Source organism: Danio rerio, chromosome 12 (genome assembly GCF_049306965.1).
Source record: "Danio rerio strain Tuebingen ecotype United States chromosome 12, GRCz12tu, whole genome shotgun sequence".
Taxonomy (NCBI): domain Eukaryota; kingdom Metazoa; phylum Chordata; class Actinopteri; order Cypriniformes; family Danionidae; genus Danio; species Danio rerio.
In genome coordinates this window covers 13,967,735-14,078,630 of record NC_133187.1, presented here as the reverse complement: position 1 = coordinate 14,078,630, position 110,896 = coordinate 13,967,735, and the positions used below count along the sequence as shown (strand labels likewise).

The following is a 110,896-nucleotide window of genomic DNA, read 5'->3' as shown; positions in this document are numbered from 1 at the left end:
CTGTGTTTGACTGACAATAGCTTGGCTTTTAGATTGCTATAACCCTCTTCAAAAGTGAAATTGTACCTGTTGCACATCTAATAAGCCCAGTAGTGTAGAAAAATTAAATAATTCACTCAATGCAAAACCCTGGTCTTCAGTTATCACTCTCTGTAAAAATATTCTGATAGATTAAAATATTGTCTTATAGATTTAGCCTGCTCTTTCTCAGTTTACATGACTAGGCTAAATAGACGTAGGCCTAATGATTTTTATAGGCTATTGAACTAATTCTATTCCCATCACAGTAAAATAAATTAATACATATCTAAAAACACTTTAATTTAATTTAAGTTTAATATGTCTTATCATTTTGGGTTATGGAGATAACTGGCAAGGTTTTAGTACCCAGCTTCACATGTGTGATGGGACGACGTATGTGCTTGTGTAATAAATATCTGCACTCCGGCATATGAATAACGTTAAATCTGGTTAACAATAAAGAATAATTCAAGCTTCTTAAAAAAATACGTATGTATGTATATATATATATATATATATATATATATATATATATATATATATATATATATATGTATATATATATATATATATGTATATATATGTATGTAAATATACAAAGATTCTCCCCAGCTCATGGCTTTGTTAATACGGAATAGGTTGGAACAGGAAATCCTGGATATCTATGATAGGGGAGGTTCTGATTTGTTTAAACACATAGCAGAAATTATTAAAAAGGGGTATACCGCAAGTTGCAAGATTATATCTATAACTGGCTCACATAACCAGATAATGTGAGCTAAGAATCGGAACTGATTAAAGTCCACGACAAGATTTCATCTCTGATTTCCAGGAGGTGAAATTAAATTGGGCTAAAACTTCTCTAGTCTGAGTCTGGCTTTAGATAGTTAGATGTCTGCGACAGGTGTTTTTTTTTTTTTTAGGTAATGGACACACAGATTTTTCGAAGAACACTGAACTACAGCTTGTGCATTTCTGGAACTTAGCAAGGATGTAGAGCTCTGTTAGTTGTATCTTTGTTTTTACAGACTGGAGTGCAACATGTGGAGACAAATAGGAATCACACACTTGGCAATGACTAGAAAGTGATGGTCAGGAATATTCTTTAAAAACAGATAGATGTGTGCATGGATGGATGTCCTTCCAAGAGGAAGGGGGTGGTGGTGGGCATAGATTATTAGTTAGATGTCTTCTCTGTGGCTGTTATTTACATTGTTGGTAATTGTGATAAAGTTTGTCTTGTTGCAGGAAGAAGTCAGGGTTGGCGATATAAGGTAATAGTTTTTATTTTCTTTAAAGCATGTTAACACTTTGTTTATGCACCTAACCGGTCAAGCAACTCATCAATACGCGGCTTTGGATATGCTTCAAATTTCAACACAATGTTTAACTTGTGGTAATCCGCACAGAACCGGACAAGCTGTCTATTTTAGGTACCAAAACGATTGGGCTGGCCAAGTCTCTGTGGGATTCTTCTACTACTATCTTAATTATTTTTTTCAATTCTTCCAGCTCTTCTTTTGACTGAGTGTCTTGGATCACTCGATACACCCTATCCTTAATAATGGCAAAATATAGGTAGGAAAGAGGTCGATCTAGTCAGAGGCGTTGCCCATCGATGACTTTTACTTGTTCGGTGGCTTTCAGGGGAAAGTCTTCACACCAGGAAATTCTCAACCCTTCCCCTGAGAATTCTCCAACTGAGCGACCCACTCACTAGCCGACAAATTCTAAATTCCAAAAAACACCCGCACATAAAACTTCCAATAATTTACTAAAACCAGGCCAATCAGTTCCCAGGATTAGCGGGTGTTTGAGGTGCGGGTTAACTGCTACCACCACACTATGTTTTTTCACCTAAATTTAATTCAACTTACCTTTATTTGTATAGCAATTTTACAATGTAAATTGTGTCAAAGCAGCTTCACATAGAAGATCATAGTAAGTTGAAAAAGTGTAGTTCAGTTTTCAGAGTTTTCAGTTCAGATTAGTTCAGTTCAGTGTTAATACCCACTACTGAGAGTTTAAACACTGAAGAGCGTATCCATCGATTCGCAGCTCTACAGATCCCGAACAATGCAAGACAGCGGTAAGAAAAAAAGCTTCACCAATTGGTGAATGTGAAGAATTAAAAAAATTAGAGAGAAGCCACAAAGCTCAGTTGGACACGACCATTTCTCCTATGGTCAAACGTTTTGTGCAGAGCTGCAGTCTAGGTGCCGGAGGCTGGAGAATGCTGGACCTCAGCGAAGACTCGTCTGTCCCTGGATCGTCACAGGAATCAGTCACATGTTCTCTCCACTCCTTCATTAGAACCACAGCAGCTGCTCATGATATGGCCTGGTCCAGGATTATGGACACCTTGGGATCATCCTGCGCTGGTCTTGGATCGAATCAGTGGCGCTGCATAGTCTGAGGGCCTCGGGATGAGTATCCCCCGCTGGAAATAGAGAATAAAGGGAATAATTACGAGATGCAAAGATCTGCATTGAACACATTCATGTATCATAACGCTAAGTAATGCACTGAGTGTATGCTTTACTAAAAAGATAGGTCTTTAATCTAGTTTTGAACTTCAAGAGTGTGTCTGAGCCTCTGACATTATCAGGAAGGCTATTCCAGAGTTTAGGAACCATAAATAAGAAGGCTCGACCTCCTTTACTTGACTTTGCTATTATAGGTACAACCAGAAGCCCTAAGTTTTGAAATCTTAAAGAGCGGGTTGGATTGTAGAGACTGAAGGTTGGTTAGATAAACAGGAGCTAGATTATTAAAAGCTTTATAGGTAAGAAGCAATACTTTAAAATCAATACGAAACTTAACAGGCAGCCAGTTTAAGGAGGATAAAATAGGGGTGATATGATCTTATTTTCCAGACCTGGAATTAGATTTTTACAGCTGTTAGCAAATAGTGCATTACATCCATTTATATACACCTCACCCGGACCATGCGGCTCTTATCCAATGCCGTGTTTTGCACAGGCATTGGTGGATAGAGAATTGGTTACACCCCTAATTCACCAAGGCCTGATATGTACCCGCCTTAAAACTCACGGGTAACTAAATTAGTCCATTGTGACAGGGAGTGATGGCAGGGAGGCAGATCAATGCAGCCACCTCCATAGAGGAGCAGCTTTTTGGTGCATGGACCTTGCCCCTACATCACTACACATTGGCCCAGACCTCCCTGCTACACCCTTGGGGCTAGTTGGATCAACCGATTGACCCTGAGAAAGACCTGGCGGTGCCTGGGAACCTACCAGGGCCGGGATTCTAGAGCCATTACGCTCTTAAGTTTGATTACTTTACTCTGGATTATGAAAGCAAAATTCTCCTATGAGAGTGATTAATGCTGCTTCCTGATGGTGAATGCGGTTATATTCATGGCAGGTATTATTTGATATTTTGGTTATTTGTTTCCCTAATCTGGCAACCGTCAAACATGTCAGTGAGGAGACCATTACAGTAATCCACCCTGCTGCTGATAAAAGCATGAACAAGTTTCTCTAAGTCTTCACTGGAAACAAAGCATCTAATTATTGCAATATTTTTGAGATGATAGTATGCTGATTTACTAACTGCTTTGACATGACTGTTGAAACTCAGATCTGACTCCAGAGTCACACCAAGATTCTTGACCTTATTTTTTGTTGTTTGACCCTTAAAGCCAAGGTACGCATTCACCTTGAGAACCTCATCTCTGTTCCCAAACGCAATGACTTCAGTTTTCTCTTTGTTTAACTGAAGAAAATTTTGGCACATCCAAATGTTAATTTCATCAATGCATTGGCAGAGGGTGTCAATGGGGCTGTAGTCATTAGGCAGTAGGGCTAGGTAGATCTGAGTGTCATCAGCATAGCTGTGGTAGGAGATTTGGTTCTTTCTCATTATTTGGCTCAGGGGGAACATGTAAAGGCTGAACAGGAGAGGTGCCAGAATCAAGCCTTGTGGGACTCCACATGTCATGGGTGTCCACCTTGACCTATGGTCACCTATACTGACATAGTAACCTCTCCCTTCAAGGTAAGATCTGAACCATTTGAGGACTGTCCCAGACAGCCCAACCCAGTTTTCCAGCCTATCCAGAAGTATGCTGTGATCGACAGTGTCAAATGCGGCACTGAGATCAAGCAGTACCAGCACTGTTATTTTACCTGAATCTGTATTTAGGCGGATATCATTGATTATCTTTATAAGGGTGCTCTCTGTACTGTGATGTGCTCTGAACCCAGATTGAAAATTGTCTAAACACCCCTTTAAGTTTAAAAACTTGTTAACCTGGTTAAAAACAACTTTTTCAATGACTTTGCCAATGAAAGGGAGATTTGAGATTGACCTGTAATTGCTCAATAGGGTGTTATCCAGGTTGCTCTTCTTCGCGAGGGGTTTAACAACTGCAGTTTTAAGTGAGTTTGGAAAAATCCCTGATAGGAGTGAAGCATTTACCACTTTTAGAAGATCCATTTCTAAACAGGTAAACACCGTTTTGAAGAATGATGTGGGGAGCGTGTCAAGACTGCAGGTTGATGTTTTCATAATTTGCATGATCTCTTCTAAGATTTTATCGTTAATTGCCATGAAATCAGACATACATTCAAATAGTTGCTAATAGAGTCCAGTCTGTTGATATTATCGGGGGACAATGTGGACTTTTTGTTTTGAATGATGTGAGCTGAGATTGAGAACAGGCAGGATCACAAGCAGGTTTACTAAATCAGCATATGCATTTCGTAAGACGCATCGAGCGGTACATCAATGGCACATACAGGTATGCGTTGTGTCACATCAAAGCGTGCACACACACACACACACAAGCAGGACAGCGCAGCCGGAGCGACTACCTTTAGATTCAACACGCATGATAGTGTTCATTAAATTTGCTTAAACTAAGCGTTCTAAAGTATGGCTGTATTTAGCTGCTTTTCCACTATCGCGCCGAATCGTTCTAAGAACGCTTTGGTACGGTTACAGTTGTTTCTCCAATGAGCCTGGAATGGCGCAGCACGATTACAAACAGTTCTAGGCCCGGAATTCTTGGCACGGTTAGACAACCGTGCTGAACTGTGCTGACAGATTCTGTGTTGACGTCGCGCTCTGTTGCCAGGCTACCACAGCTGATCAGCAGAAGCGCGCTAGTCATCAGACATCCACAAGTAATCTACACTACATTTTAATATATATAAAAAAAGTATCCAGGTCTAAACTTTACAGTTTAAAAAGGGTTTTAAAACCATAGAGCAGTCTCTGGCAGAGAAGTGAATAACTCATCACATTTTTACAAAGATATTTTATTTATTTAAGTTATTATTTTATTGACGTGAATACAATTAACCATTTATAATATAATTACTTGCCCGTCTTCTAAAATCTTAGAAATAATAAAATAGCTTATTGTTTTATTCGTGGCTAGAGTTTGATTAATTTGATTGACAGGGCAATGCAATGTGACCTTTAATTTGCCTGACTGTGAGTTTATCGCACGCAGAGCTGTATTTGATAGCACAAAACTCGCTCTGATCCGGGAGAGAACTTTACCAGCGACTACATGCACCGCTGAAAGACTTTTTCCTGCTGCTTAACATCATCAATGTCTAAATTCCACATATCCATGGAACACAAACTCTGACTCTTTTAACAATGAGGAAATAGTTGCACTTTTTAATTCAAAGCGGCTTGTTAATTTAATAACAGCGAGACCACCTTGAAGGACGGCGTGTTGTAATGTCGCCTGTCCAAAAGTCTTCGGTAGAAAGTCAGCTCTTTATAATATTTTTTACTTTGCTTAACTTTACATAGGGGCACTGTAGCTGTCCAAGGTACTGTTGTATGATTTATATTATAGCATATATATTCACTAATAAACAAGTCAATTGAATGAATGAATTAAATACATATGAATTCTTAATGTCGCTATTGCTTTTACTAAAAAATATCACTAGGTTTTGACAAAAGTTTTATAAAAATAAAATGAGCAATTTTCATCATTTCAGCTATTAGTCATTGTATAATTCAGTTATACATAAATTTGATATTTATAGGGGCATGTAACATGTTTCTGTGTTTTTGTTTTTTGTTCTTGTGATCTTTAATATAGCTACGCAAATATTTTCTAAAACGTCAAGCAGGAATTTGTCTACAGCTTGTTAGTTAATTGTAAAGACAAAAATAATTAAAATAACAAAAATAAAAACATAAAAAAGCAGCATTTTTCTAAACAAGTCTTTTATATGTTTTATATCCTGATATATGTGTTGTTTCATATTCATTTATTATTTCCCTTGCTGCATTCGTTATTTAGCCTAATGTTAGAATACTGAAACAAATAACAGCCATCGCTTAAAGGGTTGTATTTTAACATCAAAATGTAGCATATTTCATATCATGATCAACTTTTGATTTAAAAACGCTGTGTAATTTAATTGATTGTTAAAAATGAAATAATTTAAGTGCTCTATTTTTCATTAGTGAAAGTGCCCGCTCACTTTTGACAAGGCCTGACCAAAAGGATATTTTTGCCACTATAATAAAAATGCAGTATTATTGTTGCATTATTATTGTTTAATGTTCTGTTGTGTTCAGAGATTTTAAATATATTATTTCTCCTCCAATCATTTTCAATCATCATGTTACATTTTGGTCATTTTTCCTCCAAATAAAATTCGCCCAGAGCCGTACAACATATGACCTCTAAATAAATAAGGGTGCTGTGACATGTACCTATATTTAGCACCCCTATTTGATAGAGCGGCATAACAGTGCTGAGTCATTTGGTTGCTTTCGCTTTTATAAACAAAAAAAAAAAAATAGTTTCGGCTATTATATAAACTTTATTAAACAAAGGGAGCCTTTTACATTGTGTTACCAAGGCAACTATGGATGCGTTTTGTGTAATGTTTCAAAGAGCTTTGTCACTGCACGACAGTGGAAAATAAAACCGTATCCCTGCCGTCTGGCCCAGTTTGGCACGGAATGGAACAGTTCTACTTAAAGAACGATACAGCACGATAGTGGAAAAGAGGCTTTTGACAAGGATTCTGACACAACAATGCGAAGCAGACACTTTACAAAACTTGCAATAAAGGGGAAAACACGTCAAACTTAATGAAACTTTGGAGGGCGTGTGCTGAAAGGCAGAGGAATGCGCTGACTTTGACAATTTGCGACTTCTTCTGACATTTACATGGACACCAATACTCCAATTTTAATATGATTAAGATAATACTCTTATTAAGAGTCTACCGTTTAAAAACAGCATTTTTTGATAACCTTTAAAGACCATCGAGTCACAAAATGCAGAGGTTTTTCTTTCCGTTCGCCATGCAGTATCAAATTTCATTAAAACTAAAGTCGAAAGTTAAAAATGAAACATACGAAATAAGATTAAACTCTGGAGAAAACACTGGAGAGCCTGGTTATGCGACATTAATTATTTTATACTAAAACTTGCCTTAAAAAACGGCTTGCTTGGTCTTATCCATATTTCTTTGCATGTTGAACACACCATGGCCACAACATTAAATAAAATAAACAGCATCTGCGTTAATTGCGATAATTTTTTTAACGTGTTAATTATTTCAAATAAATCGCATGTGTTAATGCACTTATTTTGACAGCACTATATATATATATATATATATATATATATATATATATATATATATATATATATATATATATATATATATATATATAATGGGGTAATCTAGGGCCTGGGGGGTGATTTTGCAGACTCCTGTGGGAGTTAAAGCTCGTAGGCACTACTGCGGGAGCTATCTCTATCTGTATGTGCCATCTCCAGCTGAAGTCGGGAAAGAGGAAGGGCAGGTGGAGACCCCAGCTGAAGGGTGAGTGGCAGTTGGGCCAGGTCAGGGGTAAGGTGTTCGAGACCAACTCCTGCGGGAGCTAGAGCTTGGGAGTGATGACACTATATATAAATATGCATTTATATGCATGGGTGCATATAGATACATGGGCGGGAAGAACTCCTGCGAGAGTTAGGTGGAGTTAGTGAAACGGCTGGGTCGTGCTCGTGCCCGTGCCCTTGGGAAGTTAAAGTTGTGGGTAGTGGCCCCGCCCTTGGGAATCCAACGTGTCTGGGTTGTGCCCTCACACTTCAGAGGTTGATAATGTGGTTGGGTTGAGCCCACGCCCTTGGCCGACGGAACTAGGGTGTCTGCTGGTAAGGGTCTTCTGGCTTCTTTGAGATGGCTGTGGCTTAGGTGAATGTTGGATTTGCAGGCATCGGAAGACCACCTTGTTTGTATGTGTACGTGATAGCCCTTGTGTGCAGCTGTGGTGGTGCTCTGATTCTGAATTAGTGGCTGGAGGACTGCTTGAGTTGTTTGGGAACCAAAAACATGTTACTGGGTGGTTTGTGTCATCCATAAAAAGGGGGAGATGGGACTTAAGCTTAGTGTTTTTCAATAATGTAGGTATGCTAGGAGTGTATGGATATGTTTCCTTGTCAATCAAAGTTAGATCTGAGATGGTGAGGTGGATATTAAAATCAAATTTAGATGTTACTGTAATTTCGGAACATCTGAGGAACCCAAAAAGGTGAGAGTAAAAAATTGCATCTAAAGTGTGAGAGTTTCTCTGAGAGTGGAAGTGCATTTGGAAAGTATGTTGTGTGTAATGGGCAGCCTGTTGTCTGGGGGGGGGGGGGGGGGGGGGGGGATTTTTCAGATGCCTTAGTAAGAGGGCTGATTTGTGAATTAGCTATAGAAATCAGATGTGGAGCCATACGTTAACTTGTGGAAAATTTTGGTTTCTGCTTAGATAGCTTTTGATAGAGCTGGCTTGGATGTGTTTGTGTGAATAGAAATATGTGATGAATAGTTAATTGTAAGCGGGGGAAATTAGGGAATGAAGTTTTGTACGGGGAATAAAAATGTTTGGATGTTTTTTGTGCAGTGTGGAATTATTGTGATGTTCTGGGGTTACTTCTTAAAATATATGTATGGATGTTGATGCAAATTGTGTATGCAGAGATTATGGGAATATCATCTCCGAAGGAGGGATGGGGTCGGATGCAGCTCTGCTTCTGGTACCAGTTTCTGGAAATAAAAGCAGGACAGAGATTCAACAATTTACTTATGTACAACAGTTATAATAAATAGTTTTGGCTGAAGTATAAATGAAGCAATTGAGAAGCAGCATTAGAGCAGGATAATGATAACGCCCTTTATTAATGCAGTGAACAGCGGCTCCGTTGTAATAGTGAACGAGAATCTTGGATAAATCGTTTATAAATGAATAGGCAGCCATTCTAGCACTTAATGAAGGAAAGCATAAAGCAGGTCGCACACCATAAGCGCCGCTTGGTGATGTGATGCGTCGCTACATGCATTTAGAATTCTAAACATTGGTTTCTATCAGGGTACACGGACTGGCGCTGCAAGTCGGCGGCTGTCCGTGGCGACCAGCCACAACTCATGACAATGTTCGCATTCTGCCATGCCATGGAGCGCTATTTGAATAGTTTCATTTAAATAACATATGAATGTGCGCATCTGTTGTGCAATACTATCCCGTTGTGTGTGCCCCGTGTTGCTGCGCAGAGTGGTGCCTCGGGTGCGTAACGCCCCTCAGGCCGAGTTTGTTACGGCTGAGATCTGTTAAAGATAAATTCTTATCTAATCGGGGGACTGATGCTGCAAATTGAAGGAGGTGAGTGACGAAAGGGCATTCCTGAGGGATAATGCGCATGCAAATTTTTGGTGTCCTAAGATGGACAGCAGTTTGTGCTTAGCGCAATCTTGTTTCTTCAAGAATATGGAAGAGAACTAAATTTCAGTCGATTTTCTTTAGGTATGGATGCTTGGAGTTATGAGAATCTAAATTGATGCCTAAGAATTCTATAGAAGTGCTTGGGCCGGAGGTTCTTTCTTCTGCAATGGGAATGCCAATATTAGCAAAACTGTCAAGTTTTTTGGCTGGTGGAGTATTAGGGGGAGAGATGATAAGGAAATCATCTAGAAGATGAACTACATGCGAACGCCAAAGTTATTGGCGAGAATCCAGGCAATAGCTTCTGAAGCATAAATATGTGGGCTACTTCTGCGTCCGAATGTTAAATGGACTGCGAAGTATAATTGTAATCTCTGATTAATGCCAGAAATAAGGAAATGCCAGAAATCAAGGTTTAATGGAATGATTTTAAAGGCGGGGGTAATGTCTACTATAGCGAGCCCAGCCTTACTGCCGACTAGCATTGTCTATCGCCGATGGATAAATAGACAACACAATGCTGAGCTGGCATCGCCGATCTTCCGCCCTGCCCTGCACGTCACATAACCACACACGCACACAGCCACACATGTACAATGTACATCGGACAGTTCATTAAGGATGTATCGCTGGATCGCGTCTCACTATAGTTGTTAAACGTGATATTCAGACATCCCAAGTCTCCCAGAAGTTCCTTAAATAGCGCGTCTCCCTTCCGGTCCTTAAATAAGTCGCGCACCCTTCTCACCCCCTGATCCCTCCTTGCTCTTCAGACACGTCGCACACATTCTGTCAACGCCCCACCCAAATTGCTTGACATCGCCCAACCCTAATTAAAGAGATAGCTTGGTTTATGGCATGGTACTTTAAAGCATCTTCGTTAGGCTCAATGTTGCTGTCAGAATGATGCTGTTAATGCTGAAAATTGCAGAATTATGTGGAGATGGAAGATCCATTATTAGCCTAGTCGTTTTTACCAGAAATGATATAATGCCCACTTCAGTAGGGCTAATGTGAATATGCTAAATGGGGGAGCGAGAAAGGGACAAATCATGAATTATTTTCGATCTCTTTCTCGATTAATTGCTCTATGATTTCTGGTACAGCGTTGGTGGAGGGCAGGTGAGGTTGTAGAAAAGGAGTGTCAAGATACTGGATTGGGATCCGTTAGACAGACCTGGAAGAGAAATTCACAGGCTGTCATTGTTCAGAAATGAACCGATGTGATTATAAAAGCATTTTCAGCTCAGTAAAGCAGGCTAGGTGGAATAGCGCTATTTACTGATGTTTTGTTGTTAAACTAAATATAAATCTACATTATCTATGCTGTAAAAGCCCTTATGAAACAGTCATGTCAATCTTTCGCCGGGAGATTTCAGTGGCTGAACAACACTTTAGTGCATAACCCATTTGTAACATCTGCATCAGCTCTTCGTGAAGCTAAAATAGTTTTAAAACATAACATTACCTGTCTATCAGAAATACTTTAGCCATGGTGTCATCCTTTCTCTATCGTGAAGCGTCCTTCCTCCAATATTGATTCAGGAATTTAAAAAATTTTCAATTCAACATTTGATTTTGCCGTGACTGTGACCGCCTCATGTGCACGTGTCGTGAATGTGTGGCGCTCATCTAGGTGTGCACATGTGGTGCTCATGCAGGCGTGCACACGCTAATCTGCGTGAACAGACATGAGCAGAAGCCCAAATCTGCATTTGTTGACAGACAGTTTGAGCTACTTATCGGAATTATGGGAGATGTTGGACAGACAATATTTAATTGGTTGAACATTTTTTAGTTTTATGCCTTACCCAGAATATAAAAATACATATAAACACATTTCGATCATTTACTGTAATCATTACTATTGGACTGTGAAGAGACTTTCAACTAGCACAACAAAAAATGTTTCTGAAGACAATCACCTACTGCACCTTACAGAAAAGAGAATTAAAGAGGGTTTAAAGTGGTAAGAATAGCTGGAAGAGGTGGACTGAAGGAGGTGAGGTGGAAGTCCAAGAGTTGCATTATTGTCTGGGAGATTAGGCCTATTCATGTTTAAAATTAACGATGGCTGCAGTATGTCTGATTTGTGAATTTTCGTAGTTTAGTTCCCTAATCTTATCGCCTGCATTGTTCCTCCTGGGACTTGATCAAATTCTTATTAGAGAGTTTTGTTGTAGGTCCAGGATATATTGAATTTCATTTTTGCTTTGCGAAGTTTGTCCTCCCAAGTCTCCCTAACGACATCCAGCACCCGCCAGGGCCTTCTGCCGTAGAGAAGCTCGAAAGGAGAAAACCCCATGGAGGCTTGCGAACCTCCCACACAGCAAATAATAAGAGCTCCAACCATTTATCCAAATTTTTTTGCGTCCTCGTGAATGAATTTAAGGATTATAGATTTAAGCGTGCGATTAAATTGTTCTACCAAGCTATCTGTTTGTGGGTGATAGACGCTGATGTGATTCGATTTAATACCCAATAATCCGTAAAGTTCACGCAATGTACGTGACCTGAACGTGATGCCTTGATTGGTGAGGATATTCTTGGGGATCCACACCCGGAAGATCATGCTAAACAGAGTTCCGCAACACTCTTTGCCGAGATGTTACGGAGCGCTACTGCTTCCGGGCACCGTGTTGCATAATCTACTAGGACTAATGCAAACTGGTGTCCGCGTGCGAATCACTCTAATGGCCCGATGAGATCCATCCAGTTCGTTTAAAGGGGATCTCCATAAGTGGTAAAGAGCGCAATGGCGCTTTTGGGGTGGCCGGTGGGTTCACCAGCTGACATTCACAGCATGTAGTGCACCATCTGCTGACATCACTGTGAATGCTTGGCCAAAAGAATCGCAAAATATAGATAGGAGAGGGGTCGATCTGGCTGGAGGTTTCTTCCAACAATGACCTGCACTCTTTCAAGTGCATGTCTCAGTGTGTCATCACGCGACTGCTCTAGGGGAAAGTTTTTGCTCTGGGAAATTCCTAGGCTTCCCCCTTGAGTCAGCGCATGATGTCACCAAATGGGATTTCCCCAGCTGAGCGACCCGGCCCCTATCCAGCAAACTTTTTTACCAAGACACACTCACGTTTATGATTCCCAATAATTTATTAAAATCAGGTTAATTCGTTACCAGGTTTAGTGGTGTTTGAGGTGGGTTAACCACTACCTCCACATTATGCTTTTTTCCCCCCAAATTAGATTAGCAGATAGTGTCTTTCCTTCCTGTGCACACACCTCACCATTGTGCAGCTCTTATCCAATGCCAAGTGTTGCACCAGGCATTGGTGGATAGAGGTTTGGTTTTTTGGTTTCAAAAAAAATGCCAACACGCTGGTCCAGATCTTCCTGTTACACCCCTGGGGCCAGTAGGACCAACTGATTTTGCCAGAGAGAGACCTGTTAGAGATTGGAAATCGCCCATGGCTCGGGACTCCCTCTCTCTGTCATAATAGGCACTTTAACGAGGCGTGATGCACTGTGGATCCGGGCCTTGGATTCGCCTCCTAGGAGCTGGAACTTGCAGTCCCCTCGATCTGGGCCTGGGAGCGGGAGGAGAGGGAGAAAGAGGAGGGACAGGGAGAGAGAAGTTACATCGTCGACCCTGGACCTCACTACCAGATGATCCTCCGGCAACTGGATGGCCGTTTCCAGATCTTCTGGCCGGTGGCACTGGACCCACTCCGATGTTCGGGAAGGAAGACGGGCGATGAATTGCTCCAGTACCACGTCATCTACAACCTGGGCAATGGTTCGGCAATCCTGCACCAGCCATCTGCGGCAGGCGTCACGGAGCTGCTGGGCAAATACGGCCTGCTGAAGGATTGCTCGCTTCAGGTGAGCATAGTCCAGGAGATCCTTGGCCAGTAGCTACTGTGTGGCAGTCTGGGCTATGCTCAACAGTAGCAAGATGACTCTCATCGGCCAATTGGCTCGCTCTCACCCACATGCCTCCGCCATATTCTCAAACAAGTCGAAGAACACTTCTGGGTCATTGAGTGGCTCCATTTTGTGTAGTGTGATGGGAGGGTGGGTGACCGATGTTGTTGCAGGTCGAATCTCCCAGTCCAGCAGACTCTGAACAAGCTTGTGGTTCTTGAGCTGGGCCTCAACCAGGACACAGAAGCTTTCTTCTTGCCCAGGCCTTATATCCAGAATCTCATAGTGCTGTTAAGAGTGGAGGACCGTGAGCGCCAGGATCACCTCTGCAAACGGACTGGTCGACGAAGTGGTCATCTTAGCAGCAAAGTCTCTTCATCTTCCCTGGTTTTTACCACTGTAGAAAGGTTGTTTGTTGTGGGAAGAAGACAGGTTCGGTGATAAGGTAAGTGAAAATGTTCTTTATTTTTTAGTGTTCATTAGCACAGGACTCAAAAGTGCGTTCAGTCGCTCAGCTCTCTCTTACTCTTGACTGGTCTCTCCCGCTCCCTTAAGATGGTGTCTCTTCGGCCTAATCATTAGAGAAAACAGGTGTTATTAATTATTTCTGATTGGGCCACCGACCAGCCGCCGATGTCTCCACTTGCTCTCCCCCCTTCTTGAGTGTTCAGCCACGCTTTCTCCACCACACACCAGTTTTGCCTTTTTTTTTTTTTTTCAAAATGAACAACCAACTTTCTGTGGTAAAGTTATTGCCCCGTGTGCTGTTCTATTATGCTGCTGTAAAAATTACATATTTCATGCTTTGTTTATTCTCCACAAATAAACAGGTAGCACATCATAATAATAATATAGATCAACTTGCACGCATATCCACCTTAATATTCTGTGACAAATTATACTGTAGATTAAAGTGCTCGCATATCTACACAATTATTACTGTAGTAAATTAGCTCAAGGTTATTCTTCCCACGCCTTTCCCACCGTTATAATGTTGCGAGTTATAATTTAGATTTCAATGCTCGCATACCTTCTGGAACATTATATAGCAGGCTAGCTTAGTGGGAGGAAGATTCATTTGAATGGGGCTTCAAATGAATCGACTCTTTTGATCTGAACAAACGAATCGTTCAGCGAGGCTATCAACATAAAATTTGAGCAGGGTAGCAAGATCAAAGTTCAAGACATTAGATTCATTAATATACACAGGCACCTTTCTTTATACAAAATTAAACTTTATTGACTAATCTAACAGACACTAACACCTAACACAAACACACATCCATACAAGCATAGAGAAGAGTAACGTGAGATAAGAGGTGAGAGAAGGTGTAATGATGGGAAAGCCTCTGAGTTTGTAAGAACAAACCAAGCAAACCAAACTTAATCAAATTCAATATAACCCTTCTATTGTCTCTTTAGGGTAGAACTTAGCTCACACCAGTTTAGATGTTGGGAGAAAGGTGATACTTGCGGTCTGTTTGTGATGTCTGAGCTCCCGTTGTTGAGCACGTGGTTGGCTGGCTGATCTTTGTTTCTCACGAGGTTGTAGTTTCAAGTTGAAGCGGCAAAAAGCATTCTGGGTCGTGAAATGTCCGAGCGCGGTGCGATAAACCCTTTCCGTCTGGGTTTCTGCCTGCTTTCTTGAAGGTTGCAATACTTAGGTTTGTGAGGAAGTTGCTGAGTTTGAAGAAGGTTTCAAAACAATGCGTTTCCAGAGCAGAGGGGGGTTGCCTGGAGTTGGGAGAGAGAGGGGGAGCTTCCAGGCACCGTGTTTCAGAGCAGAGAGGGGTCCCAAGAGAGTTTGAACAGAGAGAGGGTTTGTTTTGAAGAGAGAGATTTTGAAGAGAGATCCCAAGAGCATTTGAACAGAGAGAGCGTAGTTTAGCTAGGTCCTAAACTTTTATTGGGCGGGTTCGGATCCACCCTCCATGGAAAGTTGACTAATTAGAAGCTAACTTTCTTGAATAGTAATTTACAGCTCTTTGTTTGAGGCAGAAGAACTTGCATAGGCAAATTTTATGCAAATCGGGACAGAAATGTTAAAGTCTTTTAAAACGTTAATATGTTGCACTCATATTAAAATAAAATGTCAACGATCGATTTGTACAGCGAGTAAGCTTTTCAAAAAGTCCAAACTTGAACAGTATAAGAGGATGTTTAGCTTAGGTACAGTTAAACATTTTATGCAGGAGTATTAAAACCAAAAATGTTAATACAAGAGAAAGGGAAACTTTGCAAAACATATGATTAAACATAAAGAGTGTAAAGTTTATATGAAAACAGTGTTAAACAAGCAGTTTAAAGAGTCCCTTGTAAGTCGTTCCTGTGTTTAATGCCACATGGCACATTCCTTTGGGTCGTAAATACCTTGGAATCAGGTTTCGAGTCTTCTCTGGGCAAAGTTGGCTGGTTGTGGAATAAAATGCAAAATATTTATGTGTCTGGTCGGCCATATTCGTTACACTGCTGAGGAGTAGATGATGTCAGCAGCACAGAATGATGATGCATGTCACTCAAAGATTTTGTAAAAGTCTATGAAACTCGACATAACCGTTCACACTGCGTTCGAATCACAATACACGCCAATTTCATGCCTGGCGTACTTGCATTTCTTGTGTGTGTCTGTTTCATTTCTTTTGGCGACTCCTAGAGGCAGTTTTGTTAAATTGCACACTACAAAGTGTCTTTGAGCTGTGCAATGGCAGCTGTATGAGACGGGTTCATCTGCTTGTCTATATATATCTATATATGTCAATTTTTTGAACACAAAAAGATTGTCCCCAGCTCATTGCTTTGTTAATACAGATAATACATCTGTGATCTGCCCGATTTGAAATCCTGGATATCAAACATGTTTGCTATGATCAGGGAGGTTCCAATTTGCGGTCAAGATCGCGAGGTGTAAGATTCTCTAATAAATTGAAAATAAATTGGGCTAAATCTCCTGTAGTCCGAGCCCGGCTTTTGACAGTTACATAGATGTCTGCGGCAGGTGTTTCTTTTTCAGGTAATGGACACACAGATTTATCTGAAGAAAACATCTTGTGCATTTCTGGAACTCTGCAAGCATGTAGAGCTCTGTTAGTCATGTCTTTGTTTTTACTGACTGGAGTGCAGCATATGGAGACAAATAGGAATCACACACCTCAGCAATGACTGAAAACTGATGCTAAGGAATATCTTTCAAAGTCAGATGGATGTATGCATGGATGGATGTCCTTCCAAGTGGAAGGGGTTGGTGGTGGGCAAAGATTGTTAGATAGATGTCTTCTCTGTGGCTGTTATTTACATTGTAGGTAATTTTGATAAAGTTTGTCTTGTTGTGGGAAGAAGAAGACAGAGTCGGCGATATAAGGTAATTGTTTTTATTTTTCTTTAAAGCATGTCAAAACATTGTGTCGCTCTCTTCTCTTATCTGATCCTTTCAATTCTCCTAATAAAGTGTCTCTCTGGCCCTATCACTTGAGAAAATCAGGTGTTATTTATTATTTCTGATTGTTCTGATTAGCTGCCAATGTCTTAACATGCTCTCCCCCCTTCCTGGGTGTTTGACCATGCTCTCCCTCCCACATACCCCCACCGTACGTCCCAGGCCGAGCAGCTGTCCTGAGACACCCAGACCTCATTCTGATGCATCAGTCTGTAACAGAAAGGGAACAGCAAAGTTAATAGTGTGCAATAGCATCCCCCCGCAAAGTGCAGCCTTAACTGCTCCGCCCATTGGACGGTTACGGTATATGGTACCCTCTTTTTAGTAAGATCAGTAAGGAAGCAGACGAGGTTTGAATATCACCTCCTTTTTGGTCTTGGATCTCAGGCAGGTTGCAATGGCTGCAGTTTATCAATTTGGGGCTGCACCTGCCTATGACCCAAGTGGCAGCCCAGATACCTCACCTTCACTCGCCCAATTGCACACTTTCTCGGGTTGGCCGTAAGCCCAGCTCGCCTTAGCACCATCAGTACCACCAGCACGTTGCATATACTGCTGCCAATCCTTACTATAAATGGTTATATCATTCAAATAGCCAGCGCATATGCCAAGTGTCGGGCCAGTATTTTATCTATCAGATGCTAAACCGTAGCCGGTGCACCGAACGGTAGCATCACAAATTGTTGTAACCCAAACAGTGTCGCGAAAACCATTTTTTTCTTGAGATAGAGGAGTTAAGGTTATCTGCCAATATCTCTTCGTCAGATCCTATGTCGAGTAATAGCAAGCAGCACCTAACCGGTCAAGCAACTTGTCAATACGCAGCATTGCATATGCGTTGAATTTTGTTACAGCGTTTAAATTTGTGGTAATCCACACTGAACCGGACTAAGCCATCCATTTTAGGTACCAAAATGATCGGACTGGTCCAGTCACTGTGAGATTCTACCACACTACCACATCTTCAGAATTTTCCTCAATTATTTCGGCTCTTTGGTACTAATAATTGGGTTGTATCTTCTTTTGACTGAGTGTCTTAGATCACTTTATACACCCTATCTTTAATAATCACAAAATATGGGTAGGAGAGAGGCTGATCTAGTTGAAGGAGTTGCCCATCAATGACTTTTACTTTTTCTTAAGCGTGTTGTCACACAACTGCTCTGGGAATGTTTTTACATCTAGAAATTCCCAGCCCTGTCCTGAGACTCCTCCAACTACACCCCCGGGGCCAGTTGGACCAACCGATTGAGCGAAGAGAGACCTGGAGGTGCCTGGGAACCCGCTAGGGTTTGAATTTGCCCCCTTTGTCCCGATTGCCACCCCAGCGAAGCGGAGCACACTGTGGATCTGCCCCTGTGCAACGCTCCCTAGGCCAGATGGCCATCTCCAGATCATCCGGCCGGTGGCATTGGACCCACTCCAATGTTTGGGAGAGGAGGCGGGCATTGATTTGCTCCACCACCTGGGACACGATCCAGCCATCCTGCACCAGCCATCAGCGACAGGCGTCATGGAGCTGCTGGTCGAACACAAAGGGTCGCTTTTAGACTGCTCCCGCAACTGGAAGCGCTGGCGATGCTCCTCTGGGTTGCGGCTGGCCCACTGGAGAATGGCTCACTTCAGCTAATTGTAGTCCAGGAGATTATTGGCCGGTAACTGCTTTGCCTGACAACAGTGGTATGATGCCAGTGTCTCAACCTGCTCTTCCTTCTTCCTGGGTGTTCGACCATGCTCCTCCCACCACAGTAATGAACACACAACAGGGTAAAGAGGGAGAGTCACAAGAGCATTTCTAGAGATTTATCTAACAATTGCTGGAAAACAGATTGTGCATTGGAGAAACTTAACCAGCAGGTAGGGCTCTGTTAGTGCTGCCTTTGTCTTTTGCAGATTAGAGATGAGCAGAAGACTTATCTTAGGAGATTTATCTGAGGAACATTGGAGAACACTTTGTTTATTGCTGGAGATCAGCCATCAAGTAGAGCATTGTGAGACTTGTTTTCATCTTTTGAAGATTAGACAGGGCCATGTGGAAAAATGGGAATCACACTTCAGCAATGACGGCAATTTTTCCTTAATGGATGGGTGCATAAATAAGTGAAAAATAGATGTTCTTCTAAGAGGAAGGGGGTGGTGGTGGAATTAGATAGTTAGCCAAATGTCTTGTCTGTGGCAGGTGTTTCTTTTTAAAGGAATGGAAACACAACAAGCAGAAGAAGGAAACTCATATGGGCATTGGTGGAGATGTATTTGAAGAACTCTGGGAAGAACACACAGCATGTAGAGCTCTATTAGTTGTGTCTTTTTCTTTTACAGACTGGAGTGCAGCATGTGGGGTAAAATAGGAATCACACACCTCAGCAATTACTGGACACTGGTGGATAGACTTTAGGTATTTCCTGAATGGATAAATGGATGGATGAAAGGATGAATGAAAAATAGATGTCCTTCCAAAAGGAAGGGGGTGGAGGTGGGCATAGATTTTTAGATGTCTTCTCTGTGACGGTTATTTAAATTTTTCTCTGTTAACTCTTGCTGTATATTATGTCGAAAATAACTCTAAAATAGCCAGTGTTTTGCTGTAATAAATGGAAACATTTGTATAACACAAGAGTTTGTGTTATGCGAAGAATAAAATACAGTAATTTACTTTATGTAGCCATTACAGGTAGCTACAATATTATATTGCTACATTTTCCCAGGGGGTAGCTTTTAGTGTAGTTAAGCTCGGTGCTTAAATAGTAAATAAATAATTCCTGGAAAAAAAACAGAAAATAAAAGTTACCATGTCCAATGTCCACCAAACAATTTCATTTTTTTTTTTTCGCAGCATGGCATCATTAAACAGTGATAGGCCAAAAAGAGAGCATCACATTTCTAAATGGCTTTAACTATTTTGTACCATATAACATTATATGTCAGTCATAGATAGGGCCAGACAGAATCTGCTGATATTTTTTTGCTATTTCTACTGAGAGTTTTGTAAAAAAAAAAAATCTGTGGATTTATGCGTAATTGTTTTGGGAGTTTCATAATTAAAAATCTTATATTCATTCATTCATTTTCCTTTTAGCTTAGTCCCTTTAATAATCTGGGGTCACCACAGCAGAATGAACCGCCAACTTATCCAGCCGCAACCTATCACTGGGAAACATCCACACACACTCATTCACACACATACACTACGGACAATTTAGAATACCCAATTAACCTGCAGTATACCACATGTCTTTATATTTATATGTCTTTACAAGGCTTTTAATACTTTAATGTTTACAATGCAAATCCATCTAGATCCACTTATTTGGTAAACAAAGCATGTCTCTCATATAATATATCTGCCAAAACAAGAAAGCATTACTTTACAAACTGTATTGTAAATAAATCAAATAAAATTTTTTATATTAGTCAATAATATTACTTAAATTAATTTAAAAACTGAATAAATAGAAATTTACAAACATTTACACAAGTAACACATAGACTCAATGATGGGCTAAAAATCTGTGTGGGCCTAGTCATGGACAATAAAAACATGTTAGTACAAACATAAATCGTATGAACAATCGCTATTCATTTCACTTCACTCTTAAGTGTAAAAAACAAAAAATTAAGTTATTCACTCAGTCTAATCTTCAAGAAGAGCCCACAGTTGCCCTTCATAAGGAACTTCAACATGTGTCTGGTAAACAGACTATGGGAGTTCGTTAGATGACCTATCAGTCTGAAGAGTAAGAAAATGGGCAAATAAAATGACAATTACATTGGCGGAGCTTGGTTCCGCAGCTGATCCTGATGAGTCATTATGAGAGCTATATCAGTCAGCCACTGGAGTGTCGCTTCAGACCTGATCACAAGACTGAAGAACCCTTCTGCTAAGCTGACTTCCATAGAAGAAAGCATTACCTTCACCAGTGCGGTTGAAGACAAATGGCAGTCGAGCTGGGATTCCTGTCTCTTTGGCGTTTTGCTGTTGATCTAAAAGAGCAGAATTCCCTAAGAGAGCACACGGTCGAGTAGCGCGTATTTTAAAAGATGTCGCTTTGACTGTGCAATTTTGAATATGGTGGTTTTCTAGCCCCGATTGACAGGCATGAGTACTGCATCACATGCTTGGGGATCCAACATGTTAAGGCAGTGCTCGCATACGATTCTTGCCCTAAAGTCGCAGTGAGCCCTTGTATTAGGGCAAGTCTGGCTTACAGGGGAGACTCATACATCGCCTTCGGGTCCGCAGACCCCTCGCTCCTCATTAGTGTGCTCTCTGCTTCAAGTGCGAGCACTGGTCCATCCTCCAGGTTGGCCGCGCTTTCATTAGATGACACTGGGGACGTGATGTTCATCACTGCATCGTAGGCTGACATGATCTGAGGAAGATCTAGACCCCCTGCCACCAGGTGGTTAGCAAGGTTTTGATTTAGAATCGAACATGTTAGCTATGTTATTCAGGCTGCTTCGGCCGTAGGACTGGAGATGGCTTGTCCCCCAGACCTGTGGCCGGACCGCTTAGATGGGTGTTACGTGGGGGTTGAGAAGAAGGCAAAGCCCTCCAGACCCTCCGCCCCCTACTTCCCGGAGGTACACAGAGAGCTCACACAGGCATGGAGGTGGCTTGCTATTGTGGTCAACCTCTGCCTACAAAGCCACTCTACTTAGAGAGGTCCACCCAAACTTCCTTCCAAAGTGTGCAGGTTATCTAAATCGCTTATGGCCAGAGCCTACACTGCTGCGGGCCAGGCCGCATCCACTCTGCACTCTATTGCCACCTATCAATGCTACCAAGCCGAGAAGCTGGCCGAGCTGCAGGACGGCTGTTCTTCCTCGCGCTTGATGCATGAGCTCCGCACGGCAACCAATTGCGCTCTCATAACCACAAAATCGGCTGCTCATGCCCTGGTGAAGACGATGGCCACACTAGTGGTCCTGGAACGTCACCTTTGGCTAAATCTGGCTGATATGAGAGACATTGACAAAGCTTGCTTTCTTATTACTCCTATATCCCAGGCTGGCCTGTTCGGCGACACTGTTGGGGAGTTCACCCAGGAATTCTTTGCGGTGAAAGAACAGTCCAAGGCGATAGAAGTCATCTACCAGTGGGCTTGGAAAACTGCTCCTCCACGGCTTCAACATCTGCTCTGCTTCCGCTGCCTGCTCCACCGGCCAAGTGGGTGCCGCTAAGTCCAGTAAGCGGACCGTAAAGCGTCCCCAAGACAGGCCATTCAGAGAAAAGGGAACCTGCTTTTTCCTTGATGGGGGGCCAAGGACCATCACAGTCAACAAAATTGACTTTAAAAACACCACTGCCGACCTTCAGACTGGCGGTAACAAAATTTTAAATAAAAAAGCAGTTTCCTCTCCCTCCAGATGTGCAAACCCGAGCCCTGCCAGTCTGGAACGCTCCGCCTTCCAGCTTGCAGTGCCGGGCCCCTTCGCCTCCGACTCACAGTTCAGCAGAACGGATTCCTTTCTTTCACTTTCGGCCTCACTGCGGGATCCAGAGAGGAAGGTAAGAGACATTCTTTTATTTTCAGCTGTTTCTCGCTCTGATGGTGCCATTAGCGCGCGCTCTGATAGCCTGTTTAGCTACCATCCATTTCTCTGGTTCGCGTTCTGAGGACGAGCGTGGCAATACAAAGTCCTCCACTTCGGGCTCTCTGTCTCTGCGTGTTTTCACCAACCTCGCGGAAGGTGCCCTAGCAATACTTCAGCTCCCAGGCATCCGCAAACTCAATTGTCTTGAAGACTGGCTGATTTTAACCTCCTCTCGGGATCAGTTGATTGTGCACTGAGACAAGGTGCTCTTGGCGCAAATGTTGCCCCATGCAGAGCATCTTTTATCTCGGGCTGGAGCTGGATTCGATCACCATATTTGCGCACCTTTCCGAGGAGCGCGCCAGGCTAATCAGAGGCTCCTGGGGCATATGGCATCCAAAGCCACGATCCACTTCAACGTTGGCTTCACGAGTTCCCAGACGGGCATGGCGCGGGTACGCACCGGGTGCACTTCACTCTGCTGTGTCGCTGCAACCTCAGTCCCTGGATGGATCTCGCTTTTCTACAAGCTGGTGTACCCCTAGGGCTAGTATCCAGGCATGTTGTTATATCGACGGATGCCTCAAGCACGGGCAGAGGGGCCTGTGCAACGAGCCTGCAGCTGTGGGTTCGTGGATCGGACTGTTTGCATTAGCATATCAACTGCCTAGAGCGTTGGCAGTGTATCCCACTCTCCACCAATTTTTTTCCGGTGCTGGAACAGAAACACGTGGTTTTCAGGATGGATAGCATGGCGATGTTGGCTAATATCAATCATATAGGGGTATATGCTCCCGCCGCATGTCTCAGCTTGCTCGCCGTACATGGCTGAAAACGCTGCATGCCATTCATATTTTGGGTGAGCTTAACCGTGCAACCGATGCGCTATCACGGCAGCTAGCGTCCCAAGACAAATGGGGACTCCACCACGATTCAGTCAAGCTGATATGGGTGTGCTTCGGGGAGGCCCAGGTCGACCTGTTTGCTTCCACCAAGAACGTATATTGGCAGCTGTTTTATTCCCTGACTGAGGCCCTCCTCTGCACAGATGCTCTGGCTCAGAGCTGGCCATCAGGTATGCGCAAATTTGCATTTCCCCCAGTGAGCCTAATCGCGCAGACACTGTGCAAAATCAGGGAGGACAAGGAGCAGGTCTTGGGTTTCCGAACTCACACTTTTCGCGATGGCCCCTCCTTGGCGCATTCCTCTGAGGGAGGACCTCTCAGGGACAGGGCACCCTCTGGCACCCGCACCCAGATCTCTGAAACCTCCATGTGTGGTTTGTTGATGGAGCGCGGAAGACTTAGGTGACTTATCGCCTTCAGTAGTTAAAACCATCACTCAGGCTAGAGCCATCGCCCTTGCTTATCAATGCCAGGGCGAACCGTGCCCCCCATAATGTGAGAGCGCACTCATCCAAAACTGTCGCCTCCTCCTGGGTGTTAGCAGGCGGCTACTTTCTCAGAAATCTGCAGGCTGGGCGACACCTAACACATTATTGAGGTTTTTAACTCTCAAGTAGAGCCTGTTTCTTCCCTATTATTGGGTAACCCCAATCAATTGGGAGGAAATTAAGCTCTTTGTCAATAAACGCTTACTGCACCAGGCTCCCTAACCCGGAGATATGTGCACATTTTTTATTCTACTAGTAAGTTTCCCTTTTCAGGCGGACCCGTGTCTTGCCTAACCATTAATCGGCTTATCACATGTAGCAATCCCCCTCATTAGGGCTAGTCCATATGCTGTATTACCATCAAGTCTCCCCTTTTGAGTAGCAGGTGGTCTCTGCAGTGCCCTCTCCCTTCAGGGTCTGGCACGCTTTCTCAACGTACTGTCGTATTTCTAAGATCCCTGGTCTATATTTGATTTAAATCATTTGATCACGCTCATTATCAGATTATGTGGTTTTTAAAAAAATTAAATATGCTTGACTGTCTCTTTGCCATTTTAAAAATACATATATTATTCAGGTTGGCCACTATGCCATTAGTTAAGTTCGCTGCTTACTGTGCGAGAATCAATCACCAACCAATGAGAGTGATTGCAAACATAAGAAAGCAGATTGGCTGAAAATATTGTTGAGTTAAATGTAACTTTTTGCGGATGGTGACTACCGCCATGTGTGTGTGCATGCACACACAATCCACACAGCCTTTGCTTGAACTGGCTTGCGCTCATTCATATTCTCACTCACCAAGAGGCGACATTCTAGTGCGATTTGTAAACAGCCACTAGATGGTGCGTTGGCCATTTTGGAATGAAAATTCCAATAGAACAACAGCATGTTATAAGTCTGTAAAATAAACTATGAAAAGTGTTGATGATTGTGATAGTAATGGCCCGTTTCCACTGAGTGGTACAGTTCGGTTTGGTACGCTTTTATGGCCGTTTCCACTGTCAAAAAGTACTGAACCAAACCGTACCACTTTTTCGGCACCCTTTCGAAAGGGTACCAAACGGGAGAAAGGGTACCAAAAGGTGGAGCTACACGTGCAGCTGAATGCTGATTGGTTACAGAGTTATGTCACGAGCTTGTGGAGCTACACAGAACGTAAACAAAGGAACCGCCATGTTTTTTTTTAAATACAAAGCCAAGACATTACATGAAAATACTATATGCATATAATATTGGGATACCTGGGCTCAAACAAACCATGTCGTCGTCTCCACAAACATATGCACAGCCAAGAAGAAAAATCTGCCGTGTCCTGTTGTAGTTTTATGAGCCCGTCTAAAAGTGCAAGCGGTATTCGCTTTCTTCCAGGAGCTCGCGTCCGCGTCTATATTTGATATAACGAACATCTTGAGCTGATGATGATAACGTGTTTGTGTGTGTGTGATAATTGAAGTGTCCCCATTATCTGATTCATTCAGAAAAAAAGCACAAGCATAAGAGTGAAGCGAGAGTGAAAGCCCCGCAAAACACAGGAGCAAAATTGTTTTAGCCACCTAAATCATGAACAAACTGCCATGATTATCTTCATCTTTTGGACTATTATGAACTGGGAATGACAAAATGACTCTCTAACAGAGCTTACATGTGCTAGTGAAGATTAAAAACACAGATGAGAGGTTTGCGCTGACTGTGGGCTATATTGCTTATGTTTTTGAACTCAAATAAGTACTAAATGTTTGCTGTGTGTAATTTTTCTGTAATTAATAATATATCGCAGACTGTAAGGGGCTGTATGTGTTCATACATGTTGCAATTACATTACATTAATTGCAGACATTACAGTAGGCTATTTTGCACCGTCATTGATCTGCAGTTATAATCAAATCATGTTCATAGAAAAGTTAGTTATAAACATTTATAAACAAGTATTTATGTGTGTAAAGCATCTGTTTTGTGAGAAGTGCTGCTCATTATTATATGTGACCCATACCGACCCGAACCGTACCGTACCAGTCAGTGGAAACGAGGCATAAGTGTTGTATTGTCATCTTTTATGTTGTTTCTTAGCTTTAATGTGCTTCTAAAATAAATAAATAAAAAACAAAGCTGCTGATTGCTATCACAAAAGCAATAAGATCCAATGGACAGCCGATCGCTTTCACTCCAAAATGGTGGAATCCAAGGCTGTTGCTGGGTGCTGCTGTGCAATGGAATGTTCTAATGAGTCTCGCCTCTTGGTCATTCTAAGTGTCACCGACTCAGCCCCAGTCATTCCCATCGCTGGCAAGCAGAGGTCATCATCACTGGACTATTGAACATTACGTCATCCACACTCATTCACACACTGACTGCTACACACCTGCGACTCATTACCCTGATCACATACACGCACATATAAGCTGCTCACACACACACTCCAGTGCGAAGTCTTGTTCTGCCATTGTTGACATTTCTGAGCGGTACTTATCCTTGCCTGATCTCCCCGTTGCTAACCCGGACTGTTCCTTGACCTTGCTTTGCCTGCCGCCTGTCTAGAACCTTGCGTTGTATTACCGACATTGATTCTCACTGCCTGCCTCTGATCCATGCCTGCTACATCGACTTGTGAATGCCAGCCGCCAGCCTATCAACCTTATAAGACTGTGCTTGATGTGAGTTCATATACCAGTGTATACTGTGTGTTTTTTTTATTAAACTGTGTTTAATAAACATACTGCAAATGGATCCCTCTGTGTCAGACCCATCGTTACACTAAGCTCTTTGCTAGCAGTGAAGACGGTGATGATACTGACTGTTTTCTTTGAAAAAAGCACTGTAATATTCAGTAGCATTGGCCAGTCTAGGCCAGAATATGAGGTGTGATGTCAGACCATCTTTTTTTCCTGTAATGATTTTGTAGATTGTGTCAAATCAACAACATAGATGAAGAAAAGAGAATAAGAATTGCAAGCTACATACAGAACCCTGTCTCTTTTGGTCTAACAAACAGATAATATTACCCCCACACAAATTGGAATTCAGACATAAATAACCTTCTCTTACAGTGATTCCTCTCTGTTCACTACAGAAATAGTTGTCACGGTTTGTCTCCTCTTGTTAAAATAACGGTAATGGTGAAATGTTGTATACACTACCTGACAAAAGTCTTGATGTTGATCCCAGTTGTAAGAGCAGCAAATAAAAACTTTAATTCTAGATGATCATTTGGAAAAGTGGCAAAAGATGGATTTTTTTTTTCTGATGTAAAACTGCATCCCAATCATTACAAATACTCCAGAAGGCCTATTGAAACCCACATGGACCCAAGATTCTTACAGAAATCAGTCAAGTTTTGTAAAGGAATTATCATGGTTTGGGTTACATTCAGTATGGAGTAGTGCAAAAGAGCTGCAGAGTGGATGGCAGCATCAACAGCCTGAGGTATCAAGACGTGTTCTGCCATTGGTACATTACAAACCACAAATTCTTCAGCAGGATAGCACTCCTTTTCATACTTCAGCCTCTACATCAAAGTTCATGAAAGCAAAGAAGGTCAAGGTGCTCCAGGATTGGCCAGCCCAGTCACCAGAGATGAACATTATTGAGCATGTCAGGGGTAAGATGGAGGCATTGAAAATGAATCCAAAGAATCTTGTTGAACCTTGGGAGTCCTGCAAGAATGCTGTCTTTGTCGTTCCAGATGACTTTATTAAGTTATTTGAGTCATTGCAGAGATGTATGGATGCAGTCGTCCAAGCTCATGGGTCACACACAATATTAATTATTTTTCCACCAATTGTTTTGCACCATGACTTGATGTTCCAAACTGTATAATATTTTTGTTAAGTGCAAAGACTTTTGTCTAAGCAAAGTCAGACCTCACTGTCCTATTCAAATAATTAATAATCAAGGCATGATTATACTTTATTTTAGTAAAATAAGTGTAATCCAGAGGCCTTTCATATAAGCCATTTCTGATACCAAATGATCAACTAGAAGTCAAGTTATTATTTGTTGTTCTAAAACTTGGATAGTGACAAGACTTTTGTCAGGTAGTGTATTGCTGACAAAACATGCCAGTCAAAGACTGTTTATGAAATTCTAGCAATGATGATAATCAAACAAGAAACCACTCAAATGGTAAAGAATAGTTTTATATCTTGTTGCTTTAAGTGTTACATTAAAACATACTAGTCAGGTTGCTATATATTCAAAAATATTTTGAAATGTAGTTACATTTGGATTATATTCTGCATACATGTACAATTCATGTTTATATGTTTGTTTTATCTTACTTTTTTATTTTAAATAATTTTACAGCTTTTACTTACCTTATACTACAACCATATACTATGTATTCTTTTTCAGTTTCTTCAATCACCAGTGCAGCCTGACTCAGTATCCTCATGTATATTACTTGGCTATAAGCATTTTCTTATACTGAAATCTGTGGTATGTTCCATCACATTGTTTTAAATCTATACCAAAACATTCTAAAAAGGGGAATCCAACCAAGTACAAGGTGTACATAAAAGTCCATTGTTATTTTTGGAAACCACTAGTAATGCAAGAAAAAAAAAGGGTAATTTAAAATTCAATGAATTTAATACATCCTATGCTTGACAAACACTTGACAAAAGCCGCACTGCACAAACAGTAACTTTAAATTACCTCCCTCGTTACTTTGTGATTGTTTATATGATAGCATTTATGCCATAATATTTTATCTACTCTAGAAAGAAAAAAATATGGCATTGGAAGCTCACAGTAATGATAAAGCGTCAGTACATATTTATATTCAGACAAAAAGAGTACATACAGCATATTTAGTCACAAAACACCTTATTAGGTACACCTTTCCAACTGCTGGTTAACGCAAATTTCTAATCAGCCAATCACATGGCAGTAATTCAGTGCATTTATGCTTGTAGACATGGTCAATACTATCTGCTGCAGTTCAAACTGAGCATCAGAGTGAGGAAAAATGGTGATTTAAGTGACTTTAAATGTGGCATGGTTGTTGGTGCCAGATTGACTGGTCTAAGAATTTCAGAAACTGCTGATCTGCTGGGATATTCACACACAACCATCACTAGCGTTAACAGAGAATGGTTTGAAAAAGAGAGCGACATCCCTGTCAGCTTAGAAGAGGAAATTGAAGCTACGATTTGAACAGATTAACTAAAATTGGACAATAGAAGATTGGAAAAACGTTGCCTGTCTGAGTCTCGATTTCTGCTGCGACATTAACACATAGTATTGTCAAAATTTGGCATCAACGATATGAAAGCATGGATCTATCCTGCCTTGTATCAACATTTTAGGCTGCTGCTGGTGGTGTCATGTTGTGAGGGATATTTGTTATGCACATTTTGGGCCCATTAGTACCATTTAGCATCATGCCAATGCCACAGACTACCTAAGTATTGTTGCTGACCATGTCCAAGCATGTGACAAGCTCACTTCACTCAATTGGCATCCACAGTCACCAGATCTCAATCCAATAAAGGACCTTTGGGATGTGGTAGAATGGGAAATTCGCATCATAGATGTGCAGTCAACAAATCTGCAGCAACTGCATGATGTCATAATATGGACTAAAATCTCTTTGGAATATTTCCAGTGCCTTGTTAAATCTATGCCACAAAGGATTAAGACAATTCTGAAGGCAAAAGGGGTCCAACCCGGCAAGGTGTACCTAATATTTGGGCAGAATTACATGAATGCAGTTTCTGGCTATAATAAAAGACAGTTTTAAATAAAAGAACGGAAAACTACAAAACATCCCAAGGAAGAAGTATTTTATTGGAATCTTTATTGAATTGCATGCACAGAAGCAGTAATTTGAATGATTGCAGTTATCATGCAAAATGAGAAAATTAAACAGGAAGATGCAGAAAGGTCAATTGGTTACATTTTACAAATCATCCCTTGATTGCTAAACAACAAAACCGTAAACAATCCTCTTAAAATAATTAAAATCTACTGTATTTAATATTCAGTTTCTTAGTTTTATTTTGTAAAAAGAACACTATATACACGTAGTGTGTGAAAACAGGTTTGTCCAGTCTGCTACCGCAATGCTACTTTCATGATAACAAATGAGCTTTACACAATCAAGCAAATAAAGCTTTTAATATTTCATAAACTACAATCACATTAAAGTCTATATTAATTCATACGTCCTGCATAATATACAATCAATTAAATTATAATATCACCTTATCGTTGATTTAAATCACACATTGTGCAAATGAAAATCAGCCCTGAGTCTGTTTAATCCAAGTATTAAATTCAGATACTTGGTGCAATAAAATATAACTAGAATTGTGACAGCAGCGATTTGAACTTGAAGCATTAATAATTCCAATAACATGCAGCATTCCCAGATTCAGCATCAACAGCAGTACACAGTAAAATAAAAAATGCATAATCTTTGTTAATTGATCCTGCATGCAGTGTTTTTGTGTTATGTGTAAATATGATTTAAAGTGCCTTTAATTATGTCTGTTCTCAATTGAACAGAGAATATTACTTTTGTAGAAACATTCTGGAATTTCATTTTTTTATGGTAACAATTTTTCCAGTACTACATGTTTAAATAAAACATAGTGATGAGGTCATGTTCAGTGTTTCTCAACCACATACCTAAAAACCACCAACTCTGCACATTTTCATGGCTGCGTCTAAAATCACTTACTACTCAGTAGCCCCTTTAACACAGTGATTAAAATTACCAAAACCACATTACCGGTAGATTCAAAAAAGCGCTGTTCACACAGGCAAGAACGTTCCGGAATTTTTCCAGAAAAGAGCATTCACAAATCCATTCCAAAATACTGGTAAATTCTGACATCATTAACCAGAAATGACCACTTAACGACTGCACTTGTATTAGTAAACATATAAGGGTTTTAGCTTAGGAGTTGAGCTGGCAATCACTGGCTGCTTCAAGTGCATATGCGTCAAGCAACAGAAGGAGAGCTCGAAGGTAAACAAATAATGGTTTACCATAAGCATTTTATTAATAATGTTTTCCACAGTTGCCATTAGGAAAGGAACATAGAAAAGTTATTTGACTAATATCTAGTAGCTGAATGTGTCTATAAAAATATTCAAAGGGTTTTATTTTCATAAAAAGGCCGGATGTGAATGCGTCTGAATGTTCTGGTTGGCTGGAGTAGATGTCTCACGTTAGCACGTTCTAGCCATGAATGCGCTCTTTCCGGCAATCTTCCTTCTGTGTTCACACAGAGCAGCATTCGGGCAAATTACCGTTAATGTTACAACTTCTTTTTTTGGAAAAATTGTCGGAACGAATTTACCGGTATTTTAAAAAATGTCACCCATACAGACCTTTGCGGAAAATTGCAGGTAATTTTCGGGAAAGGTCTGTATATGTGAAAGGGGCTATTAGGTACTGCATTTGAATTTAAATTTATTACTCGATCATTAGAAAAGTAACGTTACATTCTATACAGTATGAATGTAAGTAGTTTGTCATGATGAGGTGACCTATCCGCATCAGTTGCATCGCTTCACTCCCATTCATTGCTGCGTCCCAATTTGCATACTTATAATACACCCTAAAAGTATGTACTTGTTTGTGAATTAAAAATACGTAATTTTGAGTGTATAACAGAATTGTAGGCAAGCTTTGGGATATAGTACTTCCTTGTTAACAGATCTTTGTGTTGCTTGGCTATGAGCCCTGTTAATTATCCACATATCTGTCATATTTAATTTTCTACCTTATTAGAGGGGCAGCAGCAGAATAATCTCCCATTCTTTAATGCAAAGATATCTCCACAGGTCTTTGGATAATTATGCATTCAGATGTTAATGTCCAAACATGTCTTTATATAAGTTCAGTATGACATTAAGATGATTAGACGTTAAAAAAAGCAAGTGATATGTCCATGTTTTAAACTTCTGTCACGAGAGGTCATGTTTTATATCCTTGATTGGTCTCATGCAATAATATGACGCGATTTTGCAGGTCAGAGTTCACCAAGCTTGAATTTTCCAATGCAGCGAACTGCAAAACTTGCCGCACTACCTGTTTTCTGTCTGACACATTCGTGTGCGTATGAATGGAAGTGCACGGGAAGAAAAATGCAGTGTGATCGCAGCTTCATGGGTGTTAAAGACAAAGGAGACATCCAAAACATGCAGTGTAGGTGGTTCTCCAGGAACGTGGTTGAGAAACACTGATCTAATTGGCAAAACTTAAATAAGAATCATTTTCTTAGTAATGTAAGTAATAAAATAGGCATAAATTATTGTATACAGCATGTCAGAACAGTGAGATGCTGGCAGTAAATTACAAATCAAACTAATTTTTTATTCCATAAGTGCAACTATTTTACTATCTACAGTCTACATTTATTTAAACATTTAAGAATGTTTTTAAAGGAATAGTTCACCCAAAAATGTCATCATTCATGCATCTTTAACTTGTTACAAAAAAGGCTAATTGTTGGGACCCATTGACTTCCTTAATGATTTCTTTCCTAGTATGGACGTCAATGAGTAACACATTCTTTAAAATAAAGGTCACTACACTTGTTCCTGGAGGGCCGGTGTCCTGCAGATTTTAGCTCCAACTCTAATTAAACACACCTGAACAAGCTAATTAAGGTCTTACTAGGTATACTTGAAACAACCAGTCTGGTGTGTTGAGGCAAGTTGGAGCTAAACCCTGCAGGTACACCGGCCCTCTAGGACCGAGATTGGTGACCCCTGCTTTAAAATATCAAGTTCAACAGAAGACATGAAAGACAGAAAATGATGAGTCAATATTCATTTTTGGATGAACTATTTCTTTAAAGGAATAAACAATTTAAACCATAGTTAAATTAAGAAAATAATAAAAGTGATTTGTATAATGTCTTTGGATGTCCACAGTAAACAACTAAAACGTTTACTGTACTGACAACAAACAGTCACAATTTTTTAACAGAGATGCTCTCCATTTCACATGCCTCTTTGCATAGTTGTACAGCTTCTGTGATTGGTGTGGAATACCAGGAACCGTGTTTCTGAAAAAAAAAAAGCAGTTACAGATTTGAGTTTGAGTTTAATTACGTTGAGTGAAATGAGTTGGTATTTATGTACAATTATTCATTCATTGACTTCGGCTTAATCGCTTATTTAGCAGAGGTCATCACAGCGAAATTAACCGCCAACTATTCCAGCATATTTTTTACACAGCAGATGCCCTTCCAGCCATAACCAAGTACTGGGAAACACCTATACACTCTCACATTCACATACAATATGGCCAATGTAGTCCATTCAGTTCACTTATAGTGTGCGTCTTTGGAATGTAGGGAAAACTGCAGGAACTGGAGGAAACCTTTGCAAACCAAGAACATGCAAACACCTCACAGAAATGGCAATTAAGGGGACAGTGCTAACCACTGAACCACCGTGCCACCCTGCATGTACAATATACTGTACACAGTTTTAAGTGTCTTGAGCAGGATCGCACTATTAAGGCAGGAATACATTACTGCAATTACATGTGAAAAAAAAGAAAAGCTAGTAAATAAATGATTGTTTTGGTAAAATTGGACATTCTTCACTTTGCTGAGTTTCTGCCTTCCATATTTACTGTGTTATATGTTAGAGCAATTATCTGCTCCTGTTCATTATGTAAATCTATGAATGAACTAAATCTATTGATTATATTTGTCTCTTTAGTTAAATGATGCTGTTCATAATATCTTTACTTGGTCTTTCTTATCTACTTTAAACAGAGAGAAAAAATGCTGAGAAACTAGTTTAAGTAAATCTTCATTTAGTGTATCAGAAAAGTAGAATAGAAAAAAGTACTTGAAATGGCATGAGCTGAAAGGACAGGCATATTTATAACTAGGTGAACTAACATGAAATCAAAAAAACATAAATCTGTTTGCTTTGAAGACAGCAGATATAGTGTATTTACTGGAAAAGTCAGTCAGTTTACACATTTACACATTTATTGTGTGAAAGTGGTAAATGGCTTCTATTATTGAAAATGGCCTTCTGTCTGATTCAGAGTCTTCATGTCATCACTTGTCAAACTTGTTTATACAACGGTCAAAGGTCATAAAAATGAACATATAACAAGGAGATCCCACATTGTATTTATAAATTTGAACAGAGGAAATAAAAGTCTGTAGTCATTTTAGCAATGTTATATTACATATAGTGGTAATTCTTCAACTACAAGCACTTATATGTCCTTTGAACAAAATTAGATATATTTTTGGGTATTTGATCAATTTTCTCTTTCTTTGTCAAACTAAAATTAAATCTACTTTAAAAAAACACTACCTTTCTATTATATGTTTTTGTTTTCTATTTCACCTTGTCGCACACCCAGAGTTTTAAATGTCAATAATGAAAATAGCATTTTAAAATATTATTTATCTGGTATCTATTAATGTATTTTAATTAAGCACTTGTGAAATCATTTAAATATTTTATCGTTATAAATGTAAGACTTATCCATATTATTTTTTATACAAAATATAGCTGTCGCACAGTATCAGTGTCATTTCCACTGCAACACTGTTATGTCATTTTTAAAACATTTGCGTGAAAGATTGTTTAGGTGGTTTCTATGAAAATGAATAGTGCCATCTGAGAACATGATCAAGATCGAGGGAATTTTAATTTTTATCAACAATACCTCAGGGTAAATATTGATTGATAAGGAAATACATTTATTCAATTTAATTCCAAGCATGCTGTACCTTCAAAGATGTTTTTAAAAGCCAAACAAAATTAAGGTAAATAAGAGTGTTCTGTATACATGAAAGGCTAGTGTCAATTCAAAGCTAATCGGTAAGGCTATTTTTCATTGTTTCACAATTAACTGTTGAATTGTCATTTCCACCACTGTCATTTCCATCACCACACACTTTAAAAAAAATAAATAAAAAATAATAATAATAATACATTTTATTTAAAGACACCGTTCTAGCAACTCAAGGACACCGTACAATCAACAAGAGCAATAAAACAACAAGAGAAATAATAAAATATACACAAATGTATACTTAAAAAGTTCTCATCACAATGTATTAGTTCATGCTCTATGTAATATACAAGTTTATTTATTTTCTAATAAGCTCTTAAGCTCTTAACCGAATTAATATTAGATTTTAGAGTGTGACAGGTGTACAATTCAGCACACAACTAATTTATTTCGTAGATAAATGTATATATATATATATATATATATATATATATATATATATATATATATATATATATATATATATATATATTGTAGAAAGATTGGTTAAACTAGACACAAAAATGATCTTAGACAATGTTTGACTGCCATAATTTATTTCATTTTGAAAGATTTTCAAGCTAGACAAATTGTTTAAACTTATGAGGCCATGTTACGTTTTTTTTTACTCAACTTCACAAGACTAAAAGTGCCTGTAGTTGAAGAATGGCCCATAGATACTGTACACAGTACTGTACATCAGCTAAATGTGCATTAGTTGACATGTTGGCTGCATATTTACTGTGATAATATCTTGTTTGGGCAAAGCAGTGGCGCAGTAGGTAGTGCTGTTGTCTCCCTGCATTTGCGTGGGTTTCCTCTGGGTGCTCCGGTTTTCCCCACAGTCTACAGACATGCCATGCGGTACAGGTGAATTGGGGATTGGGTAGACTAAATTGTCCATAGTGGATGAGTGTGTGTGAATGAGTGTTTCCAAGAGATGGGTTGCGGCTGTAAGGGCATCTGCTGCTTAAAAACATGCTGGATAAGTTGGCAGTTCATTCTGCTGTGGCGACCCTGGATTAATAAAGGGGACTAAGCTGACAAGAAAATGAATGAATGAATGAATAATTGAATATCTTTATTAAACGATTCTTTGATTTGTTTGATTCTTAAAGGAAGGAAATACCCCTGGTTTCAATAGCGGTCTTAAAGTCCATGTGAACCAGAAAGCCAGTGAGTGTACACGTCTTTTTTCTGTATGTTGACATACTTTCATCTAGTGGAATATTGAGTAGGAGGTCGAGCTTTCTTTTTGCACATTGAAACGTGTAGTTAAACTCACTGTAAGATGGACATAAATAAGATTTTGACTGAATACGTCAAACTGATGTCAAAAGAACTGGCACTCCAAATGCCTAAGTAAAATAGTCAAACTTTGAACAAACATTTTTTTTTCATTGAATTAAATTGCACAGATTCATTCTTCACTTAACAAGTCTAACAATGTGCAGTGCAAAATAAACATTGTAAATCTTGGTAACACTTTACAATAACAGTACATGAATAATGATGTATTAATATGTAAACTATACATTACTTTATTATGAATTAATGAGCAGTTAAGGTGTGCGCTAATCATGGGCTAACTTTATCTACAACATGAGTCACATGAGTTTATGTGTGAATAATGACTACCTTGTTAGTTCATGTTGTTAATAATGTATTAATTAACATTTAGGTTTGTTAAATGTAACCAACATGAACTTGTGAGCTGTTAATGTATAATTATGTCATGACTTTACTTGGAGGGGCTCCTTAACTAATTGTCTAAACAAATGTTTACACTGTTCATGCTGATGTTGACAAAACACTTTTCAATTCTTATTCAGTGTACACGCACTAAGCATATGTGTATGAGGTGTTCATGAATAGTTAGGAATGGGTTAATGATGATATGCCCCTCTAAGTAAGGTCATGATATGATTATACATTTACATGAGTTCATGATGGGTAAACTAAGCATAGACTAATATGGTAATTAATACAACAATTAACAAACAAGCATGTGCTCACGAGTAATTAGCTAGCCGTTATTCACACATGAACTTGTGACTCATGTAGTTAAAGTTAGTTTATAATTAGCACATGCAACAACTCATCCTTACTCCATAATAATGTTTAATTTACATATTAGTACAAAATTATTCATGTATTGTTATTGTAAATTGTTACTTAAAATTGGATGTTTTTGTAGTTTTGAAAACTCACTTGGTAAGGACATCAGGGCCCAGCCTCCGACATTCTGTGGCTTCTTATTTGTGACTAGCAGGTTCTTGAAGCTGTTCTGGCACAATTTTGTCCAACAACGGAGCTTCCATTTCCTCCAGTGGAATGGAAAAGGATTCCAGGTTCTGGTTTTGGAGCTTCCTTTTTTCTAGAAAGTAATGGGAAAGTCTGGGCACTGCCTTTGGCTTCAGCAAAGAGACCCTACTGTTAGAAATCTTACTTTGTAGCAGTCTAAATGATTTTCTGCTTAGCCGACTTCTTCCTGTTTATTTATATATTAATGAAAAGATTACATTTCCTCCACACTCATCAACTGCCCTTTTCTGTAGTGGAATGGCAAGGGATCAGGCACCAGCAAAGACACCCTATTAGTGAAATGGGGGCTTTGTGATTGTCCACACGATAAACCACTGAGCAAGTGCTTTCCATTTAATCCTAAATAAACAAAGTTATGAAATCCATAATAAAAGATAAATGTGTCATTGTGTTGTGATTGTTGATTGTAGTCTTCCATCGTGTCAGTCTATTAGATCCAGGCACCAAGTGGTCTCTGAGCTCTCAGATTGGCTACAAAGTCCTACACTGGACTCGCTAGACCTGCTCTCTGACGTTTCACTGTCTTGACCCAGCCTTTGGTTACTTAGCAGGCACTCTTGACTTGTGTGCTCTACCTCAGATGATTCTACAAGTGAACAGGGAATTATGCCCAATTCCTTTGGAGAGGGCGGAGAATGCTCTTGTGGGAAAATGGAAGATACCAAATTCTGGTTGTGAGCAAGGCCCACTTCTGACGTCCTGTGCACTTCACCCAAGGTTAGAGTGGAGTAGGAAGGAGCTGGTTCTGTGGAAATTTGTAAATGTGAATACGAGCTAGGTGTGACCTTACAGGATAAACCGGAACCACACAAGTTTTGAGAAAACAAGTTCTGCAAAACAGGTTGTGATTGGCTGATACTGGCATGGGCTCCATCTCCAGGACAAACACTTAATAATAAACCCTCTGGTTGTGGAGCCTCTCTTGGTGTTGGTCCTTGGGTTCCTGGACCAGTAGAAAAGTGATGATGACTGATACTGGACGAGGATGAAGTAAGAATGGAACTCCAGTCATGGGAACAGGGGTCATTTGCTGGAACTGTAGAGTGTTGAATAGGCTCATGCTGGTGAAAGTGTCCCTGTTTCTCTGTGTGCTGAGCAAAACCAGACCCACCTGCAAATACCAGAGACACATTTAAGTCAAATGATACCTAAAGAATACGTTTACCCAAAATTGAAAATTCTGTTAATTAATTAATTTCTCTTCCCATGACATTCATTCGTCTTCGAAACACAAATTGATACATTTTAGATGAAAACTAAGAGCTCCCTCAGAGCTCCCTTTGGACAGAAATATTCTGAGATGTGGTACATGCAGTACAGTTGAATTGGGTAGGCTAAATTGTAGTGTATGAGTGTGAATGAATGTCTGTGTATGTTTCCCAGAGATGGGTTCCGGCTAGAAGGGCATCTGCTCAGAAAAACGTGCTGGATAAGTTGGCAGTTCATTCTGCTGTAGCGACCCCAGATTAATAAAAGGACTAAGCCGAAAAGAAAATAAATAAAAGAATAAATTTTCTATAAATGCTGTGCGTGTACTTTTTAAAGGTTTTTAAAGGTACAGTTTAAATATCTGACTGTTTATATTAAAGGACAAAATTGTATTATAAATAGTATATAAATATAAATATACATTTTAATACAAGAACTGCTGTGCTGTGAAAAAAATATATAATTGTGTATGGAAAGCATTGTGAATGCACCGTGATGTATAAAGATATCGAATTGAACCAAATTGATGGCATGATAATCGTCACAGAACCGAGCCGTGAGACCAGTGTAGGTCCTCTAATTTTTGTGACTAATAAAAACGAGACGATAATGTGATTCGGGGATGTATTTTGGTGAATATTCAATCAGAATTAATTTTGGTGTGTGAGGCATGATGCGCACAAATACACACACACACACACACACACACACACACACACACACACAAACACATACATACATACACACACACACGAACACACACGCACACACATGCACACACACTGTTACTTTGAAAAGTAACTGATCCACAGTAGACACGAGATGCGATTACATCATCCATGGGGCGTCTGTCTGATTAAACTATGTATAATGAGTTGGCTACAGCAAGGAGAAAAAGTAGATTCACGTTTGATGACAAGACAAAAAGCCCGTAAACTGATTGGGAGGGGAAGCTGATAAAAATAACAAATCTAAAGTGACATCATTATGCCAGTTAATAAGCCCAAAATTCACAGTTAACTTAATCTTTTTTATTTACCCGTGTGTGTACTTTTGTCAAACTGAAATGGAATAGCCTCTTGCTAACCTTTAGAAAATTGACTCTAGATTTAGACAAAAAAATCTTGTGAAATTTAGTTAACTAAAATTAGACTAAACCTAAATTAAGTTTGAAGACTAAAATATGACTAAAACTAAAATGGAATTTTAGTAAAAGACTAAGGGCTCTATTTTGACAGTCCATGCACAGAGTGCAAAACGCAGGGTGCAAACGCTTTCAGGGCGTGTCAGTATGCATTTTTGCTAATTTAGAGACAGGAAAATCCGCTTTGCGCCATGGTGCATGGTCAAATAGGATTGAGTTTATTTTCTTAATGAGTTATAGGTGTGTTTTGAGAATATACCAATTAGAGCCTCATCTCCCATTTCCTTTAAGAGCCAACTGCGTCGCGCCATAAGCGCATTTTGACGTAAAGTAAGTTCACTTTTGCTTTTGCTCTCGGGGATAGGGAAACCTTTACGCACAGACATCAATTAGACTCTAAATAATTAATTTCGTTTGTTAAGTGCAAAGATTTGTTTCAAAACTATTATTAAATTCAGTTCTAATTTCTAGCAAACGAATAAATGAACAATAATAACCAAGTGTGGTCAAAATACTGAGTTATTTCCTAATACATCTCAAATTTGACAGGTGGACAAATCTAAGCTTGTTTTTAATAAAACAAATATAAATATAGATATAATAAATAATACTGCTAATAATAATAGCATTATACAAAAGCAAATCGAATGAACAGAAAAAGCCTCCCGAGATGAAGAAAGTAAGGCAGATATATATATATCCTTAAGATATTATATATTTTTCATATGTAAAGTTATTTGCGTATTGCTCTGCATCTTGTTTGTAGTGTGTAAGCCAGGCGCACTTTGCGCCAGACAATAGACCGACTTTGTTCTGGTCTAAAGATCAGACTATTTACAGTTTCTCAAAATAGCAACGAGCCAAAACACGCCTGCTTTTTTAGACCACAACACCTATGGGCGCACAATTGAGGGCAAATGCATTTGCTATTTAAACAGCGTGGTGCAACACCTGAAAATGAACCTTGCGCCAAGCTAAAAGTAGCAAAAGACTATTGCGCCGCGCCTTGCGCCACATTGCGCCGGGTGTATGATAGGGCCCCAAGACTAAATCAATATTGGCTTTCAAAATTAACACTGACCCAGACCTGTCGTGAAAGAGAAGATATAGGTGAACAAAATCCTATTTACAGTTTTTCTGGTGCAGAAAACCGTTTGTCGAAATTGTTCTTGAAGTCACGTAGAATGTTTTTATTCCTTTTCTGCACTTTGAACTTCTCGTGACAGTTCTAGGATTCTCTAGAATTATTTCAGACAGTTCTAGGATTTCATCAAAAAAAAAAAAACTTAATTTGTGTTCCAAGGATGAACAAAAATCTCAGGGCATTGACACGAGGCTAAGTAATTATTGACAGGATTTTCAGTTCCAGGTAAACTAATCCTTTAAGACTTTGTTTAGTGTCTGTTAAGATAATTTAAGATGGTTTTGTCAATGGAAAACCAAAGCTACAAAGAAATTGTGGCCATACCATTAACTCTGCTATGGTTCCATGATGTGGATCTCAAAAGACCCTCAGAGACAACATGGTCTTTGTGCTGCATGTGGATATTGGAACCCAAAATGTAGGTTGGAGACATGCTGACAGCAGCACTGGACATCATGTGGACTCCATAGGGACAGGAGGAGAAAGGTGCAGCATAATGACGAGCAGCTATATGTGCTTGAAGCAGGTGCATTATATGATGAAGATCTTTTGTTAGATTAGCCACTTCCTCTTTCAGGTTGCCCATCTGTTATGGAGAAATTGTATTCAAAATTATTACATCATTTAATATAATGTGAATTATTTTTCACTAAATTAAAAAGATATTGTAATTACACAGTGATTGAGGTCATCATGTGTACTATTTTCATGAACTTTTATAATGTGATTGTACCTTCTTGTTAAGCTGATCAATAGTTTCTCTCACTTCCTTTGTTTCCTGTAGCAGGGAAACATTCACCTGACCAGAGCCTGCAAATAACAAAGAAGCAATCACTCATCTGATTTATGCATATATTATTAAGATAAATAGCCTTAAGTATACCCTTACCATCCAGTGTCTTACTACTCTGTGATGTCTCTGTAGTACCTTTGGTAGAGGTGTCTTCAACATTGAATTGAAATACGTGCCCATTGTCTTCAATTCCATCTACAACTCTGTAAAAGCCAATATGGTAATCTGATATGCACATATACTACACATGTAAAAGCTTTAAAATTACTCAGTCAGCCACAAGTATTTATTCCTACTCATGCATTGTCCATACAGGGGTGAGCAACTCTGGCCCTCAAGGTCCACTGTCCTTCAGAGTGACTTCATTTTTATTTTTTAATATGTGTAAGGGCTTTTTAGTGGTCTTTAGGTGGGTTTGAAACTAAACACTGCATAAAAATGAACGATAATGGCCAGAGTTGCCCAGTCCTGATCTACTTAAACATCCTATCAAAATTGAGTTGGAGTTTTGTGGCTTTCTGACAAGTTGACAACTTTTATCAAATGGACACATTTAAAACTGTTGCCTACTTCAGTTTCTGTATTTATCAATGATTGATAATGGTCAAGGTTTGCTAAAAAGTGTTAATCAAGTAAAGCGCTCTCCAAATCAGACAGTCAGATATCCTTTTAATTTAAAGTACTCTTCTTTCTCAGACTGTGCATAAATGGGCTTGTTCAGGACAAAGTAGTGCCATAGTAAGAGATCAGCAAGCTTCACATAGATAAGAAAGCTGCACATGCATTTTCAGGAAGTCACAAATATCAGTCTTCAGTGCATGCAAGGGCAGACTTAACTAATAAGCTAGGTAGGCGGCCGCTTAGCCTGGGGAATTAGGGACCCCTGACCAATGCCAAGAAGCCTGGATTTATCATACGTCTCTTTTATACATTTTCTGTCGTATGGTGTAAAATCGGTCTCTATTATTAATGGAACGTTCCGTCCATACTGAACATGTGCGAGGTGTGAGCGCTTCAAACTGCCAGTCCAGTGTTTCCAACTTAATGACATTTCAGACTCCCCTAGCGCTGATTAAAAAAAAAAAAAAGCATCTAGTGACTTTTTTTGGAGGTTACTGGAGACTACTCTTCTCAACGAACTGCAGGTGATGCAGTCGACCTCTCCCCCACCTCAGAGCACTCACAGTATACCAGCCCTCTAGGACTGGGTTTAAACAGCCCTGCTGTACATAGTTAGTTTGTAAAATTGTTTTTTTATTTGTAAATGTACTAGTTTCAATTTAACATTAAGAAGATAAAGGTTCCTTTAGATGCAGTGGTGCAATAGATAGTGCTGTCACCTCATAGCAAGAAGGCCGCTGGTTTGCAAGTGGTGCTCGCTGCAGAGCTATTTGAGGAGAGCTGAGCTCCAGCGAGGGGGAGCTTAATCTTGAGCTCCACCTTTTTTGCACTTCTTCTACGAGTGATGTCACTGGGGGTAGGGTTAGGGGTGGGGTTGGTGTACGCATTAAAACAGCTTACAGGAGGAGGAGCGACAGCTCATGCTCCCCCTCGCTGGAGCTCAGCTCTCCTCAAATAGCTCTGCAGCAAGCACCCTCTCCTGGTTTGAGACTTGGCTGGGTCAGTTATCGTTTCTGTGTGGAGTTTGCATGTTCTCCCTGCATTCGTGTGGGTTTTCTCCGGGTGCTCTGATTTCCCCCACAGTTCAAAGACATGTGGCACAGGTGAATTGGGTAGGCTAAATTGTCTGTAGTGTATGAGTGTGTGTGGTTTCCCAGAGATGGGTTGCATAAAACATATGCGGGATAAGTTGGTGGTTCATTCCACTGTGGTGACCCCAGATTAATAAAGGGACTAAGGCGAAATAAAAATAAATGAATGAAGTTTTCTTTAAATATTAAAATTAGTGGTGGGCCGTTATCGGAGACTCTTATCGCGTATTAAAAAAATACAGCCATTAATCTATTCTCAAAGTTGGGTTGGGAGCTGGGTCTGTTTTACGCAAGCTATGATGACTTTCACCTTGATATTTTAGCACAGATGTATACCTGACTGGTGAGCCAAATTACAAAAAAGTGCCCTTCTGAATCAAATCAGCAGGATGCCCTTCTGGATCTTTCACTTACTTCAAAGAAACTAATGACTAAGTTTATGTAGACATCTGTAATCTAGTTATTTGGCTTATTAGACGATAATATAATTAAGGTGTTTACGTGAAGTGCTTTCATAAAAGAGTTTCCTGTAGTTTTGGATGACTAACTGCAGTTCAGCAGTTTTACATTCACTCATGAACATTTCATTGATGCCCCTGTGACAAACTAGGGTATTAGATGAAAATAAGGAGTAAGGACTGGTGAGAGTGTTGTGGAATTTTATAAGCACGCCAATTGGAAAGAAAAAACTTCCGCATTTCGCAATGTGTGTGTGTGGTCCTTTACCGACAGCCGCGTGTGTGGATCTTGTGGGAAAGTATGACGAAAAGTCCTACATGACGGTAATGTTTTGATTGCAGTGTTTACTTCAATAACGCCACTAATACATGCATACTTCACATCTTAATCTCATTTCTGTTTAGTTCAATTATGACTTTAGTCAGATTAATATATATAAGCACCCCTGGCCTAAACAAACTGAACTGAAAAGAGGAAATGTGGCCATGTTCTGATACAAATGCTCCAAAAAAGCCAGGTATGAAAATTGATATGAGGATGTAGTAATAATAATATAGTTTGCCGTCTTTAGTGAGACTGTATGTTACCTTGGACTAAGATCTGGTGGTCCAAAGCAGTTGAGAGTAGGGATGAGCAGCTTGGCAGGTTTGCGCGCCATACTTCCAGAATCTGTTTGTGTTTTATGGATGGGTTTAGGCGTAGATGAAGGTTGCTGGGTTTGTTTCTGTACTTTGCTTGGAGGTTTTGGAGAGGGATTTGGACTCCAGCCCCTGACGGGTGAGCGACAATGTCGTAGGGCATTGAATTGCATTAACTCCTCTCCTAAAAGGTTCCCTAATGATGTTCGCCGCACAGGGCTGCCTAGATTGGGCAGGAGTAGATTCCTACATGTACTAGAAGCAGATGAAACATGGAAGTACTTGTCTGGATCATCAGCCTTTTCTACAACGGATGGACGCTTATTCTCAGTTGAGACACTGAAGTCTGGGTAATTCTGCTGCAAGGAAGAGACAAAGACATTTTGCTAAGAGATAGATCATTATATGCGTACAGTAGCTTGAATGACCATTGGACTTGTGATGGAATTGTACTTATAAACTGGAATACCCAATATAGCTACTCTAGTGAAGTAAGATGAAAGATCCTTTAGGTTAAATTTAAAATGTAAACAATCTTGTTTTCCTATGGTACCAACTCTCGAATGCAATGTCAACAGCATCCCCATTATTTTAACTGACCACCACCCACCAACCTCAATCCAGAATCACACAAACAAACTGCAATTCATTGCACTAATGAACAGCAGAGAAGATATTAGAAGAGAAACTATTCAGAACGGCACTCCTGAATCTGTATTGTTGTATTGGATGTTATTTTATCATCTTGTTGCATCACATTTATTACACTATAAATTTGTCAAAAAGACAAGTATAGAGCACTTAAATAAACTAACTAATTAGCTGTTACAGTATTGAAAATGACAATGAATTGTAGAATGTGTGGGCTCACCTCAGTCTCACTGCCCTCTCTCAGATTATATGTGAGGTTTCGGTGGATGTCTATAGTGAAGATGTTGGCATACTCAGGATAAAGTTCAAGCACATCGCTTAAACCTTTCACACCAATGTACTGCAGGTCACAATACGTCAGTGCCTTCACATCTGCATTTGTCTTAATCACATGATTCTGGCCTGGGAGGTCTGATCCAATCAGATCTCCTCTTCCTGAAAATGATATATAAGTTCTGTATTAAAACTGTTAATCATTTGCAGATTTGGTTATCATTTAGTTCTGTTAATCTTTGTAATATCATACACCAAAATGTTTTATTTTTAGTATGCCTTTTTACAGTATTAGACTTGAAAATGAGACTTGAATAGACTATACTCAGTTATAGAAAACTACACTCAGTTATAAAAAACAGTTATAGAAGTCATAGAAAGCAACCAAAGCTACAAACCTAGAATAGCCAAAACCATGTTGTCCTTTAGAACCTCCAGTGACCCAGAACAGACAAAATAGTTGGCCTGCAATGCATCGCCTTGTCGGATGAGATATTCTCCCGGGGTGCAGAAAGAAGTTTTGATGTGGAGGGAAAGTGAGCGCAGGCAACCCCGACTGGCAGCTTCAAACACAGGCAGTTGCAGGATGTCTTTGTTTAAGTGCATGGCTATATCTGCCCTCAACTCATCAGGAAAATCATGCAAGAGCTGCAGAAAAGAAAGGAAACCTGCGTTAACACTGTTGATAAATAAATAATAAACATAAAATATTGTAATACCTCATATGAAACTAAAAAAATTCAAAGTGTTTTAAAGGTTGAGACAAACAGAAAAATTACTAAGCTCTTCTGGGTTTTTGCAAGAGCATTACTGTTCAGTTAACCCTTGTGCTCTGTTTTTATTTACTTTTGCTTGTGTTTAATTTACTACCATTTTGTTACTTTATGTTAGGGATAAAAACACCCACTGAATCAAACTGTTGTAAAAATGCATCAGATAAATGCACACACAACATGATATATTTTTAATATAAAAAGTAGTTGTGGACTGCTTTTTCTTTACCTTTTATCACAGTCTTGGACATGAGAACGATTAGTGAAAACATTGGCTCTTTTTGCAGTATTGTTAGAGTTTTATTTTTTTTCCTCCCCAATTTACGGTTAATGATTGTTTTTGCCCTATTGACTTCCATTATAACCACATTTTTTGGGTATACAGGCATATCTAAAGGGTTAATGGCGCCTGATCTTACCAACAGGGAAAACCACCAATCAAAAATGTGGTTATAATAATAAAAAAAATCACTTTGTAATCCAAAAAATATGGTTATAATAGAAATCAATGTGGCAAAAACAGCCACCAACAGTAAATTATGGAGAAAAAAATTAAATTAATTTAAAAAGGTGGTAAAAGATAAAAAAAAATAAACAGTCCACAAAAACGTCTTTTTTTTTGTCATTTATAAATTTGGCAATTAAAGAGTTAGAATCCTTTAATTTTTTAAGCAATTTAGTACTTTTGATCAGGACTGAGGTTGATTAACAGAATTATGCAAAAATATTTGAATTTTTTTTTTTTTTACAGTAGTTTAATTTAGTGGATGTTTTCATTCCTAACAGAGCAAAAGGGTAATACATTTACTATTGTTTATTGTTAAGAGTATTTTAATTCAAAGCATTTTCTCAAAATAAGTGTCAAAATAAGATTTGTGACCAAAAATCATTATATCTGAAACACAAAAAGAATTATGGCCAAATTAAGACACAAAATCACCCCAGAGTGGATAAAAACATCCCTAACAGCACATCAAAAGTAAATTGTGGGGTACCATAACTCTCAGTACTTGGTCCCTTGCATTTTACATTATATATGCTGCCATTGGATGAAATCCTTAAAAAATTATTTAGGAGTTAGTTTCCACTGCCATTCCGATGGTACACAACTCCATTATCTCCTCACAATCTGACAATTTGTATAACTTCACAAAACGAGCAGATATCATAGCTGATATTAAAAATAAATTATTCATAACTATATTACTAAATTCAGACAAAAAAAAAAAACAACAACTATAAAGAAAAAATCTACATTACTAATAAACTCTTAATGGATGTACAGTCCTCGTTGTCAGTCAACAATTTTGGGGTGATGTTTGATAGCAACCTGTTATTTGAGGACACATTTCAAGCACTTGTTTGTTTTTTAGGCTGTTGCAGTCTTTTGCATGGTTACAAGCATGTACTGTAAGCTGCTGCTACACAATGTCATTACAAGGGTTCAGTAGAGGAAGCTCACTGACTAGCGCTCATTTGAGTGTCAGCATGACATGAGTTCACAGCTGACCAGAGTTTATACCCCAGTCCTGACAGACATGCTGGTTTTCTATTCTTAGTCTCTAACCAAGATCGGCTTTTTCAGCAAGTGTCTCACTTGTTAAGTGCCAGTCTTTGGTGGAGCTGACCTGTGTTTGAGCTCCACTCTTGACAGACAGGCTGGGTTTTCCTCACATCTTTTAACAAGCAAACGGTCAGTAATCTAAAAAGCTGCACCACTGAGATCTGCACCCTTTTTTCAGATGTATATCTGTATATGGAGCTCTTAAAGCCTTTAAGATATGTAAAAGGGTTTGTAGGATATTCTTTCTTAAACCCAAGCCAAGCTCCTCAGTCAAATGGATGAGTAAACCCAGAACTATGGTGCAAATGCAACACAAGTATCTGCGCTATTATAAGTTTTGTGGTCCTAGACCTAGATCATCATCTTGGCCTGACCCTAAAATGTAAGAGTAGGCAGTTAAGTGAATCCATGAAATGATTTTAGGAGTGCATAGGCACATCTTGTATTTATATTTTTAACCTTGTACATGCTCTGAGTTGTAGTACCGATGCCAAAATCTCTTCACATGTTATTCCAGCTCTGCAGAGAAGTCCAAAACTGGAGAAAAAAAGACTTGGGATATATCCAAAATCGCCTACTATACCCTTAAACAGTGTAATGTAATGTAATGTGTGTATTTTTATATAGCGCATTTATCATGTTTGGCCATACACCCAATGCGCTTCACAATCATGAGGGTGGTCTATCCACACCACCACCGTGACGGCAGCCACAGGACAACGGTGTCAGTGTGCTCACCACACATTAGCTATTGGTGGAGTGGGAGGACAGTGATAGAGCCAATTCGGTGGATGGGGATGGATGGGGATGATTAAGAGGCCATCATTGGTAAGGGCCAATAGAGTGAATTTGGCCAGGACACCAGGATTACACCCCTACTCGTTTGAGAAGTACTATGAGATTTTGTAATGACTACAGAGAGTCAGGACCTCAGTTTAACATCTCATCCGAAAGACCAACTGACAGTAAAGTGTCCCCTTTACTTTATTGGGTCATCAGGACTAACACAGACTGCAGGTTGAGGGCCCCATGCTGGGCTCACTAACACCACTTGACAACCTAGTTTTTCCGATGTGGTCTCCCATCCAAGTATTGACCAGGCTCAGTCCTGCTAAGCTTTAGTGAGTAACCAGTCTTAGGCTGCAGGGTGATATGGGTGTAGTGCACCATTTGAGGGAGCAGCCATTTGTAGTGGTGTCTGAAACCATTATGGACGTTCTGAAGTGCACTCAATCAATGCACCGTACTTGTACAATAATGCACAGGGAAAGTTCATGCACCAAATAAACATCAATACCGTAAAATAGCATCCACAGCAGAATCCTAACGATGTATGTTTCTAAATATATTTAATTGTTAAAATAACATTTGTATGCATAACAAAAAACAAAATAGTTTCTTTTCATTACTAATATACAGCTTGCTATGCGTTCTATGTGTTCTAAATCTAATCCATCAGAGGGATTTTTTAAACTAGCAAAGCACAAACAAAATGCTATCCCTTCAAGTCCACTCAAACTCACTTACTGTTTTCATTCACTCCTTTTAGTGGACTATATCAGTGGACTAATGTAGGTATTAGGGAATATTGAACAAAGGTATGGGGAGCAATTTTGGATACAGTCCAATGTAACCTATACATGCTAAGTACAGTTGTTTCTTACTAGTGAGCTCACCCTTATTGCATAAACAAGCCAAGTTATGCTCTCATGCAATTATATTTAACATTTCACGATTCAGTTTGTGAATGATCGTCTATTGGCAAGTCAGACCTGACTCAAGTCTCTGTCATGAGTCAGGTCTGATCTCATTAATTCCCCCACTCTCAGTATTGTTTTTGTCTCTCAGCTGTAAACCCTCTCCATTAACAATCATTGCCTTAGCACCTGCCTCCACTTGTAGCTTATTAGCGTCTCCATTTATACCTCTGTGTCAGGTTATTATAACCTTCTAAGAGTATGTAACAGTGTCTCTGGATCACTCACTTACACTCAGTTCTCTGTAGTTTGTCCTGTTTTCGTGCTATAGTATATGTTCTCACGCCTAACTGCACTCTGCTTTGTCCAGTGCTCTCAAGCTCTCCTCCTAAGCCTTCTCACCGACCAGCTCTGTGGGCTCCTTCTGTGCTTACCAGAACTTTCGTAAGCCATACCAGGTCTGGGCACAGCCGAGGCTCAGCATGCGGCAGCCTGCCTGTGTTGTACTCTGTTCCTAATAAAATGTCCTCATTTTGCCTGTGCCTCTGGTCTATTGTCTGATCCGTTACATTCTCAAAATTAAATAAAAATGTAATTTTGTTTGGAAGACTATCATATACCAGACATGGGAAAGCAGTGCCCACTATGCTAGATTGTTAGTGTGAAATTTTTTTTTTGTTTTTTTAAAGAGTCCATTCTTAGAGATATGTGGTTGGCTCCTAGTTATCTTGCTTCACAGATCTTCGCTGTGTGGGAGAGCTAAGTGGCGCTAACAAAAGAAGCATATTTTTTTTATTGCCCATCTTGCAGCCTTATTGAGTTGTGAAGCTGTGATGTGTGACCATATGAGAATTTGTCGCTAATTTGTCATAATTGTGACTATTGCATTGACTGAGACACCATGGGAATGTGTCCATGACTATTTTTAACACATCAAGATATTTTAAATGGCTTTTCTGTTAAACTTCAGTGAATTTATACTCATGCACTTGCCAATTATTCTAATTTATATAAAAAAATTTATAAATCTAATTTATATTTAAAATTATTAAGGAAATTATTAAGGATAATTAAGCAAAAAAGACAAAAAGAGCTGACCATGTTCCTTTGTGTCTTTGCTAAATGATTTATATGTATAGCCTGAGACCTTCTACAGCCACACAAGTATGTTAATAAGTAAAAAAAAATGAGTAAATACAAACAAAATCAGCACAAATGCGAACACCAAGTACACAAGTCTTGGTTTTCTTGGGATTTGAATCCACAACATTGGCGTTTAATGCTGAAAAAACACTGAAAAAACTGTCCTTTACATAGCACATTTATGTCACCACCATGCTACAAATTAAAAGTATGTGACTGAAAGGCTATGCAAAGATTCTCAAAGTACCCTATTATAGATTTTTAAAAATGACCTTTCATGCAGTGTTTAACACGCAGTGTGTTGTCTAGCTCTGAGTGAATGGACACACCCAGCTGAGTTTTAAATCTGAAAGTGCACTGTGTATAAAGTTATTGACTCTCAAAAAGAAAGAATTGACTCAAAGTCATTAAATGAGTAACTCTCCAAATGGAACTTTAGCCATTTCATTATGTTACTTGTTGCGAGCCGAGAAAACAAAGATGTTGTTCTCTGCAACATTAGGGCAAATTGATAGGAATTAACAGTTAGATTGTTTTCAAAATAATACTAAAGTGTAGACCCAACCTTCTGTGATCCCATCATGTTACTGATACAGTACCTTGTTAAGTTAAGAAACACGTGATTTACAGTCTGTTTATTAAAGGAAATACCAGAGTAAAAAAAACTATAGATACATTGGAAGCTTTGTCAGACCTTGACCCGAAAATTTGTCAGTACCCAGATTATTTAGAACACCTTAATGTTCTACCTCCAAATCACAAGCTGTGATTAAAAAAATTGCTTTCTTGTTCTCTTCAGCATGCGAAATACGGATTTAGTTGTGTAAGTATTTAAAGTATCTCTGCACAGCTAGTAGGTCTCTGGTTAACCAGTTAACTTGGTTTTCACACCGTACATGGAAAGCAATGTGCTTTGAAACCCATTCAATTAAACAGAGCTGCACTAATCCTGAGCTACGCTAATACTTTCTGTAGCATGTAAAATATGTATTTAGTTGTGGAAGTATTTGGGAAGGGTCTGGATGCAGACATGATGCAGTCTCAGACCGGTGCAATCTCAGCCAGACATGCACATTTAGAGTGATGCAATCCCAGCCGGACATGCACAATCAGACAGCACTCAGCCACACATGCGCACGCGGGCACGCTTTCGCTCTCTGTGAGACAGATGCTTCACATACGGAAACTCGTGCTGTAAGTATATACCACTCGCGATGTTATTAAATGTGTTTTTTTTTATTATCAGGTTAATGTTATTAAAAATATTGTGATATGTATCTGATATATCCTGCACACAGACCCCTCATTGTCATCCGTGTGTTTTGAGATAAAGTTAACAGTTTAGCGACGGCTAGCTTGTTGACAGCAAATTCATTTATTCATGAGATTAAATAGGGCAACATTTACAGAAAGATTGCATTAGAATATGTCACTTCATACATTAGTTAACACGAATGTACCGTGAACAACACATATGTTAAGCGTTAATTAATCTTTACTAATGTAAATAAGCATATGCATTAGTTAAAAAGTTTCTCATTGTTGTATTGTATCTCTTTACATTAACAGCTTAACATAATTAGCTAATGTTTACTTGGTCACACTTTACAATAACGTTCATTAGTTAATGTTAATTAATGCATTTACTAACATGAACAAACAATAAACAATACATGTACTTCTGTATTTGTTCATGTTAGTTAACGTTAGTTAATGAAAATACAGTAGTTCATTGTTAGTTCATGTTAACTCATGGTGCATTAACTAATGTTAACAAGCATGGACTTGGATGTTAATAATGCTTTAGTAAATGTTCATTTATGATTAATAAATGCTGTACAAGTGTTCATGATTAGTTCATTTTAGTAAATGCATTAACTACTGAACCTTATTGTAAAGTGTTACAGTTTACTTTCACATGGACTAATGTATTTGTTCTTTGATTAAATGACATGACTAAACAATCAACAACACATTTATTCATTAATACGAAATTGTTGTTAACGTAAACTTATACATGTGTTACTTAATGCAGTTAACATGAACAAATAATGAGCAATAGCTCAGGTTCAACACTTCACAACCTTCACAATCTTCAACTGGCATGTTAATCATGTTTGTAGACTCTTTTCTAATATGATTGATCACTAGCAAAGCATTAGTTAAGGGAATTAGGAACTTTATTGTAAAATGTACACTACTTCAACAAGTTACATTTGTAAACTCTATGCTGACTTACCACTAACCCAACAATATAACTGATGTGTTACTAACATCTATGGGTTTATTGCAAAGCATTGATTAATGATTTTACTGTATCTCGAATCAGTGAAAACCATTTACACGTCTTTCAGATCCTTTACTACGTTACACAACAGGGAGAACATTGCCAGATTTTAAAATTTAAAAAAATAAGCAAAAATTTAAGAAAAAAAAAAGAACAAGAGCTATGTGAAAATCATATCAGTAAAGAGTTTATAAATGTTAGCGACACATAATGTTGGAGTGATGTACACAATACAGTAAAGTTTCTGATTCCCTTAACAGATGGCTTGTTACTGATAAACCATGCTAGTAAAGACTTTACAAATGCTAGTAACACAGTTTATAAATGTTAAAGTAGTCTACAATGTCCTAAAAGAATCCTAATTCCCTTAACTAATGCTTTGTTACACTGTTAACCCTTACTGTAGATTATGCAGTAAATAACTGTAAAATAGCCAGTGTTTAGCTGTAATGAAAATAAACAGTATTTTACTGTAAAAGGAGCAGGATTTGTATGAAATTCTGTAGTGCAAAGAATAAATTACAGTAATTTACTCCATGTACCATTACAGATATTTACTGTGATAATAAATGGTAAATTACTGTTCAACCATTACTGCCCCATCTACTCTGATGCTTTATGTTGCTATTTTATATTTATTTTATCTCTGTGTTTTCTTTGGTTCCTTTTATGTTTTTAACATTGAGTATCAGGAGTCAACCAATGCCACAGAGCTTATTAAAAGGTAAGTGTAAGATATGGACGAAATGCATTTAAAGGCAAAAATATTCACAGAGCAAAGAAATTGTCACAATAATTTTTATAACTTTGTTTACTTTTTCTATAATTAATCTAATTTAATTGTCTAGTTTGACCTATAGTTAAGATTTTAAATTGCACTTTCAACTGAATATTAGTATTTTGCTAAATAACTAGTAAAAATGTGTTATTAAAAAAAAAAAAATATATATATATATATATCTTAAACAACACGCACATACATTTTTGCAGAGACTCAATGAATTTGTCTGGAAAACTGGCAAGTAAAAGTGCCATTAACAGTATAAAGGCTTTCCTAAATAAATGTATAAATCATGATTTTTGTTGTGTTTTTTATTATTTTTACTACAGATTTGGAACGACATGAGAATCAGATTATTTATTATTTTATTTTATTTCTATGGATGAAGTTTATATTATAGTGTATTTTTATTGTTTTTATTAAACGATATGTGCATAACTGTGATAAATGTAGGCAGTTGCTTTGAAAATATGCTATGTACCAGGGGTGTCAAACTCCTGGAAGGCCACAGCCTAGTAGAACTTAGTTCCAGCCCTGCTTCAACACACTACCTTTAGATTTAGTCTGATCAGGTGTGTTTAATTAGTATAACTGCACTGTTACTCTGTAGATTGTGCAGTAAATAACTGTAAAAAACAATGATTTAGGCATCACCACACACTCCCACAGGCTGTCCGTCTTATTCTAAACACAAAGGTGTTAGAAAGAGTTTTCAGAAAATGCTGGCCCTTTAAGAGAGCCAGGTGTTTGATTTGTTTACTGCTGAGTGTGCTCTATTCTCTGTCCATCAATTCAGATGTTAAGTCTGATATGTTTTAGGCTTTAAATAAGAATCTTAAATGAGTAAGTAAAATGTGTTCAAATGTTTTTGAGGGTTTATAAATTAAGGCTGTGTACTTGAAAGCTACATTGTTAGCTAGTTAGCCTCTCCTCATATAACTTTTTACATTATTTTTGTTTAAGTATATGTATTTATTGGATATTGCATACTGCCATAATATACAGATGCTAAAAGTTGTATGTATCTTTCTGGCAACTAAGCCAAAATTAAATTCCATCATCTCAGTAAGGTAGCATGTGCACATCATCACAGGGAATCACAAAAACATGATACACATAGCCATCCACACACAAAAGCTCCCCTGTCCGGTCCCAGGTTGTGAGTTTGTTGCTAAGTATTTTTCAGAGCTGTGTTTCCACCTATGAATTTATATTTGAAACAATAAAAAAGTTTGTTGTCATGAGATAATTATAACAATAAAAGATTGGATCCTTTGGTTTTTCGGTGTTGCCAACTTTATTTGTTTTCTATAATTATTTTAAACTTTTTGAGATTTGACACAGTTTTTAATTATTTAAAACTTTAAAATTTAAAATAATTATTTGTTTTTTGCTGTTCAGTTTTTTTTTTTTTTTTGCATGGTCAGCATTGAGGAGAGAGTAACACATTTCACTGCAGCACTTTGTGTGTGTGTTTGTATGTTTATTGGATATGTGATTGTAATAAATGTTAGCAGTTGCTTTAAAAGTATGCTATATACCAGGCGTGCTTAATCCTGTTCCTGGAGATCTACCTTCCTGCAGATTTCAGTTGCTATCCATATCAAACACACCTAAACCAATTAATTAGGACTTGAACACCACGTGATAATTACAGGCAGGTGTGTTTGATATGGGTAGCAACTGAAATCTGCAGGAACATAGATCTCCAGGAACAGGATTAAGCACCCCTGCTATATACCATGGGGGTCAAACTCCAAGTTACTGGAGAACTGCAGGGCAGCAGAGTTTAGTTCCCACCCTGCTTCAACATTACCTGTAGATTTCTAACGAGCCTTAATTAGTTTTATCAGGTGTGTTTAATTAGAGTTACAGCTTAAAGTCCCAGTCACACTGCACTTTTCTCTCTTTAGACTTTCATTCATACGCATGTGAATGCTGTAGACCTGGAATGCATGCTCATGCAACAAATTTTACAGTTTGCAGCATTGGAAAGTTCAAGCTTGGAGAACTCTGAACTGCGAAATCACATCATGTGATTGCTTGAGACTAATCAAAGATCAGACCATGACCTCTCTGAACAAAAATTATGGACCAGTTGCTTGCTTTTTCAATCTCTAAATATTTTGTTTAATCCCACTCCTTTTCGCAGTGCCATATGACAGAATTTTGCATGCTTAAACGTTAGTTTGACTGCAGCCTTGCTGTGCAGACCTGTGGCTCTCAGTAATATGCAAGATGATATTTATATCTGCTGATTTCTTAATTTTGTTATACATTTTCTGTTTTATATTTGTTTGCTGCCAAAACAATAAAATAAATTTGTCAGAATTTACAACTTAATTAATTTAAAGAATTAATAACAGGTAAGAATACTAATTAATTTTAGTAACACCTTGACATACTATTGTGTATGCAGTATAATGCTGTGAGTTGTAACACTACAGTACAGTAATTAACTGTACACAGTTTCCAGTTAGTTACCACTACTGCTCTATTACAGTAATTAACTGGCAACACTGTTGCCAGCTACTCACTGCAATGGTTCAGTTACAGTAAACAACTGGCAACACTGTTGCCAGCTACTCACTGTAATGGTTCAGTTTCAGTAATTAACTGGCAACACTGTTGCCAGTTACTTACTGTAACCAAACTTTTACAGTGAGTAGCTGGCAACAGTGTTGCCAGTGTTCTTCTGTAAAAAAGCCTGGTAAGGTCTAACAGTGTAGTTATAACTTAGGTTGGTAAAGAGTCCACAAACATGAATAACATGCAAGTTCAACATTGTTTAGCACTGAATCTTGGTTATTGTTCATTATTTGTTCATGCTAACTAATGCAGTAACTAACATTATACAATATTAATAAGTTTAGATTAACCAAGATTAATTATTACTGAATAAACATGTTATTTATTGTTTGGTCATGTTATCTAACCCACAAACAAGTATATAACATGTGTATGTGTAAGTAAATGATTAATTAATCTGGTAAAATAAAGGGATATATTAAAATATCCCTTTAAGAGTGTTAACATTAAAATAGCTTATGTAAATACCATTGTTTGCCATCAGTTCATGTTAAATGACCTCCAGAACTCCACATCTACACTCATCAGACCTCCACATCTACACTCATCAGACCTCCACATCTACACTCATCAGACCTCCACATCTACTCTCATCAGATGTCCAATTCTGCACTCATCAGACGTCCACATCTACACTCATCAGACCTCCACATCTACATTTATCAGAACTCCACATCTACTCTCATCAGATGTCCACTTCTGCACTCATCAGACCTCCACATCTACACTCATCACACCTCCACATCTACACACTCATCACACCTCCACATCTACAATCAGCAGACCTCCACATCTACACTCATCACACCTCCACATCTACACTCATTAGACCTCCACATCTACACTCATCGGACCTCCACATCTACACTCATCGGACCTCCACATCTACACTCATCGGACCTCCACATCTACACTCATCACACCTCCTCATCTACACTCATCACACCGCCACATCTACACTCATCACACCTCCACATCTACAATCATCAGACCTCCACATCTACACTCATCACACCTCCACATCTACACTCATCGGACCTCCACATCTACACTCATCACACCTCCACATCTACACTCATCACACCTCCACATCTACACTCATCACACCTCCACATCTACACTCATCACATCTCCACATCTACTCTAATCAGACCTCCACATCTACACTCTTTAGACCTCCACATCTACACTCATCTGACCTCCACATCTACACTCATCACACCTCCACATCTACAATCATCAGACCTCCACATCTACAATCATCAGACCTCCACATCTACACTCATCACACCTCCACATCTACACTCATCACACCTGCACATCTACACTCATTAGACCTCCACATCTACGCTTATCGGACCTCCACATCTACACTCATCCCACCCCCACATCTATACCCCTGGATATCACCCGTGTGTTTTGAGATAAAGTAAACAGTTTAGCGACCGCTAGCTTGTTGACAGTAAATTCATTTATTCATGAGATTAAATAAGGTAACATCTACACTTATCAGACCTCCACATCTACACTCATCAGACATCCACATCTACACTCATCAGACCTCCACATCTACACTCATCATTCATCTACATCTACACTCATCAGACATCCAAATTTACAGTCATCAGACCTCCACATCTACACTCAGCAGACCTCCACATCTACACTCATCAGACGTCCACATTTTCACTCATCGGACCTCCACATTTACACTCATCGGACCTCCACATCTACACTCATCAAACCTCCACATTTACACTGATCAGACATCCACATCTACACTCATCGGACCTCCACATCTACACTCAAAAACCTCTACATTTACACTGATCAGACATCCACATCTACACTGATCAGACATCCACATCTACACTCATCAGACATCCACATCTACACTCATCAGACATCCACATCTACACTCATCAGACATCCACATCTACACTCATCAGACATCCACATCTACACTCATCAGACATCCACATCTACACTCATCAGACATCCACATCTACACTCATCAGACCTCCACATCTACACTCATCAGACCTCCACATCTACACTCATCACACCTCCACATCTGCACTCATCAGACCTCCACATCTACACTCATCACACCTCCAAATCTGCACTCATCAGACATCCACATCTACACTCATCAGACCTCCACATCTACACTCATCAGACGTCCACATTTACACTCATCAGGCATCCACATCTACACTCATCAGACATCCACATCTACACTCATCAGACATCCACATCTACACTCATCAGACATCCACATCTACACTCATCAGACATCCACTTCTACACTCATCAGACATCCACATCTACACTCATCAGACATCCACATTTACACTGATCAGACATCCACATCTACACTCATCAGACCTCCACATCTACACTCATCAGACCTCCACATCTACACTCATCAGACCTCCACATCTACACTCATCACACCTCCACATCTGCACTCATCAGACCTCCACATCTACAGTCATCACACCTCCACATCTGCACTCATCAGACATCCACATCTGCACTCATCAGACATCCACATCTACACTCATCAGACCTCCACATCTACACTCATCAGACGTCCACATTTACACTCATCAGACCTCCACATTTACATTTATCAGACATCCACATCTACACACATCAGACCTCCACATCGACACTCATCGGACCTCCACATTTACACTCATCGGACCTCCACATCTACACTTATTGGACCTCCACATCTACACTCATCGGACCTCCACATCTACACTCATCGGACCTCCACATCTACACTCATCGGATCTCCACATCTACATTCCTCAGACATCCACATCTACTCTCATCACACCTCCACATCTACACTTCTCAGACGTACATCAACTGCCGTGTGTAACATATTAGCATTTATTGTGACAGAAGCATTATAAATTCTTACAGATCATTCTTTTTCTTTTTGGCTCAGTCATTTTATAATTCCAGGGTGAATACAGGGTGAACATGCAGACTCCACACAGAAATGCCAACTGACCCAGCCGAGGCTTGAACCAGTGACCTTCTTGTTGTGAGGCAAACGTGCTAACCACTGCACTGTGATAAAAAATCATTATAAATATAATTCTTTATTTGAAAGTTTTAAATACATTTATTGTGTTTTTCTTTCTGCAATAAAGGAATATAAACAGGTTCTTGGTAATCATTTAATAAGTCATAGCTTTATATGTCTGTTATTTTTGCGATAAAGAAATATAAATGGCTGTTTTTTTTTTCAATGTTATTAATAAAAATATGTCAATTAAAATATTTTCTAGCTGTAGCATGTATTTTCATAAAGTTTTAAATATGTAATATAAATGGTTTTACTGTACAATATATAATACTGTACTATTAAAATGGTATTATAACGTGTCTATATAAATATTTTTTTATGTGGGCGGAATGTGTAGAAATGTTTCATTTAATACTGCATTAACATTAACTTGTCATGCATTTTGCCAATATAAACACAAGACAATATTAGAAATGCCTATCAGATATTATTTTAAATAAAATCCTGGCCATGACCCGTATCTTATTATATTAGTAGTTGACAGGATATCTCGTGACATAATTATGTGTATAGATACATAGGTATTTGTTTTGTCTGTCGTACTTTTAGTTTGTAAACCGTATTTTAGCATAATTCCGTCTTTGACCCGCCGCAACGTGCGCATGCACGAGAATACAGGTGTTCAAATGCGCGTGAGCGGCTGAGATTGCATCTATATAAATGCGCATGCGAGGCCCGAGATTTCATCGATCTGAGACTGCATCATGTCTGCATCCAGACTCTGTTGAAGTATTTAGAGCATCTCTGCATAGCATGTAGGTCACTGGTTAATCGACTAACTTGATTTTCACACTGGACACGGAAAGCTATGTGCTATGAAACCCATTAATTTAAACTGAGCTGTGCTAATACTGAGCTGCACTAATCATCTTTATAGCATGTAAAATATGTATTTAGTTGTGTGAGCAATTAGAGCATCTCTTCACAGTTTGGAGGTATCTGGTTAACTGGCTAAGTTGATTTTCACACTGGACACGGAAAGCCATGCATTATGAAAGGTATTAAATTAAGCAGAGCTTAATCCCGAGCTGCACTAATAATAGTGCACATCTAGCATCAGAGCATACCTTCAATGATCTTTTACACAGCCCAATCAAAGTTTAAAATAGTTATTTTGCCCAGAATTGTGCTAATACTGACTGTTTGTTATAATTACTTGGAGTTATGATGAAGAATAGTGCAATATGCTGGTGTACAAACTGAACCTTGAAACGTAAACATTTTATGATTCATAACAGTGGTTCCCCTTCGGTTGGGGAACTTCAGTGCCATAGAGTGGATTGATTGAAATCCACGAAATGGGAGGATTCGGTTCAGAAGCCGCTTGTCTGAAAGAGTATTGAACGGGCCAATGAAAGCAATGAATTGGCAGCGTAAGCTTGCACAGGTGTACTTCATTGCCAATTATCCCAGCATATAAGCACACCTGGAGCGAGCAAACGCCATCCTTTTCGCTTCAGAGACTTTTTGATCTAGTCGATGAGGGTTCTTCCTGCTTTGACCAGCGATTCTGAGCGAACGAGAGCATTCTCCCGGTCCAGAGTCTGTACACGCAGTGGTAGATGGTCGAGCTGGGTTTTTCCCTTGCCTGGCGTTTTTTGGGTCCGGTCCTCCAGAGCGGTGCGTAAAAAGTTGCAAATTTCACAGAAAGAGCAACACAGTCGTGCAGCACATCCTTTTCAGGACGGCGCTCCGACTGTGCGTTTCTGGATGCGGTGGTTTCCTGTCCTCGGATGATGGGCACGGGCACTGCGTTACATGTCTGGGGGGTCCAGCATGTTAATGCGCTGCTCGCGGGCAGTTCATGTCGTCATTGCGATGCCATGACTGTTGCGCAGTAAAGATCGCGGCTAGCCTTTGCAAAAGGGCGAACCACCCCAGTTGTCCCCTGCTCTGCAGCGGGCACTCGGGCAGATCTGAGGGCTTCAGCGAGAGATAATCCGTCGCCCACTGGCCCGCGGACCTCCCGCTCCTCTAAGCGCTCCATCCAAGCTTCGGGCGGGGGAAGCGATCCGTCTAACAGATGGTAGCCCTTACGCCCGATGACACCGGAGACCAGACGTCCACCGCGGCATCGGAGGGTGGGCTTTCATTGTCCGATGATGATCCAGACCCGCTCGCCCCCTTCGGGCTGGTGAGCGCTGTCACTACGGATCCTGAAACGGACATGTTAGCCGTGCTTTCCCGGGCTGCTTCGGCCGTGGGTTGGAGATGGTTTATCCCCCAGCTCCGCGGCCGGACCGACTAGAGGGGCGTTCCCTTCTTCCCGGAGGTGCACAGTAGGCTCACGCGGTCTTGAAAAGCACTTTTTTCTGCTCGTGCTGCGTGTCCCTCCACCCCCACCACTCTTGACGGTGGAACAGCCAGGGTGTATGTGGCGATTCCTCAGGTTGAGTGCACGATGGCGGTCAATCCACGCGGCGCCTCTTCTTGGCGGGGTCCGCCTCGTCTCCCATCCAAAGCCTGTAAGTTATCTGCCTCCCTCGGAGCTAGAGCTTACATAGCTGCGGGCCAGGCTGCTTCCGTCTTGCATGCGATAGTCACCTAACAGCGCTAACAAGCGCAGGCGCTGGCCGAGCTGCACGAGGGTGGGTCCAACCCAGGCTTACGAGCTTCGCACCGCCGCCGACTTAGCTCTTCGGACTACTGAGTCCGCTGCGTGTGCGTTGGGGAGGACGATGTTCACATTAGTGATCCAGGAGCGCCACCCCTGGCTGATATGCGCGAAGTCGACAAAGTCCGCTTTCTTGACTTTCCCCATATCCCAAGCCATGTTCGGCGACACTGTCTGTGAATTCACCCAGGAATTCAAGGCGGTGAGAGAGCAGTTGATGGGTGATGTCTTATCGGCCATTCATACCTGCTCCTCGCCGAAGGCGCCCGCCTATGAGAGCTGCTCCGCCCCCGCACACACCTCGGAAGCAGGCAGCCCCCCTGCCCAGAACGCCGCTAAGTCTGGCAACGGACCGCGAAGCGTCCCTGGGACAGGCCATCTGGAGAAGAGGGAACTTGCTCTTTCCCCGCTGGAGGGCGGGGCCCCATTTCCAACGGCACTTTTTTACTGCCATGAAAACATTATGAAAGGGCACTTTTCCACTTCCCCGGATGTGACAGCCCGAAATCTGCCAGTCTCGGACGCTATGCTTTCTAGCTTGCAGATTCGGTGCGTTTCGCCAGTGGCTCACGAGCGCTGGGAGGACGGTCTCCTTTCTCCCACCCCTCTAGCCTCCCCTCCGGAGCTCGGGTGCGGAGTGAGAGCAAATATCTCACCTCCAGCTTTTCCGTGGGACCCACGCGCTTCCCGGATCAGCACACCCACTCCGCGCTGCCCCACTGCTGGTACGTCAGCGATTGTAGCGATGAGTCCATTAGCGAGAGCTCTGCCTGCTTGGTTAGCGCGGGCCAGCTCTTCGCGGTGGCTCATACGCACAATCAGACTCGGCTATGCGATTCAGTTCGCGAAACGGCCCCCCAAGTCACGGGTGTGTATTCACCAGGGTCAGCCCCCTGTCCGCCCCTGTCTTGCGAGAGGAGATTGCTGTCCTCCTGGCGAAGGATGCAATCGAGCCGCTCCCTCCAGCCGAGATGGAGAGCGGGTTTTACAGCCCACACTTCATCGTGCCCAAAAAGAGCGGTGGGTCACGGCCAATCCTAGATCTGCGCGTTTTGAACCGCTGTCTGCACAAGCTGCCGTTCAGAATGCTCACGCAGAAGCGCATCCTCCGGTGCGTTCGTCCTCTGGGTTGGTCTGCAGCATTAGACCTGATGGACGCGTATTTCCATGTCTCCACTCTTCCTCGCCACCGTCAGTTTCTGCGGTTGAGTTTGAAGGTCGAGCTTGGCAATACAAAGCCATCCCCTTTGGGCTCTCTCTGTCTCCGTGGGTCCTCACCAAGCCCGTGGAGGGTGCCTTAGCGCCCCTTCGACTCGCGGGCATCTGCATACCTAAATTCTTGACGACTGGCTGATTTTTGCCCTCTCTCGGAGCAATTGATTATGCACAGAGACAAAGTGCTCCGGCACTTCCACCTGTTGGGGTTTCAGGTCAACCGAGAAAAGAGCAAACTCGCCCCCATGCAGAGGATCTCTTCTCTCGGGCTGGAGCTGGACTCGGTCACCATGGCAGCGCGCCTCTCCGGAGAGCGCGCTCAGCTGATGCTGTACTGTCTGAGAGAGCTCGACAGTAAAATAGTGGTCCCACTGAAAATATTTCAGAGGCTCCTGGGGCATATGGCATCCGCAGCCGCTTCATGCCGCTCGGATTACTCTATATGAGACCACTTCAGCACTGGCTTCACGATCGAGTCCCCAGACGCGCATGGCACGCGCGCGCACACCGAGTCTCTGTTACTGCGCTGTGTCGCCGCGCCCTCAGCCCTTGGAGCGACCCCTTGTTCCTACAGGCCTGGGTGTCTCTAGAACAGGCGTCCAGTCTGGTTGTCGTTTCAGCAGACGCTTCCAACACGGGCTGGGGGGCTGTGCGTTGCGGGCATGCGGCTGCGGACCTGTGGAAAGGTACCCAGTTGCATTGGCATATCGCCTGAAGCTGTTGGCAGTGTTCCTCGCTCTCCACCGTTTTTTTCCGGTGCTGGAGCGGCAACACGTGCTGGTCAGGACGGACAGTATGGCGGCGGTGGCGTATATCAGCCGTATGGGGGTATGCGCTCTCGCAGCATGTCTCAGCTCGCCCGCCGTCTGCTCCTCTGGAGTCATCCGCGGCTGAAATTGCTGCACGTCATTCATATTCAGGCAAGCTCAACCGTGCAGCCGATGCGCTCTCACGGCAGCCTTACGTCCTGGAGAATGGAGACTCCACCCCGAGTCTGTTCAGCTGATATGGGCGCGATTCGGGGAAGCCCAGATCGATCTGTTGCTTCCCCCGAGATCGCTCATTGCCAGTTGTTCTTTCCCTGACCGAGTGCTCTCGGCACGGATGCACTGGCTTACAGCTGGCCTCGGGGTATGCGCAAATACACGTTTCCCCCAGTGAGCCTGCTCGCGCAGTTACTGTGCAAGGTCAGGGAGGACAAGGAACAGGTTGCTGGTTGCGCCCCTCTGGCTCAACCGGACCTGGATGTCAGAGCTCTCCCTCGCGATAGCCCTCCCCTGGCAGTCCCTTCGAGAGAGCACCTACTCTCTCAGGGACAGGGCACCATCTGGCACCCTCGCCGATCTTTGGAGGTCCTTAGACGCGAGGAAGACTTAGGTAACCTCCGATTGCGGTGGCTAATACCATCACTCGGGCTAGAGCCCCCTCCCCGAGCGAGCCTATGCCCTGAAGTGGAGTCTATTCACTGAATGGTGTGTCTCTCGCAGAGAAGACCCCCGTAATTTGCCAGATCAGCGTTGTGCTTTCTTTACGCCGAGAGAAGCTGGAGAGCAGGCTGTCGCCCTCCACACTCAAGGTTACGTGGCTGCCATCTCCACTCTCATGACGCGGTAGCTGGCGGCACCGTGGGAACGCATAACCTCATCATCCGGTTCCTCAGGGGCGCTAAGCGAATTAATCCACCCCGCCCCCTCTCATGCCCTCTTAGGATCTCACCCTCGCTACACAAGCCGCGTCAGATCCCTTCGATCCTCGACTCAGTATCTTTCTGTCCCTGAAGACAGCTCTGCTGGTCGCGTTGATATCGATTAGAGGGTCGGGGACCCGGAGGCATTTTTCGGTCAGTGACTCGTGCCTGTAATTGGGCTGGCTTTCTCTCACGTCCTGAGACCCCGCCCGCGATATGTGCCCAAGGTTCCTACCACTCCGTTTTAATACGAGGTAGTGAGCCTGCAAGCGCTGCCCTCGGAGGAGGCAGACCCAGCCCTTCTTTATTGTCCAATTCGCGTTTTGCGTATTATCCGGACCGCACTCAGAGTTTAGATCATCTGAGCAGCTCTTCGTCTGTTATGGCGGTCGGCAGCAGGGAAGTGCTGTACCGAAATAAGTTCCCACTACATTGTGGATGCCTTTCTTTCCCTATCAGAGCCGAGGTGAGCCGCGTTCCCCGAGAGTGCATGCGCACTCCACTCGGAGCTTCGCATCCTCTCGAGCGCGCGCACGCGGCGCCTCTCTAACAGACATCTGTAGAGCTGCAGGCTGGGTGACACCCAACACATTTGCAAGGTTTTACAATCTGCGAGTAAAGCCGGTTTCCTCAAGGGTATTAGGTAACCCTTGGTGATTGAGGAAACAATTTGGTAGGGTGTTGAAACACGCTTGCTGCGCCATTCTCCCTAACACGGAGGTACGTGCGCCTTTTTATCTGTCAGTAAAGTTCCCCGTCAGGTGAGCCCTGCAGATTCCTCCGTGGCCCCCAGCACTGACTCAGCGGAGGAGTCACTTGCTGGCCCACTACGTTGTAGGTCTGCCCGCTGGTCAGCCCACGTTTTGGGTAAAGGTGCCTGCTATGCGTGATCCCCACTAGGCGATCCCATATGCTTATTCCGCCACGGTTAAGTTCCCCCCCCTCTGGGCGGACCCGTGTCTTCCCTCTCCGCTAACCACTCTTTTGCTACGTGTACTCCCCCTTTTTAGGGCTAGTCCATATGTAATTCTGCCATCTATCTATCTTGCTTGACTATCCCCTCATCGGGGGCGTTGGTAAGGTGCAGTCATTATGGCGCTTTCCATACTTCTCCCATTTCTTGGATTTCAATCAATCCACTCTATGGCACTGAAGTTCCCCAACCGAAGGGGAACGTTCCAGGTTACAGAAGTAACCCTTCGTTCCCCGAGGACCCTGTCCCTTAGCTGTTTGAAAGTCTCTTCAGCTTAAAAGGATGGCGTTTGCTCGCTCCAGGTGTGCTTATATGCTGGGATAATTGGCAATGAAGTACACCTGTGCAAGCTTACGCTGCCAATTCATTGCTTTCATTGGCCCGTTCAATACTCTTTCAGACAAGCGGCTTCTGAACCGAATCCTCCCATTTCGTGGATTTCAATCAATCCACTCTATGGCACTTCCGTTCCCCTCCTTGGGGAACGAAGGGTTACTTCTGTAACCTCGAACGTTCTTTAGTTTTAAAAGTAGTATAATGTATTGTTTTAAATAATGTTAAAATTACACATCAAATTTAAAAATGGGATTTAACACACCACACATAGTAAAACAAACTTACATCTGTGCAAATGCTAATTATTTTACAAAAAAAATGCTTAAAGATGCCAAGAACCATCTTACCTCATTGACATCGATGCCATTATTCACAGACCAGGTGGTTTGGAAATATTCCAGCATTCGTTGTTTCAGCTGTTGTGGCAGCCGGTGAACCCGAATGAAGTCCTTTAGATCTTTCATGCGTGTATGATATAGTGAGCGACGTGAGTACATGCGCTGGATAATAGCTGTTACATTTCCAAACACCACAGCATGCATGAGAGCTGTATGAAACAAACAATGTAAGGGTAAACATATAGTCAGTGACCCGGCTTGTGGCTGTCACTACTGTATAACAATAAAAGGTTCTGACTTGTGTCTGAGTAACTCATGTTCACATAGTGATAATTATTGTGTTAGACATAGAATTAGATTTTCAAAGATTGCTGAATATTATTACAGTTGCACATCACAGAAGACAATGTCAGAACATGCACAAGTTAAAGCAAAATTAATAGCCCTCCTGAGCAAAAAAAAAGGTGATGTTTAGCAGAGAGATTTTTTCAACACATTTTTAAATATAATACTTTAAATGTCTTTAAATTAAAAAAAAATCTTTTGCCATTTTAATAGTTATTTTGCTTAGTATTAATTTTATTATTATTTAGCTTAAAGTGCAATTTAAAGTATTAACTAGGTTAACTAGCCAAGTTAATTAGGCAAGTTTTTAGACAACAGCTATTAGTTTTGTTTCAAAGAAAATAATAATTCATAAGGGGTCTAACTAGGGTTGTAACAATATACCGGTATGACGGTTTACCACGATTTGAACGTGCACGATTATCATACCATGAACAATTGCATATCAACGGTTTTAACCCTTAAAGACCGAGACAGCCGCCCGCGGCTAAAAATAAGTATTGCTCTTAAATGTTTAATAACTTTTGATCCGCTGATCCGATTCATACAATTCAAAGATTGGCATAAAGAAGAGAATCTCAGCTTTCCAGTGCTGTATCACATAACATTCGCGGACTTTCAGAGGCTCCGGAATCAGTGCGGTTACGTCATCAACATTTGACAACGCTGATTTGACAAAGAAACGCTCGTCACTGTGTCTCCGGACAAATCAGACATGATACATTGATGCATTGTCCCTCCTCCATGCCCAGATTGGTTCAAACTCGCTATATCACAACCAATAAGCATAGGTTTCGCTTTTGTTTGTGGACCAAGCTTTTTGAACAACACGGAATGAGAGATAGGCATACATTTATGCGCGGCTAAATAAAACGCAAAAAAAAAAAAGTTTTGCATGAAATAATTCTCATACTAAGTACTTTTGCATGCACAGCAGCACAGAAACATGACAAAACAGTGACACAGCAAAGACGAACTGCTGCTCTTGCGGTTTTCAAAAGACGCAAATGAAGATGCAGCTGTTTGTCTGCATTGCAGACAACCATATCCATATCCATATCGATAGACAACCATATCCATGCTGGCACATAAACCTAAGGATGTTCCATATTGAATCTAGTTTCGTTATGTAACTATTTATAGTATAGTAAATATTTATATCTATTTTTTACTGAGGATTTGCACCATGTTTATTTGGACTTTATTTGGACTTTGACACATTATTTATTATTTTCTTATTTTTTTTATTTGTTCATTGTAAGTGGTGTTGTTTATAGTAACTAAAAATATATTATTTGGAAAAAGTCAAATTTGCTTCACTGTTCTATTATTTTGTAACATTTGTAACATACCGTATACCGCGAAACCGTCAAACCGTGGTATTGTTTTAGACGATTATCATACCGTGAAAAATTCATACCGTTACAACCCTAGGTCTAACAATATTGACCTTAAATAATCTTAAATAAAAAAAATAAATCTGCTTTAATTAAAAAAAAAAAAAGTTGTTTTTTTTCAGAAGAAAAAAATAGTGAACACTATAAAATTCCATTGATTGGAAAAACATAACAAAAACTATAAATTGTCAAATCAAGAGTGGTAATGTCAAGAATGAATGCATAAATCAGATATACCAGTGAGCTACTTTAATGAAAAGAACTCTCTAGAATACTATGGTATTTTCTTTTTACCTCCAATAAGCATAGTACAAACAGAGAAGATCTTTTCAGCATCAGTGTTGGCACAAACGTTACCAAAGCCCACACTGGTCAGACTGCTCAAGGTAAAATACAGAGAGGCAATGTAGGCACTGCGAACTGAGGGACCACCAAATGTACTGTTCATATAGGGCTTGTCCAAACGCTTGCCCAATTCATGCAGCCAGCCTGGGAGAAAGAAAAAAAATAATAATGTCATTATTCTGTTATGTCACATGTTGGCTAAAAGCTTACATGGCAGTTATTAGGTAAATAAAACTCATAAAACTTATCTTTAATTTTTATAGCACATTTAGATGTTGTCAATGTAGATGTAGATGTTGTCAATGTGTCAAATTAGCTTAAATTAGATTAAGAAAATGAAATAAAAACCAAAACAATATTTCAGATTGTGGAACATTTCAGCAAGTCAAACAAGCAAAAAAGTAGTGGGAGGATTTTGGTGTAGTTCTAGTTAACCCTTTACTTGCCTGCTCTAAAAAAATGGTTGACCATATTTTGACTGTTTTAAATAATGACTGTTAAAGTCATTTAAAGAATGACTGTTTTAAATTATGGTTTACACTACACAGCATTGTTGGTTTACAAACAAATGAAACAAACATAATCCTGTTGCACTACTAAACTTGATTTGGGTTTTACTGTAAAAAACAAAACAAAACAAGAAAACATGCTAAATGAGAATCTGAAATATTTTTTGTCATACTTCAAAAAATAAAGCTGATTTAGTATTCAAAAATGTTTTATTTTGATAATGTTTTTTAATAAATTGGTCCTACATTTCATATTTTCAGATTTTTCATAGTATATGTATTAATTTTGGTACTTTTACCATAAACCGACATATCATCCATTTGGTAGAGGCTGATTTGGTATAGGATGTGTTAAGTGTGTTATAGCGACATTAGGAGTTTGGAAATGCAATCCAAAAAAGTAATTTTTTGGTGGGGCAGTTAAAGAAAATAAATTCTGATCAGTTTAGCATAAATGTCACTGTTGAAGTTCAGTTTAATATGGATCATTTTAATACAAATGTCACTGCTGAATGCTGACCCACTGGAGAGTAGCTCCACCATTACAGGAGTGACTCAAATTCTAAGCACACGGTGATATGGATTTTGTGTGGGGTAGCATATTCCTCTGAACAGAGCTACTTGTGGGACACAGTGTTTTAGCCAGCACTGAAGGCTCTTGTACAAAAGCCCCAACAGCATGATGGCAGACAGAGCCACAATCAGCTCCAAGGCGCTCTTCCCAGCATCATATATGCCAAAATTGCTGAATAACTGCAATTGTGAAATGGGCACATGTAGTCAACTTGGACTTTTTACAGTTTTTTTACAATGTCTAAAAGCCTCTATTCAGTTTCAGTGTTCAGTTTTTTCAAAACTTTTCTTGCAGTTCTTGCAGATCCAATTGTGGATCATTTTCCATTGCTTAGGCACAAAATACACTCACAGACTACTACTTTCCAATAACATGAATTCTTTTCCCACTAAGACACAAACAATATATCACCAAAAATCTATGTGTGTCTAAAGGCCAATATTTATTTATTTATTTTTAAAGAAATTTATTAAGATAAAGGTCGACACAATGGGTTAGTGTTTAGCACTCTCGTCTCACAGCAAGAAGTTGCTGGTTCGAGTCCCAGCTGGACCAGAAGGTTTTTCTGTTTGGACAGCTGAATTGGATAAAATACTGTCTTTAGTGTATGTGTGTGTGTTTTGTGACAGATAGTGTATGGGTGTTTCCTAGTACCGGGCGTTCCTAAATGCACTCTCAGGGCTCGGTTGGAAGGGCATCGGCTACATAAAATATGGCAGAAAATTGGCAGTTAATTTCGCTGTGGTGACCCTAATTAACAGCGATAAAGCCGAAGTAAAGTGAGTGAGTAATTAAGTTCAAGTTTAGCATAATACAAAATAGTGGTCTAAATCACCAGTCCCCATTATATATTTTACTGTCAACTTTTTTTTTTTTTTTTTTTTGCAAATGCTTGAACTTCAAATTATGTCTGCAGCTTTACCTAAAGAAAAACATTTATCAGTTTCACTTTAATTTATTGCTGCAATGCTGAATGGATTTTAAAGCAGAGAAACTGACCAACGTTTTAATGAAAACCTGTTGCACCTTTTCTCAGTGTTCTAGCTTTATTTTACTAACTTGCTGCATGCTGAAGGTGACACCGATAACCAGAAGTTAAAATAACTCAACCCTCAAGTGGGTATTAATATTAAACTAAATAATGGTACAATAAAATGTTGGTGATATATATTAATATGAGCATTCATGAATCAATATAATATTGTCATAAAAATATTTCAACATTGTGTTTTATCAATAGTTTTCCCCACCCCTACTACAAAAACTGAATAAGTTTAGTTATTATATAATGATGGTTTGTTCTATAGACTTTCGGAAAAATATAGTTTAAAAGGGCTAATGATTTTGTCCTTAAAATGGTGTTAAAAAATAAAAACTGCTTTTATTCTAGCTGAAATAATTTAAATAAGACTTTTTCCAGAAGAAATATTATATATTAGCAAACTTACTGTGAAAATTTTACTTGCTCTGCGAAATATAAAAAAAATTATAATAATTCAAAGGGGGGCTAATAATTCTGACTTCAACTGTACATAGTTAATATGAAATAAAATTAAACATACAGTGAAATTATGGTCATAAAGTAGGAAACTTTAAAAAGGAAACTTTAAAATAAAGTGTAACCCCTAATTCTCTATTGTATTGTACAGCTGATTTTGGAGTTATTAACTGATTATGTGGATTCCCACTAAGGAATGCTGCCTTTAAACATAATGACAAAAATGATTAATTGGATTTCCATTTAGTAACAATTTAGTAATGTTCAACTTAATTTGTTTGTTTAAATTTAGCCCATATAAATTGCTTGCAACCACTTACCTTAAAAATGTTAGTAAACTCAGTGAGTCATTTTTTTCAGTGCATAAAGACATTCACTGGTCATTTATACATTTGTCAGACGAACATTTCCCATCTGACAGGTTGGTGTTCTTGGCCCGAATAAGAATCAGTGTGACACTATGACGACAGTTAAAAATCTGTTCCTAACTGAGTGTTTATTCCAATGAAACATCTCATATATTTTGAGCAATGCACTAAGCAACTCACCGATGTCCCAGGCTCCACTTGCATTGGTCTCCATCTCTTTTCGCCCAATGATGTACCAGATGCAGGCCATCCAGTGAGCCAGAAGAGCAAACATGGACATAAGCAGCGTCAGCACCATGGCGCTGTACTGTGAGTATCTATCCAACTTCTGCAGGAGTCTCAACAGACGCAACAATCGCACAGTTTTCAGCAGGTGCACTAGAGATGTCTTGAAGAAGAACAAAAATGTTTGATGTCAGTAGTCTATATAAGTAATCTGTTTGAATATGTTTCAAATAAAATGTATGAATAAACATGCTAAATGTTCTATGTGATGGGAAATATCAAAGTGTAGATGATGATACAGCACCATCACAGTTATGATGGTTCTACCATATATTTAAGGAATAAACAAAGTTTTCACACGTGAACTTACAACAGTAATATTAAATGCATAGAGCAGGTCAAAGGGCAGGGCAGCCACCAGATCCACAAAGAACCATGTGGTAGCATAATGCAGACAGATGGAGCGAGGCTCGTACACCACTTGTCCTGATTGACTCACATAGGTGGTGCGAAAGTTAAGAATGATGTCTGAAAGTAAAAGGTAGGATAATGACTTTGCTGCACAAGTCTGCTCAAACAACATTTCTTGCTTTTATCAAAGCTGAGAAAACTATTTTGCTGCTTTGTGTTTTTATATACACTTCCAATCAGAAAATTGTCTTGGGTACATTAAAAAGGTCAATTAATAAATACATCAATACATTAGCAAGGACACATACACTTGTTCTAAAGTGACAGTTAAAATATGTTTACAATTTACACTACCTGATAAAAGTCTTGTGGCCTATCCAAGTTTTAGGAATAACAAATTAAAACTTGACTTCTAGATGATAATTTGGTTTTAGAAGTGGCTTATATAGAAAGGCCTCCATGCTTATTTTACAAAAACAAAGTATGATCATGCCTTGATTTTTAATTAGGACAGTCCGACCTTGCTTATACAAAAATCGAGTCACTTACAGAAATATTGTACAATATAGAATATAAAGACATGGTGCAGTGAAAACAGAATTGATGGGCCATTCTTCAACTACGGGCACTTTTAGCCTTGTGAATTTGAGTAAAAAAACTTGTTAAAAAAAACAATCATCTGAAAGAGTATAAAATCGGGTCAATGGAATGCCAATGAGTTGGCTGCGTCAGCGTGCACAGCTGGCGTCAATGACAATCAGTCATACTATAAAGACACAGCTAGTGCAATGCTCGATATGGTTACTTTAGTAACCGTAGCGTTCCCCTTCGAATGGGGAACTCCAATGCTATGTGGAAACTTCCACTATGGGGAAATTTATGGAAAATGCCACAATGAAAGAACCTTACCACATCCCTGGCGAAGAGTGTGCCACACAGTAGAGCAAGTGCACCAACAACGCCCCAAGACACAGTCTTCCAACGTGTCCCCTGGCCCTTACTCACCTTACTTATCTGTTCAGGCTTAGCTATATTTTTCGGGGAGTCGCAGCAACCCAGTAAAATTAGGTTTTGAATACAACAGTACGTTGGGAAAGCGTTCAGTCCCGATAGGGAGGACGCTGCAGAGATCACCTGCTACCCAAGAGAGGGGAGACCTGGTGACAACCTGTGGACTAGCCCCGAGAGGGGGGAGTACATGTAAGAGCATGTTTAGCAGGGAGGGAAGACACGAGGCCGCCTTAAAAAAGGGGGAACTAAACCGTGGTTGAGTGAGCTTATGGGATCGCCAACAGGGGATCACACATAGCAGGCACCTCTACCCAGAACGCAGGCTGACCAGCGGGCATGCCAACAACGTAACGGGACTCTACGCTGAGTCAGATGCTGGGGGCCTCGGAGGAACTCTGCAGGGTTCGCCAAACGGGGAACTGAACTGACAAAGCTGAAAAAGTGCACGCATCTCTGTGTTAGGGAGAATGGCGCAGCACCCAGAGTTTCAACACCCTAACCCAGGGGTCGGCAACCCAAAATGTTGAAAGAGCCATACTGGACCAAAAAAAAAACAAAAACAAATATGTCTGGAGCCGCAAAAAAATAAAAGCCTTATATAAGCCTTATAATGAAGGCAACACATGCTGTATGTATTTATATTAGCTATAATAGCCTACTATAAAATGATTTAGTTGGCTACAAATACATACTGAGCCTTCATGATTAAATGTTTTTTTTTCCCCTGCAGTGCATCCTGTAGAGAATGACGCACCACGTGACTACTCTGTTGTACGATGCCGTCTCAAGTTTACCTTAATTGCAATATTAATGCATTATGTTTAATGTTCGAGTTTAACTTCATTACAATATTAATGAATTATGTTTAATGTTAAAGTTTAACTTCATTACAATATCAATGAATTATGTTTAATGTTCAAGTTTAACTTCATTACAATATTAATGCATCATGTTTTGCTTTGATGAAATTAAAGAAATGCAGTAAAGAAATCAGATTTTTGATGTTTTTTATTTTGAGGATTCCAAAAAACAACATCAAAATGAACGTGCATAACGTGCCCCTTACTGGGAATGTGCTCAACAAGGAAGGGTCAATCTCCAGGGGTGTGTGACAAGGAAAGACAGTCTCGTTTTTTCCTTTCGCCACTCGCAAAATCTGCTCCCAAATGCAGTTTGCATATCAACGATCGCACCTTGTAAATAATCACTGTTGAGTGAGTGATCGGGATGGGCTTCTTTGAATTTTCTCAGGGAGGGAAAATGAGAGAGCGTGCCCCGCTGTACATCTTTGGCAAAGACAGCTTACGCTCCATGGCGCATCACACAGCCGCCGGATAGTTTACAACAGCCACCTGCCTATTCCGTGTGTCGCAGGCTATGACGCAAATCTTCGTTGACAGAAATGTTGAAAATAAACATTCTACACACTTTTACAGCATTGGAAAACGTTAAGATTGTTTGTCCTCCTATAGAAACCATATTAAAATAAAAATATATTTACCTCCCCCATCTTTTTCCGTTTTCAAACATTTTTTGAAAAAGCTCCAGGGAGCCACTGGGGCAGTGCTAAAGAGCCGCATGCGGCTCTAGAGCCGCGGGTTGCCGACCCCTGCCCTAACCGAATCGTTACCTAATACCCTTCAGGAAACTAGATTGTAAAACGTTGCAAATGTATTAGGTGTTGCCCAGCCTGCAGCTCTGCAAATGTCTGTCAGAGAGGCGCAGCATGCTAATGCCCAAGAGGATGCGACGCTCCTTGTGGAGTGCGCTCTCACCCCAGGGGACACGGCTTGCCTTGGCTCTGATAAGCGAGGGAGATGGCATCCACTATCCAGTGGGCCAACCTCTGTTTAGATATAGCACTTCCCTTCTGCCGACCACCATAACAGACAAAGAGCAGGTCAAAGTATCCAAAGCTCTGAGTGTGGTCCACATAAATTCGCAAAGCGCGAACAGGACACAAGAATGAAAGGGCTGGGTCTGCCTCCTCCGCATGTAGCGCTTACAGGCTCACGACCTGATCCTTAAACGATGTGGTAGGAACCTTGGGCACATAGCTAGGTTCAAGGCACGAGTCACTGACCAAAAATGCCTCCAGGTCCCCGACCCTCTTAATCGATGCCAACGCGACCAGCAGAGCTGTCTTCAAGGACAGAAATCAGTAAAGGATACTGAATCGAGTGGTTTGAAGGGATCCTCAAATAGGCTCTTTAACACTACCGCAAGATCCCAAGAGGGCATGAGTGGGGGGCGGGGTCAAACCACACGCCTCGCACCTCTGAGGAACCGGATAATGAGGTTATGCCTCCCCACAGTGCTGCCATCCACCGTGTTATGATGAGCAGAAATAGCAGCCACGTAAACCTTCAGTGTGTAGGGCGACAGCCTTCGCTCCAACCTGTCCTGAAGGAAAGAAAGCACAACACGGATCTGGCAAGATCAGGGGTCTTCTCTGTGAGAACCGCACCACTTAGTGGCTCGTAGAGGGTGCTCTAGCCTGAGTAATGGTATTAACCACCGCCACAGGTAGGCTACCTAAGTCTTCCTCGCATCTCTGAACCACACGAGGAGGTTGCACAGATCTGGGCAAGGATGCCAGATGGTTCCTTGTCCCTGAGAGAGTAGGTCCTCTCTTAAAAGGACTCGCGAGGAGGGAGAGTTCTAATATCCAGGTCCGGTTGGGCCAGAGAGGAGCAACTAGCAAGACCTGCTCCTCGTCCTCCCTGACCTTGCACTGTAACTGTGCGAATAGGCTCACTGGGGGAACCGCACATTTGCGCATGCCCCGAGGCCGGCTGTGGGCCAGTGCATCCATGCAGAGGGAGCCCTCCGTCAGGTAAAAGAACCACTGGCAAAGGGCATTCTCAGCAGAAGCAAACAGGTTGACCTGGGCTTCCCGAAGTGCGCCCATATCAGCTGAACAGACTCGGGGTGAAGTCGCCATTCTCCTGGGGTTAGGAGCTGCCGTGAGAGCCCGTTAGCCGCATGGTTGAGCTCGCCTGGAATGTGAACAGCTCGCAGCATCTTCTGCCGCATATGACTCCAGAGGAGCAGACGGCAAGCGAGCAATGACATGCGGCGGCAGCGCATCCCTCTCATAAAAAAGCGGTGCAGAGCAAGAAACACTGCAACAGCTCTAGGCAGTTGATATGCCAATGCAGCTGGGTTCCCTTCCGCAGGTACGCAGCAGCATGCCCGCAACACATGGCCCCCCAACCTGTACTGGAAGCATCTGTCGAAACGACAACATGCCTGGATGCCTGACCTAGGGGCACTCTGGCCTGTAGAAAGGAGGGGTCCCTCCAGGGGCTGAGGGGGCTGCGACACAGCGCAGTGACAGTCACTCAATGTGTGCCCACATGCCATGCACGTCTGTGGACCCGATCGTGAAGCCAAGTGATCTCATATAGAGCAATCCGAGCAGCATGACCGCAGCTGCAGATGCCATATGCCTCAGGAGCCTCTGAAATGATTTCAGGGGGACCACCTTTTTTCTGTCGAACTCTCTCAGACAGTTCAGCACTAGCTCGGCACGCTCTCATAAGAAGCACACCCTCATGGCGATCGAGTCCAGCTCCAACCCGAGAAAGGTTTACGATTACAGTACCCGATTTACTCCCACTGTAACCCTCAGATCTGCCTGTGTGACAACCGCAGTGCGGGGGACAACTTGGGTGGGTCGCTCTTTTGCAAGAGAAAGCCACGATCTTAACTGCGCAACAGACATGACATCATAGTGACTGCTCGCGAGCACCGCATTAACATGCTGGACCCCCAGACATAAAACACTGTGCTAGTGCCCATCATCCGGGGACAGGAAACCACCACATCCAAAAACGCATGGTCAGAGTGACGTCTTGAAAAAGATGCGCTGCACAACCGTGTTCCCTTTTTTGCTATATACAAACTGCTCTTGGAGGACCGGACCCAGATGCTTTTCGATCTCTCTCTGTAGACACAGGTTGGAAATACCCTCAAAGACTCTCTCAGAAGCTTGTGAAAGGCTCTAAAAGCGAAATTGGAGCATTGGAGTTCCCCATCCGAAGGGGAAATGTGTTTCCTGATCAAGCAATATTTACCTTGATTTTTTTTTAAGTGTTGTTGATAAAAATTTTAATTCCCTCCATTTTGAACATGTTCTCAGATGACACAATTCGTTTTCATAGAAACCACCAAAAAATCTTTCACACAAACGTTTTAAAGCTTCATTACAGCGATGTGTTGGAAATAACACTGATACTGTGCCACAGCTATATTTACGATAAAAATTTATATTGATAATATACATATTGATAATGACACATATTGTCAGGGTGTAAAACATCTTTAACCCAGGGTCGTTATAGGTGGCGTCATGACAAGGTGCTCTTGATCTTTGCTGCATGACAGAAGAGATAAAAGAAACCATCAGCTTTATCAAGGAGGGGGGCAAGGAATGTCGCAGCTAGGGCAGTAGCTAAGTGAAGCTTGCTGCAAGCCACAGGCGCTTGAGAATTGAGAGTTGATGTTGGAAGAAAACTGCAGTTCCCAGAAGTGGTTTACACAGCTCTTCGTCCAAATATTGTCTTCTGTTCAGACAAACACCGTAAAATCATATTAATAGAGCGGACTCTGACATGGGGGGAGGGTTGTGAAGAAGTTCATGAGAGGAAGGCCTTAAAGTACACACCACTAATCCAGGAGTGTAAAAACAAAGGTTGGGGGGCATGGCTGTTTCATGTGGAGGTATAGGGTGTAGAGGCTTACCTGCAAAGTCAGTATGGTGACTGATGTCAGCTTTAGGCATGGAAGAGAAAAGCAAGAAACATGCTGCTTGCAGGATAGGAGAAGAAGCAGAATGAGCTTTATGCTTCATGCTATAGAGTAAGAGAGAGGAGGAAAGCTAGAAGCCATGAGTAGATGGGCTGTGGCTTGGCCACCACTGCCGACCCACCAGCTGGAGAGTGTTGTGGTAAGGGTCAAAACGCTCAAGTAAGAATGGGAACCACCTGAACCACCTGACCTCTACTCGTGGCAGAAAGCTATGGTTACATAGTAGAGTAACCAAAGGAAGCACCAAAAAGGTGTATGTCACAATGATAGTCTCACATTAGTAACTATAAAATATTTAAATTATTTCACTAGTGCTTAATTAAGATACATGAATAGTTACCAGATAAATAATATTTTAAAATGTTATTTTTATAGTTGAAATTTAAAACTCTGGGTGTGACAAGGTCAAAACAGTGATTTTGAAACCTAAAAGGAGGTTGAATATATGAAAAAAATTTAATAGAAAGCTAGTACATTTTTTTAAAGTAGGTTTTATTGTTAGTTTGACAAAGAAAGCGGAATTTGAACAAAATTATATATCTTTTTTGCATATATGATTAAAGGACATAAAAGTGCCCGTAGTTGAAGAATTACCCTAATATTGTTTATGACTACCATGAGCTTGGACGGCTGCATCCATACATCTCTGCAATGACACAAATCATTTATTAATAAAGTCATCTGGAATGGGAAAGAAATCGTTCTTGCAGGACTTTAAGAGTACATCAAGATTTTTTGGATTCATCTCCTCCATCTTACCCCAGGCATGCTCAATAATGTTAATTTCTGGTGACTGGGCTGATCAATCCTGGAGCATCTTGACCTTCTTTGCTTTCAGGAACATTGATGTGGAGGCTTAAGTTTAAGAAGGGTCTTGATACTTCAGGCTGTTGATGTTGCCATCCGATCAGCAGATCTCTCACACGCCCCCATACTAAATGTAACCCCTAATCATGAATTTTCCTTCACCAAACTTGACAGTTTTCTTTGAGAATCTTGAGTCCATGCAGGTTATAATAGGTCTTCAGCAATATTTCAGTTCAACAGATGATACATCAATAAAATAAAATAAATAAATAAATAATAAAAAAATAATAATAATAATCTGCCTTCTGCTACATTTCCAAATGATCAGCTAGAAAAAAATATTATTTGTTGCTCTTACAACAGGGATTGATGACAAGACTGTGGTCAGGTAGTGTATAACTTAAAAAAATCTCTTAAATGCTTTTCAATTGAATAAAAATTTATCAATTGATAATCATTGATAACAACTGAGCTCTTATTACAACGATTGCTGAAGCATCATTTAACACTGAAGACAGAAACAATTGCTACCAAAAGAAATCAGCTGTTCCATTACAGGAATAAATTACATTTTAAAAATATATTTTAACACTACAACTGCAATTTCTAAATTATAATAACATTTAACAATTGCACTGTACACAAAATGTGTTGCTTGTTTAAACTATTTATTTAAAATGAGCTGAAACAACATCCTTCTTGAAATTTTGTTGAGACAAGTGAATTGTTTTATGTTAATCCACTTACATTTGTAAAAACAAACAAGTTAACTTAATTCCTTCATTCTGTTGTAACACAAATCGATTGTGTGGAACTCAGCATTTTTATAGTGTACATTTTAATCAAATAAATAAAGCATCAATGGCTTTCAAAAAAGTTTAGTGCTTCCTAATCTTCTTTAGTCCTTATCTTCTTTAAGATTAAAAGACACATGAATGCCTCACGCTTTTAAATAAGGATAAACAAAAATAGCCTTTTAATAATAAATCCACAAGAAATTCATACACTATAAACAATACCAAACCATAAACAGAAACCATAAAAATAGTACACTGTAAAAAGCAATTTTAGTTGACTTTACTTAACCCATTTGTGGCCAAATTTTTAAAAATGGTTTCGTGCATGTAGCCTTGTTCATTTGCAACACTATTAACATGTTTTGCATTTATTTCTCCAGGTTTTTAATCAATTTATTTTTTTCATGAAAATTGTATTTAAATATGTGGCAACTATAGTTAGCGGTGGGTAAATATGTTGTAAGAATCCTTTAATGTAAAATTTGAATAATAGGAGAACATTTAGCATTCTAACTCAAAGCAACTGCTTTCAAAAGATCAATTCATATTCATAAACACATTTATTATGTTAATTACCTCCCAAAAAATTTGTCGCGCCCCAACCTTTGGGGGGATGGGGGGTGGGGGGGTGAGCCCTACGTGTGCACGTGCCTGCATTTTACTGATCCTTCTTTTAACAAACGGCCGATGAAGTCTTTTTTGTAGCATGTTGTTTCCAGAAGCACTCAAACTGCTCAAGGCTGGGCTATAATGCTGAGGTTTCATCTTTGGGTAGAGACTCAATAATATCCATCTGCACTTTGCAACTGTGTGTGTGTGTGTGTGTGAGGCTTTTTCTGTGTTAGTGGGCGGGCCACAGATTTAAAATCTCCCGGGTTTGTGCGCAGAACTACTTGGTTTTTCGTTATTACGTCATGGCGAAACACCTAATGACTCGTTATAAAGACATCTCGTTGCACTATGAGTCGACTCTTTTATAGATGAATCAACCGTTTTAAACACTGTACACTTACAGATTTAAGCCTTAGCTGGATATTTCACTTCACTTAGAACTGTTTTACACACTATATGGAAGGACATTTTCAAAAACCCATAATATGGGCTCTTTAAAGTTTCTTTCCTCTGTTCAACACAAAGTAAGCTATTTATAAAGAAAGCTGAAAACATCTAACTTCTATAGTATTTGTTTGTCCTACTGTAGATGCTTTTAAGACATTGTGTTAACTAATTCTAAATGAAGTAACTAATGGCTTTTTACAGTGTAATTCAAGTCAAGTAGTTGCTGCATACAAAAGCCACTAATCAATATAAAAATGAAGAATATAGCCCAACATAAAAGCAGAACAGACTGAATTTTGAACTGTTCATGCTACAAGTTCTCTTGATTGTTCTTCAATTCAGATGTTTGTTGTCTTAGTAAACTCACCCAGAATAAAAAGCATCTCCACGGCAATGTCGCTAACTATCGTGCTCCTGCCTGCAGTCTCCACATCACTGTACGCTGTGAAACACACGTTGTATGGCACTGTCACAGCAACATAGAAAGTGGCCAATAGAATCATCCAGTCCCACAATGCCTTGGACACACTGTAGTGCAGCAGGATGAATCGAGACTTCTGAACTGCTGCCACTTTATACTCAGGCAGAGACGGTTTTTCAAACATGTCCTGAGGAGAAAGATTTGTTGTTTAAGGAACAAGAGTAAACAAAGTCATTGATTCATTTGTTTGCAGTATCTCAACTTCTTCAAGGCATAATAAAATTAAACGAAGAGCAATTTAGGAGTTTTGATGAAGAATTAAGAATTAAAAACTAAATTTTATTAAGCATATGTTGACCAATGGGGCAACGCGGTGGCGCAGTAGGTAGTGCTGTTGTCTCACAGCAAGAAAGTCGCTGGTTCATGCCTCGGCTGGGTCAGTTGGCGTTTCTGTGTGGAGTTTGCACGTTCTCCCCACGTTCGTGTGTGTTTCCTCCAGGTGCTTCCAGTTTCCCTCACAGTTTTAAAGACATGTGGTACAGGTAAATTGGTATAGGCTAGACTGTCCATGGGGTATGAGTGTGTATGGATGTTTCCCAGAGATGGGTTGCAGCTTGAAGAGCATCCGCTGCATAAAACATATGTTGGATAAGTTGGTGGTTTATTCCACTGTGGCGACCCCAGATTAATAAAGGGACTAAGCCGAAAAGAAAATGAAAGAATAAATGTTGACTACCGAAAGAAGTATGTCAGTGTTCGCAAGATAGTGTTTGAATCATATAAAATTTCACAAATGTGATTTAATATACACAGAAAGCTCATAAAAGGTGATTAAAAAATAAATAAATAAAGGGAGTGAAATAAAATTGCATAGTCATTCATTATGACATTTTTTTTTTTAAAATGAAACATTTATTTCTGACCTATGTATCAAGCATATGAAAGGATAAGGCAAATAAAATGATTTAGTATTTTGAAGATGCTGTGAGACTACACATTCTTAAAGAAATCTTTTAATATGTTCCCTGCAGGCGTCAACATGACATTAGATTGACAATTTATCCCAATGTTGTGGGGACATTGCATTTTGTCTGAAATGAAAATTGATGTCAGAACCCAATATCAATTTCTAATGCAAAGAACATTGTAATTTATTTATTTTATTATTACATCTTATTTGACTCAAACTCAATGTTTAAATTCTGAATCAATTCTGAAAGATTCCAGACTAAATAAAAAGGATTGAAAATAGAAATGAACTTACAATTAATCTGTCATTATTTTTTGAATGAAAGACAACTATGCTAAATCTTTTTCTGAAAGGAAATCACATGGCAGATGACAAATCTTAGTGTTTCTTTAATTTAACTTTTACATCACAAAGGTCAGGGCAAAGATCAAGCTCATAGTCTTTGGTCAGGATTAGTTTGAGGCAGCAAATCGAGTGGTTTCTAATCCGCCTAGCTGTCATCTGCTGCACTCTTCATTAAGATTAAAGAACAAGCCAAACACACACTAGCACCTCATGCCTTTATATAAGGACAAAGGAGATAAAAAATAAAAATAGTCTTTCAATAATAAATCCTCCTGGAAACTCAAGGAAAATAAACTTTTAACAGTTCCAAACCAGGAAAAAAAGTAAATGTTAAATAAAAGGTCAAATATTTCAACCTACTCATTTCACATGTCACAACCTACATTTCAACCTTAAAAAAACAAACAATATATGTATATATATTAGGGATGTAACGGTATTGTAAATACCGTCATACCGCAATATTAATTTTTTTCGATATTACCGTAGTCGCATGACTCGGTAAAACTATAGGTCTTCTGAGAAAATTTGCTCAGGCGAATGAAGCGAACGGGAGGTAGCGAAAACTACAATTCCCATCAGCCCATGCTTGACCATCATCCCTTGCGGTCTGTTGTCGCTACAGATCCAGTAATGCGGAAATGGAGTGTGCTGCTAGAAGCAGGGATGAAAAACAGCTGGAAAACTCTAAAGCGGGTGTTGTCGCCGCGCGCGTACTGAATAGCGGTGTTGTCGCGCGAGTTCTTATCAGCTGTGTTGTCGCGCGCGTACTGAATAGCGGTGTTGTCGCGCGCGTACTGAATAGCGGTGTTGTCGCGCGAGTTCTTATCAGCTGTGTTGTCGCGCTCGTACTGAATAGCGGTGTTGTCGCGCGAGTTCTTATCAGCTGTGTTGTCGCGCGTGTACTGAATAGCGGTGTTGTCAGCACACTGTTCAGATTGATGCAGACATGAGACCTCTATCTCACTCATGGTTTGTCCTCTCAAGTGGGGGAAAGACAATGCACAACGTTACCCACTGCTGTCAACCTGGGCCAAGTCATATCTCTCTTGTCCCAGAAACCTCAGTCCCAAATGAGAGGGTTTTTTCTGTTGCAGGGGACATTGTAAATACCCAGAGATACCAGCTTTTACCAGATTATATTTATATGATAATTTTCCTTTAAACACATCTCTATCTAAGTGAGTGATTAAATGTTGAATGTGATGAGTTTTCAACAATACTAAATTGAAACTTTATTTTTTTACATGGTTTAATGTTTTTTTGTTATTAAAATTGAAGTTCCTGTTTCAAAGCTTACAGATAGATGACTAATTTGTATGTCATTGACACTTTTGGCACTTTTTTGGAGTATTTTCATAAGTTTTGTTTTTTCCTGTAAATGATTCAATAAATACCGTACCGTGACATTCATACCGAGGTATTACCGAACCGTGAAATTCTGATACCGTTACATCCCTAATATATATATATATATATATATATATATATATATATATATATATATATATATGTATGTATGTATGTATATAAATATATATATATATATATATATATATATATATATATATATATATATATATATATATATATATATATATATATATAATATATATATATATATATATATATATATATATATATATATATATATATATATATATATATATATATATATATATACACACACATATTATTGTTCAATACAATACATTTTCAACCATGCAAAAGATTGTAGTCGAAGATAAATAACTATTTATTATTTAAAATAAAAAACAAAATAGATTACATTAGATGAACTAAAATATATCCTATACTATTCTGGACATAAGTTATGTCTGCCTTTTCAATTACAACTGATATTATTCTGTTACAGTGGCAAACAGTTTACATTTTTTCCAATGTTGAAGCAACACTTCACTTTTATGTAGAAACAAATCACTAAAAAAAATATGTTTATAGACTGTTTGTAGTATTTTGTGACTCCACTACTTTTGCTATTTTTACCACTTGTTTAGGCATTTGATTTGTATTATGGGCCCTTGACCTTTTCTCCAAAAACTTTTGATGATGGAAATTTTTAAAATATGGACATTTATTAACATTTTTAATAAATAAATTGATACATTGTCAGGATTGATGTTGTAAATTATGATACAAAAAGCTGGTAATACAAAATCTGGTAAAACAAAGTTTTTACATTAAAGGGCTCTATTTTGACGATCTAGGCGCAAAGTACACCCGGTGCAAGGCGCGACGCAATTGTTGTTTGCTAGTTTCAGCTTGGCGCAAGAGTCTTTTTGACGTTTTGCACCACAATGTTTAAATAGTAAATGCATTTGCGCTCATATGTGTGCCCATAGGCGTTTTGAAAAAAAAACAGGAGGCACGTGTAGGGGCATTGCTGGCGCGTTGCTATTTTGAGGACCTATAATTGACTGTTTAATAGACCAGATCAAACCTGGTCTAAAGTCCAGCTCAGAGCGCATTAGTTGTGCGCATCACTTTCACACTGCTTAATACATACAGGATGTACAGCAATATACGCAGATATCTTTACATGTGAAAAAGAATTAAAGGATTAAAATACAACAACAAAAAAAACATTTTCTAGCCTACATGAATATAAAAAACAATCTTTCATGACTTCTTCATCTCAGGGTTCTTTTTCAGTTTATTCATAACAATTTGCTTTTGTATAATGTTATTATTATCAGTAGTATTTATTTTATGCATATTAACATTTTGTTTTATTAAACACAAGCTTAAATTTGCCCACCTGTCAGGTTTTAGACGATATGGGGCACAGCATGTGTATTTGGATATAACTCCGTTTTTGGATCACACTTCGTTAATTTATTCGTTTGCTGGAAATTGGAAATGAATTTAGAAATAGTTTTGAAACAAATCTTTGCTCTTAAACAAACCTAATTTTTAATAGGCCAATGGATGTCTGTGCGTACAACACGCTTCCCTATCCACGAGAGTGAAAATGAAAGTAAAGAATGAGGAGGCTCATCTCTCATTCTCGCGTTGTAGAGGCTTCGTTTTACTGTTTTCTTACTAGTGAAGCGTTCAGTTTTTCCACTCACATAGTACGTCATGTAAATAGCAAATGCGCTATGGCGCGACACAACTGACTCTTAAAGGGAATGGGAGATGAGACTCTGATTAGTTTATTCTCAAAACACACCTATAACTCATTATGAGAATAAGCTCATCCCTGTTAGACCATGCGCCACGACGCATAGCAGATTTTTACGTCCTTAAAATAGCAAAAGTGGATTCTGACACACCTTTAATGCATTTGCCCACTGCGTTTTGAACTTTGCGCATGGATTGTCAAAATAGAGCCCTAAAACACAGGGCGCAAAAGCAATAAGGGCATGTCCCAATCCACTTTTGCTATTTTAAGGATGGAAAAATGTGCTCTGCGCCATGGAGCATGGTCTAACAGGGTTGAGTTTATTCTCTTAATTAGTTGTGTTTTCAGAACAAACCAGCCAGAGTCTAAAAAACTGGACACTTTACTAACATGAAAATAGTTAAACAGACCATCTGCAGCGCGAGGATAAAGAATGACCCTCCTCCAGTCGGCCTTAAACTTACACTTTCTCTCTTGCGTGGATAAGGAAATATGTTATATGAGCTCCGCTAAAGACATCCATCAGCCTACATAATTAATTTAGCTTGCTAAGCACAAAGATTTGTTTCAATACTATTTCTAAATTCAGTTCTAATTTCCAGCAAATTAATAAATGAGCAATAATAATGAATTGTGGTCAAAAAGCTGAGTTATATCCAAATACACATGCTACTGTATGCCTCACATGGTCCAAAACCTGACACATGGACAAATCTAAGCTTTTTTTTTTTATTCAAACAAATATAAATATGCATATAATAAATACTACTACTACTAATAATAATATTATACAAAAAAAGCAAATTGCCATAAAAAAAGCCCAGAGTTTTGCCCTTTTTGAATCCATTTAGACAAAACACCATATCTGGCAGAGCACTTTTAGCTTAGCTTAGCTTAGCTAAATCCCTGAATCGGATTAGAACATTAGCATCTTGCTCAAAAAAAAAAAAAAAAAAAAAACTTGACCTTTCTGTAGTTAGTTGCATTGCTTTATATGTTGAAATGGCTAGGAACTATATTCTCATTCATTTCATTCATTCATTTCATTTTCTGCTTCCCTTTATTAATCTGATGTCGCCACAGCAGAATTAACCACCAACTTATCCAGCATATGTTTTACGCAGCAGATGCCTTTCCAGCCGCAACTCATCACTGGGAAACCCATACACACTCATTTGCACACATACAAATACTATGGACAATTTAGCCTACCCAGTTCACCTGTTCTGCATGTCTTTCGAATCTGGGGGAAATCGGAGCACCCGGAGAAAACCCACGCGAACGCAGGGTCGCAGTCAATCTTAAAATAGGAAAATTGTCAAAACTCTTTGGTAATTTTGGAGTGAAATGCTAATGTAAATGGATTATCAATTATCTATGCTAAGCTAAGCTAAGCTAAGCTAAAGACGCTCCTGCCTGTCTTGGGAATCAGCTAAGTCAATTCAAAACTGGTAAAACTTAACTGTTTAACTCTAGGTGAGTTGAAATATGAGCTTTTTAAAGTGGAGTGTTCTTTTAAAGTTCTCATACAGCAGTGTAAGAAACACTTAAGAAAACTTAAGAAAACACTTAAGAAAAGTCATTATCATTTTATATTCAGGCCAAAATTTTCACTCTTTTAGTTCAAAAATGTATTTCTTGCTCATAACACCCTTTGCTTATTTTTCTTGCAGTCAGCTGGAGTGTGATGTAATGAAAGCAGGTGGCTCAGTTGAGAAAGTCAAACTGAAAACAGGACCATCTGCTCACAGGAGCGATCGGAAGTGTGACCTGCCAATCTGGCCTCTTGTTCCAGCATGGCCATGTGAATTGGAGGATTAGACATCCTTTCCACTTCTAGCCTGCACTTTTCACACAGTTTGATCACTTCCTGAGTCAAAAGGTCATTGGAAAATTTGTTGCAACACATATGCTTTTAGCATTTACAGTTACTACAACCCCAAGTGTCATTGTAGAAAATAAACAGTACCTGGCTTTGTAGAGAGATTATTTCAATAAAATAAAATAAAATAAAATAAAATAAAATAAAATAAAATAAAATAAAATAAAATAAAATAAAATAAAATAAAATAAAATAAAATAAATAAAATAAAATAAAATAAAATATTTTTTGTTTTTGTTATGAAGAAAGAAATGTTACTATTATTAATAGTAATATTTTTAACAGATCAGTACTTTTAAATGTGAAAAATGTCAAATGTTTAGTTGAACATTTATTATTGAATGCATTTGTAGTCTTAATCTGTTTACAAAACATGTGTCATTCATGAAATTCAGATTTAAAACAATGTTTCCTTTTAGTAAGTAGTTCATAAATGTTTCCACTACTCACCCGACTTAATTTGACGTCATTTTTGCTGTCACGTGTAAACTGGCTGGTTAGCTGGTAAATCATGGCATGACCCCTCCTTCTAGCTTTACTGATATGAGACTTTTCAGTAGTCCTGCTGTTTGCCTTATCTGTCAAAAAAAGAAAAAAGAAAAAAAATTTGCAGTGTTTGTGATGTTTTAATTTTTTCTCCGAGGACTCACTATCACTCAAAAAAGCAAGTTTTTTCCTAAGGGCTTGACACCCAGTGGTTGAACTTGGTATTACACTCCCGGATCAAAATACAAGCAAGCGCAGGTTGCCAGATTGACGTAAGTGTACCTGAATATCAGCTTAAAGGCTAGTTTGAACCGTATTCTAACTAAGAGCAATGGCAAACGATAAAAGAAATATTTTTTCATTCTAAAAGAAATTTTTGTTCTAACCAACATGTGAAATTTCCATTTTTGGCACGGCTTCTATTTCTCCCTGGTGAACAACAGAATAAACAATGATCTCTTCAGGTACACCTTATGTGCTTTATGCAGTGTTAAATGCTAATAATCGGAGGTTTAAGGGCATTTAACATCACATTTATTGCCATACTAAAGCAGATAGTTTACCTCAGATCTTGAAAATAAAATAAACCGTTTGAAATTGAAGAGCCTTGCACGATGACTGCAAAGCAAAGTTCTAAAACAAATATCAATCATTCAGGATGTACTGTTTAACAATAATATTAAAGGTTTAATATGTATTAAATAGATTATAAACCTTACCATTACATGAGTGAGTGCATATCCTGTACTTTTGAATGGCTGTATTTAAATTTCTGTTGTGTTTTGTCTGGTGCAAACAGCCAAATTTCTTATACCTGCAAATCTCGTCACGTGTTGTTAGGCCACGGGGTTACAATGTAGCCTGCTCAACTAATGTTAAATGTTAATATAATTCATATTATTTACTAATTAATAACCTAATGTGGAACTCTTAATCTGCTTCTCATTTCGGAGCCTGCTACTGTCCACTGAAGGTTGCATTTTTAGTCGCGGACACATGCTTTAAGAGCCTTTATTTATGAACGAATGAAATACACTGTTTTCCAGCAAGGCAACCTGAGGTGCAGAAATATAATTGGCTAAACTGGCATTGGGCAGGTTAAAAGAACAAAAACCAAGACAGCTTTCCAGCACCAAAAGCACATTTTCAAAGCAGTATATCTGACTTCAACATTGTTTTTCGAATAAACAAAAATGTTCACTTAGCATGTTTCTTAAATATCTGCAAACATATTATGGTATTTTTATGATTTAGAGGAGTCAAATACGAACATACAACGCCTTTAAAAATTTAACAAGACTACATAGAGCAGTGGTGGAAATGATGACCGTACCATCGGTTTTGCTGCTGTGATGGCTCTTCTCGTGCGTTTCTGTGATGTCTTTGAAAGAAAAGAGAAAAAGCACCATCTCCCCCTTCTCATTCTTAATGGGTACAATGTCCAACAGACACCAGAACAAACTTCCTGTTAAAAAAAACAAAAACAAAAAGACTGTCAGATGCACACAATGACATAAAACAGTAAATACATCATAAAAATATCTTTATAAAATAGAAAATTAAGGACAGCTACTCAAATTGTGGTAATCTACCTCATACGTTATTTCGTTGATGCCTTCTTGATTCTTGATTCTTTTTCTTTTTATTGCTTTTTATTCTTTATAACAAAAAACTAAATTTCAAAAGACACACACTTACAGTATAAATGGTTTCATACATTTGTATGTGATAGTCAACCACTTACAAAAGAGAAAACAAAACTAGAAAGGAAAATAAAAACAAAAAATAAAAAATAAACAATATATATATATATATACTCACTGTACACATACACAAGACACAAATACACCCACCAGCAGTCATTTTATTATGCGCTAAATAAATTTAGCCTTCTTTCTAATAAAATTCTTATGCTAATATTTAACTATTCAAATGTGCTTTGAGATGTACAGTATATGATTATAAGGCATTGAGGGGCTCATTGGCACAATATCTACAGTAGCTGGTGGCTGAATAAAATAAAACAGATTAAAAGCAAAGTTTCATTGCAAATGGATGCTATGAATTACTCAGTCTGGAAATTTCATGTAAACAATGAAGGATTTTTCCCCAATGCATTTGTTGTTTAGAATTCAAAGGGTGCCCTCTGCTTTGTGTCATTCTATGAATAAGCCTGTCAGGTTTTATACTGCAAGTATCTCAGGGATCTCTTCTAAGTCCCCTATTATTCTCCATTTTCACCACATCAGAGCCATCATCTAATTGCCTGGTTTAAAAAATTTATTTTATTTTTGTGCATAAGTAATTTATCAATACAGGCAAAAACAAATGGAAGACATTCACAAGACGCCAAAAACAGATTCATAATAGCTTACAATAGACAAAGCATTTTTTGTATTTTTTTACAGCTTTGAGAGACAAAAAATTAGTAAAAAGGTGATTTTGAAAGTCTACATTTGTGGATAAAGAACTTACCATTTAAAATAATAAAAATTAACAAAATTGTATAACAAATAATTTATTTGTTTATTTAAAATTGATATTTTTTTTTATTTAAAATGTATTTGTTATATTAAATAAACAAATAAATTATTTGTTTATATAATAACAAACAATTTATTTTGCATTTAATGTTATAAACATATTATTTTGAGCAGAATAATCAGAAAAAACAGCCTTTCCAAAACAATGGCACACTCTGACAATCAACAAATAAGTGAAATAAGGATTCCTCACTGTTTTTACAAAATTCTTTCTCATTATCTGAAATTTGGAAAGTAAGACGTTGGTTGGGTATATTTTATGTAGAATCTTTAAATGAATTCCTTTTACTTTATTTGAAATGCAATTATTTTTATGGTAGCTGCCATGCTTTTCTCCAGTCAACCTCCCATAATAAAGGATTTAAAAAAAAATCCCTCTTGGAATAACTGTATTTTTATAACTAAATACTTGCCTTATGGCTTTATTAGTACATTTTTTGTCAAACATATTTTTACCATCTATCAGGAAATTATATTCTTTATTTTCTCTCTTATAATAGGTCAAATGACTGCACATTAAAATAACGAGTCCTGAGGGGATAGCTTGGATCACTTTCAAAAATTCTTTAAATTTAACAGGAAAACGTAACTTACATAAAAATGATTCATATGAATAGATCCTTAAAGATGAATCAAATAAATCACTTAAATATAAAAACTCATGTTCCAACCATTTCTGTAAATATAGACTCTTTCCTTTAACAGTAATTAAATCAATATTCCAAATTTTCTTTCTGTGAGGAGAAAAATTATGCACAAAGCAAAGTTTCCGAGCCAAGAGTGCTTGCTCATGAAATTTGGATAATTTTACTGGTAATTTAGATGGTAAAAAATTGCAAGTCGAAAGAAACTTTAGACCATCCACCTTCTTGGATAAATACTGTGACAATTGCATAGTTTCTCTTATCATTGCTATGTCAATGACACACAGCTCTACCTTTCATTTCATTAAGATGAACCCATGGTAGCTGCAAGAATGGGAAGGATGTCTCCACTTAGTTGAATAATGATCACCTACTAATTAACCTGGCAAAAACTGAACTTCCTGTCTTAACATCACACATTCAACATGGCTTCTCAATCCAGCTGGGATCATTTATCATAACCCCATGTAGTTCGGTAGGGAATCTTGGAGTGATCCTGGATGATCAGTTGTCCTTCAAAGAGCACATTGCTGACACTGGTCTATCATGCAGATTTGCACATTTTTAACATCTTAAAAATAAGACCCTTCTTAACAGATCATGCTGCACAACTATTAGTCCAACTCTAGTCATTCCAAGGCTGGACTACTGTAATGCTCTTCTAGCTGGTCTCCCATCCTGCACACTCAAGCCCCTAATGATGATCCAGAATGCAGCAGCTCATCTGGTCTTCAATGAGCCAAAGACAGCCCATGTAACACGTTCAAGTCTCGGCTGGGTCAGGTTTAATTTCGTTGTGTAGTTTGTATGTTCTCCCTGTGTTCGTGTGGGTTTCCTCCGGGTGTTCCAGTTTCCCCCATAAGTCCAAAGACATGCGGTATAGGTGAATTGGGTAAGCTAAATTGTCCGTAGTGTATGTGTGTGAATGAGTGTGTATGGACGTTTCCCAGTGATGGGTTGCAGCTGGAAGGGCATCCACTGCGTAAAACATATGCTTGATAAGTTGGCGGTTTATTTTGCTGTGGTGACCCCAGATTAATAAAGGGACCAAGCCGAAAACAAAACGAATGAATAAATATATATGAAAATCCCAGACCTAATTCACAATCTAAACTGCCTGGATTTTTTTAAACCTTAGAACTTGCCAGGCATGTCTCTATATTCTTCTGGCCATAAGCAAAGAAAGCTTGTGGCAGATGCCTTGGTCCAGCCAGATGTTCCATTGCACAATATGTCACTGTCTAGCAACTACATTTACAACATGTGACTGTTACTTATTGTTCAGTTGCTACATTGTTGTTTGCAGCATCTGTAAATCTACTCTAAGACAAACATCTAATCAGAGGGGTATAATCATATTCATAATTATAATCAGTGGGGACCTGGCACGCCAGCACAATCTGGATTGTTTCATGATTTCCTCTTTTTTTATATGACACAAAAGATGCATCAATTAAGTTTTTGTAATCACATGGTGGCTCTGGCGTGCTCAATTGTGGATTAAGGACTATAAAAACCACAGAATAATGGAATAACTTCCTAACAGCTCCCTTATATGAAAACTTACTGTCTATCCCCTATTTTACGCAAGGTTGCAGTGATTAAATAATGTGTAGACTGAAAAAGACTTAAAACATCTTGTAAATGTGTCACCATCTAACAAATCATTTTTATAATGACCATGTCAGTTGAAGTTTAGTGGACAATCAGTGCCAATTCCTGAGAAAAGTAAGTGGACTGAACTGGGAGAAGAAAAGTGCACGAGAGCCTTGACAAAAACAAAAAGGTCACTGGGAGAATTCAGGAAAGAAATACTTTTGAGTATATGATTTAATCTTTATTGCAGTGACTAATATGTTTTTGACTTGTTCTGTCAACTGATGCCTTGTGTTGTTGTATTTTCTAAACAACCATGTCAGCAGAACTATGGAAGAATCCTTCTCTAATTTCCCCATATCAAACTTTGCATTTTTGTCCTAGAATATGACTATGGTATACAACTTTCTTCATGGTTCTGTACTGTACATAGTTAAAGGAATGGAACACTCAACAAGCTAGAAACATTAATTACTGTACATGCCCATCTCGCTCACCTCATTTTTTCTGCATACTTTACACTATAAAACATGTTGGATTCCACACAATTCCTTCATGTTTTCCCAACACAAATTCATTTAACTAAAACATTTTAACAATTTAAGTCAATTTAATCCAAAACAATTAAGCTGCCCCCCATAACAAACAAAAAATTGTGTTGTTTTAACCTAAATAAGTAGTTTGAACAAGCAGCAAAAGTTATTTTTCATCTTAGAACTATGCACATTTAAGAGATAATTCAACCAAAAATGAAAGTTAAATTTTATTTACTCACCCTAAAATAGTGAGGTTTTAAACTTTTTTTTTTTTTTCAAAATACACTTTATTGTGTTCAACAAAAAAAGAAGAGAGTCAAATATAATTATTTTCATTTTTCAGTTTAAACATTCTCTTCAATGGCATCCATGCTCAAACAACCACTGATAAGGTGTATCAGTTAAATAGATAATAGACAATTAATCAATCATCAATTAATTGTTTGCGTCCCTAAACCAAACAAAACAACAAACAAACTGTTAAAAACAGCCTTCTCTTAGCAGCTACTGTATAAAATGCTGCGCTAAACTACAATGTACAGTATAACAAGAATATTATTACCATTCTTCTTGTAGAACTGGACCTCAGCCTGATACTCCTCCTTGCCCTCCATAGCTTTCTTCACACCCTGAACAACCTGCTCACTAGTGCCTGAGCCATAAAGAAAATGACAGCTGCAATTCTTCTGCATCACCTCTGTTCGTCCAAACCCTGTCAGCTCACAGAATCCATCAGAACAGTACACAATGGGATAGCCACGGTGACCCTGAGCATTCCCAAGTAGGAAATTGCTGTCTGTGGGACAGAAGAGAGAGAAAGATTATCAATGTTGTATTACATTATTATCCATATTGAGAATTCATCAATCTCCCCCTATGTGCAATATATATATATATATATATATATATATATATATATATATATATATATATATATATATATATATATATATATATATATATATATATATATATATATATATATATATATATCTTATGTATATGTAGAGTTTAATTTATTTACTTAAGATTAACTTTTTTTGTTATTCACAAAATTCACAAAAATATAATTTGTTATTCCCATGACTTAATAAATAATAAATAAATAACAGTGTTGTTCAGTAAGCAACAGCAAGGTACAGTATGTGCTTGTTTAAAAATGTATTTAAGAAAAAACTGTCTACCTGTGAAATATTCACTGGATTTTCCCTTTGACAAACAGCCCTGATCAACATTTTTATTCCAAATGAAATGTTGTATATAATAAAAGATTGTTAACATTGTATGTAGTAATGTATGTGATCTGAAGTTCTTTCAGTAAGTCATTTGTTAGTACCAAAAGCTCAGCTTCAACTGCTATAATCACTGCGCAGGAAAGCTGTCTCTACGGCAACAAGAGGGCAGCTATTTTGGGCGGCGAGTACACTGGCGCTCTGTTACTCAGAAGCATCAGCATTGTGAGGAAAGAGGAGGAGCTGTGTCTCCAGAGGTGAAGGTAACATTACTGACACATCACCTGTCTCTAAATTAAATAGTATACCTTAAACTGTTGTAAGAACTAAAGACCAGTGCCACGAAAAGGAACATCATTAGCATTACCATCATCTTTTTATGCACTTAAAACATAAAACATATTTTTAATAATAATAATAATAATAATGATAATAATTCCTTACATTTGTGTAGCACTTTTCTGGACACTCAACGGGTTTTACAAACCTCCTTTAAAATCAGTAAAATCACATTATAACCAGACACTTACAGTATTTGATTAGAAGACTATTATGTATCATCATTGTAATATAATACAAAAACATTGTTTTCTGAGATTTGATAATATGAAATATTTTGCTGATGCTTATATGATTAATTTTTTTAAATGGATATGCTCCACCTCCATTATGTGAGTTTGTGACAAACCAAAAAAAGAATGGTAGAGCAACATGATTTATTACTAGGGGAGACTGTGCTGTTCAGTTTAAACGTACAACTTGTGCACTGTCAGTCTTCTCAGTTAGAGCCAGCCATTTCTGGAACACTCTTTCTATTATTTTAAGAGGTATTACAAATTATTTGTTCGTTCCTTTTCTTTTCAGCTTAGATCCCTTTATTAATCTGGGGTCGCCACAGCGGAATGAACCGCCAATTTATCCAGCAGATGTTTTATGCAACAGATGCCTTTCCAGCTGCAACCCGTCTCTGGGAAACATCCATACACACTCATTCACACTCATACACTACAGACAATTTACCCTACCCTGTTCACCTGTACTACATGTCTTTGGGCTGCAGGGGAAACCAAAGCACCCCGAGGAAACCCACGCGAACACAGGGAGAACATACAAACTCTACAAAGACATGCCAACTGACTCAGCCAAGGCTCGAACAAGCGACCTTCTTGCTGTGAGGCGACAGCACTACGTACTGCATCGCTGCATCGCCCTATTACAAATTATTCAACATTTAAATACAGTTGCAATCAGAATTATTAAATCCCCTGAATTATTAGCCCCGCTGTTAATTTTCCCCCCAGTTTCTGTTCAATTTCTGAGAAGATTTTTTAAACACATTTCTGAACATAATAGTTTTTATGACTCATCTCTCATAACTGATTTCTTTTTATTGATGACAGTAAATAATATTTTACAAGACACTTCTATACAGTTTAAAGTGACATTTAAAGGCTTAACTAGGTTAATTACGTTAACTAAGCAGGTTAGGGTAATTAGACAAGTTATTGTATAATGATGGTTTGTCCTGTAGACTATCAAAAAATATAGCTTAAAGGGGCTAATAATTTTGACCTTAAAAAGGCTTTTAAAAAAATTAAAACTGCTTTTATTCTAGCCAAAATAAAACAAACAAGACTTTCTCCCGAAGAAAAAAATATTAAAGAACATACTGTGAAAATTTACGTGCTCTGTTTAACATCCTCTGGGAAATATTTAAAAAAGAAAAAAAAATCTAAAGGGGTTTAGTAATTCTGATTGCAACTGTACAAGTTAAAGAGACGGCTAAAAGCAAATCAAGATTGTAATCATGTGTTATTCTTTTTATGTAATACTTATTATATGTTTTATCCTTTTGATGTATGTAACTTTAATGATACGAGTAATAATGTGTTTACTATTTTAGGTTGCCTTTTTTAAATCTGGCAGTGGGCAACAGATAAAAATTTGCCCTTGTGGCTAACTCTGGCTTATTTAAAGTTTTACTGTTGATTAATGAGCATTGTCCCTGGTAAATAAATAAGTTTGAAATTTCAAATCTCAATGTTAAAATCAAAACAAACTGTAGACTTCAAACTTTGGTTTGAAGAACATTATATACTGTAAATTTAGAAAAAAAAGACTTTTGGTTGCGAATCAATGACAGCCCATAGAATCATGTGGTAAAAAGTATGACAAACTGGGAGTCTAAACAATGCTGATGGATTTTAAACCATTCAGAGACAGAAGCAAGTTCATTTGACACTTTCTATCAGGACATTCATAAGCAAAAGTATCTTTTATAAGATTGTGATTTTTTATTATATATTAATTAATCATTAATTATTGACAGTTAACTGTATAACTTGCTGCCTTTTATGCCCCTTTGTCAAGCTGTCACTGTTCATATATACACTTTATACATTGATGAGTGATGCAACGCTTAAATTAATAAAGATGTGCGAATGCCTAAAAAATCCCTGTTGTTATAAAATTCATAATGAATAAAACATTTGTGCAGGATAAACTTCTGTAAATGTTCATGTTACTATGTGTGAGGAGAATGAGCAGGATGTTATTTAATTAAATAGATTAAGTTTGCATGTAATCTGTAGTTTGCAGTATGAAAAGAAAGCTCAAATATGAGTATTGTATGTCACTTTTTAAATTTTTCGATTTTTGTTTTGTAGCTGACCATAATCTATATATTGTGAATTAGTTATGGATGATTATTTTCAAATGTTTATATCGTATGTATATGTATTGTATATATCATTACATTTATTGGCTGTTTAAAAGTACCTATTATGTTTTATAAGTTTTTTTTTTTATAAATTCATTTATTATTAATAAGTATACATAATTTGTCATTTAATTGTTTGAATTTTGATATTTTATAAGGCATATACAATAACAAAAAATTCTTGTATTGTAAAACTCATAATGATGAAACATTCATGCAGGATACACAAGCTAACATTTTGAAGTACTGTTGCTATGTGTGGTGGCATGAGAGAGAGATGTTATTTATCAAAAGAGATTAAGTTTGCATGTAAGCTGTAAGACTGCACCCTCATTCGTATTAAAAGAAATCTCAATTGTGAGTATTGTTAAGCCACTTTTTGTATCCTTTTCCTTTGTTTGTGTTGCGTAGCTGACCATAATCTATATTTTGTGAATTAGTTATAGATGATTATTAACAAGTGACTGTGTCAATCTGTGTTTTGCTTTGTGATTTAATTTTAGTTTTTGTGTCCAGACATTTTGAGGCATTGTATAATCCAAACATATCGGTACACTCATTAGCAGTTTGAAAGTAACTTTTATGAGGTTGTTGTTTTTTTCTTTGTTATAAATTAATTAATTATTATATATTATTAGTCAATAAATTGTATTACTTTAGGCCCTTTCTAAGTCCTGTCAAGCTGTCACTATTCATATACCATATATTTTATACATGAGTGATGCAATGTAGCTTCTCATTAATAAAGATGAATGCCTGAAAAATGCCTGGTGTTGTAAAACTCATAATGAAGAAACATTCATGCAGGATACACAAGCTAACATTTTAAAGTGTTGCAAATGAACATGTTGCTATTTGTGGTGACATGAGAGAGATGTTATTTAACTGAAGAGATTAAGATAAAATGTAAGCTGTGGTTTGCACCCTCATTACTCATTAGTATGGAAAGAAAGTTCAAATGTGAGTATTGTATGTCACTTTTTGTATCTTTAGATTTGTAAATGTCAATTTTATTTATCAAGCACTATTAAACACAACCAAATGTTGACCAATATGCTGCACAGTACACATCACAACAGAGTTAAAACATAAAATTATAGCTAAAACAGACAATTTTCATTGATAAAATGCCAAATCAGGAGGTAAGTTTTCAACCTAGATTTAAAAACAGACAGGTATAAAGCAGATCTAATACAGGGGGGCAGAGCATTCCACAATTTAGGAATTAAACTAGCTGCTGTGAAATCAGTCACCACTGCATTTTAACCTCAACTTGCATAACAATCTCTGGTTCAATGAGTGAAGAGACCGACCAGGCTGATGGTTAATTAAAATTTCTGGCGGATAAGAAGGTGCCAGGCCATAAAAATGACTTTATAGTGCACAGGCAGCCAGTGCAAAGATCGTAAAACTGGTGTAATGTGGTCATGTTTCTTGGTACTCGTTGAAAGCTATGCAGCAGCATTTTGAACTAATTGAAAACAGGATAAGGTTTTCTTACTAATCTCAAAGTACAATGAGTTACAATCCTCCAATCTAGTGGTAATTAAAGCATGTATTATTTTTTCAATTTTTTTCTAGATAGAATAGATTTGACTGTTTTTAAAAGACGAAGCTAAACGAAGCAGGATTTGACCACTGCAATTTTCTGAGCATTATGAATTATCTATCTACTTGAGCTTTGATCATCCAGAATTTGTGTAGTGTAGCTGACCATAATCTCAATGTTTGTGAATTATTTATGGACGAAAATTATCAAATGACTGTGTCAATCTGTGTTTTGCTTTATGATTTTATTTTTGCATTTTTTTCCCAGACATTTTGATGTATTGGATAATCCATCCATATCAGTACATTCATTCACTGTTCGAAATGACCTTTTCTGAGGTATGATTATGGTTTTTTTAATTATATATTATTCAATTTTTAATTATTATATATTATTGCTCATTTAACTGTATAACTTTATGCCTTTTACGTCTCTTGTCAAGCTGTCACTATTCATACCATACACGTCATACATGAGTTATGCAAGGCAGTCTAGCAGTCGAATGCTTGTAAATTGCAGTTTGCAGCCTCATTAGTGTGGAAGGTTCAAAGTATGCGAGTATTGTAATTTTAGATTTTTGTTGTGTGGCTGACCATAATCTATATTTTGTGAAATAGTTATGGATGATTATTATCAAATGACTGTGTCAATCTGTGCTTTGCTTTATGATTATATTTTTGTATTTTGTAGACACTTTGAAGCAATGTTTAGTCTTTAAAAACAGCCTATTAATTAATGGATTAAAAAGGTTCTTCTAAGGCAAATCTAAGGCAGGGATTAAGAAAGCAAACAGCGTTGTCCCTATAGGCTTCCGCATTTCCCATGGCACACACAGATCTCAAAGATGCATGCATTGAGAGCCTTCCTGCTACCACAAAAGAGAGTTATTTCCTATGATAAGACAAGAACAGACACAACGCATATGATGTCAGTGCACTACACCTACAGGATAGAAAACAATACATTATTTTTATTATGCCTTAAGGCAAAAAAAAAAAAAAAAAGCCATTCAAAATGAAATCACCCATCCCTATTAAAAATGTAACCTACAGTGCTCCGCATAATCGAGTACACCCCATTTTGAAAATAAAACTTTTTTACCCTCAGTGAATATAGGCGATGCATTTTGGTGCATTTAAACAAAACATATTTATTAAACAGATATATTTATTAAAATAATATTTTAGTCAGCATACATATTTAGAAATTGAAAGTTAACACAATTAAATTTAAGCAAAATATTACAAAATAAAATTATAACCCACAAAATTTCAACAAATTTTTTTCAATGTTTTTACTTCTCTTGATTTTTCCACTTTTTAAAAATTTGTATTTGACATTTTTCTATAACATAAATTTGGGTGTACCAGTTTTTGCACCGTTATTGTAAGTTATTTTGCTAGATAAGCTGCAGATTTGGCTTCAGTACTGACTAATCAAATGCATATGCACTAATATAACATTGTATGGCTTCCTATTAAAAATATAAATTTAAAAGATAGATTTGTGAGGGGTTTACTCATTTATGCTGAGCACTGTTTATATGTAAAATATTGTTTCTCATTTTAACAGAATTGCAAGCCCCAGGGACCAAATCCATAACCGTGGCATATTGCTTTCCCATGCTGTCCGAGCTGTAGAATAATTTAAGACTGAATATTACTCAAGACTGAATCAACAAACTACATAAGGTTATTCAACCACATTTGTATTTGAAGGGCAAATCTGGTAAGTAACTTTTTAGGAAGCATACTAAATGATGACGCAACACATACAGTCTCATTGTACATAATTAATGTGTGTTCCTTCGCTACCGTGGCAGTATCAAAGCTCAGTGCTCCTCGAGGGGTTCATTAAACCTGATGTTTATAGCAGCTCTCAGTATTATAACACACTGACAGATTCACCAACTTGTTAGTAGGACTCTAAAGCAGTAGGATGGACTGAGTTTGACTTACAGAAACCTATTTGAAATTAAATATTTTTGTACATCCATTTGGCAACACTATAGAAATCAAATTCTATTAAGAACTCTCATTTGTAAGAATATGCATTATTTTCCATTCACATGGGTTTGGTGTGTGTGCATTGGTGCCAGTACTTACGAGTGCCATCGAAGCGGGTGGCAATAGTGTCCAGGAAAGTGTTCTGGGGTGCCAGCAGCCCCTTCATTACTGGCATGATGCCAGGTATCCAGAGTCAGCAGATGTTTAGGAGAAAAGCCTGTATGAAGCATCAATCCTCACTACATCCCAAAGAAAGGGTGGCCAGGGCAGATGTAATGTACAGCAGAGAGAGCGCATCCTCCACGATCCAACTGCCACCCAGATGAAGACTCTTTACTGTATACCTTAGCCAGCTTTTAGAGTCCAATAGATGTCTGACATGGGAAACAAACAAATTCTTCCTTCTCAATGCATACATTGATGTTAACTTCCACTAGTTTTTATCCCTTTGTCTTTTCCCTCTCACCCATGCACACCTGCACAACAGAGGAAAATCCAGGAGATGTGCATCTCTAGAACATCGTGGTTTTGTTTTTGTTCTCTAACACGGAGCCTCAGAGACATTTCTCTTCCCCCCTCCTTCTCAATCCCTTTCTCTCTTTGCCGACACACACTCTTCATTCCCTCCAGTTCTCAGCAGCCAATGAGAACACAGATATAGCAGATAGCATCCATTCCTGAACAGATCAAGTGACATTCAGTTCACAGCTTCTCATCTGAATCCAGAGAGAACTGAACAAGAAGGTTTATTAAACAATTGTTTAAAACAAACCAATAAAGATTATAATCTGTGTTTGTACATTTTATAAATGTTGAAATGTGAGCTATTGTATAAGCTTATGCCATAGTAACGAAGCATCATTATGCTTTAGTTGATATTATTATTAATCTAACTACAAAATGCCTGAAAAAAAAAGTCATTCATGATAAGTTAAGATTTCAAATTTCAGTTTTTTTAATATGAATTAATTTTAAATGGTAAAATTCTCCCCTAGATTTTTTTAAACAAATACAATTAAATATATATTTTTTATTATTCAGATTTTATCCAGTTAAACAAATTTTACAGTTCAAAAATGACATTGATGTCTCTTGCTCTTTCTGTAAGACTTCTTAGTCTGTTGCTCAGTTACTTAAGCAATGTCCCTTTGTTAAAACTTTCTGGTCTGATGTGAATACTCTAATTGTTTAAAAGATTTGTAGAGATTTTTCTTTAAGCTATAGACCTGTTGTTTTGGGGTTTTACTCTAAAGAAAAAATAATTCCTTAATTCAAGTTTTTGTATAAACCTCATATTATCAGATTTATTTATACATAAGCGTAAATATATTCAAACATTTTAAACGAAAAACACAAATTTAGCATTACATTTTATTTTTTACTTTTTCATTGTCTTTCACATTTTAGTATACCATTGTTATATTTGTTTATCTTTTTTTAAAAATAATTATTTTAAATGTCATTATTTATTTTTATAGATTACTTTTTTCATTTCTCATTGAGTTTTTTTGCAGCATACCATAGTTATATTACTTAAACATTTTTTTATTTTTAAATTGTATTATTTTATAGATTTTTTACTTTCTCATTGTCTTTCATTTAGTTAATAGCATGTTCTATTTTTTTATTTTATTATTTTTTAATTAATAAATTTTTTACTTTCTCATTGAGTTTCTTTTGAAGCATGCTATTGTTATATTCCTTTAAGATTTTTTAAATTTTTTATTTATAATTTTTATTAATTTATTTTTTTAAAGATTTTTTTTTACTCTCTCATTGTCTTTCTTTTTGTAGTATACCATTGTCAGACTTTTTTGAATTTACATTAGTTCTCTTGTTGCAAAAAACATAATATTTTTTTGTTTGTACTATACCTATATCTGTTGTATTTTCATTGTAATTGCCTGTTGTTATTGCATTAAAAATATTTACAAAAATAATAAAAAGAAAATGGTGAACTACTACTGTATGACTATAATCATTGTTTAAATCAGGGCTGCTCAAACCTTTTCTTTTAAAGAGACAAAAGCCAAAGTTGATTGAGGCTTGTGGGCCGAAATATAGGTGGGGTAATTTACCATGGTTAATTTTCTAATTTAATTAATAATGTTTCAAACTTTTTAATTTAAAACAAAGTTTTTGCCTTGATTTTCTAGCAGATATTTTCTGCATAGTCCTCTATCTGTCGAGTGACATTATTTACATTTTTAAAAATCTGATTCGTTTACAAGATTTAATTTAAATATAAGATTGTTGTCGCGCGCGTACTCAAGAGCGGTGTTGTCGCGCGCCTACAGAAGGGCGGGACGGAGGGTGTGTCGCGTCGCGGGGGCACTTTTGATCATTTCGGAAGGGCACTTTCTATCCAAGACTGAAAAGGGCATGTGCACTGCACAGGTTGAGCCCTATGGGTGCATGTTTCTGCCGGGAAAAATCACACGTGATGTGAGCTGCTGACCCTGAGCTGTTATCACAGAAAGGGCGGGCGGGCACCCTACTTAATGATAGACGCGCGCACGTTTACTTTATTGAACAGAACCTGCATAGGCTGTGAGTAAAAGGTAAAAAAGTTGTAGTTTGTGGCGCAGAGTGATTGTTTGTGTCGCGCGCAAAGTAAGAACAGCACTTGAAACCGAAACCGTGCACTTTATTATAATAATCATATTGCATTTTAGAGTTATGATTGCAACAAGCATTTTATATGTTTTTTCTTTCATAGGAAACCAGTGGTGTAAAGTAACTAATTACAAATACTCAAGTTACTGTAATTGACTAGTTTTTCTCAGAAATTGTAATTTAGTAAGTAGTTTTAAAAATGTGTACTTTTACATTTCCTTGAGTACATTTTTAGTGCAGTATCTGTACTTTTACTCTCAATAATTTCCTTCAACCTGCAGTTACTACTTTATTTTTTCTTGATTATGGGAATTAGAAAAATCAGTCCTGTAATTCCTGTCCAATCAAATCACACATAGAAGGTAAATCGCATCATAATGAGCTACTTCAAGACATTTGCACTTTACATTGCAGCAAACCAGGCCCGGATTGGCTAATCGGGAGGACTGGGAGAATTCCCGGTGGGCCGGTCCGTTTTTTGGCCGCGAGGGCCGGTGTATCTAATGTTAGCTCCAGAATCTGTTGCTCTCAGCAGTCACACTTTTTAAATTAATGTATTTATTTACTTGACCACAGTCTTCTTATTCATTATTTTACCGCAGCTCTGCTCTTTTTGTCTATTTTCTTGCCACCGACCCGGGTTTGATCCTCATCGGAGTAAAGACATATAATACTGTTAAGGTTGTTGAACATTTGAACTTCTAAAGCAGCTGTTTTCTCAAAAAGGCGTGATAGTGTCATTAGAAACTGAATTGGAAATGACCTTATTTTAATATAGTCAGTCGTGAACTGAGGTGGGCCGGTCTGAGGCTTGAAACTCCATGGCTGAAAAGGAGTCCCACTCTGGCCCTGCAGTAAACTGTATTTAAAAAGCATTAAGTGTCCAAGAAGATGTTTAAAATCTTTACACGCATTGACCCAGAGACTGTTTAGATCAGGGATGCCCAAAATTCAATACTCGGTCCTGGAGGGCCGAAGTCCTGCAGATTTTAGTTCCAACTTGCCTCAACACACCTGCACGGATGTTTCTAGAAAGCCTAGTATGAGATTGATTAGCTAGCCCAGGTGGTCTAATTGGGATTGGAACTAAACTTTGCAGGACACCGGTCCTCCAGGACCGAGTATTGAATTTTGGTCACCTGACATCACAAGCTAAATCTAACCTAATATTAATGTCTATTAACATATTAATGACATAGTGTGCCTGCTGGACAATAACTAAATGCACTACAGAATGTTACGTTTTCTGACATCCACAAATTACATGTAAATCCATCAACTTTTAACAGCATAATACTCACTACTCATGAGTACTTTTAAAAAGGCTACTTTTTACTCCTACATTGAGTAATATTTACAACAGGTACTTTTACTCTACTCACACTTCATTTTTAGGCAAGTAATGGTACTTTTACTTAAGTATGCTTTTTCAGTACTTTTTCCACCACTGTAGGGAACACAGAGTTGTGTATCAAAATAAATGTTTACAGTGTCAGTATAACTACTCTAGCCTATATAATGTTGATTTTACCAGTGAATTAAATGGTCAAATAATCTTGTCAATGACAGATTGCAAGCATAGGCCTATATCTCAAACATAATTCAACATCAGAATTATTATAAGTAGAATAGAATTATTTAAAGAAACCAGTAGACCTACACATAAAATTATTGTTGTTGTTTTACCATATGCTTGAGAAAAAACAATAATAATTGGCGACTCATAAGTTTTATTTTACATATACAGAATCGTGAGAAAATCGGGATCTTTATTTTAAGCAAAAAAATTGCGATTCTCATTTTAGCCAGAATCGTGCAGCTCTACAGTTATGATTATCATAAAATATTAGGTATTATGAGGTTGTATACATTATTATAATGCATTTAGAATGCTCTCATAATCTCCTATTTATATATTGTACTGTTAATATACTGTACTGTTAATATACTATACTGTACTCTGCACAAGACTTTGGCCAGCGGAGAAATTAAAATGGTCGTGCCCAACTGAGTCTGGTTCTCTCAAGGTTTTTTTCTTCACTCCCATCAGGTGAAGTTTTTTTTCCCTCTCCGCTGTCGCCACTGCCTCGCATGGTTCAGGATTGGTAGAGCTACGCATCGATGAATTTGCTCTTCAGTGTTTGAACTCGCAGTAATGATTAAATCACACTGAACTGAGCTAAACTGAACTGAACTGAACTTAAACACTAAAACCTGAACCACACTGTTCCAGTTACTATGACCATTTATGTGAAGCTGCTTTGACACAATCTACATTGTAAAAGTGCTATACAAATAAAAAAAAGCTGAATTACTTCAAAGGCTATGTTTTATAGATAAAGTGCTAAAAACAATTTCTCTTTCTATACATTTTCTGAATTGTCATGTGAAATATCTGTTATTTCTGAAAACATTTCTTTTGTGTTTTAAACAATAAAACAATTTAGAGACTAGACCTTTACCTGCTTACAGCTTTACTGTAGTTTCTTATACTATTGTACTATTATTGTAGTTCTCTGTTAGAATCTGGGCTTATTAGTCATTTTAATGTATTTATTATATAGCTGATTTTATCTAATGTAATCCAAAATGTGGGACTATAGAAAACATTTTATCCTGAGGAAGCAATAACATGAAGTGATAGAATGGTTTCAAAAGAAGTTCAGAGAAATACAGCTAGAAAAGAAAGAAAATAATTTCAATTAAAGACCATTCAGTCCTGTAGTTTAAGCCTTTAAATTAAACTTTTTTCTCCTTGCGAGAAAAATCCTCCATCTGTTTATATAAGTCAAAGATCTTAATTTCTCTGAGGATCTGAGTATCTCTCATACACAGTAGGAAATGTGTGAAAGATAGATTGATTCTGAAACCCCTGGAATGACTTTTCACAGTATCTGTTGACAGATGCAGTCTTGTAAATCCTCACTGGGTCAGTGAAGGATAGCCAGACTGTTTGTTCAGGACATTCAAACCCGCCTGATTCATACCAACAGATGGACCATATGCAAAATGGGAAACTTCATTATAAAATAAATTACATAATTGATAATTCAGAGCAGTTTGGGCAGTATAAGGGATATCTACTTCACATTTGGCAGATGGGTTTAATGTGACTGACCATTCAATGTATACAAAGGAGAAACAAACTTTCATAAACACAAACATTTTTCTAAAGATTTTGTTTTTGGAAGTGTTCCTAGTTAATTCAGCTCATCAAACCCTTATATTTGACTTTCTATCATATTTTTATATATCTGTGAGGTTTAGACTTATTAGTTTTTACAAATTTAAGTGGATTAAACATAAAACAACCCCCCCCCCCCCCCCCAAAAAAAAAAAATAAATAAATAAATAAATAAATAAATAAATAAATAAAAAAAAACAAGAACTGTGTTGTTTCAGCTCAATTTAAATACGAAGTTTGAACAAACAGCAAATGTCATTTTTAAATGTAGGAGGTATCGTCATTATAATGAAAACTTCTTTTTTAAATGATATCTCATAAGACTAGCAACTAAAACACAAATATACTGTATATATTAAAGACCATTCAAAGTATAAGCCTTGAGGTACTCCATAACAAAATTTTAATCCATAAGTTTCAATATTTTTTTCTCTTTTTTCTACATTTATTGCCACAATTTTATAAATGTCAATTAGTTATGATTTGAACTACGCAAACAAAAATGAATGCTGCAGTTGATAATATAAAATATAGCACTAAGGTCCAATAATAGCTACAGGGAATTTCAATTGTGATCTGACAGTATAACAGAACTTGAAATTCCTTGCAGATACAGGTTCTCTACAAGAATGAAAATAAATTTTATCATATACTTCTATATTGATTGAAGAGTAATAGTTTAAATCTTCATTTACAGTTTCAAATATTCTGGTATGTCAGAACAGAAAAAGAGAAGTCTCAGTGAATATATATTAAAAATAAAAATAATAATTAATAATAATAATAATAATTCCTTACATTTGTGTAGCACTTTTCTGGACATTCAAAGGGTTTTACAAACTTCCTTTAAAATCAGTAAAATCACGTTATAAACAGACACAGTATTTGATTAAAAGACTATTAGGTATCATCATTGTAATATAATACAAAACATTTTTTTTCTGAGATTTGATAATATGAAATATTTAGCTGATGCTTATATGATTTTAATTTGTTTAAATGGATATGCTCCACCTCCATTATGTGAGTTTGTGACAAACAAAAAAAATAATGGTAGAGCAAAACGATTTATTACTAGGGGAGATTGTGCTGTTCAGTTTAAACGTACAACTTGTGCACGGTCATTCTTCTTAGCTAGAGCCAGTCATTTCTGGAACAAACTTCCTATTGATTTAAGGGGTATTACAAATTATTTATTTATTCCTTTTCTTTTCAGCTTAGTCCCTTTATTAATCTGGGGTCGCCACAGCAGAAGGAACCGCCAACTTATCCAGCACATGTTTTTAGCAGCAGATGCCCTTCCAGCTGCAACCCATCTCTGGGAAACATCCATACCCTCAATCACACTCATACACTACGGACAATTTAGCCTACCCAATTCACCTGTACAGCATGCCTTTGGACTGTGGGGGAAACCGGAGCACACGGAGGAAACCCACGCAAACGCAGGGAGAACCTAAGCCATAAAGAAAATGAATGAATGAGTAAGTGATTATTCTCACACTGAGACAAAAACAATAATGTATATACAGAAATTGCATATTTTAGGGCTTGATTACACTATACAGTAAAGTTTCTTGTCTGTGATTTAGGGCTACAGAAATCTCACTTAAGAGAGAGAGAGGTGCATTATAAAGTTCAGTTTGAAAGACAACCGAACAGTAGCAAATATTAAACTACAATAAATAAAATCTGTAAATGTCACTTTAGGAAATGTTCTAAAAACTACATTTGTTAAAGAAATAGTTTTGTGCATTTAACCAGTAATAATATAATCAGATATTTTATCATTTATATGTCAAATAATGACATTCCAATGTAGTCAAATTAAAACATGAATATTTTAGTCTGCAACTCAGTGTCGAGATATATCTATACAGTACTTCATCAACTGGTAAAAGAAAAAAAGGTAACACTTTATTTTGATGGTCCTTTTGAGTATTAGTAGACTGTCTGCCTAATATCGGCTGCTAAAGAGATATTTTACTAACTATAAGAAACTTTGCAAGTACTTGTCAACTTACACTAACCCTAACCCCTACCTAAAAGTCTACTTAAAATCTAATAAGAATTAGTTGGCATGCAGTTGCACTGTAACTTAAACTCAACAAATAAAGTGTGACCAAAAAATAAAAAATCTTAAAGCGGTTTCTTATAGTGGTAATTTTAGCCAGGGTCATTTTATTTCTAAATCAGCATTTCATCTAATAAAAGAATTCAACTAGAATCAAGCAACCATCAGAAATAGGGCACTGCTAAAAATATTAACCCACATACAGTGAAGAACAGAGGACAGACCTCAGCCAGCAGAAGAACAAGGGCACAAAACCTACTGAATGCTTCTCAAGGATTCTGTGCAGAACAAGAATCTACATATCTAATAGCATTTTCTGCTGCCCCAGTACAGAAATAGCCATCAAGAAGACGTAAAATAAAAAAGCTCTTTAAAATTTAAAGGTATGGTAGCTGCAGGTAACTTATAGATGAAAATTCTGCGGAAGTGTCTTCTTTTTATTAAATGTGCCATAGAATGAAAATTTAGATAAAACTAAGCATAGATGAATAATATGTGTTCAGTACATAGAAATGACTGTGAGTATCACGAAAGTAGATGCTCCATTGCAGATCTAAATGCAGCATTTATTAAACAGAGAACAGTCAGGCAGGCAATGGTCACAATCAGGGGTAAACCCAGAAGAGTCGTCAATAGCAGGCGAGTGGTCAATCTGAGCAGCAAACAAAATACAAAAAAAAAAAAAATACAAACAAAGAAATCAAAGATCTGTACACGGGAAGACAAAGCAAAATGTGTCATATTGTTCACTTGACAGCTTACAAGACTTAGCAATGTATATGTATGTTCGAGAGGTGTATAAATAGTCTGTGTAATTAGTCCTGAAAAGCTTCAGCTGTTTCTGTTTGCAATCATGGGGGATCTAGGCCAGGTGTGTGAGTGAAGTACACAATGGGATTTGTAGTGCAGATGAATGTGAGTGTTTTCCAGCAGCCTGCAAGAGCAACACTGCAGGCGATCATAAAAGTGAGCCTCAAACACCATTGTTTCCTCATTCTCATAAAAATCCTCTGAGTGGAAAATCCCAGTGGAAGCACATAAGAAAAACAGATTCTGAAGATCTAATTAGCATGAGTCATTAATATGCATGCCCAAGGTAGCATTTGTCTGGCCACAACATTTCCTAGTGAGATAACAACAACATATTTTTCAAGTATATCTTACACGTTTTCAAGTATATATAAGGTTGTATTAAATAAATACAGAAGCTGGCCACATCCTTTTCATTAGATGTCTTTAAAATAATTAAAGTAAAAAGAAATAAACGCTTAAAATTAGTGGTGGGCTGTTATGCCGCATTAACGCGAGACTGTAATCGAGCAATAAAAAAAAAAATTATCGCCGTTAATCTATTCTCAAAGCTGGGTCGGGAGCTGGGTCTATTCTACACAAGCTATGATGACTTTCACCTTGATATTTTAGCATGGATGTATACTTGGCCGAACTGCACTGTAAGTGGTGAGAACAAGTCTTCGAACCTGTGTGTATTCTGTGAAATTACCACATCAAATGTGACGGGCTAACATGGATGCAGTTCACTAGTGTGAATCTGATTAATGTTAGCTACACATCTGACTATCAGGCACCTGTAGAGTTTATGCATTCGAGTAAAACAATAATAAAAAAAAATAAGATGGGCCGGGTGCTTTTTAAAAGAAATGACGTTGAATGAAAGTCAAACCGGCGAGCGTCTGACAAAAAAGTGCCATTCTGAATCAAATCAGCAGGATGCCTTTCTGGATCTTTTACTTACTTTGAAGACACTACTGTCTACGTTTACATGGACATCTGTAATCTAGTTATATGCCTTAATAGATAATTAGGGTGTTTACGTGAAGTGCTTTCATATAAGAGTTTCCTGTAATTTTGGGTGACTATAACTGCAGTTCGGCAGTTTAACATTCACTTATAAACATTTCATTCATCCCCCCGTGTCAAACTGTGGTATGTGACGCAAATAAAGAGTAAGGACTGGTGAGAGTGTTATGAAATTTAATACCGCAGCGGCGTGTGTGGATCTTATCGGAAAATATCACGAAAAGTCCTACATGATGGTAGTACTTTGATTTCGGAGTTTACTTCAATAATGCCACTAATATATGCATACTGCACATCTTAATTTCATTCTTACTTTAGTCGGATTAAGGTAATCAAAAAAATAAATAAATAAATCACTGTTTCTAGCTTATGTAGGCCTACAAGTCAAAACTCATGAACGAATAAACAGTTAGTAAACACAATTAAAAATTAAACAGGCAGTTAGAATAAAAAAGGCAGAAATTATCTGAAGCATGCAGATTTTCAGCACTAACTCGAAGAGCCATGAGGGTTAAATACATCTTTTGTTTATATTGTGATATTTGCCACATGTGTTTGTAATGATGCAAGAAACACATGTAAACTTCTCTATGACAGCCATCTACCTGCACTTTCGAATGCTTGTTAATTTTTTTTCTGACAATTTAAGTATGATTATTTTGCATGTTTATTTTGAAGTACACAAAAAAGTCCACACAATTCCTTCATGATGTCTGTAATGTCAACAGAGTTGAGGATCCAAATGCAGGTTTATTATGAG

General features: G+C 38.4%; 1 protein-coding gene across 3 annotated transcripts; it reads right to left on the bottom strand.

Annotated features, from left to right (window-relative positions):
- Positions 1 to 29,761: 29,761 nt before the first annotated feature.
- kcnh4b (potassium voltage-gated channel, subfamily H (eag-related), member 4b) lies at positions 29,762 to 107,700 on the bottom strand. 3 transcript variants are annotated; one of them, XM_073918294.1, is made up of 19 exons: positions 107,619 to 107,700; positions 100,921 to 101,121; positions 100,544 to 100,818; positions 93,501 to 93,734; positions 88,953 to 89,084; positions 87,584 to 87,711; positions 80,738 to 80,978; positions 71,844 to 72,001; positions 71,429 to 71,636; positions 68,249 to 68,443; positions 66,222 to 66,421; positions 45,508 to 45,757; positions 45,057 to 45,271; positions 44,135 to 44,544; positions 41,473 to 41,579; positions 41,317 to 41,393; positions 40,908 to 41,169; positions 36,973 to 38,197; positions 29,762 to 33,016 (listed from the first exon to the last, which is right to left on the bottom strand). In XM_073918294.1, the coding sequence occupies exons 3-18, from the start codon at positions 100,617 to 100,619 to the stop codon at positions 37,509 to 37,511; spliced, it is 3,582 nt and encodes a 1,193-aa protein (XP_073774395.1). In that variant the 5' UTR covers positions 100,620 to 100,818; positions 100,921 to 101,121; positions 107,619 to 107,700; the 3' UTR covers positions 29,762 to 33,016; positions 36,973 to 37,508. The 3 variants fall into 3 exon arrangements, with proteins under 3 accessions (XP_073774395.1, XP_073774396.1, XP_017213999.1); XM_073918295.1 differs by lacking the exon at positions 107,619 to 107,700 and having other exon boundaries at positions 29,762 to 32,395; positions 32,811 to 33,016; positions 100,544 to 101,067; XM_017358510.4 differs by lacking the exon at positions 107,619 to 107,700 and having other exon boundaries at positions 44,135 to 44,541; positions 100,544 to 101,067.
- Between the last annotated feature and the right edge of the window lie 3,196 nt (positions 107,701 to 110,896).

Coding starts and splice junctions, on each gene's coding strand:
- kcnh4b (XM_073918294.1), bottom strand. CDS start 100,619: ATGCCAGTAATGAAGGGGCTGCTGGCACCCCAGAACACTTTCCTGGAC. Junction 45,758..66,221: donor ATGGCATCGATGTCAATGAG/GTAAGATGGTTC, acceptor TCTTTTCTGCAG/CTCTTGCATGATTTTCCTGA. Junction 41,170..41,316: donor TTGATCAGCTTAACAAGAAG/GTACAATCACAT, acceptor TCTCCATAACAG/ATGGGCAACCTGAAAGAGGA.